The sequence below is a fragment of the Xenopus laevis genome, chromosome 6S (assembly GCF_017654675.1).
Source record: "Xenopus laevis strain J_2021 chromosome 6S, Xenopus_laevis_v10.1, whole genome shotgun sequence".
In the NCBI taxonomy this organism is placed as follows: domain Eukaryota; kingdom Metazoa; phylum Chordata; class Amphibia; order Anura; family Pipidae; genus Xenopus; species Xenopus laevis.
In genome coordinates this window covers 38,178,928-38,323,106 of record NC_054382.1, presented here as the reverse complement: position 1 = coordinate 38,323,106, position 144,179 = coordinate 38,178,928, and the positions used below count along the sequence as shown (strand labels likewise).

The following is a 144,179-nucleotide window of genomic DNA, read 5'->3' as shown; positions in this document are numbered from 1 at the left end:
TCAGATATACTGTATCAGCTACTCTGGTAAATATTTTCATGCCAGGATTTGCATATCATTTAGATTTTTGACTTAACAAGCTACAAAAGTATACAATTATCTTTGAAGTCAATGGTGTTAGAAACTTAATAGAAGTAAAGAAACAGCAGGGGTAAATTATCATGGAAACGCATCAGTGAAAGCAGTATTAATTGCAGGTATGGACATGCCTTGTCATTCTTAGTTAATTTTATTATATTTTAATTGCAGTGCCTCACTTTATATCAGCTACAACTAGGGCTGGGCAAATTTGACCCGTTTAGTTTCGCCAAAAATTCGCCGCAGGCCCATTGAAGTCTATGGGCGTCAAAAATATTTTGTTGCGCGTCTTTTTTTTGACGCACGCCACCATACAAGTCTATGGGCTTCATTTTTTTGGCGAAACAAGGCGAAAAAATTCACCCATCCCTAGCTACAACATTTAGGGGCACATTTATCAAGGATCAAATTTCAAAGTTAAAAAACATCAAAATTTCGACCATCAAATTGGCCAGATTCGATAGTCGAACTTTTCTTTTGGAATTTTTTTGCCGTTTCCAGTTGAATAAAAAACGTTAAATCGATTGTAGAAATCGTTCGAAAACGATTTTCAAAAAAAAATACTTCGACTTTTTAAAACTTAGCCAAATTTTGGCTATAGGTTCTAGGAGGTCCCCATAGGCTAACATAGCAATTCAGCAGGTTTAAGGTGGCAAAGTGTCAAAGTCGAAGTTTTTTAAAGAGACAGTTCTTCGATTTTCGAATGGTCGAATATTTGAAGTATTTTCAATTCGAATCGAAGTCGAATTTGGCCTATTCGATGGTCGAAGTACCCAAAAATTACTTCGAAAATTCAAAATTTTTGAATTCAAAAATTCACTTCGAATTCACTTCGACCCTTAGTAAATTTGCCCCCTGCTGTCTAAAGCTGGGCATATTCTGTATGATCAGCTTGTTTTAACTAATTTGGCCTCCAAATTCGCGCGAACTTCGACTGTTCGCGTCCGCCGAATGTTCGCGAACGTCGCGCGACGTTCGCCAATATGAGTTCGCGTTCGATTCGAACAAAAATCGTTCGACCATTTGACCATTCGATTCCTTCGACCGCTAAAATCGAAGGATTTTCGTTCGAATCGAACGATCGAAGCCATTCGATTGAATGAAATCATTCGATAGAATGGCTTCGATCGTTCGATTCGAATGAAAATCGTTCGATCGAACGATTAAAATCCTTCGATCGTTCGAATCGAACGATTTTGCGGGTGTTCGAAGTTCGCGAACTGTTCGCAAACTGTTCGCATTTTTTGCCGGTGTTCGCGAACGGCGTTCGCGAACACATAAACGGCAGTTCGCTACATCCCTATTCCTGACATCCAAGTTTTTATCAGAAGAAAACTTGATTCAAATTGCATTAAAATTTGGTTAGAATTTGATTTGAGTTTTCGGTTCGGTATAATGAGTTTGTATTTTAGAAGTTTTTTCTTAAATAAGATACCATTCGAGTTCATTCAAGGTAAAAAAAAACGACCATTGATAAATATGCCCCTTGATGTTTGAGCATCTCTACTGTTTAGTGAGACAGTCAGTCACATTATGGCCACCTGTAAATTCAAGAGCACCAGGATTTGGCAATGATTTTGGCGATTCCTACTAATAATTTTGAAAAACATTTTCTGTTTGGAAGGTAACCTCCGATCAGTATGCATTGACCTGGTTGGTGGCAGGATCTGTTTAAGTTTTTGGACTATTTTCACTTTAAAACTTTTCCTTTGTGTCCAACCACTGATGCGGTTAAATTTGTTTTAGAGTTCGATAAACTATTTTTTAGGTGAAATTATTCATTCTTCCATCTTAATGTTTCCAGTGCCTCTGGGTATCTACGTAAACAAATGGCATGCAAATTTATTGCAGTTAATATGTCTTTATCATAAATCTTTTCCCACTTAATGACAGGTCTTACTTGCACAAGAAGTAGAAAGGAAATCATGTAAAAAAAAATAACGATTTCATATATTTCACGTCAAACTAGATTAAAGCAGTGTTTTCATATTTGGCATATAAGTGGTTTTGACTTATTTTCATCTAAGAACTTATAAAATGTAGTTACTATAAAAATTAAATTGTTTAGAGAGAGTGTTTAGCATAAAAGAGATATAGGATTTATTATCTAATATGTTATCTAATATGTTTGAAAGACAGACTTCTATTTAAGGGTTTTTTCCATAATGTGGAACTCAATGCCTCAATTTGTCTTTTAAACACAACAGTTTCCAGATTTTGTCAGGACAATAATAAAGTCATACAAAAAATAATCATGGTTTTATACTGTGTGTTTAGCAATTATTTCTAAAATCTTGCCATTTTTTTAGGGAATATTTGTAGTGGGACATGCTATAGCACTTTGTTGTCTCAGTTGGTTTAATAACACAGGCAATCTTGTTGATACAATTCATGTTTTTTTGGCCATTGTGTCACATAACAATTCAGAAGTGGTTGGTGAGTTGTCGGCACTTATGTCAGAGCTTTTTTAGAGTATTCTACAAACTTACATACAGTATCGCTGAAGCGATTTCAAACACGTGTTGTGGTATAGTCAAATTTCGCTTTAAGGGTTCAGTTTAATTGTGTTCCATTCTTTTCAGTGTTGTAGCCAAATCATAATTCTGATTATCCATACTTACTACTGTAATTGCACACGTAATTTAAAAATTTCTTGTATACTGCAAATTTACCATACCATTATCTTAATAAAACAGTACCTTGCACTTGATCCAAATTAAAATATAAATATGCTTATTTGAGGCAAAACATTCTTATTGGGTTTATTTAATGTTTAAGTTATTTTTCAATAGATTTATAGCATGGAAAGACCAATGTGTTTTCACATAGGAATTGTTGAAATATTGGAATGCCAATGCACCTCCAGTCATCTTCTGATGGTTCCTGGTTCTCCTCTGAAAATACAGCATCATCATGTGATTGTTCATCTTCCTCACATTCTACTTCTCTTACAGGATGACTTGTATTGTCTATATTTGTTTTACTACAGGATTGTTGCATTATCAACAACGTCAATATTAGGGTTTGTAGGAACACACAATAAAGCTCTTGGATTATTTTGTTTTAATGCATTGTTTGCTGTTTCATTATTTAATGTATTTGTTAAATTTGGAGAGAACATTGCTGTTGTATGCATCAATTGTTGCAAAAAATGCTTTTGTGTAGGCCACATATAAGGAGACACATTGAAATAAGGATGTAGATGGTAACGGTGTAAAAAAGAATCATGATGTCTAGCTGTTACAACATCATAAAGTGGTGGTGTTGTTACTAGCATATATGTTGGGTATTGTTGCACCATAAACACTATATGGGTGTGTTGTTGGCCAGTTAGGAAAAGATGGTTGGTGCATGACAACTGATGATCCTTACTGAAATTTTCAGGATGATGGACAATTGGCATTTCTTTTTCTGTTGGATTAGGAGTGTCACTTGAAACATCTGTTGTTGAAGTGTTAGAAGATGTGCTATTGTTTTGATCAAATTGCTTTTTTTGTGTCATTGTAGACTCATCAACAGTTGAGTAACATATTAATATCAAATAATTTTCTCTTACTCTCAATCCATTATGCAGAGTGTAGACCCACCTTTTCTGCCCATGAGCCACATTCAAATGTAAACTGGGTTGGGAGAGCTGAGGGCTAAGATTGGCTAATTGGTATCCCCCATGTAAACAGGCAGGCTAAAGGATGCCCTATTTAGCAGTACCCTTGTTTTTTATGCAACCTAAACTTGCCTCCAAGCCAGGAATTAAAAAATTAGCACCTGATTTGAGGCCAATGGGAGCAACATCCAAGGGATTGTTGAGCAACAGGTTGTAGACCACCGGTGTAGCATATCCAGAATATCTTGATCTCCAAAGTTACACCTCAGTGCCCAATGGAACAGAAATTGTTTGCAAGTTGCATGCTGTTCTTGTCCATACTGAAAAAAACTGCAATTATTTCTGCTATTTAAGAAACCAGGTAGTTGAAAGTAATGTTTGTTCCCAGTTAGAACTATTCTATAATCTGGTTTGTATAATGTATGATTGTAGAAATACCCTGCTTATGCCTTCATCTCATTAATCACAAAGTACTGGGTGGAATATGAAAAATGTACAATAGCCACATAATATGGCCACTACATTCCCATTCATTCCCACTAACAGATATTTCTGCCAGTTGTGAATACTGCTAAAAATCCAAACAATTCTGTATTTCCAACTGCAGTTTTTGTGTACGGGGTAAAGATCTTGTCTTGATTTGTTGCAGGGCATCTGTAACAACTGCAATCTATAGTACAGTTCTACAATATAAATTGTATCTATACATATTCGGTCTGTTGTGGCAGCTGCTATATATGTTGCCAACAAATTATATTTTAATCACTGCAACAACGATGGATGTACAGGAATTGTCTTTCTATTATTTATTAGGTATAATAAAATGTAGAGAACCGATATTTTGAGTTTGTTATGAGATGAAGTTTTGAGCATGTCTTTTATTATTGTAGATCTCAGAAAACAGACAAGAGAAATTAAAAGTCTTGAAGAAGAAGAAGAAAAAGAAGAAGAAGACCAAAAAACAAAGATTGTTAACAATTTTATATCAGTATAAATATATCACAGTGGCAATAAGATGAACGAACAAACCTGACAGTCTAATTGGTTTGAGATATCTGTTCCTATGCTTTCTATACTTTAATTAGAATGTAAGATATGGTACTTGGCTTTTAGTGTCATTGATGGATGTTATGAATATTTCATAGGGATAATGGAAACATTTTTGATGTCTAACAGGTATCTTTATATATCTTCTGAAACTGGAACTGCACCTGGACACAAGAGAACAGAGGAATCAGACCCTGCCAGGTAAAAGGCAGAAAATCACCTGATAATATCAGGGTGATACAGGAGTGGTCAAGGGTTGAAACTCACATGGGTAGGGGGCCCCAACAAATATTTTTTGAGGGCCAAGGGATTCAAATGATGCCACTGCCTGGACAAGAGATTGATAACATTGTCTTATCCAGTCGAATGCATTATTGTATATAAAGCACAATATAAATTACTGAAGCACTAATTACTGTATATTCCAAACTGATTTCTTGTGACTGGGCAAGAATGTGGTTCTATTCCAGTCCAGTCCTGTCTGGTTCTGTTTATATTCCAGTCCTGCCTGGATCTATTTCTGTTCCAGGCAACTCTGGTTCTGGTTCTGCTTCTGCTGTAAGCCCTGTTCCATTTCTGTCAGGTTCTCTTCCTGTTCCATCTGGTTCTGTTCTGTTTCCTTTATAGTCCAGTCTGATTCTGTTTCCATTCAGATCATGCTAGATTTAAATAGGAGAGAGTCAGCCCTGATATCTTCACTTATGAAAACCTCTGTTGTGAAGAAAACATATGGATTTCTGTTTAATGTTACCTGGATGTCACTGTCCTTTACTTTGATACGTTATGACCCAGTCTGCCATTTGAGTGAATCCCCACAGTGCTGCAGACTCTAGGATCCAAAGGGTGTGTGCTATGTTTGTAGTTTAATTCTAACGATTAATATTTTAAAATAATTAACAGCGATGTAGAATAAAAATGTATATAAATATATTCTACAGTACTGCCAATTTCCAGTGATTCATACTGTATATTGTATAGTGAATAATATAGCTGTTGTAAAATATAAGGATATTTCAAGTCACTGAGGAATTCCATGACCATATTGCTTTAAACAGATCAACTCTGAGGTCAGTTCTAATATCCTTATACAGTATGTTACAACAGAACTTTGTGAATCATGTGATAGAAATGACTTCACTAATGAATTAGTTTAACTGATGACATCACCAGGCACCTTTTTCTTAAGATATAATTTAAAGCATATTCATTACTTTTGTGTATTATATATATATAATGCACACGAGTCATAAATATCCTGTAAATTATATTGGGTACTAGGCATGACCAATATGGTTCTGGGGTGTTGCCGAAAATGGTAATTTTTTTAAAAAGGTTTTATTTATTAGTTTCAACATACATGCAGCTGGATTCAAAAAAACATTACTTATTTAGACATGCATTAGGACCATCATTTAAACATTTACCTGGCAAAGCCGGAGTTCTTGTGAATGATCAAAACTTTTTTTTTTTATTGTACTGTACACAAAGTGGTAGTTTATCTATTATTCTGCGGGGTAGCTGAGTCCAGAGTGTCAGCCCACGGGCCTCAGACTTTGTTAAATTTATCCGGGCAGTCTCTGCTCATACTGTATATGTCAACTAGTAGAGGGAGAGAGCTTAGTTTAGAAGAGTTTTTTTTCAGTAGGCATGCTTCTGGTGATCGCACCTTTGGCAAGTCTAAGGTTTGTTCTATGAAGGTTGTTACCTTTGCCCAAAATTTATCAGTGGGCAGGTCCAGAAAGCATATATGAATGTGCCCGGGCTGGCTCCACATTTAAAACACAAGTTGTGTCACGGCCGGCACCCAACACCAGAACAAGTGCTCGAATCCTGGTTCTGAGCTAAGCTTCACCAGTGGTGTGACCACCTTTGAGCTTCGGGAGGAGCCCTCAGCCTAATCGGGTGCCACCTGGTCTTACGAGAGGTTCAAGCAAGTGTTCTGGCAGGCAATGGGGCACGGCTGGTAGCTAGAGTCTTTGGGACCGAGGATCACGGTAACAGACAAGGATAAGGCAGAAGGATCGTCAGACAGGCTGGGTCGTGGCAGGCAGAAAGCAAGGGTCGTCAGGCAGGCAAGGGTCAAAACCGGGTATCAAGCAGGAAGGGTACAAGCAGAAGAGTAGTCGGATATCAGGCACAGGTCAGGATACAGAATTCAGGATGGTCAAGGTACAGGCTGGGTCAAACACGGATAATCAGATTCAAACAGGCAAAATAGCACAAGGCTTCAGAACAGAGCACCAGAAACAAGTTCTATCACGGGCAGTTTGCTGGGAGTGGAAGTGGCCTATTTATACCCTGTTTGGACGCCAAGGTTTTCGCGCCAAAATCGACGCACACGCGTCAGGATCGACGCGCGCGCGTCCGCGTCAAAATAAAGGAAACGAGACGCGGGCGCGCGCGTCCTAAGGAGGCAAGATGGTGGAACCACGAGGCGGGCGTCCCCGCGGCCGGCGTGGCGGGCGTCCCCGCGGCCGACTTACAGCACCCCCAATCCCAGGTAAAACAGATTTCCTTACATTACCCCCCTCTCTAGGGGGGGACACCGGACCCCCAGGCTTCCCAGGAAACTTTAAATGGAACTGCTTCCTAAGACGATCAGCCTTGATGTCATCAACTGAGACCCAGGAGTTCTCCTCAGGACCGAATCCTTTCCACCTAGTGAGGTACTGGAGTTTGTTACGTACCATTCGGGAATCAAGGAACTCCTGGATCTCAAATTCAGGCTGACCGTCAACTTGCACTGGAGGGGGAACAGAAGTAAGGCGAGTATTAGCGGCAGGTTTAAGTAAAGAAACATGAAAAGAATCAGAAATCTTGAAATTAACAGGCAATTTAAGGCGAACAGACGAAGGGTTGATAACAGTAGTGATGGGGTAAGGACCAATGAAACGGGGACCCAGCTTAAGGGAAGGAACCTTTAGCTTGATGTTTTTGGTAGAGAGCCACACCAAGTCTCCCACTTTATACTGGGGTGCTTCTCTACGTCTTTTATCAGCAGCCCTTTTCTGAGCAGAAGTAGCAGTAGACAAGGAATCATGTACCTGGGACCAAATCAAGGAAAATTGTTCGACAGAGGAATTAGCGGAAGGGACAGAAGAACCAGAATTAGAGAAGGAAAAGGCTTTTGGGTGTAACCCATTAACAACAAAAAATGGAGACTCCCCAGTGGAGGAGTGGGTAGCGTTATTGTAGGCAAATTCTGCCCAGGGTAACAGTTCTGCCCAGGAAGATTGATTTTCGGACACAAAACATCTTAAAAATTGCTCTAAAGACTGGTTCACTCTTTCGGTTTGCCCATTGGTTTGTGGGTGATAGGCGGTTGAAAAAGAAAGATCGATCCCCACTAACGAGCAAAATGCGCGCCAGAACTTAGAGATAAATTGAACACCTCTGTCTGAAACAATATTACTGGGAAACCCATGCAACTTAAATATATGTTGAATAAAAAGTTCGGACAAAGTTTTGGCAGATGGGAGGTGGGGAAGAGCAATAAAATGACCCATCTTACTGAATCTATCCACCACCACCCAAATTACTGTTTTCCCCTGGGACACAGGCAACTCCACAATAAAATCCATAGAAAGATGGGTCCATGGTCTTTCAGGAATAGGGAGGGGAATCAGTAACCCTTGGGACAAATTTCTAGAAGACTTGGAGCGTTGGCAGACAGGACAAGAATCCACAAAAGATTTAACATCTTGTTTACAGGTCGGCCACCAAGCACTTCGAGTAAGTAATGAAATAGTTTTACTTACACCAGGATGTCCTGCCATCTTGGAATCATGAACCTCTCTTAGAACCTGTTCTCTAAGATCTTCAGGAACAAAAAATCTCCCAACAGGAGTGTTAGAGGGAGCGTCTGTCTGAACAGGGGATAACAAAGAAGAGAGGTCAGATTCCAAAGTAGCCACAATGACTTCACCCGGAATAATTGTACTACAGTCATCAGTTTCAGAATATATTGAGTCAAAGCTTCTGGAAAGAGCATCTGCCTTGACGTTCTTTGTACCAGGCCTAAACGTCAAGGTAAAGTTAAACCTAGAAAAGAACAAAGCCCACCTTGCCTGTCTGGGATTTAGACGCTTTGCTGACTCAATATACAACAGATTTTTATGGTCAGTGTAGACCGTAACCTGGTGTTTAGCCCCTTCTAATAGATGCCGCCATTCTTCAAAGGCCCACTTGACAGCTAATAGTTCTCTATTCCCTATGTCATAATTTGCCTCTGCAGGAAGAAATTTTCTAGAGAAAAATGCACAGGGATGTAACCTATTAGTAGTCGGGTGCCTTTGAGAGAGAATTGCCCCTGCTCCCACCTCAGAAGCATCTACCTCAACTATAAAAGGTAGTGTTGTATCGGGATGGCGGAGGATTGGGGCAGAACTAAACTCCCTTTTGAGGAACTCGAAAGCTTGGATAGCTTCCGGAGGCCACATACTGGGGTCAGCACCTTTTTTAGTAAGATTTGTGATAGGAGCCACAATAAGAGAAAAATTTTTAATGAATTGCCTATAATAGTTGGCAAAACCTAGGAACCTTTGGGTTGCACGTAAAGAATATGGTTGGGTCCACTCCAGGACAGCTCTTACTTTGTCTGGATCCATTTCGAGACCCTTGGAAGAAATATTAAATCCCAAGAACTGTACGGAAGCAACCTCAAAAATACATTTTTCCAATTTTGCATACAGGTTATTAGCTCTAAGCCTACGCAATACCTCACAAACATGAAGACGATGATCAGACAGATTGGCAGAGAAGATGAGGATGTCATCTAGGTAGACCACTACGTATATCCCCAGCAGGTCCCGAAAGATGTCATTGACAAACTCCTGAAACACTGCTGGGGCGTTACATAGACCAAACGGCATAACAAGGTACTCGTAGTGGCCATCCCTAGTATTAAAAGCCGTTTTCCACTCATCCCCCTCCCTGATCCGAATGAGGTTATAGGCACCCCTCAAGTCAAGCTTGGAGAAGATCTTAGCATCCTTGACCTGGTCAAATAGTTCGGAGATTAATGGTAAGGGGTAGCGATTTTTTACAGTGATTTTGTTAAGCCCCCTGTAATCAATACAGGGGCGTAAACCACCGTCTTTCTTACCCACAAAAAAGAACCCTGCCCCCGCAGGGGAACAGGAGGGCCTAATGAAGCCCCTGTCAAGATTTTCTTGTATATACTCTTTCATTGCCTGGGCTTCGGGCAATGAAAGAGGGTAGGTTCTACCACGTGGAAGAATTGACCCAGGAACTAAATCAATAGGACAGTCATACTGCCGATGCGGAGGTAAGGTCTCAGCTGCTTTTTTGGAGAAAACATCAGAAAAAACAGAATAAGCTGTGGGTAACCCCTCAAAAGAAGTAGTGGCTACTACAGAGGGAAAACAAACCCCACTACATCCTGTACCCCATTGAGTCACCCCCTTAGAAACCCAGTCTATCAGAGGGTTATGCCTCTGGAGCCATGGTAAACCAAGAATAAGAGGAGAGGAAGCTCCCTCAATGAGGTATAGAGCTATCTCCTCACAGTGTAGATCATTTGCACACATGGAAAGATTTGTGGTCTTTTGGGAAACCACCCCTGATCCCAAGGGTCTTTTATCGACAGCCAGAATTCTCAAAGGAGGATTGAGGGCAACCAAAGGAATTTTATTTTTAGCAGCGAATGCTGCGTCCAAGAAATTACCCTCCGCCCCAGAATCAATGAAGGCTGACAATTTAACAGTGCCCGTAGGCCAGGTTAATTTAACAGATAATAGGACCTTGGAGGCAGATTGGGGAGAGGAAACGCCTGCACCCAAATGGAGCTCCCCTTCTCCATTTAGGCTAGAGCGTTTCCCGGCCTCTTGGAACATTGATTGAGGAAGTGACCCTTCTCCCCACAATACAAACACAACCCAAGAGACCGCCTCCGTGCCTTTTCCTCAGGAGAGAGGTGAAAGATGCCCAGCTGCATAGGCTCCTCCTGAGGTTGAGACACAGAGGGGTTTGACAACTTAGCACTAAAATTATGCTTATACAAAGAAGAAGTACCCTGTTCCTCCCGATTTTCCCTCTGTCTCCTATCTACCTGGATAACCAGAGACATAAGGTCATCCAGACTGGTAGATAGGGGGTAATTGACCAGGCTGTCTTTGACAGATTTGGCTAGACCGATGCGAAACTGGCTCCTTAGAGCTGCATCGTTCCAGCCAGTCTCCACCGCCCACCTACGAAACTCTGTGCAGTAAATTTCCACCTCCCGTTTACCCTGGCGTAGTTTGCGAATAGCGGAATCGGCCGAAGAGGCGCGATCCGGGTCATCGTAAAGAATGGCCATAGAGCGGAAGAAAATATCTAAAGAGAAACGGGCAGGGTCGGTGGCTGGCAATCTAAGTGCCCAGACTTGGGGGTCACCCACTAATAGGGTCATTACGAACCTGACCTTTTCCTCGTCAGAGGGAAATGAGTGGGGGAAAAAGCTGAGGTACAGCTTACAGGCTTCTTGAAAAACAAAAAACTGGGTTCTGTCCCCACCAAACTTGGCCGGAAATGCAATCTTGGGTTCCTGAGGTCTGAATACAGCACCCCTATCAGGCAGGGAACCCACTGAAGGAGTAGGAACAGAACTGGCTGGCTGCTGCGAGGGTTCCAGCTGGCGTGTTAGGTTATGAAACCCCTGGAGTAGATAGTTCTGCTTTTGCTCCTGCTCCTCCATGCGTTCCAGCAGCGTAGTTAGCAACAGCTCGGAAGAAGATGGAAGTGGAGCAGCGGCAGCAGCTTCGGTGTGATCGTCGTCCTCCATGGCCCGTGATAATGTCACGGCCGGCACCCAACACCAGAACAAGTGCTCGAATCCTGGTTCTGAGCTAAGCTTCACCAGTGGTGTGACCACCTTTGAGCTTCGGGAGGAGCCCTCAGCCTAATCGGGTGCCACCTGGTCTTACGAGAGGTTCAAGCAAGTGTTCTGGCAGGCAATGGGGCACGGCTGGTAGCTAGAGTCTTTGGGACCGAGGATCACGGTAACAGACAAGGATAAGGCAGAAGGATCGTCAGACAGGCTGGGTCGTGGCAGGCAGAAAGCAAGGGTCGTCAGGCAGGCAAGGGTCAAAACCGGGTATCAAGCAGGAAGGGTACAAGCAGAAGAGTAGTCGGATATCAGGCACAGGTCAGGATACAGAATTCAGGATGGTCAAGGTACAGGCTGGGTCAAACACGGATAATCAGATTCAAACAGGCAAAATAGCACAAGGCTTCAGAACAGAGCACCAGAAACAAGTTCTATCACGGGCAGTTTGCTGGGAGTGGAAGTGGCCTATTTATACCCTGTTTGGACGCCAAGGTTTTCGCGCCAAAATCGACGCACACGCGTCAGGATCGACGCGCGCGCGTCCGCGTCAAAATAAAGGAAACGAGACGCGGGCGCGCGCGTCCTAAGGAGGCAAGATGGTGGAACCACGAGGCGGGCGTCCCCGCGGCCGGCGTGGCGGGCGTCCCCGCGGCCGACTTACAGCACCCCCAATCCCAGGTAAAACAGATTTCCTTACAAGTTGTTTGGCATAAGGCCCATGGAATGTTACTTTTCTGGTTTGAGGTAAGTTCTGTGTAATGTGTGGTATTGTATCAGGGTGTATTGCTACCAATTACAGAAGATAAGTATGAATAAGTAATGTCCTCCCAGTCTAACCACGGTATATTGGATGCCCATTTAGTATAGATTTGTGCAAAGGGATTGCCCCTCTGCTTGTTGAGGATGGAGTAGATACGAAAGGTTTATGGGGTGATATAACTATGTATAAATATATAAGGGGATCATATAATAATCTCTTGAATGCTTTATTTACCAGTAGGTCTTTCCAGCTGACACAAGGTCACCCATTCCGATTAGAAGAAAAGAGGTTCCACCTAAATATTCAGAAGGGATTTTTTACAGTGAGAGCTGTGAAGATGTGGAATTCTCTCCCTGAATCAGTTGTACATGCTGATACATTAGATAGCTTTAAGAAGGGGTTGGATAGCTTTTTTAGCAAGTGAGGGAATACAGGGTTATGGGAAATAGCTCATAGTACAAGTTGATCCAGGGACTAGTCCGATTGCCATTTTGGAGTCAAGAAAGGATTTTTTTCCCCCTCTGAGGCAAATTGGAGAGGCTTCAGATGGGATTTTTTTGCCTTCCTCTGGATCAATTGGCAGTTAGGCAGGTTAAAAAAAAAAGTCAAAAGGTTGAACTTGATAGACGTGTGTCTTTTTTCAACCTAACTTACTATCTTACTAGGTTAGGCCTTTCCGGGCTGGTGCCCTGAGCACTTCCTCGAGGTTTGAGGGGGAGACCTTGGAAGAAATCAGGAACTGACTATTTGCTGATACAAAGAAAGAAAAAGAAATGACCCTTCACATTGCACCTTCCCATCCATGTGTTGTAACCATACGATTGAAGTGATTAATAAAACTTAACTTTTAATATGACCAGTAAAATTATGTCTAGATAGCAATATTAAAATATTGGTTAGGCAGGAGGCTGATTGACTAAAAAGCCAGGGGTAGGAGGGATAAAGTCACCTGAGAGTGACTGTTGGTTGGAGCAAAACAATCAATCTTTTCAATTTCTTGACGATTATTCATATTATAGAGGTATCAGTACCCCACAAGCCACCCCTTCTCCCACCACAGGATCCCTCCCTTCCGGTCTACAATCACCATGCAGGGCGATTGAGATATCAAGGCCTAAAAAGCAGCCTGAGTGGCAAGCGGTTATGAGTTAACCAAAATTATCAAAGTGTTGTTAGCACGTTCTTAGCCCCACGGATCGTCCATTAACCAACCCCTTCACCCTCAAGAAGTGCCCTCCCGATCCGTTCACCCCAGCAAATTGCGTTGTCCCTATCCGACGCCTGCCTAACCAGAACTAAAATTGCGCCTGACGCGCGTTTCACCCGTTCAGTCACGGGCTTTATCAAAGGCATAAAGGGAGAGCCGACATTGCACATCTATTTATAACCGCCAAGCAGCCGGTACAAATTCAAATGGGCCAATCGGAGAGCCCAGTGACGCAATCCGCATCACGTCCCAGCAACGGGTGAATCTGAAAGGCGTCACAGTGGAATTTAGCGTCACATGGAAACAGTTGTCAGATACTGTCAGAAACGGTTCAGCTCCTGATGACAGATCATCAGTTCCTTCCACAGGTGCCAGGCTAAGCGTAACAGTGTGTCACATATGGATTAGATACAGAGATCAGAGATATTATATACTGTTAGAGACGGTTCTGCCCATAATAACAGATCATCAATTCCTTACACCAGCGCCGAGCTAAGCGCAACAATGTATCACATATAGTTTAAGTAACAAGATCAGAAACCTTGTATACATCCTGTACCAAAATAAACTAGACACATTTAACAGTTTAAGGAAGTTTGCTCTGAGGTTGTCACTTGATAGCATTATTATCCCAGAAAATCCTATATTGACCAGTCCCTGTGGGTACAGAATAATAGGCAAATGTAATATGCTATTGGCATTGCACTGAAACCAAATTGTAATAGTAAGATAGTCTAATGGCTATAATGTACAGCCTGTATCTTAATATATAAACCCTGTATTGCCGGGTAATAATTCCCAGATTTGTTAGATAAATATATTCATTGTGATACTCTCATTAAGGCCGTTGGGGCTCAGGGCATTCATCAGAAATATCCACTCGCTCTCTCTGGATAAAAGAGCTGATTCAAGATCTCCACCTCTTATGCCCAGTGTCACTCTCGAGAGGCCCATCGCTCTCAGACCAGAGCTTGAGTGATTATGAGTCTCAAGGAAATGGCGACTTACCGGTGGTAATTTTTTATGGGCTTTCATCAAATCCAATGCATTATCAATGCTAAGGATATGCTCCATCAGTCTTTTTTTGAAAGCTCTATTGGTTTTTCCAATGTATATTTTATTACAGGGGCAGGTCAGCATATAAACGATATTGTTAGTATTACATGTAAAATTATCAGTAATCTTATGGCACTTGCCAAATCTGTCAACCACCGGATTCTGATTATGCATATGTTTACAGACCTTGCATTTGCCACATATCGATGTTCCATTCGCAATTAACTTGGATTGTCTGGAGAAATGGCTTTTTACTAAACGGTCTCTGAGATTTGGTGCTCGTCTGCAGCAAGTCAGAGGTCGTGGTCCTACTATTGTCGAAAGGACCGGATCTGTGTGTAAGATATGCCAGTGTTTTTTTAAAACTGAATCAATGGCAGGCCATTGTTTACAGAAAGTACCTATAAATCTGATAGGTTGACTGTTGTTTTGCGAATTACGTTTATGTGACCTCAATAGGGAGTTTCTGGGTGTCTTAACTGCTCTAGTATAGGCTTTATGTATAACATTCTTTGAGTATCCTCTATCTGTCAACCGTTCCGTTAATTCCCTTGCCCTTTGCCGAAAGAGACCAAAGTCAGAGCAGTTCCGGCGTAGCCTAAGGAATTCACCCACCGGGATTCCTCTTTTTGTGGACATTGGGTGATGGCTCTGGAAGTGAAGGATGGAATTTGTCGCTGTGGCTTTGCGAAATAGGTCAGTACCAATTGTCCCATCCTCCTTAATCATGATAGTAATATCAAGGAAGTCAATACTCTCTTTGCTGATGGTATGAGTAAGCTTGATATTAAGATGGTTATCATTTAGACATTGAAGGAATTTGCTCAAATCATCCCTGGTACCGGTCCATAGGAACATCAGGTCATCGATGTACCGAAACCAATGAGAGATGTGTTGGGTGAACTGAGCCATCTGGTCCCCAAATACATTATTAGCCTCCCACCATCCCATAAATAAATTGGCGTATGTGGGGGCAAAGGCCGCACCCATGGCGACGCCCCTTATTTGTAAATAGAATTTTTCATTGAACACAAAGAAATTATGGTTAAGGCAGAAATCGGTCAAGTCTGCCATGAAATCAATAAATTGACCATCCCAATCCGATTCTGTCTCCATGAAATATCGTATTGCTTGTAAGCCATGTTTATGAGAGATGGATGAATATAATGATTCCACGTCACAACTCACTATATATGTGTCATTATCGGCCCTTACTTCAACTAGCTTCTGTAGCAGATCCCCAGTGTCTCTAATATAAGAGGGAAGGGTGATCACAAATTGACGTAGTTTAATATCTATGAATTGACTCGCCTTTTCACATATATTTCCATTACCAGACACAATTTAGTAAAAAGCCATTTCTCCAGACAATCCAAGTTAATTGCGAATGGAACATCGATATGTGGCAAATGCAAGGTCTGTAAACATATGCATAATCAGAATCCGGTGGTTGACAGATTTGGCAAGTGCCATAAGATTACTGATAATTTTACATGTAATACTAACAATATCGTTTATATGCTGACCTGCCCCTGTAATAAAATATACATTGGAAAAACCAATAGAGCTTTCAAAAAAAGACTGATGGAGCATATCCTTAGCATTGATAATGCATTGGATTTGATGAAAGCCCATAAAAAATTACCACCGGTAAGTCGCCATTTCCTTGAGACTCATAATCACTCAAGCTCTGGTCTGAGAGCGATGGGCCTCTCGAGAGTGACACTGGGCATAAGAGGTGGAGATCTTGAATCAGCTCTTTTATCCAGAGAGAGCGAGTGGATATTTCTGATGAATGCCCTGAGCCCCAACGGCCTTAATGAGAGTATCACAATGAATATATTTATCTAACAAATCTGGGAATTATTACCCGGCAATACAGGGTTTATATATTAAGATACAGGCTGTACATTATAGCCATTAGACTATCTTACTATTACAATTTGGTTTCAGTGCAATGCCAATAGCATATTACATTTGCCTATTATTCTGTACCCACAGGGACTGGTCAATATAGGATTTTCTGGGATAATAATGCTATCAAGTGACAACCTCAGAGCAAACTTCCTTAAACTGTTAAATGTGTCTAGTTTATTTTGGTACAGGATGTATACAAGGTTTCTGATCTTGTTACTTAAACTATATGTGATACATTGTTGCGCTTAGCTCGGCGCTGGTGTAAGGAATTGATGATCTGTTATTATGGGCAGAACCGTCTCTAACAGTATATAATATCTCTGATCTCTGTATCTAATCCATATGTGACACACTGTTACGCTTAGCCTGGCACCTGTGGAAGGAACTGATGATCTGTCATCAGGAGCTGAACCGTTTCTGACAGTATCTGACAACTGTTTCCATGTGACGCTAAATTCCACTGTGACGCCTTTCAGATTCACCCGTTGCTGGGACGTGATGCGGATTGCGTCACTGGGCTCTCCGATTGGCCCATTTGAATTTGTACCGGCTGCTTGGCGGTTATAAATAGATGTGCAATGTCGGCTCTCCCTTTATGCCTTTGATAAAGCCCGTGACTGAACGGGTGAAACGCGCGTCAGGCGCAATTTTAGTTCTGGTTAGGCAGGCGTCGGATAGGGACAACGCAATTTGCTGGGGTGAACGGATCGGGAGGGCACTTCTTGAGGGTGAAGGGGTTGGTTAATGGACGATCCGTGGGGCTAAGAACGTGCTAACAACACTTTGATAATTTTGGTTAACTCATAACCGCTTGCCACTCAGGCTGCTTTTTAGGCCTTGATATCTCAATCGCCCTGCATGGTGATTGTAGACCGGAAGGGAGGGATCCTGTGGTGGGAGAAGGGGTGGCTTGTGGGGTACTGATACCTCTATAATATGAATAATCGTCAAGAAATTGAAAAGATTGATTGTTTTGCTCCAACCAACAGTCACTCTCAGGTGACTTTATCCCTCCTACCCCTGGCTTTTTAGTCAATCAGCCTCCTGCCTAACCAATATTTTAATATTGCTATCTAGACATAATTTTACTGGTCATATTAAAAGTTAAGTTTTATTAATCACTTCAATCGTATGGTTACAACACATGGATGGGAAGGTGCAATGTGAAGGGTCATTTCTTTTTCTTTCTTTGTATTATTAACTATTATCTGACCTTGCACACCATCTTTTATTTTGGACGGATGGTGCTCCCCAACTCCTAATCTATTTCATACTGACTATTTGCTGCATGCCTGAGTTGGAGGTATCTGAACCACATGTTCCTAGGGAGGTTGTATTCTGTTGTTAGGGTTTCATAGGACTTTAAACTGTGGTTGTCTTACAGTTGCCCATGGTATTTGATTTTATATTTTGCCCACAGTGCTGGGTCCAGAATGGACATAAAATGGCTCATATGAGGGTTATGCCATATAGGTGTGATAGGGGAAATGGTATTCTGTGCCTCTTTGTCATATCTGAGGGATTTTGCCCATATCACAGGTAACATGCTTAGGGTAGGGGGGCAGTCCCTTTGGGTAGTCCCCGTAAGGGAGTTGTCAGGGCCGGCACCCAATACCAGAACAAGTGCCAAGCACCCTGGTCTCGGCTCGGCTTCACCAGTAGTGTGACCACCGTTGGGCTTCGGGAGGAGCCCTCAGCTTACATGGGTGCCACCTGGACTTAACGAGGGGTGCAAGGCGAGATGTTCTGGCTGGCGAAGGGGCACGGCTGTTTAGCAGAGTCTTTTGGGACAAAGGTCAAGGCAAGCGGATGGTCAGACAGGCTGGGTCGAGGCAGGCAAATAACAGAATCGTCAGGCAGGCAAGGGTCAAAACCGGGTATCAAACAGGCAGAAGGGATCAGGCAAAGAGTGGTCAAAGTTCAGGCTGGGTCAATATTCAGAATTCAGAGTAGTCAGTATACAGGCAGGGTCAAACACGGATTAATCAAGGCTCAGGAACAGAAAGCACAAGGCTAGGAAGCACCAGGATATCAATCCTATCACAGGCAATGATTACAAAAAAGTCTGTCCCTTTAATACATTCAAATTTCGCGCCATTGCGCGCTGACGTAATCACGCAAGCGCGCATGCGCCTATAAAATGCGGAAGTGCGCGCCGCACGCACAATAGGAAGCCGGCACCCAGAGGGAAGAGGAACGGCGTGGCCGCACCACTAGACTACCAGGGACAGGTAATTTTATTACCAAGTGATAGCAAGTGATTCAATCGATCCAGCTGCCTCCGCTGATATCGGAAAGGCAGCATTATCGGCTGAGGGGGAAAACCAACAGGCTACGTAAACTAGCTGTGTGGCTAGGCAATATGGAGGAAGTGTGGCACTGATAACCCACATAGGGTTCCCCTGAGTCAACAGGGAACAGCAGGTGGAACAGAGAGACTGGTGCTGATCACAGCAATACAGCAATTGTCTTTGAAAGCAAGTACCTTTACAAATGGCATCTATATGAAAACCAAGTGCTTTCAATTTAGTGGGGGCTGCAACTGTGGCTATATAGGAAAAATGAATCCCGCTGGCCCAGTCTGACCGTGATCTTCAGTGGCATCACATTAGAAACCTCTGTCCTTCAAGCTGCTCTACTACTGCTTAAGAGTGTAGTGATAATGTTATATATTTGCAAGCAGGCAGCTACACCAAAATGTAAATGGATGTGAAAGAAAATGGAAGGAGCAGCGTAAATTGGGCTGTGAGGCAGAAGTAAAAGGAGAGCGTAGTGGGTGGGAAGAGCTGGGAGTTTTTAAAAAGTAGAGAGAGAAGAAAGGATAATAAAAAAAAAAACTGATACAAATAGCAATGTATGTTGAGTAAACCAGTATATGTGTATAGTAGAGGCTGTCTATATATTTGCTGGCTATAGGTTTGTATTAGGTTACTTAAAGGTTTAAAAAATAAAAAAAAACCTTGATATTTTTTTAAAAAAAAACTTATGTCCAACACAAGCCCTGTTCATTAAACTGAACCTGAACTAAGAGGTGTATTCCCTTTAAATACTCACTTGTTCGTGTCTTTCATGCCTAATAAAGTCAAATCCTGACAGAACATATTTATTTCAATGTCAAACCTCAACATGTATCTACTGCTTTCAGCGAAAACAAGAAGCAAAAAATGCATTGTTATATTCAACAAAGGTCGCACTGCCACATAAACACTTCTTTCTTCCCAGCTTGTTTGGCTTGATAATATTTTATTTTACGTATTGCTTCACCAGGAAAGTAATACAACAAGCTGATGTATGCTTTATATGATATTAGATACTGCTTCATGTTAGAAGGAATGAATAATCACAAAGATAATTCTTTTTCTTCCATTCCAGAGTGTATATAAAAATCATGTCAACTGGATTTGAAAACAAAGTGTAAAGGGAAAGAATCTTTCAAAAACTGTGAAGCCAGTGCTCTTTTACTCTATAAGGTGAAATGAAACAAAACATTAGATTTCTCTGTCTGCTCAGTGGAAAAAAAATATTTCAGTCAATTTTTTATCAAGCTGAATTATGCACACGTTGCTTAGGGTTGCCCTTCAGATATGGAGTTCATTATGGTGACACTTTGGAAACTCAATCATAAACTGTCTCTCAACTTTTGAATTAGCTGCCAACGAAACCATAAAGCTCCCATAAATGCCATTGCTTTGTCATGTTAAGATGTAAAATTGCCGCATTTGTGGTTCACTCTATGCTGCCATTTGTCCCTGAGAATGTCATAGTGAATGCAATAGATTCGTTTGCAAGTTTAACAGCATTCTCTTTTCTAAAATGGCTTATAGTTAACAGCACAACATGGGCATCTGTTCCCCTGTTGCTATTTAATGATTCGTTTTCTGATAGAGTTCTGATTCCGAGAAATGGATATTTGGGCTCCATATAGTGAAAGGGGCATGTTTTACCAAGGTCATTAAAAAATGCACTTAATCAGTAGTTTAGTAAAGTTGCAATGCTGAAAAGAACTATTGTGAAAAGAAAAATATCATTTAAGGTTTATCATATGAAAACAAAGACATTTCCTAAATATAATCAATTAGAAATTATGTACAGTTTCATCAAACTACTCCTAACCCCTTTCAGCAATCATTCCATACATACAGAGTTGTTTTCTTTTGATTGACAGTTTTCCCAAATATGTCACTGGCCTGTGCTCCCTTTGTTTAGATAATGTATTAGAGTTTAATGACACTGCAGAGTGCAATAGTGTATCATGTTTCCCATTCATCATACTGAGAAGTGAAAGCCTCCCTGAGAGGACTGCTGTTATTTAAAACATGCCATGTGCTATTGACCTAACACTTAAGATAAGTCCTGTAGTTAGTTGTTCTGCTAATAGATTATGCCTGTGCTGGAGTAAATTCATTTATTGTAATGTTTGCGTTGCTTTCATTTGCGTCCTATATTTAGGGGCATATTTATCAAGGGTTGAAGTTAAATTTGAATTTTTAATTCAAATTTCAAAATTTGAATTTTCATTTTTTTGTGGAATTCAACTAGGGAATAGTTAAAATTCGATTAGCGTTTTTAAAAAAAATGTAATTAGATTTTTGAAATTTATCATGTACTAGCCCTTTAAGAATTTGAATTCGACTATTTGACACCTTAAACCTGCCGAATTGCTGTTTTAGCCTATGGAGGAAGTCCTGGGATTAATTTGTAGTTGTTTGCAGCCTTCGAGAAAAACTCTAATAAAATTAGATTCAATTCGAATTCGATTCGAGTTTGTGGGACGATCCCATTCACCCGAGTTTGAAAAATTGTAATTTTTTTGATACATTTTGATTGGTCATTTTTTATTCGAATTTCGAGTTCATAGGCATTTACAAACTCCCATGTACTCTAAATTCAATCCTTGATAAATCTGCCCCTTACTGTATGCGTATTGACATTTTAAACTAATCCACATTTTTCCTGGTTAAAGGACAAGGAAAGTCTAAAATAGAATAAGGCTAGAAATGCTGTATTTTGTATACTAAACCTAAACATGAACTTACTGCACCACAAGCCTAATCAAACTAATGATTTATGCTTTTAAAGTTGGCCACAGGGGGCTGTCATCTTGTAACTTTGTTAAACATTTTTGCAAGACTAAGAGTGCACATGCTCAGTGTGGTCTGGGCTGCTTAGGGATCGTCATAAACAAAGCTGCTTGAATTCTGCATGGCTGGGAAGTAAGGCGGGGGCTCCCCCTGCTGTTCATAAGTATGATTGTTTCCCTGCTCAGCAGTTAGGGTCCCTCTGACAATCCCTATCCACGGCAGTAAATGAAGGGAGAATTCCACTGCATACAGTCAGGTTTCTTATAAAAACGGTACACATTTTTTAATTGAAGTATATTGGAGATAGGTTTCTTTTTCATTAAAGAAAGTAAAAATGGGATTTTATTTGTTTGCCTTTCCTTGTCCTTTAAGGGTGGTGGCACTCGGGGAGAATAGTCACGGACAACAAATCTTCGCTACTGCGGGTGACTAATTTCCCTGAAATGCCTTTCCGCCAGTAAGAATTCAAATTGCAGGCACGTGACCGTTTGTTTTCCAAAGTAGCCCAAAGTTTCCTCATGAGGCAATTTCAGGCAACTAATCTCCCCATGTGCCACCACCCTAAAGAGCAAATTACGCAAAAATTAAAATGTAATATAAGCTTCATCTCATGAAATAATAAAGAAATAATGAAATAGGAAATTTATTCTGAACCAAAATAATGAAATCACTCTTCATTATGTCTTTTTCCGCAATCTGTCTTTCTTCATGCAGGAGGTGGAGTCAAATTTTTGATGACAGTTATGTCTAATGCATTCTTTGAGGGACTCCCTTTGCCTGAAACCTGTATTAAAGCTCACTCTTTCAAAATAACCAGAAAATATGTCTCTCTACATGTAGAATTTGTGCCAAAGTAATTTTTTTGTGCCAGTATATTTTTCTTACATGGTTGTGCTGGAATCAAAGTTTGACTGAGTAAAGGAAGCCCCCTAAAAGATGTATTAACCTAATCAAACTGACCCCAACTTATGTATGAAGTGAGACAGATTGTTGAGTGGGGGATATTGTGGAAAGATAGATTGAAGAGAAAGACATAGTGAATAGTAATATTTTTAGAAACAATATTTTAATCGGTTATATTTAGAAAGATTATTTTTCATGAGATGAATCTTATATTAAATGTTCATTTTTTACAGTTCCCCTTTAATGAACTCTCAGAGATACAGTATATAATTATTGGAAAGTATTGCTGCATACTGAGATGTGAAAGCTATGTATTCAGTGTGAACAGAGTGGATTTCAAAGGAGGAAAAAAATAAAGGGAAATACAATCACGTATGCATCCTATGCTAGGCCATACATTTAAAGAACTGCTAGCTTGGCAAGGGCTCCAAATTGGCTGTCCAGGCCTGGGCCTAGGGAGGCACAAATTAAGGGCTGGAGTCTCTGTGTGGCATTTCCCCCTGGGGAAAATCAAAAGAAGGATGTGCTTGCACGTGATCTTGTGGAGGGGGGTGGTTTGGGGTCGGTAGGTGATTCTGACCTCTGGGAGCCCTGACAAGAAACCCAGCTCTGCATACACAGGTCAGTAAGCTGCCAACTTGGCCTGGAAATAGGTTAGTGAATAGAGTAAAAATGTTTATTTGTCATTTGTAATTGAGCCTTTATGTTTACAGATGTCAACATATGCTTCAGAATTAGCACCAATATAAAGAACTATTTTCCAAGAAATCATAACAATGCCATGGAACCCTTGGGAGTATTACAGGAGGATGACTAACAAGTAAATCAGCTTTCCTCATCACAACCTAGGCTAAGAGTCCAACAATTAAACGAGAAGGAAAGGCTGTATTTACTTGGGGGTGCCAAAAGTTAGGCACCCCCAAGTGATTGTATTGACTTACCTGAAACCCCGGACTGGTGCTCCTATCAGCAGAAAACTGCACCGGTCCAGGGGTTCTTCCAGCGAGCACCACAGAACAATTGGCTTCTTCTTTCTTTGCACGGGTGCGCATGTGCAGTAACATGAAAAGCCAAACTTTAACGAAGAAGTTGGCTATTTTGTTCTACAGTCCATGCGTCTGCCACGGGAAATTTGAAGAAAGAAGAAGGAAGCCAATTGCTCGCTGGAAGAACCCCCGGACTGGTGCAGTTTTCTGCTGATAGGAGCACCAGGTTATATACATCACAGCCGCCAGCGATTTTTAAGCATCAATTATTTTAAATAAAAATTCCCTTTACGGTACAATATAATTAAATGCTAAGCAAGCATAAAACAAGCATTGTGTAAAGGAACAATAGTTCATTACTGGTTCCGCTGGGATTCTATATATAAAAGGTTTTCCAACATTTTCTGCCTCAAACACTGCAACATGCAATATTATTGATGATGATGATATTATAAAGTGTTTCTATCTTATGCGCTCCCCATACTCTTGGTACTCTTTCTGCATCACTATTTCTGATTAATGTCCTTTTAAACAAGCCAGGGGTAAGCTTGATTTTGGTGTCATGGTCAGCAGTATGTCTGGATTCTGTTGGGCTGTTGAAAGTAACATAATCTTCCTCCCCAATTGTGTGAGGTGCAGAAAGTCTGCCATAAATTTCAAATCTGTGATCTCCTTATACTGAATCTCACAATTTTAGACGTACTTCCTTTCTCAATGGAATTCCAATGCACCCAAGGATCCCAGAAGAAAGTATTAGCTTGGTGAATGGCGGAGCTCACCTGTGCGTCTATGCCCCAATGGTCGCTGTTCTCGCAAGATCCCGGAATCTTCCTTACCGGCTTCTACAACACGTCAGTAACCTCGCTTCTGAGCGCTGATCCAAGACAGGGGAGACTTAGGTAATATCAATTTCGGCTTCTTTATTTAAGCACACATAGTAAAATTACAGTAGTGGGGTGCAAAAAACTAACGCGTTTCGTGCCTACAACCCGGCACTTCCTCAGAATGGTGACCCAAGGATCCCACTCCAGAAGATAAACTACAAACAACCATTTTATTACTGTTGCTGCAGAAGTGTGGACGGAAACAGCATCACTCTCCATCTAATTCTGGGGAATTTATATTTTATGGAGTTTTGAGACCCATTGAGGTGCCATTGAGAATACAAACATGTGGTGATAATAAGTTACAGTTTGTGAAAAAAAGAGAATGGCCAATTTAAATGTATACATTAAAGCAGAAAATTGTTTATATTGATTAAGTAATTGCATTATATACCAAACTGATCAGCTATTTGGCACTACAATAACAAGAAGGAAATCAGATGGCACTCACCACAGCAAAATATTTTGTCACTGTTTATTTTTATTACAGGTATGGGACCTGTCATCCAGAATGCTCTGGTTTTCTGGATAAGGGATATTTACGTAATTTGGATCATCATACCTTAAAGGACATGTCAACCCCCCAAATGAAAATCTTATCAGTGAAAGGTCTCACTGCATTCTTGAAATACTTGCCACTCCGGTCGCTGAAGAGTAAACAGGGAAGCTGCTTTGTTTCCTTGTTCTCTCTGCATATCAGCAGCTCGCTCAAGTCCCTCTCTCCCCTCCCTTCAGAATTATCCTTGGAGCTTGGCGTGGGGAGAATGCGCAGTTTGAGTCAGTTGAGTACAGCAGACGAAAGATATGTCTGCTTAGAGAGATTAGACGGGAGGGGCTATGCACACATGCGCATTAAGAAAAGGGAAAAGGGAAAAGATGACGTCAGGTCGGGGAAATGGCCACTGGGTGGAACTCTTAACGTAGTGATGAAGAAGACAGCAGTACAGGACATAGGAGTGGAATTGGGGCACGAAAATAATGCGGTTTAGGTGGGAGTAAGGCACCCTTTGCTGACACCATGTAAGCTGAAATAGGGTTGACATTTCCTTTAAGTCTACTAGAAAAGCATGTAAATAAGGTACTGTTTTATTATTACAAGAGAAAGGAATTTTTTACCCATTTCTAATTCTATTAATTAAATAATAGTAATTCAAAGCTTTCTGGATAACGAGTTTCCAGATAATGCTCCTCTTATCTGTTCTTATCCTTCTATTCAGTGTCTCTCCTGTTTTAATTTTACTCTCTAATGCAAACCATTTCCTTGTTGCTGAGGTAAAATGTAAAATGGACCCTAGCAACAAGACAGCTATTGAAATTCCAATCTGGAGAGGTGTTAAACAAAATTCTAAACAATTCAAAAATCACATAAAATGAAAAAAAAGTCCCATTCCAAATTGCCTCAGAATATCAACGTCTACATCATATGAAAAGTGTAACAAAGACTTACCCTGGTGGGGTTCGTGGGGACGCCCGCCATGTCTGTATTCTGCATCGCAGGCGCCGGTTTCCAAGGGCGCGCGCGGCACACCTCCTTGTGATTTAATGGCGCAAGCGTGCTGACGTATGATGTCAGTACGCAATGGCGCGAAATTTAAAAATATTTAAAGGTACGTTTTCTTTTTACAGACTGCCCGTTATAGGAGTTTGTTCCTGGTGCTATTTGAGCTTTGTGCTATTCTGTCTGAGCCTGTTTGATTCCTGTTGTGACCCCTGCCTGGCTATTTGACGATCCTGACTTCTGAATCCTGACCCTTGCCTGATTATCGACTTTGATTCTGCTTAACCCTTCTAATTGACTTTCTAGTTTGATCCTTGCCTGCCTGACTATATTTAATCTTTGCCTGCCCCGCCTCGCCCTGATCTGACTATTCTATTGCCTAACGCCTTGTACTACGACCTTCTGCCCAAAGACTTTGCATACCATTGTGCCCCTTTTGCCTGGTCAGAACCTTTCGCCTTGCATCTCTCGTTATAAGACCTGGCGGCATCTGAGTAGCTGAGGGCTCCTCCTGAGGCCAAAGGCGGCTGCTACAGGTGGAAGCACGAGCCTAGACCAGGGTGCTTGGCATCTGTTCTGACTTTAGGGTGCCAACCGTTACAAAAAGTTAATTAAAAGGTGAACGCTTTCTTTAATAATGTGGAGTACTATGTTTGACTCATAACGGCAAACGTTCTGCAATTATATTAAGAAATAACTTCCCTCCTATGCTGTCTCTTCATGTTTTAATATGCAGTCTATATTAATTGCAAAGATGAATTAAATATTAACATGCAGTTTATTAAATATTAATATGCACTGATGCTTCTGTGGATTGTAATTTTACTTTGAAATTTCTAAACATTTAAAAATACATTTTAAGGACTTCCGTCATATAATTTCTACATCTATTCACCTAAATGCAGTACATATTTCTTACAGGAAGACAAGATGCGGCAGATTTACTAAAGGGCGAAGTGGCCTTCGCTAGCGAATCGCCAGAAATATCATCCGCAGGGACACCACCAATTTACTAACAGGCATAGACAACAATTCACTAGCAAAAGAGAACGTTACTGTTTCTCGCCCTATCACCAGGAACATTTTCGCTCAGGTGAACGATCGTTTCTTAGCAAATTCACTAAAGTGCGAATTTTACAGAACGCTATATCTTTTGTCAGAGTTTCCTTTGCCATCTTAGACTAAGCGAACTGATAAAATGAAGCTACATCCTCCTCAATCTTATGTTGATCAGTGACATCATATCCTGTATGCCAGAAAGTCATAAAAGTTGTAAAAAAAACTTTGGCGTTTTCATTTAATAAAGTGGAATTGCCTTCAAAAGACCTAAACTAGGTCTAGGATTTCTGTATTAACAATTTTTTTTAACCAATTTGAGGGGCATGTCACATTTGTTTTAGGATGGACTCATGTCTAGGGCATTAGAGGATCTCTTTAGTCTTTATTTAGCTTTTTGGACATTTGTAATAATAAGTGGCCACTTTCAGCATTTGCACCTCTCTAATAAAGACATCTATATGACGATGTACCTGCCCTATTAATATCGATTCAATTAATAAGAGTACTAACGAAGTTTCGCTAGGCAGAATTGAACGCTAGCAAAAGATTGCTAAGAAATGCTTGCGCTGATGAAATAACGCTAGCGAAACTTCCCCAGTGTTCGGCTGCTGAGACGCAACTTTGCATTTTAGTGAATAAGCGTAGTGTTAATATATTTATGCCTAGCGAAGTGGCAGAGCATTTGCTGGCGAAAATTCCCCCTTTAGTGAACTTGCCCTGATGTGTCTCTAAGCAACAAAGGACTTGGTTTGGTTCCTAGTGATATTTGTATTTTTTAAGCAAGTCACGTTATTTTCCTGCACCTCCACAATCAGACTTAAACTGGCCATAGATGGGCCAATAAAATCTGCTGACTCTCCACCTTTGACCAGTTATCTTGTATATATGATGGCCTGTCTGTCGGATATCTGGCCAAAAACTGATCAAATATTTATTGGGTGAATTTAAATATCTTGTCAGTGGAGAATTGAGTTGGCCAAGGGGCCAAAAGATTGGACCATCCCAATTTGACAAATCATGTTGGTGGCAAAATTAGTTAAAGTTTGTTCATTTGGCAAGGTCGCCAAATGAGTGAACCTTTACTTGATGGATGTCCAAGTTTATATTGTAATATCTGTGTTGCACTCTATACACACTGTGTATCATTATCATCATCGAGTGTCATTATCAGGGTAGAGCAAGGTATGTGGCCAGGATATAATGGACAATTTGTAGTCTTAGGATGTTTTGAAACTGGCAAACAAATATAATCCAGATTTAGTTCCCAAGAGGTTTATGTCTCCGCATACAAATAAATATTTCAATTCAAACAATGGGCCAGATTCAATTCCATGAGAAAAAGTTATCTCATGGTTTATCACTTGAAAAGTCATGAACGGGATTCAATTTGAGGAGAAAAAAGATTCTACCAATTCAGTCCCAGTTTTTTCCCCATATAATTCAATAGAATTTTCATGTGATATACCTTTTTCTCACTGAATTAAATCTGGCCCAGTTTATTCTAAATAGTACCATTCTCTGGATATTAACATTTAATAACCTTGCCAATGCGCTAACTAAAATAAGTACCTCCCTTTCAAAGATCTTATTAACAGTCATATCCTGATGACATTTTGTAAACTTTACGTTGCTTGCATTTTATGTGTAAAATTCCACACTGTATTTAAGGTTTTCTTCATTAAGTTGGCACTTTGTAATAGTTTTAAATCCAACTTCTTTGTCACGTTCGGTATCCGAAAACCCAGAGCAAACACCAAGGTTCTCGTCACAACTCATGTTCTGCCTATAAAAAACGCCTTTCATAATGGGAGAAGCCCTCCGTTACTTGGATACATCCAGGTCTTAAAGTGAGACAACTAAGGCAAGGGTTTTGGGCAGGCAAGGAAACCTGAGGAACGGGGAAAGAGTAAGTTTAGTCGTGGACCAGGCTGAGTTTAATAACCAATCAGTCAGTACAGTCAGGATCCAGAAGCGTAGCCAGAAAACAGGCAAAGGTCAGTTCAGGCAGCAGTGGTCAAGGACATGCAAAGGTCTAGGAACAGTGAATCAGACCAGAACCACCCACGGGAACTATCTAGAATAGACAATGGGCAATGGAAAAATAGACAAGGTGCCTTTACATATTTGAATTTCACAGAAAACACGAAAACGTCAGACACGGAGCACTGAATAAAAGGATGCATGTGCATGTGTATGGTCACCCACTAGAATTAAAAGGACGAGTGTGCCAGAACAATAAATAAATATTGTCTTTTACTTTTAGAAAAACAACAAGCCATGTGACTATCAGTGTGTCATCTGACACAGGTAGCCCTCTATGAAAATCTCAATCAATCCCTGAGGTTCATAGAAACCTAAAACCTTTCCGCTTTTCATTTACATAATCAATTTTTACCCAATTAACATCATTTTGGCTTTATTTGTTCATGACAAGAATATGTTCTTTTCCCAATATCAAATGCTTTTGCAATATGTATCCAAGAGAAGTTGGAATTAACAAAAGAACCAGGATTCAACCAATTAAAAAGAGAGATATTGGTCTCTTTATAGCAAGAGCCCTTGAGCAGCCAGTCACAGCCGTGGTCCAATTTCCAAGTTAAATAATTTTAGTACAGTGGGGGGGGAATGATTTTTATAAAAGGTCTTTAATTTTTTTTTTTCGTAATAAAATTTCCTACATGTATTTAATGGTGTGCAAAATCACAAGAATATGAATATCTATGGTTTATCATGTAGGCATTTTAGATCATTGATCAGCTGCTTTGTACTGTGACCTTTAAAAAAATCAATTTTAGATATCATAGCAATTTTGTTGCAGCCTGTGTGATGTAAAATTCAACAGTTTCTCACAAACAGAATGAAACAAGTTTTGATTAGATCTAGTTACAGTTGGGCACTACACTTATCATCCAATAATTTCTCACTAGACTGCACGATATTTGGTCCATGATTGTACATGCCTCCTTGGGCAATCAAATTATGTTGCATTTGCACCACGGAGAAAAATAAAATGTATGAAATATACTTGAATTTTAATATTTCCAATAGGCAAAACCATAGAGAATGTCAGGGGAAAAAATGATTATACTGGACAATGAAGAATAAGAGCATTAGTTTGATATTCTGAACACAGAATATTCCTTCTCAGCAAATCTGCTTTTGAAAATAAAACTGAGTTGCTTGCAGAAAACATTCTCTGATCAGTCGTTTCACCGCTGCTGCATGGAAGCATTCATACATAAATCTGGAATTCAAAAGAGATTACTGATATGGATATATTTACAATATGATTTTACTGTATCTTGCTTTATTTTTTTCTATTACCATCCATTGCTTACCTAAATCTAACATTCAGATCAGAAAAATTCAATTTCAATAATGCATCTATAATATATCTATACATGGACTCTAGAATGCGCCTGTGCTACTTTAAAAGCTGGCTCCCTATAATGATTTTAAAGATAGACGACAATGTTTTCTAATGTTGCACAAAAATAATTTGTTATAAAAAGCTAAGATTATAAACTGCCATAGAGAAAGCACTTAGAGGTTGATTGACCAAAATCCGTCCTCAAGTACAAAAACACGAGCAGACAAAATGCAAGCGACTTTTTCTCGAATGCTAGATTATTTAATAAAAGACTTGAATGGAATAGTTACGTTTACAGTTTTTTTGCTGAACAAATGTTGCAAACCAGTGAGAATCACATTGTTCTTTCATTTTCACTGAGGCTGAAAGACTTAAATGTTCTAGTAAAGTGGGAAAAGAGAATATTAGACTTCTATACAACTTTGCCATCTTAAATTTGCCAAGCTTTTCTGGTGTCTTCTGCAAATAAATTCTGAATGGACGAGGTTTCGAAATAAATATGCACATGTTATTGCTGTGTTTTTCTTGAACCTGAGAAAAAAACGCCAACTACATTTTTGATGAATCAGCTCCTTAGTTCGCCTATGCCTTAATACCCATTAAATATGATGGAGGCTGAAGGCAAAATGATATGGGTGTAAGAGATCCCTTAATCTGCACCCACATGCTACTTCTATTGCAGTGAATTCAGCGTGCAAATGGAAGGCACTCCCAAGATGCCTTTTTTTATGCAGATGTATATTGTAAATCTTTCCCAAAAAAGACAATTTGCTTTCACCAACTGGTGGACATAGAACAATGATGCTGGAAACATAGTAGGAAATACAGCAAGAAGAGCAAGGTGTTGCGCTTTTGCAAGGAATAGCGTATTTTGTAAAAAATATTCTAGTATTTTAAATGTAATTTTTAATCCCCAGGCAACATCGGATTCATCAGCTAGTTGTTACCATGGAGATCAGGTTGTCTTAGTATATCAATTATACAAAATCAGTCACACTAAAAGTAAACACTACTGTTTGCTGTAGTGTGTGCATGACTGTCATCTGGGCTGGTGAGTGATAGTCAGAAACTGTCATCTGGAACAAGATTGTAAATATATGGATTTTTCAGTGGGTCTATACAAACTGAGTAAAGACCTGTATGCACATAACTTTACACATATATATTATATATTTATATATATCTATATAGAGAGAGAGAGAGAGAGAGAGAGAGGCTTATTCTGTACATATTTATACAGTACTTGAAAAGCTGCATTTAAATCACCAGAAAATATTGGAGATCCTATCCTGCCACCTATAGGGAAATGTAAAAATGGCATATAGAAATGACTGGCTAATGACTGCAAGTTTTTTAAAAGTTTTTTAGTACATAGAACGCATGCAGTATTATACTACAGGTATAGGGTCCCTTATCCGGAAACCCGATATCCAGAAAGTTCCGAATTACGGAATGGCCCATAGACTCCATTTTATCCAAATAATCCAAATTTTTTAAAATTATTTCCTTTTTCTCTGTAATAATAAAACTGTAGCTTGTACTTGATACCAACTAAGATGTAATTAATCCTTATTGGAAGCAAAACCAGCCTATTGGGTTTATTTAATGTTTAAATTAATTTCTAGTAGACTTAAGGTATGAAGACCCAAATTACGGAAAGATCCATTATCCGGAAAACCTCAGGTCCCGAGCATTCTGGATAACAGGTCCCATACCTGTACTGAGTTTCCCAAAGCTGTAATTAAAATTAAGTGAAGCTAGGCACAATAATGGACATAACATGTAAAGACCAAGATAATCTAAATATTAAAAATATTTAGAAATTGATATGGCAGCTGGATCAATTTATCACAGTTTAAATGCACTAATTGAACTACATCTGGCTGCACTGATCCAAACTGCATATTTCCATTCCAATCCAATTCAACCTCACTCAGACAGAGAAATATGCACCTTTATTATGTACAGATCTTGCCAACTTTAGCAGCCAATTAAAGGCTAGCATTCATTGGTCACCTGTTTAAAAGCAAACATATTTTATATATTCATATTTTATTTTTCATATTTTTTAATATTTTATATTTTCAGTTGTTATGTGTTACTGCACTTGGGCAATCTTTTATGTTTATTTTTTATTATATATGAGGGTTAGAACCCAGGGGTGCTTCGCCAATGAGGCAAGTTGAGGCTGTCGCCTCAGGCAGCAGCACCCCACTGGGTACCAGGGCAGCAAAAATGCTGCTCCTGGTACTTTAAGAGCGAATTTCCGGGGGAGGGGGGGCAGCAGCAATTGCTGCTGCCTCAGGCAGCGGAGGGGCCAGGATCACCCCTGTTAGAACCCTCTATGAAAGTACCTATAGTAAAGATCTTATGCTGGATTATATATTCTTTTTTTATTAATAAAAATACATTTTATAGATTGTATTTCATTTGTCACTTACTGCTAATGAGAAAATGTAGTAAAAATCATTCAATGAACTCCCCCAAACAAGATATAGGGGGAAAATATGCCAAAGCAATAAGTTTTATTACATATTGCTTTAGCAGCTATCCTATGGAATAAGCATTTTACAAAGCACGTTAGTTTAAGCCTTTATTGTAAAAATGGTGTGCCTCATAGGTTTAGCTTATCACCCCCTTATAGTAATCGTCACAAAAAGACTGCGCTTTAATTTCTCAAATGCCATTTTCTAGCACTTACCCATCATGCTTATGACCTTGTTGAGTTGAGTGTGGATCTGTCTACTCTTATTTGCCATAACCCATAGATTTTTATAATTCTAACCACTGGAACCTAACTTTTGGTAGAAGAAAATCTCAACTGGAGTTAACCTAATACAGGTATGGGATCTGTTATCCAGAATGCCCAGGGCCTGGGATTTTTTCCAGATAAAGGATCTTTCTGTAATTTGGATCTTCATACCTTAAGTTGTGTTGTATTAGTCTAAAGCTAAGTGCCAGGAAACAAGAATGCTGGTCAGTATTACATGTGATTTATTATAAAATTGTATGGATTATGCAGCTTTATTACAAGTACAGGTATGGGACCTGTTATCTAGAATGCTTGGGACCTGGGGGTTTCCAGATAACAGATCTTTATGTAGTTTGGATCCTCATACCTTGTCTACTAGAAAATCATGTAAACATTAAATGAACCCAATCGATTGATGCTTCCAATAAGGATTAATTATATCTTAGTTTTGATCAAGTACAAGGTACTGTTTTATTATTATAGAGCTAAAAAGGAAATCAATTAATAAAAATGTGGATTGTTAAGCTAAAACGGAGTCTATGGAAGACAACCTTTCTGTAATTCAGAGGTTTTTGGACAATGGGTTACCAGATAATGGATTATTAATGGCCATTAATCTCCTGAAAGAGCGGAGACCTACCTGCATTTCAAGTCAATAGCTAAATCCTACTCAAGTAGTGTCAAACTATTTAGTGGATGCCAGCTATTACACTGGAATTATGGGCAAACAACTGTAAGTATAACAATGACAATTTGCACCATTTTGCTCTATGCACACTAGGGGGAAGATTTATCAAGGGTCGAATTTCGAAGTTAAAAATACTTCGAAATTCGACCATCCAATTGAAATACTTCGACTTCGAATATCGAAGTCAACGGTTTTTTCATCTAATTTGACTATCCTGCGGTCAAAGTAAAAACGTTAGATCGAATGATTCGAAGGATTTCAGCAATCGATCGAACAATTTTTCTTCGACTTCCAAAAACTTAGAAAACTGCTCTAGAAGGTCTCCATAGGCTAACATACTGTAGCACTTCAGCAGGTTTAATTTGGCAAAGTATTGAAGTCAAAGTTTTTTTTAAAGAAACAGTACTTCGATTATCGAATGGTCGAAGTATTTTACTTTGAATCGAAGTCGAAGTCGTAGTATCCTATTCGATGGTCGAAGTATCCAAAAAATTACTCAAAATTCGACGTTTTTTACTTCGAAAATTCCCTCGAATTCACTTCGACCCTTGATAAATCTGCCCCTAGATGTTTTCAAGGTATTCAGATATTTTTTCAGATCGTTCAGTGCTTTTTTTCATTCATACTTTCTATAATCAGAATTCAATGACATTTGTGGATTTAGAGTTTGTGAGTTTAGTTGTGGCTTGAAAAACCTCTAAAACCGCTAAAATGTAACCTTTAATAAACAATCCTCCACGGGGAAAATGTATCACAATGTGAGATTGGAGTTTACCTCCTATGAGATTTTTAGAAGCGCATTTATCAAACGTTTACTTTCACCAGTGATAAATACATTTCTAAAAATTCCATAAGAATGAATAGAAATAGGTGCATTTTTCTGATGTAAACTCTAATCTCACATTTTGATAAATTTGCCCCTATGAAGAATATTTATGAATTTTCAAGATCGACAAAAAAAAAAAAGTGACAAAACATATGCAACTGTTATTCTTGAATGCTAAATTATTTAAGAATAAACCACAACAAATAAAATCCTTCTCACTCATTCTTAAAATATGGTTTTTCAAATTATTAAATGTTCTTTATTAACTTATCCCCCCTCTTTCCTATTTCAGCCAGCATGTTCATGATCACACATTAGACAGTAAAATGAGAGGCAATTTGTGTCACTGTAGGTAAAGTGTTATTCATGCACCATGATTTCCACTTCTTATCTAACAAGTGGTTGAAACACTTTGGCTGCAGATCATTTTGCACAAGAGAATCACAATAAATCTTACAGGCAATCCATTAATCATTCCTAATTAAATTAATTGCTCTTTTCCTGATCATCACAAGACAAGCTCTGATAGGTTTCTTGGGTCTTGTGACTAATAGAATAAAACAAATAAAGAGAAATATGATAGATGTCCTTTAGACAGACACATAATTTATAATTAATCTAGTTTAAAGTATTATTCAAAAAGGCCCGAGTAACGTTACTCTGAGCGATGGGTGACTAAAGTGCCAGATAAAGGATAACATTTTAATCTAAAGTTATTCTGTTTACACCAAACTTTGTGTGTCTACATTGTCTCTCTGATTTGACAATGTGTTCCCAGCAGGGTTGCCACCTTCCCCCCCCCGTGAACTCCAGGGGTGGAGGTGGGGCCATGGCACCACAGGGGCGGGGCAGTGATGTAGTGGGGCGGGGTTGTGCCGTGGGGACTTGACTGTGACATCAGGGATGGGTTATTACGTGGTAGTCAGCAATTACTGATCGCTGCATCACTCTCAGGAAATCCTGCCTGGTTTTCCTAATTTGGAAATTAGGAAATTGACGCAAATAGCCCTTCCAAAAACTGTCATGGTTGACAGGTGACAACCCTAGTTCCCGATTCAACTGTGCTGTAATCCCATCCAGACTAAATACAGAAACCTAAGATTTTCTAAGTGATGGCAGTAGGAAACTTCACTAAAGGTGAGTTATGCCAAACAGCAGCATTTATATATTTTTTGTATAGTAGCGCAATGAAAGAAAATGTAATTCTAAGGAACTTTCCCATATTGATTACCTAAACAGTGGTTTAATAGTTATTTGTTAATGTATTTACATTTATAAGCGTGTTTATTCAACACTTTCTGTTATGCATTTTGGCTAGTGAGGGGGAATCTGTCCCAAAAATTTGCGAAAAGCATTGAAGTCAATGGGTGTCAAATAATTTTGATGCGCGTCAGTTTTTATGTGTGGCCCAATTTAGACGCGCAACAATTTTTTTTCAGACGTAGTTTTGAGAAAACATCCAAGGGGGACGAAACGTAAACATTCGCCGCAAATCCATGCCTGACAAATTTATTTGCCAATCACTAATTTTGACATAATGTAGTCAACAAGACTTGCCTTCTCCTTTAAAAGGAACCCTTTAAACCCAGAATACTGTGCATTAAGGAAATACATGCACATAAGTAAAACGTTTTAGAAATAACAGGGTAAATGAAAATGATGTTTATACAGGTATTGGATCTATTATTCTTGAAAACTTGGGTTCTGGGGTTTTCCAGTGGCTCATTTACAAATACTGGCCAAAATTGCACCTCGGCAGTAACCAATAGCAAACAGTCAGTGATTAGTTTTTTTTAACCAGCTGCAAGTAGAACAATGAAAGTAAAGATCTGATTGGTTGCGATGGGTTATTGCCAAATGTTTATAAATGACCACCAAGGAGTAGTTTAGGTATGTGGCGCACCAGGCCTTGACGTTACTCAGATGTATTAGGATTATTATCATCAATATTAAATTACATCTTAATTAAAATTGAGAACAATCTACTACATTGTTGTTAAAGAGAGAAAGTAAATCTGTCAAAAAGGGAGGGGAAGGGTGTGTCAGAACCTTTTGGAAAATGAATTTACAGACAGTGATCCCATACGTGCACACGGTTAGTACTGAGTTAGTCGGACTTACATTGATGATTAAGAGAAACACAACTAAGGTAAAGAAAAAACATTTATAAAAGCAACATTTAAATATATTATTAAATGGGAACTCCACAAAAACAAAACTTCAGCTTTTTGAAAAGTAAACATAATTTCAAGCAACTTTGCAATATACATAAATTAAACAATATGCAGACTTTTCATGATTTTTAATGATTTCTGACAGTTTCCTAAGCCTAGTCCCCTGCTCTCCTGCTTTATCTCTCTGACTACTTTTCTGAGCTGGCTGACTACTGTTACTTTGTATCAACAGCCAACTGTCCTCAGCCTGCATCTTCCAAAGCCCACCATTCCCTGCACAAGTGATTTCAATAATGAACAGGAAATCTCAGTGCAATGCATTGTGGGTTATGTAGTTCCTGCATGCTGTCTGTAAGCTGTGGAGAAGTTGTTTCAACTTGTAACATCAGTGTTTAGTCCCTCCTTCCCTGCCAGGATTTCATATGAAGCAAAAAGGGAAGAACTGTTAAACAGCTGGATTTCAGCATAGAACGTTGCATTTATTCATACTTTTTGAAGAAACCGGTAACTGTAATGGGTATATTAGGGGTTTCTGTGTTATGTGGGCCTCTTTATCAAACTTTGGTTTGGAAACCGGAGTTCCCCTTTAAAAAAATCTATTTACTGAGGGTGGCTAGACTGGATCATATGGATACATGTCCACCATGGCAACCATATATTTTATATATATAAAAACTTGTAGTACCCCCCTCCCCTCTGAAAAATATGGCACAGCATTAACAATTTACTACAAGGCAAGTACAGGTATTGGACCTCTTATCTGGCATCCCATTATCCAGCATGCTCCAAAAACCGGCACTCAGAGGGGGCCTCAGTTCTCTCCAAAAATTCTCCAAGGCTTCCCTAAAAACACTATTCGCAGAAAAACTTTGAGTTCTGAACTTAAAAGAATATTAGGATACCGGCATTCCCAAAAATAATGTGTGCAAATTTCAACATTCACTTAAAATATGGCTGCAATTGGCCATTTTTTTACGTTGTACACTGCATTTGACATATATATTTGAAGTGAATGTTTGATCTATATTTGCACACATTATTTTGGGGGTTGCCAGTATGTCAATATCCATCCCTAATACTGCTCCCCAGATGGACCACAAAGCAGATAACGGGAAACCAGTTCTGTTAGAAAGCTTTCTGTCTTTCTGTCTGTCTGTCTTCAAAGCTTTGCCTTACAGTATTATTACTGATGAGTATTCACTTTATACATGTAAAGTTATAAATGACATTTAGAGGAAATTATACAATACTAATTAAAGTATTGCTTACATGAGCTATAGGCAAAGCTGTTTTAATGTATTTTATGCTAATTATTGTAGCAGCTATCAGGACTACAACACTAACATGAAGTATATATGGAACATGATTACATTCCAAAATCCAAATTAAAGTAATTACTGTACTTCTCCAATTTGATGCAAAGGCTCTTTTCTATATCTGATATTCATCGGGTTACAATAAAGAAATAATAAAAAAAGAATAAAAATCAGTATATGAAAAATAGAAACTGTTACTACATAGATGAAAGCAAAATTGTAAAAATCATAAAAAAAAATAAAAATGTTCTAATATGAATTTGGGAAATCATTAAACCCATTGTAATTTCTAAGGCCAATAATAATTAGCATAAAATACATTAAAACAGCTTTGCCTACAGCAAACTTTAAAAGGTCTTCAGAAAACGGCATGCGTTCAGAAGCCTAAAATGGCAAATACTTAAGCTTAAAATGAAGTGTATTTCCAATTACACAAACTTTGACCTTATGAAAATACAAATACCACATAATAAATCAAAGGCAATCATAATAACATTTTCAATCCATATGAGAAAAATGCTTGTGGACCTCAATTATTTCTTTAATTTGAGAAGATAGAAACAGGTTTTACCAGCTGTTTTTGTTATATAATTGAAGAGTGAAGGGAACAGCAGTGTTATTCATTATAAAACACCTAGCCCTTTGCATCTACAGGTATCGGATCCATTATCCAGAAACCCTCTCCAAAGGCTGAATCCCATTTTATCCAAATGATTGAAAACAATTAAATAAAACAGTACCTTGCACATGATCCAAACTAATATATAATTAATCCTTATTGGAGGCAAAACAGCCTATTTTTTTATTTAAACATTTTTTTTTTGTAGACTAAAGGTATGAAGGTCCAATTACAAAAAGATCTGTTATCCAGAAAACCCAAGTCCAGTTCTTAGCCTCAAAACTATAGGCCAGTTGGTCTGATGTGAGTGGTAGGAAAGCTTTTCGAAGGGGTATAAAAGGATAAGATACTTGACTTCATTGTAAATAATAATACTATGAGTGTGTGCCAGCATGGTTTTATGCATAATAGATCTTGCCAGACTAATTTAATTTCTTTTTGTGAGAAGGTGAGCAGGGACCTTGATTCTGGGCAGGCAGTGGATGTGATTTACTTAGACTTTGCTAAAGCATTGATACAGTGCCAGGGTCGGACTGGCCTGCCTGGGCACCGGGAAATAACCCGGTGGGCCCCTAGGCCTTAGTTACCTTGCCATCACAAAGTAATAATTAATTTTGAAATGTACGGTCCGTGAGTGACACAAGGGCGGTGGGCCCCACTAAAATCTGAAGCAATCCGGTAAACGATTGGCAGTGGGCCCACTGCCCACGTCCATCACTTTGCTTCACGGATCCCATCCGGTGGCCCACCACCTGCCTGCAATTCAACGTAGCTCTCTCACAAGGCTGCGTAAGAAGAAAACAAGCAGGCAGCTCGAAGAACAGCAAAACAGCTGCAGCGTCACATTACAAAGTGAATTATGGGTCCTGTAGATAAGGTGCAAGTACGTCTTTACGCTGGGCTTATATACACTTGAGAAAGTTGCTGGCAGCTTTCCAGATTCCACCCCCCATCACAGCAGCAAGAAAACTAGTAAGAACTCAAGCTTTATTTATTGCTCATTCTGCCTGGTGGTATTTATCTAAGGTTTAACCCTTTCCTTATTGTCATTTACCATTACCTCTGCTAAAAATATTTTATATAAAAAAAAAAATAACAGTGTTCAGGGGTATCATTTGTAAATCTGCCACTGTCATCCTGTTTTGAGCTCTGGGAGGTATTACATATACCTGCTAGTGTGTTCATGCAGCTGTTCTAGCAATATTATACATTAAATTGCCACCTCGCCATCCTTCTGTGAATTCTGCTGTGCCATGCTGTTATGAATTCTGGGGTTATTTATACATGAAATTCCCACTATGCCATGCTGCTATGAATTCTGGGAGTGTTATACAAGAAATTGCCATTTAAAATTGTAATTTATTTTTATTTTGTATAGTTTTCAAATTATTTCCCCTACTTCTGACTTAAACCACTGCCTGGTTGCTAGGGTAATTTAGACCCTAGCAACCCGATTGGTGCTGACATTTCAAACTGGAGAGTTGAACAAGATTTTTTTTTTAAATAATTTTGATATTTATTTGTGGGCAGTATTTTTTTACTGGGGGGGGGGGTGGGCCCTTGAGATGAGGTTTCCTGGTGGGCCCCAGGCACCCCAGTCCGACACTGTACAGTGCCACACAGAAGGTTACTGGTTAAATTAGAGAATGTTGGCCTGGAACATAGTATTTGTACCTGGATAGAGAACTGGCTAAAAGAATATTTACCACACGGCTCTGTACCTTTGCTTTTCACTTATTAATGATCTGGAGGTGGGCATTGAAAATACTGTTTCTATTTTTGCTGATGATACAGAATTGTGCAGAACTATAGGTTCCATGCAGGATGCTGCCACTTTGCAGTGTGGTTTGAGTAATTTGGAAAACTGATCAGCAAACTGGAAAGTGAGGTTCAATGTTGATAAATGCAAGGTTTGTCAAAAATAATATAAATGTAAGTTATACACCAAGTGGCAGATTTATCAAAGGCTGAAGTTAAAAAAAATCGAACTTCGAATTCAAAAAGACCAACCGAACGGTGGTCGAAGTTTTTTGCGGTCGAGGTCCCAATCTCCCAAACTCCCCCAATTGCCTCCATACAGGTTCTAGGAGGTCCCCCATAGGCTAAAACAGCACTTCGGCAGCTTTTAGGTGGCGAATGGTCGAAGTTTCAAAGAGACAATACATGATAAATTTCGAATTTCAAAGTTTTTTTCAACTTCGAATCGAAGTTGGACTATTCCATGGTCGAAGTACCCAAAAATTACTTTGAAATTCTAAGTTTTTAACTTTGAACCTTCACTTCGACCGTTGATAAATCTGCCGCTAAATTACAGTGTGTTGGGCGTTTCCTTAAAGGAAAACTATACCCCCAAACAATGTAGGTCTCTATAAAAATACATTGCATAAATATGTAAAACCCTGCTTCATGTAAATAAACCATTTTCATAATAATATACTTTTCTAGTAGTATGTGCCATTGGGTAATCATAAATAGAAAACTGCCATTTTAAAAAATAAAGGCTGCCCCCTGGGATCATACGATTCACTGTGCACACAAACAAACCATACAAACTATACTTCTTAGGTCACATGAGCCACTTCTTCCTGTTAGAGTTGTTGTATTTCTGGTCAGGTGATCTCTGAAGCAGCACAAAGACCATCACAACATGGTGGCTCAAGGCAAGAGATGTAAAAAGGCAATATTTACTTAAATATATATTCCAGTTTGGTAAGATTCTTTAATATGCCACTTAATATTATATAAACTAACTGTTGCTTAAGTATTCATTTTGGAGGTATAGTTTTCCTTTAACCGAGAAGGATTTTGGGGTTTTTGTGGATAACACTTTGTCTAATTCTGGGCAGTGTCATTCTGTGGCTACTAAAGCAAATAAAGTTCTGTCTTGAATAAAAAAGGGCATTAACTCAAGGGATGAAAACATAATTATGCCTCTTTATAGGTCCCTGGTAAGGCCTCATCTGGAGTATGCAGTGCAGTTTTGGACTCCAGTCCTTAAGAGGGATATAAATGAGCTGGAGAGAGTGCAGAGATGTTGCAACAAAACTGGTTAGAGGGATAGAAGACAAATAATGAATACAAAATGTGGTATGCAGTGTCATTGATTGTTTTTGGGAAACACTATTTGTTTTTGATGGACACTATATCGAGTATTGGATATGACATAATGGACTTCTTATTGATAATATGGTTGGGCTGTCTTTCACAGCATCATTTGATTGTTATAAATGTAAGATTGGATGTTACCTGATTAGATGTTTCCTCTTCTTCTTCTTTTTCCCCTCCCAAGTTTTCTCTTCCCTCCTAATGTGCACACTATATAAATACTCACGGTGATGTCAGGCTTCCAGTGAGGCTGAAAGATTGCCATTATATGTACTGTTTGTCTTTCTCATGAGCAAAAAACCACATTGAAGAACTTTACAACTTGTCCAGAATGCTTCAGTGTCCAAAAAAAAACTTTACTACTCAACTGCTGCAGTCTAAATAGGCCTGTGAAAAGGGCCAAGTGCTGGAATATAGCCCCCAACTCCAAAGGGCACTCAATTCAAAAATTCAAAGATATATTTCCAGTCAATTCTCAAAGTTAAAAAATCACTTTTTATTCATCATAAATATTAAAAAAGTAGGCATACAGACCAATCGATACTCCGCCCTACGCGTTTCGCACCTACAGGCGCTTAATCATAGGCATTACTGTTGTTACATTTGGTCACAAAATTTATACCCAAGGAAATCCCTCCCCAAACGTTAAAACCAATCACGTGTTGCCACCTCACGTCTCTTTTCTTAAAGCAACATATATCAAATTGGTCCTCTTAGCAATATTTTTCTGCCTATACTCTGTTTCATCTCACAAACATTTTATTAGGATACACATATTTAGACAAATGTTTAAATGGCAATTACTGCCCCATTCCATTATATTTTCCTCCTAATATTATCATCAGTATATATCATATTCTCTTAGCTGCCCCATACACTTCTATGTATCCACCTCATTATAGACATAGCTGGTCACATTATAATTTACGTAAAGCATGTTACATCAAACTCGTAATTTAACCCAAGTGGTAACCGAGTATGCAAATAAAAAATCCAAAAAAGTTCCCTTTTTGCTAACAACCCTGCTAGATTACCCCCTCTATTACCCAATCTTACTTTTTCTATTCCCTGTACAGAAAAATATGCTAAATCACTCCCATTGCATCTTGAGAAGTGTCTCGTTATATTACTCTTTTCAACTGTTTTTGGATTTTTTATTTGACTCAGATGTTCCCGTATTCACTCTTTTAGCGTTCTGCTTGTGCAACCCACATATTGTTTCTGACATTTCAGACATGTTATCAAGCAAAACCACTGTGGATGTATTGCAATTTATATAATCTCTTATTTTGAAACTGGTGTTCGTCACCGTGGACTTAAATACTTTTGAAATTTTCATATGTTGACAAGTTATACATCTACGACTACCACACTTGTGGCTCCCTTCCACCTTCAGAAAGTTCTTATTGCCTTGGTTCTCCCTATTCATTTCCCTGTACAGAATGCTTCAGTGACCTTTGAATACAAAATCATCTGTATACTGAATCATCTGAATACATAATACGCTAAAGCAAATTAACTGAATAACTGAAATAATTGTCTCTTTCCATTGTCATGTTGTTTAAAGTCATGTGAAGGATTCCGATTAGCTTCGGGCATTCAGCTCAATCCAAATTCTGCCGAAAAAGTGCTGTAAAACTGAAATTGGGATTTGGTGAATCATTATTTATATATTTATTACTTAATTAATTAATTACACTGTTCATTCCCCTGTCTGTATTGTAATGTATTGTACAACATGGTCAGCACCACATAAACAGACATTCAATGGCAATGCACCACCTAACCCAGTGAATCCCTAAACTGGTGCACTCAGAGTGGCTCTTGAATCGTTTTTTTTGCCAAGGCCAGTGCAGTTTTTCCTAAAAACTCAACCAACCTAGAGAAAAAAAATGTGTGATTTCATTCACCCAGGAGGGGCGTGTGTGGCCTGAAGTCTGGGAGGCCTAAACCCCCAATTTAACAATGTTGGTGGTTTTTAGAGCATTTCCATGGCATTCTGGGTAAAAGATTTTTGGATACCAGAACATACACTTGGGGGGTTATTTACCAAACTCTGAATACAAAAATCAGGAAAAATTCAAAAAAAATAAATAAAAAAAACCAAAAAAAAATCAGATTTTGTCTGAATTTATTATACCCTGAGGCTGAAAAAAGTCTGAATCCAAAAATCTGCTATCTCCAAGTTGTCAGGGTCCTGTAGAAGTCAATGGCAAATGTCCAATTTCAATATCATGATCCATGCTGAGTTTCAGCCAAAATTCCAACTTTTTTCTAATTTTGGCGCCAAAGGACCGTGAAAATCTGACGTTTTGGCAGGAAAATTGGGCTTTTGACTGGAAAATCCATTTTTTAAATTTTTTGCCCGAACCGATTTTAGAGAGCTTTTTCTATAATAAATAAGGTACAATTCAGAGTTGATTGGACTTTTTTAATTTTTAAATCAAAATAATGAGATACATTTGGACCCCCTTGAATTTTGTTATATTTGTGAGCTCTTGGCCTGTAAATCTAGAACTGAATACTGAACGGACACAAAAAAGTCACAGGGCAAAGCTGTTGCTAAACAGCTTTTACATACTAAAGGCTTTTATACACAATACAATAGTAATGGTCACAAAAAAAAGTGTGAAAAATGACTTTTTGCGATGTCTTGGTTTTGCTGTGATACAACTCTAGAACTGGATGAATCAGGTTGGATACAATGATGAGATACAATACTCATTTAATCCTCAGAGTCATTGGATGTGATTTTTATGTTACAGTACAAAGGCAAACAGATCTGATATCAATCTCCCCGCTGGAATGTGCAGGAGGCCTAAAATACAGGTTAGAAATTGCATGTAAGATAGAATTATAGTTATATGACAGGTGAAGAAAGATAGGATGTTGGCAGGAGTGTCTCTTTTTACTACCATTCTTTGTTGCTGTCCCTGTTTCAAGGGAAAAGAAAATGCTTTTAACCCTGCACTTATAGTAGATTTAGAACCGGCTCACAGTTAGTTTTTAAGCCACTTACTATCATAGCCTGATTGATAACTCTGTGTCTTTTTTAGAACACTTAACTACACTGTCAAATTATTAGCCTGGAAATTGAACTGTCTGATAAGATGCAGCCATCTGCTGGTAGAATCTGGCAACTATGAATCTTACTATCCATGTCTTAAATTTAACTTGGTAGCTACAAAGCAAACAAATAAAATGTAATTAATTTACCCTTTATTTACCCTCTTGAGATATCCGCCTATCTAGTAGTTCCAGGTCATGGTAGTGAAATGCTATTTAAAAGAAATATCCTATTGAAGTCACTACTATTCACTCGGAAAATTCTGTGTTAAAAGGAAATTGAAGACCTAGAGCTTCCTGGATTAGGAAACTTGAAACATTAGCCCCTCTAGGTATAAACAAAGAATGTGACCTGAAACCAATTTTTAGATAAAACTATTTTTAGATAAAACATTTTTAATAGCTTCATATATATTTCTATTTTTGTATCTTTCACAGATTTGCTACACATGAATCGTGTTGTCTTTTTCATTATCGGAAACATTATTGGACATTTAAAAAGTTAGTGTGTTACCTATCACATGATGTGTATTAACCACTAGATGGAGAGGTGGGGGTATAAAAAGTTTGATGTAAACTGTCTGTTAAGCTTGACAAAGGGTCAGGTGTGACCCGAAACGTTGCTGTAATGCCCTAAAAGGGTTCCAATAAAGGCATTTTATTTTTAAAGAAAAATGGTGCTGTTTCATCTTGTAATTGCAAAAGGTGTATGTATAGCTGTGGAAAAGTGGCCACTGGAAAACCTGCACCACAAGAAAGAAAAAGCCAGGAGGCTGTGCTGACTACTTTGTACGTATCAGGGATACTCCTTTTATCACAGGCAGACTCTCACTTCTACTACACAGAAGTTTACCTCTGGCTGCTTTACCATGGGGACACATTCACCAACACTGCTACATTTCCTACTTTGCTCCTCCATCTGGATTGTTTTAAACCCTGTTATTGACACGGATTAGGTAGGGGGAGCTGTGGAGGTAAGTGAGCCCTTTAGGCAGGGACTGGCTGTGCCCATGGAACACAAAGGGAAATGCAGGAACAGGGTGAAGAGGGCGACGAATCAGACTGGAAAAGGTGGAGAGGGCGAGGAGTCAGTTCAGGAGCAGACTGGGTAGGAGCGGGACTGAGCGGGTGTAGAACAGAAACAGACTGGATGAGACAGGACGGTGCGGGCATAGAATCAGATTAGACTGGGGATAGGGTAACAGAAGGACTGGAGCAAAAGGATGGGAATGCAGGAGTGGACAGGAAAGCAGGAGAGGATGGGAAAGCAAGAGAGGGGACTGGAGCAGAAGGATGGGAGGAAAAGGCAGAGCAAGATACAGAGCAAGACTAGGGAAGATATAAAACTAGAGAGGGTTATGCACACTCAATGAGAAAAATAACACTTGATAAACAAAGGTGGTATTAAAAAAAAATTCTTTTATAGTAAATAGCAAAAAAAATTATACATCAGACAGACTGGTATACTATATACAACAGAATTAGCAGAAATATATATACATACCACCAAGTAACACGATCAAGGTAAAAAGGGACAAACCACAGGGAGCAGATACACTTGCCAAAAATGAGAACACCCCAACGTTTCAGGCACTATAGCCTTTGTCAAGGGGAATTCTATTCTATTGGTATTTATAGTCTATTTCTATATACTGTTCTTGGTAACTGACTGTGGGATTACCTGGGGTTATTTGCACTTTATATAATTTAAGAAATGACTTTTTTCCCTTGTTAGTATTGGGAGTGCCCTCCACCTACTTATATTTGTATATGTTTTGCTAGGGAATATATAAGACAGGGTTCAAGGCAGAACAGGGCAGGAGGCAAGAACAGGCAAGGTCAGGTCAAGGTCAAGATTAGGTAAGGACGAGGCAGGGAAAAGTATAAGGCTGGGTACAAGGAGGAACAAGAAAACCAAGCAGGTACAGGGGAAAGGCAAAAGTAGGGAACCTGAGCTAGGGACAAGCAACAGTGCTCTGGAAAGCAAGGTAAGTCAAGGGAAAACTAGAGAACAAGAACTGAAAACAACCAAGCTAGGAGGACTGGCTGCTATCCTTTTCCATGTCCATTTTTGCATCTGTTACTGAAACTTATTAAAGGACCAGTAACACCAAAATTTTTTATCTAAAAATTTCATTCCAAATGCTTAAAATAATAGCCATACCCTAATACATTGATATAAATTACCTAGCTGTTTTTTTAAAAAAATGTCAAAATAGCCTTTCTCCATGACTCTCTGTAAAACGGCGAAAAGGTGACCAGTTCCCACAGCGTGCTCGCTCCCGACGTGTTCCTCCACACAGAACCGGAAGTGAGGAACAGGAAGCCGGGAGGTAAGGTATTGACAGTCCGAGAGAGAACTGCCGAGGGGAGGGAGAGAGAGAGACTACAGGGAGGGAAAGGCAGTGTGTGCAGGCAGACTGCCGTGAGAGAAATGCTGGGCCGGAGGGAACAGAATCGCTGGGCAGAAGAGCGGGCTAGAGGCTGCTCTAAGATAAGAAATGCTACGTGGGATCAAACGGAACGGCTGGACAAACAGCCGTTCTGTTCCCTTTACACAGCATGTCTCTCTCTCTCGCCCCGCAGACTCTCTTCACAAGCCTTTCACTTCCTTCCACAATTTATGTCTCTCCCCCCCCCTGCAGCCTTTCTGTATCTCTACCTGCTCGTTTGTCCAGTTGCAGCGTTTGTCCTCCCCTCGGCAGTTCTCTCTCGGACTGTCAATACCTTACCTCCACCTTTCTGTTCCTCACTTCGGTTCTGTGTGGAGGAACACGTCGGGAGCGAGCACGCTGTGGGAACTGGTCGCCTTTTCGCCGTTTTACAGATAGTCATGGAGAAAGGCTATTTTGACATTTTTTGAAAAAAAAAAGGCTAGGTAATTTATATCAATGTATTAGGGTATGGCTATTATTTTAGCATTTGGAATGGAATTTTTAGATAAAAATTTTTGATGTTACTGGTCCTTTAAACTACTTAAACTTGTTAAGCTTTTGCTGTTCGGCTCTCAGATTCTGCAGCACTCTGCAATGCTCCCTTTGTACCGGAGCAAAACTGTCACTTATTGGCATCATTTTTTCAGTGCCGTTTTTCTGCGCCCAGATTTTCATCATAGATAAACTGAATAATCAGTTTATATGACAGACAGACCAACAGACCGCATTGTCTACTTGATGATTTGCCACATACTTCAGTTTAGCTTCTCAACAGTTGCCCAGAGCACAATGGGTTGTATCACTGACATGCCTAACAAAATACAAGATGGTGAGCTCCTCTGTGCAACTTTGAAGGCCAGGAACATTGTTGATATAGAGATGCTGAGCCTTTAGAATGGTAGAGTAAGTTCAGTATATACAGTAACATATGTAATTTCTATTCACATTCTTTATAAAGTTCAAGTCTCCTTTCTCAGACATGTGTATATATCACAGGGTAAAGGAGGCAGATGAGATGTAAAGCTAGAAAGTATATGTGTGGTCTATAACGTGGTTTGGAGGTGCTGTACTTGGGAATCAATATACAGTAGCTTTGTGTATTAATAATTAAATATATAATCAAGTTGGCTAGTGATTTAAAGAATGCAGACTTTTTTTGGGGGGGAGGAATTGTGGTTAAATGTATAATATCACTGATTTTAGCTCAGCAACCATTGAGGAAATGAGCTCCTGTAACTTTAGCAGAAGCTATTGTATTTGAAATAAATAAAAAAAGAAGTGAGCGACTACAGATTATAAATGTCCTTGCTTATACCATTTGTTATAACAGAGCATTGGAGCAAATCTAAAAAATAATCATATTTCTATGCTAACACAGCCCTCTGTGAGATCAATTTTCAATAACTGCAATGTAAATTTATACATCCGTATTGATTTATTCACTGAACTGTGATTAGTAAGATTTATCAAGAGATTTTGATTTTTTATGGATCATTGATTGAAAAAACCTTTTACAATGGAACAGTTCTTTGCAATATATTACACTAAATTTGTTGCCTAATGCTCCTCTTACAGTACAGACCATATTCTGAATATTATTAGAAAGTGATTTACTGTTTCTCTCAAGCATACATTGAATTTAAGCTATTTCTTCTCCTTCAAAAGTCAATTTTAGTCTCACGTTTTCCGATCTACCTCAGTATCATCAGGCACTAGGTTACTATAGCACAGGGGTGCTCATACTCTGTTACCCTGGGATCTACTCTTGACACATGGCCCCCATCAGGAGATATACCTTGATAGGGGGGATCTGCAGAGTAGCTCTCCATGTTCAGCCTGACGGCCCCCGCTCTCCCTCCCTTTGTGCTGCTCTTCTCCTGTCCCTACCCTCCCTTTGTGCTGTTCTTCTCTTCTCCTCCCGCTGCTTGTGTCCCTGCTCTCGTGCCCTCCCTCCCTTCTCTTCAGCCCAGCCCGCCCGCCATGCCTCACTCACTCTTGACTCCGGGCCCCAGATCACAGTCTACCAGGAACATTGCCGGAATCTACTGGGTGACAGCCATCGACGTCCTGGGCACCCCTGCTATAGCACAATGTACAGTACATAGTCTTTATCAAGAGAAGTAAAGGTCTCTCTGCAATATATACTTATTCAGCAACTTGAGAATCCTACCCTAATGCTGTACAACAATGACATTGGGGTAGGATACCAGACCCTTTTATCACTAGATTATTTATTTGTCATTTTCTTTACTGTGCACCTAAGGTGAGATCTAGGGCTTCTGTTTGGCTATGCCAGAAATACAAACAGGGGAATCTAAACTGAATATTACGGAGAAGGGCCAATCTTCTTACCCCTTAGCCTGCTGACAACAAGAGGTGAGGTCTCAAAGGATATGATGACATCCTTTATTATTATTATTATAAATAAATAGATATTTCCCATATTAATAAAATGCAGACTGATTTTTGCACTCAGGGTCGCCAAAAGCTACTTTCTTATATGACCCATATGACTCATAAGTCAACAGTAAAGTTCAAGGCTGTGTTGTTAAAACTCACTGACTACATCATGGGACCCCACGACCCGGGTAGGGGTAGCAGGGCCTTGACGGTGCGTAGGAGTGTGCCGGCCCCACCCCCTTTTTTCCATTGCAGGCGGTGATTGGCTGGAGGGACTCTGGGCTTGCGTTTCCTGTAGGAGAAGAGAGGATACTTACATTTGGCACCGGGACGTGGAGGCAGCAGGACGCAGCATCCCGCCCTCCCTCCCGTCGATGGGTGGTTTATGTTGCAGTTGGCGGAGGGTACCTTTATAAGGACCCCCAGGGGAAGTTAAAAGGAGGTATTTCAAAGTGAGTGGAAGTAGCAAGGTAGGCCTGAGTCCTCATGGGAATGTAGGCAGCCCGGTTTAGGGCTTGGGAGATTGGAACAGGAACCTACCTTTGCAGTTGGGGTACAGCCAATTTAGCAAAAGGTAAAGTTCACAGATGAACTGAGAGGGGTTCCTGCATTTACCCTCTAAGCATGAGCACCCAGGTTGTGATTATATTTAGGGTGTGCGGCTCATCTCCACCATATTCTATATATATATATATATATATATATATATATATATATATATATATATATATATATATATATATATATATATATATATATATATATATATATATATATATATATATATATAATACACAAGAGCCATGAATATCCTGTAAATTATATCCTTATAAACGGTGAGTACTGATGTCATCAGCTATAAACGGTGAGTTCTGATGACATTTCTGTCACATGACTTACTAAAACTTGTGTATTACAATAAATAAAGTACCCCCAGTTGCAAAATATGAGGATATTAGAAGTTACAACGGAGTAACTTATAATATCCTTATATTTTACAAGAGGGGGTACTTTATTCACTATATAATACACAAAAGCCATGAATATCTTGAAAGTTATATCCTTATAAACGGTGAGTTCTGATGTCATCAGTTATAAATGGTAAGTTCTGATGTCATTTCTGTCACATGACTCACTGAAACTTGTGTATTATAATAAATAAAGTACCCCCTGTTGCAAAATATAAGGATATTAGAAGCTACCTTGGAGTTCCATGACCTGTATAAAAACTGTATAACAACACTCGGCTGGTGAGTATACACACTCCAAGGCCAATAGTCCTTTTAGGGATTGGGGTGCACAGTTGTAACTTGTATATACACGAATCTTTGAACTTGCACTCCGATATAAAATCTATGCCTTATATTAATAATGCATAATATAAAAGTCCAATGTTTCGGTCCACATTTGGAGGAAGTGAGCTTATGAATGTTAAGATCACTTCCTGTCATTATCCTGACGTCGGTCCTGTGTGGACTGAAACACCTTGATGCATCAAAAGGTTCTCTAAAAATTCATGGGAACTCACAATACCTGAATCTGCTTGTTCAGATATTTCATTTGTTTTCTAAAATATGTTGGCCAACATAATAGATACAATACACAATAATATTTAGGCAGAGTGATGTAAATATTGCCATGGAATATGTTGGCATTACGCGACATAAAAAAGGATAATTACAGAATATTGGCCTTTGAAGAACAGTTAAATGTAAGCCAACAAATACATGCATGAATACACCCAATACAAAATGAATACAAATTACCTCAAAATTTTGCATTGGCCTCGTAGTGTTGAACATAAAGAATTTAATCTGCACATAACTGGTTTTAGTCCTAAATCTAAATTTAATGTGGAAACATATTTTATTAACATGTGAAATATAACTCAGCAATATTCATAAAAGTTTCTGGCAATCGCCATCTTTAGTAATATGTAATATGTAAACTGCAGGGTTTTTTTTAAAAATTACTTTAGGATTGTAAATTAAAAAAAAAACAGTACCATTCCCAAGCATACATTTCTTTGATTTTTATTTTTATGGCTTGTCATGAGCTCAATAAATTAATCATGGGGGCTTACTGAAGTAATTGCCCGTGTGTTAGAGTCCTGCACGGAACCAATTTTTAAACCCGAATCTGACCCGCGACCCACACCTCGCACCCAAACCTGCAACCCGTATACTCACCCGCTTGGACCAGCTACCGACCCGCAAATACCTCATCCGCAACCCGATCTGCGACCCGCTGACCATCAAGAAACAGGAAGTGCTGTCATTGTAAACCAGAAGTGACATCATTAGAAGTAGGCGTGATCATAAAAAAAGGAGTAAAACAGGAAGTGCTGTCATTGTAAACTGTAAGTGACATCGTTAGAAGTAGGCGTGAACAGAAAAAAAGGAGTAAAATCGCAAACCCGTAGAACCACCGACCAACGTCTATAACCACTCCCGAAACTTCTACCTGCAAACCACAGGGTACCCGCTGCAGGATTCTACGGTGTGAGATGTTTAACAAGATTATTGGAATGCTTTAGCATCTATTGAAAATATATGTTCCCGCTGTACTTACTGGCAGTATATTTTGTTACTGAGCAAATGAGCTTCTCAAGAGCATTAATTTGACTATATCATCTTGTTTTTACACTGGATATCCAGTGACGTACCTTTTATGCTTGTCTTGCTGTAACCTTTTCAAGATTTCCCTCAGTGAGTTCTTTGCATAGCGTAGCTTAATATCATTATCCATACGTTTTGGAACGCTGCCTTTCAAGCTACAACCTAAATAAAATATGTACATAAACATGCTGAGTCATTTCTGAATATATGTAATCAATCTTTTGCAGCTTCACAATGAAATATTCATACATAACATTCTATTCTACTGCTTGAAGCCAGAATATTACAAAGAGGTTTTTGTTATTTAAAGCAATAAAGGCATAAAGTATCTACACTATAAGAACAGAGCTATGGAAATAATAATAAATGTGCCATGTAGATAATTCAATATGCTTGAGAATGTGCAAATGTAACACATTACTATTTGTTTTAAAGACAAAGCTGCATATGTGCTGCAAAATTCAACAAATCTTCAAAGTCAAACACACAGAGAACATTTTTTCATTCAATCCTTATAACAAAGGTTATATTCTTATTGATTTTTCGGCCGACATCTGTCAGGAAATTGATCGGCCAGGTCAAAAAATCTTTGTCGGTCCCAGTGCAATCTATCTATGTTTGCAGGGCCAAGCAGGCACCTCCCCTTTGTTTTCCTGGCAAATTGGTCTTTTTAGTTGATGGTAAATTCGTAAGATCGTACGATCGCTCCGAGAAATTTGTGGTCTCACGATGAGGATCGGATCTTTTAAAAATCTCAACATCTATGGCCAGCTTAAGGGAAACACAAAACAATGTTGCTTCTACTACTACTATAGCGAGTGGTTCATATTTGACCTATAAACACTTGGGGGCACATTTATCAAGGGTCAAATTTAGAAATTCGATTTAGAAATTCGAAAAAAATAACCAATCAAAATTTATTGAAAAATTTGAATTTCTTTTAAATTCAGGTGAATAGGATCAACCTGCAAACTCAAATCAAATTCAAATCAAACTTCATTCGAGTTTCTTCACCACAAAAAAAAAAACTATTTTTTAAAAGTCGCTAAAACACCAATTTGGCAGGTTTTAGATGGCGACTAGTCAAATTTGAATTCTTGAAGGGACAGTGCAGGATAAATTTAGAAATTCAAATTTGTTTTAAACTCGAATCGAATTTGGACTATTCCCTAGTCAAATTACACTAAAATAAACTCAAAATTTGAATTTAAAAATTCTAATATGCAATTAGACCCTTGATAAATCTGCCCCATGGGAGCATATTTATCAAGGGTCGAATTTAGAGTTTATGGGAGTTTATAAAAACTGCCATATACTCCCATAAACTCAAAAAAAATTAATGAAAAGAATAAATCAACATTTATTAAAAACTCGATTTTTTTAAATTTTGGTGAATAGGATCGACCTGCAAACTTGAATCAAATCTTAAATTTAAAATCAAAATCTAAAAAAAATAGAAATCTAAAAAATTAGATCTTCAAAAGTCCACCAAACGACTACATATTGATTGTAGGCTAAAACACCAATTTGGCAGGTTTTAGATGGTGAATAGTCGAATTGGAATTCTTATGGGGACAGTACATGATTAATTTCGGAATTCAAATTTTGAATTATTTTTAAACGAATCGAATTTGGACTATTCCCTAGTCAAATTACACTAAAATAAACTTGAAATTTGAATGTAAAAATTAAAAATTTTAATTCGACCCTTGATAAATCTACCCCTTGTTGTGGCAACAAATGATGAAAAGTTTTAAAATTTGAAAAATTTTGGCAAGACTTATCTAACCAAAAACAAGGAGACCATAATATTGTTTTATTTTTTATTATTATTATCATGGCTTATAGATCTCTGGCAAGACTTGTGGTGATATTATCTTATTTATATTATCATTTGGTATCATTCCGGTTTTTAGTGGGATCTATTATTCAGAATCCAGTTATTCAAAAAAAAAAAAAAAAGACTTTAATGTTATTGCCTATTGGGTCATGTTTAAAAAATTATTAATTTTTTAAAAATTTTTTAGCAGCGTTAAGGTATGGTCTGCGAAATAAAGGAAAGATTCATATTTCAAGCTTTCTGCAAGCATTTATATATTCCATATCTAGGGGTATCTTGTGATATATGTAATTGTACATTTTCATAATGGCTGCAAACTGTTTGTTTTCTTTAAGACCTTTAAATCATCTTCTAATAGCAACTGAAAGGGTAATTTTTTGTGGAACATTTTGTTTAATCTATATGATTTTTGTAATTCATTTTACTGCATAAATATTGTATGAAAACCATATAGAGCAATTAACTGCCTCATTGCCTTCTTCACAGTTGTCCTTTCATTTTATTCCATTTGTTTTATTTTATTTATTCTGCCATTGGAGCACTTGTCAGATTGTATTGCATTAATATTTTTCTATTGATAACAGCAAGCTAATTTTCTCAGAAAAATAATATGCTGATAAAACTCATATTTCACTTGACTGAATATAATGAGCTATTTTATCAAACTGTCCACATGACACCATTATAGCAAATGATAAATTCAGTAATTTATTCAGTCAAATTCCATGTCATTTTAAAATTAAAATAGAGGGAGGTTTCAGTATTGGATCTGATGCATATACAGAAATGGGCATAGAGTAAATGGCTTTAAAGAGATACTGACACCAGAAATTAAATCATTTTTACATATATCATAGTATTGGCTTTGTTTGCTACTTATAAGTATTTGCTCAAACCTTTTACATTAGCCATCTGACTTACCATGTTCTTGAATGAGGGGACTGCCATATTTGTGCAGCAAGAGTCTATTAGCATTAGAAACTTTAACCGACAGGCTGAGATGGGACAGGTTGGTAAAACAGACATCAACTAAAATTTATTATCAAAAACAGACCTCCCAGCAAAAAGCTGTTAGGGGCAGATTTATCAAGGGTAGAATTTCGAATTTGAAAAACTTTGAAATTCAAATTCAAAAAGAACAACCGAAATTACATCGAAGTTGTTTTAGATCGAATAGGTCCGTTTTCTATCTAATTCGAATGATACAAATCTAAGTAATAGGGCATTCGATTAGAAGTTTTTCCAAAATAAAATTTTTCAAAGTCCACCAATTGACTTCACATGGGTTCTAGGAGGTCCCCCATAGGCTAAAACAGCAATTCAGCAGCTTTTAGATGGCGAATGGTAAACAGTACATGATAAATTTTGAAATTCGTATTTTCAAATTTTTTTCATATTCAAATCAAATTTGAATTATTTCCTAGCCGAAGTACACAAAAATTAGCTCGAAATTCAAATTTTTAAAATTCAAATTTTAATTTTGACTCTGATAAATCTGGCCCTTAATGTACATTTATATTTTAAAAAGTCGTTTTTCAGCCTCAGTATCAACTTAAGTAGCTAACAATTTTTATGATCGCTATTAAATGATTTGAAAGCTTCCATATGATTTATGAAAATAAATTGTACTTTATCAGTTAGCTAAAGTAATCTAGATAGCCAAGATATATAGTTAGTTTACTGTGTGTTTTGAATACTACATACTGATAAATATATTAAAGAAACTGCCCAGGTGCAGTCAATAGCATAATGACGCACTCAGCCACTTTATTTTATAGTGAAAAGATAAAAACAAGTATTTAACATATCACCAGTGCTGGTCAAATGGGTGTGATTATGTTTTTTAAATTTCAAGGGGCCCCGGAACTTTCAGCTTTGGAACTGACAGGGGACCTGCACACATCATTTCCTCCCCCAGCCTAAGTGTTACCCCCGGCAAATGCCCTTAACGATTTACTTACCCCTCAGTGCAGATTCAGGCATAAGAGTTCACGGGCACCATCTTCTTTTCTTCTGAAATCTTCGGATTGAGATAGGCATGTCAGTGCATGCGGAGTTGCAGCAGTTTTCTGATTTGCAAAAAGTGCGCATGCGCCGAAACTCACGAAAATTTCTGAATAGCCGGTCTCATTACCAAGACCACCAAAGTGGCACGCGTGAACTCCAATGCCTGAATCTGCACCGAGGGGTAAGTAAAACGTTAGGGGCATTTGCCCAGGGTAACACTTAGGCTGGGGGGAGGAGGGAGGGTGGGATTTTTTTAAGTTTAGGGTTGAATTCTCCTTTAAGTAAAAAAAAAAATTCACCTCCTTAGTGATTTTTTTCTGGGATACCCATGGCCTGGTTACATACCATTATATTTGCAACACAGAACAAAGTTCTCCAATAGAAGGCTGCCCCTTTACACCCTGGTGTGTAGCAGCCTGTCTCTTCTAATTTGTGTTGAATTACACATTATATGACCCTTCACTGATGTTGTATTGTTATACCCAGCATATCCTGACAGTTTGACACATTATTATAGGAATATCCACTTAACTGACATTGAAAAGGCAGCCATTCTTCTTTTTCCATGCTGTACTATGATATAGGTGCATACAAACATAAAGTAGAAAGAGAAAAGCAAAGTAATTCAAGCTGAAAAGTATTTATTGTCATGTGAACTAATTGAAGAACAACGAAGAGCAACAACCAGCTGTGTATTTACCAGTTTGAAAACATGTACAAATGTACAAGCAATATTTTCTCTAAATGCAATGGGGCAAATTCACTAACCTCACAGCGCAACACTTCGCCAGGCGAAGATTCGCCAGGACAACACTAATTCGCTAAAATCTGAAGTTGCACCCAGGGTACCGAACACTGGCGAGGTTTCGCTATCGTTACTGCGCCAAGCGAAGCAAAGTTGCGCTAGCGTTGCCAAATTTGCATACGGCGGGAAGTTAAAGTACAATGGACGCATATGTTGCAGCAAACACATTACATTACACAAGCCTGGGAAACCTTAATAAAATCAAATAAAGTTGTTACATTGCCCTACACATGAGCCCAGTGTATAGTTTACTGTATATGCCATATGTTAGGAAATATTGGGGGGAAGCGGGTTACCCCAAAAAAATTTTACGCTCTTATCAGCCTATCACCCTGAAAAAAGGTAGCGTTTTTTGGGACTTTCAACTATTTTTTGAGGAAGTCCTATCTACTATATTGCACTTCGCCTGGTCTGAGCTGGTAAAGGCAAGTCTTGCACAAGAGGTAACGTTCAGTAAAATCCGCATCTTAGTGAATTTGCGTAGTTACATCCATTCGCCAGAGCGCAAATTTGCCAGGCGTTAGGGAGCAAAGTACAGCTCGAGTCTATCTCCTTCGCTAGCGAAGTTACGCCAATTTTCGCCTGCGTTAGTCACTTCCCCCTTCAGTAAATTTGCCCCATTGTGTAGACTAAAAAATAGATTCATTTTAGTTATTCGGTTCTTTTTGGTTTAGGACTTCCTGTGTGAAATGTACAGTATTCTCTGCTTTTGTTTGTTGTAGCCTTTATAAATGATGTTCCAAATTACTGAAAGAACTGATCAAGGTCTAAAACATTGTGGATAAAGTATCCTATATTTATATTTTTCAGTTGAACCCAGTGGTGCCTCCACGTATGAGCTTGTCTGTAGTGATGGGCGAATTTGCGCCGTTTTGCTTCGGCGAAAAATTCGCAAAACGGCGCCGGCGTCTCGTTTTTGACGCCGGCGCCCGTTTTTCGAAAAAAAAAATTTTGACGCTGGCGAATTTTTACAGCGAATTTTCACGGGTGTTTCGCGAATTTATTCGCAGGCGGCGAATCGCGCAAATTCGCAGCGAATTCGCGCCTGGCGAATAAATTCGCCCATCACTACTTGTCTGATGTTACAAATTTACCTGGAAATACAGATGCTAAAAAACACACCAATCTGCATCTTAATGAGGATGAAATAAAGAGATCTTGTACCCCAAGCCGCATACATTGCTGCAGTCAGCATAAAGTCAGCATAAATTATGCAGAGCCAAAACTCAGTGGTTACGTATAGAGCATAGTATAGTAAATGATAAATTCTTTCTGCTTGCAAAACATACTTTGATATTCATTTCTTGGGAGATGGAAGTTATGACTACAAAAGGAAATTGCATGATTATACCCCCATCTTTCCCTTCAAAAACATTTTTAAAGGGGAACTATCGTGAAAATGAAAATTTAATATAAGCTTTATCATACTGAAATAAGAAACTTTCTAAATACAATCAATTCAATATTCTGCATCGTTTCTGAAATAATCAAGTTTATCTTCACTATCCCTCTATCAGTAGTGATGGGCGAATTTATTCGCCAGACGCGAATTAGCGGCAAACTTGAGCAATTCGCGAAAAGGCCGCGAATTCGCCGGTGTCAAAAAAAATGTCGCCGGCATCCAAAAAAGCCGTTTTGGGGTTTTTTTTGCCGTTTCGCGAATTTCACGGGAAATTCTCAAATCTTTTGGCGAACCGAAACAGGGCAAATTCGCCCATCACTATCTATCAGCATCTGTTTCTCTTCATTCTGTCTTCGTGCAGCAGTTGGGTGTCAGATATTCATTGACAGTTAGATCCAATATATCTTATAGGGGGGCTTCCTTTCCTAGCAAATGAACTAGAGCTCCCTCAAATAACTGATTCCAGTACAGACAAATCTAACAAAATAACTGCCTTTTGCAAAAATTCTGCATGTAGAAAGACATGGTGTCTGATGATATTAATAGAGTGAGCTCTCATACATCTGCCAGGAAAGGAGCCCTACCCCCTATAAGATATATTGGATCATTCATCTGACACCCAACTGCTGCATGAAGAGAGAATTAAGAGAAACAGATGCTGAGAGAGGAGTAGTGAAGATAAACTTGATTATTTCAGAAATGGTACAGAATCTTTAATTGATTATGTTTAGAAAAAAATCTTATTTCAGTATGCTGAAGCTTATATAAAATTTTCATTTTTAGTGAATGCTGGGGGCAAACTTTCACGTTTACTAGAAGCTCTTCCAAACAAATGAAAGTTACAAGGGAACACAAAGGTGCCAAGGAGCATAATTTGGTGTCGCTAATGTTTCTGGGATTCACTCATCTTACTTTGTAATATGAGTAGGTTACATGTGTTAATGGTCTTTCCTCCCATCTCTGAAGTTTTTAAAGTAATGGGTCGCACTTGCCCTTCCCCATATCATTTTGTTGTCCTCATCATTTTCATTGTGTTTTTGTTTTTCTTGTAAATATATTAGCTGTATCTAGAATTGATTTCACTTCCCATGAGTGGCCAGTACAGTGTTATTTTTTGTTGAGTGCTGGTAATTTTTTTAAAAAAAATCCATTCAGTTGTAGCTTGTTGTTAATTTCTTGCAGTGCTGTCCTCTGCAGTGAGCTAGGCTTATACTTGAGCGTCAGTACTGATTTGTACAACATTAAGAATTAATGGATTAAAAAAGGCTTGAAAATATAAGTTTAAGATGCATGTTATTAAATATCTGAACTTGTAATTATTTCAATAAACTCCTTGTTTTTTAATTGCTTTTGTTTTGCATATGTTCCAATATGATGTTTGGGTATAAAAAGTATGAAATGACTATGTTTTGTATGAATAACTTTATATGGCATTACTAGTGTGGGCAGCAAACAAACAGGGGCTTTAAATACTACAATAACTAAAGATACCATATGCCATGTGCCAAGATGCAGGAGGAAGGAGGTCCCCACAGAGCTTTGTCTAAGTGGATGAGTACTAGCAGATCATGCCCCAGATATGGCCACCTTCAGAAAGGGGAAACGCAAATTTTTTTTAGAGGAGAGGCCCCCTAACCATCAATACCCTGCCCCACAAAGAGAGCTCCTTTCCTATCAATGAACATCATGTCACAGGCATGCACAGAATGTACGAGCCTGGGCACTTAGGGGCACATTTATTAAGGGTCAAATTAGAATTTTTTTTAGGGATGGATCAAATCCACTATTTTGGATTCGGCCGAACCCCCGAAACCTTTGCAAAAGATACCACTGAATACTGAACCAAATCAGACCCCTAATTTGCATATGCAAATTAGGGTTGGGAAGCGGAAAGCATTTTTTACTTCCTTGTTTTCTGACAAAAAGTCACACAATTTCCCTACCCGCCCCTAATTTGCATATGCACATTAGGATTCGAATTCGGTTCAGCCGGGTAGAAGAATTCGGCCGAATCCCGAATTTGGTGCATCCATAGTTTTTTTAAACTCGCATGAATTCGAATTTACTCGGAATTCGATTATTCAATTATTTATTATAATCAAATATGTAAAACTCAGACAAATTTTACTGACTCGAAAACTTGAATCGAATTCAAATTGAATTCGACCAAACTGGATTTGAGTTTTTTCTCCGAAAAAAACCTCGAATGTCAGGAAGGCTACAAACAACTCCAAATTGGTCACTGCACCTCTCCCATTGACTTATAAAGTAATTTGGCCGAATTTAGGTGGCGAATACTCGATTGTGGATTCTTAAAGGGCCAGAGTATGATAAATCTCAAAAATCTAATTCAGATTTTTTTAAAAACTCGAATCGAGTTTAGATAATTCCCTAGTTGAATTTGACAGTTCTGACCATAAAACGATTTAAAAAATTCTAATTCAAATTTTCAATTCGACCCTTAATAAATCTGCCCTTTAAAGTGTGTGCGCCTCAACATGGCTGTCCACACCAGAAGCTTCCTCCCAGTTTGGGTGGTCCATCACAGGTTATGGGATTTTTTGGGAGAACCCCCATAAAACTATAGTTTACCCCTTCCAGAATCTGAGCTCGGGTAGGCAGAATTTGCAATGGGTGAAAGATTTGTCATGCAATAGGTGCAAAAATATATATATTGTTAAAAAAAAAAAAGTGTCCCGTACATGAAGGGCTTCTGTTCACAAATTAATGTATAAGAAGCTTCTGGTATAAATCTGGCTAGCCAGGTATACAATGAGGAATTTTCCCTGGTCCCATATTTTAGTAGTAGTGTTAAAGAAAAAATACAAAACAAAATCATAAGCTGTGTGTGTTTTGTTCTGTTGCTATTCTGTTATGTTACAGTCAAAATGTGTTAATTCCCTTGTAGCAGGCAGGAGCTACACTTGAGTTACAGTGGAAAAGAAAAGCAGTTATTTTCTTCATAAGAGCTGTGATATTTGACAACCAATATTTAACCAATTAATACACACTGGTGCAATTTATGTTCACTAAAAAAAAGCCCTTTCAAATCAGCGGGGGGAGAGGGGAGGGCTTAAGAAAAAATGAAAAACCCCTTGGTAATTTGGTATTTTCTTTTAGGGTTTTTACTCACGAGCGGTTGTAGCTGCGTTCCGTTTTTCTGCGTTCAGCCGCAGGGGAGCGCAGGAATAGATGCATTACATTTTTTCCAATGGGGCTGTATTCACACAGGCGCGTGTAGGCGCCGAACACAGGAAAAATCAACCTGTGTTCGGCGCCTACACGCGCCTGTGTGAGTAACTTCAACCATAGTCTAATATTGTAACCATTCTATATACAGATCTTTTGGAGCAATCAAAAAAGTCTGCTAATTGTTCCTTTGTAGACACAACATAACTACAGGCATTGGATCTGTTATCTGAAAACCTGTTATCCAGAAAGCTCAGAATTATGGAAAGGCCATCTCGTATAGACTCCATTTTATCCAAATTTTTAAAAATGATTTCCTTTTTCTCTGTAATTAAAAAACAGTACCTTGTAAAAATGATTTCCCTTTTCTCTGTAATTAAAAAACAGTACCTTGTACTTGATCCCATCTAAGATGTAATTAATCATTATGGGAAGCAAAACCAGCCTATTGGGTTTATTTAATCTTTACATGATTTTCTAGTAGACTTAAAGGGCATGTAAAGGCAAAAAAAATCCCATTTTTACTTTCTTTAATGAAAAAGAAACCTATCTCCAATATACTTTGATTAAAAAATGTGTACCGTTTTTATAAGAAACCTGACTGTATGCAGTGAAATTCTCCCTTTATTTACTGCTGTGGATAGGAATTGTCAGATGGTCCCTAACTGCTGAGCAGGGTAACAATCATACTTATGAACAGCAGGGGGAGCCCCCGCCTTACTTACCAGCCATGCAGAACTCAAGCAGCTTTGTTTATGATGATCCCTAAGCAGCCCAGACCACACTGAGCATGTGCACTTAGTCTTAGTCTTGCAAAGATGTTTAACAAATTTACAAGATGGTGACCCCCTGTAGCCAACTTTGAAAGCATAAATTATTTGTTTGATTAGGCTTGTGGTGCAGTAAGTTCATGTTTATATTTAGTATACAAAATACAGCATTTTTAGCCTCATTCTATTTTAGATTTTTACATGCCCTTTAAGGTATGAAGATCCAAGATTAGTTATCCAGAAAATCCCAGGTCACAAGCATTCTGGATAACAGGTCCCATTCCTAGATATATAAAAAAATTAAAACAACACATCTGGACACAATACCAAAATACTTTTATATAATTTAAAACTATTTTGAACAAATACAATATATTAATTTTACAAAGGTATATTATTTTGCAATATAAAGCATTTGCAAAACCACACTTTCTACTCCAGCATTATTGCACAATATCTATATGAAAATATTACTTTCTTTAAATTATAAAACCTAAAAATGTAATTCAATTAGAAATGGAACAATCTCAACATTAATACAAAGGATACAGACAGAATTTTTAAAAATAAAATTCTTAAAATTTTTGCTGGCCTTCAAATGGGTTGAATATTTCATGTTCAGAATTGTTTATGGTAATATTTTGAAACATAGAAATATTTCTTTTAGGGTCTTTAAAATGAAGTATTTATTATCTTTTATAATATAGAAATGATTTCTGCTTTATTGCAGAGGTTGGTTTTACCCAGAATTGCACAATCTTTTTTCATGCGACTGCAAGATTTTTGGTAAGTGTGCCACTAGGGTATGTACTACAGGGTGACTATTTAGCAAGGTTTTACACTAATATAACATTCTGTCCACAATTGCTATCCACTCAGTGTCCTCATCTTTACCATTGAGATCGGTCCTATAAATTGGTGTTTTTCCTAAAAATGACTCTTCTTTAAGCCTCATTAATATGAATTTATTTTTAACAAATGAACGGAATCCAGGCTTTGGTTCAGGATTCTGCCAAGATTTGGCCATTTTCAGCAGTTGGATTCGGACTAATCCAAGTGCCTGCTCGAACCGAATCCATAAAATCTAGATTTTTCGTTACACTAACAAGGAAGTAAAAAAACTTTGAACAGCATGTGCAGCGTGTGGATCTCTCTACCTTCTTTCCCTAATTTACATATGCAAATTAGGGTATGGATTCGGGTTTAGTATTCAGCCAAACCAGGCACATAATTTACTTATTACAGCCAGACAAATATTTTCTATAAAGGGAGATAATAATTCCCTTCTAGTTAACTGTGGTATAATATATATTCAGCTTTATTTTATCTGAGAAATAAATATTAGTTTTCTATACATACTGTATGGGAATCTGCTCTGTATAATTTCCACTCTACACAAAACGTTAACACAATCATGTTATTGGACCAAACAAATGGAACAAGAAAAAGATGGACACTTTTAGGGGCAGAATTATCAAGGGTCGAAGTGAAATCGAGGGAATTTTCGAAGTTAAAAAATTCGAAATTCAAAGTAATTTTGGATACTTTGACCATCGAATAGGCTACTACGACTTCGACCTTCAATTCGAAGTAAAACTTCGAATTTCGAAGTATTTTCCACTTCGAAATTTGACCCTTGATAAATCTGCCCCTTACAGTATTTATGGTCGGATACTGTACATATGAATTTTGTACTGCCTTTAGTACACACCCTTATACTAATATAGACCAAGGTGTCTTTTTTATACAATACTTACCATTGAGCACTTGCATTGCCTAATTTTGTTTAGTATGGCGCGCACTATAGTAACTATGTGCCCTATCATGCGATGTTACCTCATTTATTTGGAGAGATGCAAACTTTTTCTTTCCATAAATTAGAAGAACAGTTATAGAAATGATTCCCTACTTGTATTTACAGGTTTAGAATGCAATATCTTATGTGGTTTTTCACATTGCGTTTTTTTTCCATATCTGGAAGTATTAAGCCTTAGGTCTTCTAAAACACATTTCTACATCAAAAACCCACTAGGGTTGTTTTACAAAGTACAAATCATCACATAGGATGCTATGCCACCCTTTCAGACAATAGGTCTCCATATAACAGATGCCCTACCTATATTTGTTTTTGAATCTTCTCTCAAATAGGCAAACTATTTGACAAAAGCATTCTCTTCAGTTTTGCATTAATGGTTGGTTGATCAAATTAGTATATATCATATATATATACATAAATATATTTATTTATTTTTTGTGTAAAGAATGCACCATGTCCAAGTATATTCGGGAATGGCAAAGTAAAAAAATTGAAAATGGTGTCAGTATCCCTTTAAAAGCTATTAGCAACATGGCCCAAGTTTGTTCATATACTGTCATTTGGCCATTGCCAATGAATTGCTATAAACCTGTGTATGAGGACCTGAATTCAGCATTTTGGGTGATTGCACTGTTGCCAATATTGCCAGAACAGTTCTACCTTGAGCAGAGGTAGTTGCCTTGCATGAAAGGGTTCTCCTGTAGGCTGGGGTAAATGTTACACATGCCCCCCCCCCTCTGCATGTCATCTCAAGAACCAAACTTCCTATTTTTTGACAGGAAGTTCTGTTCTTATAAGGCAGAAGACCATGGCATGGATCCAGAGACGATACGGCGGCACATAGGGGAGGAAGAACAACCCCAAACAGTCATAAATACAATCTAATTCACTTAGGACATGGTGATAACACATGTCTGACTGTCATAAGCTTTCACAATTATAACCAATGGTATCTACTGCTTCCTATACAAATCTTAGCCACTAACTAATTTAATGTCCCTAAAGATATTGCAGAAACATATATATTTTAAATGTATGTGTGCAGAGAATGAACGCTCTGAATACAATAAGTTGTGTCCTTGTTTACTGTTATAAATGGAAGATATATTTCTATGGAATATTTTCCCACCAGAATCCAAACCATTTCTTCGCTTTATATAACATTACAATACCAATTACAAATACTATTTTCAAAATAACATATTTTTTAATATGTGCATACTATGCAAGCTTCTTATATATACTGTACATAATGACCGTTTCTAACTAGAATACAAGTGAATTTTAATTTATTTTCTGCCTAAACCTTATTTCAGTAGCCAATAAGCACAGGTTGAAGTGATGGATATTATGGGGATTTCCTAAATCATTTTTGAATTATATCCTGATATAGCATAGTTTCAGGAGTCCCAGTGGACCTATCGTACAGTACATGTAAAAATGTTAAAATTGTATCAAGTATTAAAACTGCAAAATTAGTCATTGCACATGAATCGAGGCTTTAAAATGTAAAGTATCTTTACCCAATCTGCTGAAGACATAAAACCTATGTGTAGACCAGGATAAATATATTTTTCACGCTCTCCCTTCTAAATCCGTGCTTCGGTAGAAATATATGAAATATGTACCCTAGACTATATATTAAAGATAAGGGAAATGTGGTACAGGAACGACAACAACATAAATACTACAGAAATGTCATTCTTAAAATAGTCATTATGTATAAAATAACTGCATTATTAGTAAAACTCTAACCTCTGCAAGCCAAGCATTAGTGTCTTTGTGTACATGGTAACCTTAGATTATGATTTCAACTTATGTCCGGCATAAGCAGGTATAATCAGTTATATAACCACTGGAAAACAATGTTGTAAGAGCAGTGGTTTTACAATTAATACAAATGTAACTTTACATCATAATACAAAACACCTCTAAATATACAAAACAGCTCATCAGGATCTTCTATGTTTGCATGTGTATAATATTGTCTATATATACATATATATATGTAGTAGATACATATATGTATATATATATATATATATATATGTGTGTGTGTGTATATATATATATATATATATACACACACACACACACACACACACACACACAAGTCATTAGAATTTCAAGTACCTTTTTCTATAGAAAATAACATTTCCATTTCCAGTAAAGACAATGGAAAAAAACATAAAAGACTGCTATTTGTTTTCTTTAGGCAAGAAACAATATGTTCTGCACTGTAAAAGAAAATGTGACTTTGAGGATAAGTAGTTTTTTTTTTTTAAATTAGTGCAGTTGTATAAATCAAGTGCACTAAACAGTCGGCCAGCCAATATTATGAGGCACAACGACTAATAGAATGGCTTCTTATTTGTCTATTAGCCCAGCTTCCTTAATTTTAGTATAGAAGAATTTCTCCAGAATATTTGCACATTTGAAGTATTCGCTTTCGGGTGGATTGTACTCTCTGCAGTTTGTGAAGATGCGCTGCAGATCAGCCATGAACAGTTTCTTGGTCACATAATACTTGTTCTTCACTCTCTCGCTCATGGTTTTGAGATCTGCACCGAAAGAAAATAATCGCATTATAAGTATATCAAAACATTGTTTGAGATTGTTATGTGAGGAGAGAATATCACTAGAGGGACAATTTTAGAAGCTTTAAAAGAGAGTTTAAAAATTAAAATGCATACAAATACTTTCTTTCATATGTTGAATTTACTGTACAAGTCAGAGATTCAAAACCCCAAAATTCTGATGGATAGTGCACTGGTTTCTGAGCTGCGATTTAGAGTGGGTATTTTGAGTTGGTCCCTGTGAAGATAGCAGCAGCACTGGGCATGTGATGTGGTTCAGCAGAAAAGAATATGGGGAGCCAATGAGGGCATTTTCTGAGGCATAAATCTCGATTGCTAAAGGGTGTTGGTCATTGTGAGATAATATTGTAGCCCAAAACAAAATATGTTGCATTTCAAACCTAAGCTTTAGTTCTCCTTTAAATATCTGTGGCTCATGACTATGCAAAGAAGTCAGATTGTGTCTGGGACATGGATAAAAGTATTCACATGATTTTCCGCTAGATTCATATAGAACATACTGAGGCTCATTTATGAACTTAGAGCAGGGCAGAATGGTTCGCACAGTGAACATATTTACCTTGCACATGATTATATTTACAAAGCTGGATAAGAGTGGTGTATTTAATGCGCTAACCGAATTGCACATTTTTCTGCGCACTGCAAATGTCTATAACAGCTTTTTAAATACAGCAAAATTGCAAATAGTTATGCGCACACTATGCACTTGAGTTATGCAACGACTTTAATAGTGAAAATAATATTAAAAAACTTTCGCAAATCACAAATGTAAAAATTACTGTCAACGTTATTTTCGCCCACAAGTGTGGCCGCACTCAGGTAAACACTCGTTTCAATTTCAAATATTTGTCACCGCAGTGCAATATTACCATCTGCGAATAAATATGCTCTGCGCAAACTTTATAAATTACACCCACTGCCTGTAATGTTTTAGCTTCCTGAACTTGTGACTTCTAAAAATTCACTCAAAGGGGGTTATTTATCATGGTGCCTCAATATCGGCTGCTACAAACTCCGATCTAAGCCGCTCGGGTTTTCCCGAAAATTATCTTTGCGGGAAAAGCTCAGATTTTCACGATTTTTCCGTGAATTCAGATTTTTCTGGAGTTTTCACCCGAAAGCTCCGAAAACATCGTGAAATTGCCCGAAACCCCCGACACAACCAAAAATCAATGGGACTGTTCCCATTGACTTTTATGCAACCTTGACAGGTTTGAGATGCCGTGTTTTTATATTCGGGCTTTTTAGCCCGAGGGGTTTAATAAATTCCAAAAACTTAGTGATTTTTTTAAAAGTCTATTATAACACAAAAAATCACACATTTTTTGGATTTCGGGTATTTTCGGGTATTCGGAGCTTTGTAAATAACCCCCAAAGGTAAAATATGATTGCTGCAAGCCAAGGAAAAATAAATTGTATGTTACCTTTAAGATTCTAATTCTAGTCACCTTCAGAGTAATAATCTGAAGAATGAAACTATCTAGGCCGCCTTACATAACCAGGGGGTTATTTAGGGGCAGATTTATCAAGGATCGAATTTTGAAGTGCAAAAAACTTCTAAATTTGACCAACGAATAGGCTAGTTCAATATTCGAAGTAGAATTCGTAGGATTTTTAACATCGTACGATCGTATGATTTCACTTCGACTTCTAAAAACTATTTTAGGAGGTCCCCATTGGCTAACATAGCAATTCGGCAGGTTTAAGGTGGCGAAGCGTCAACGTTTTTTAAAGAGACAGTACTTCGATTATCGAATAGTCAAAGCATTTTCACTTCGATTCAAAGTTGAATTTGGCTTATTCGATGGTCGAAGTACCCAAAAAATAATTCGTAATTTGAAGTTTTTCTATTCAAATATTCACTTCAAATTCACTTTGACCCTGAGTAAATGTGCCCCTTAGAGTTATGGGGAATGTACTCACAATTCGAATGGAAGGTTATTTATGAAAAAATTCGAACATTCGATTGAATAGGAACGACCCAAGCATTTGAATCGAATTTGAATCAAGTTTTCCTCCAAAAAAAACCTGTCAGGAAGGCAATTAACATCTTTAAATGGTTCAACTGACCTCTGCCATTGACTTCTACATGATCTCGGCAGGTTTTAGTTGGTGAATAGTCTAAATAGAATTGTTTCCAGGGTCGAGGTGTGATAGATCTCACATTTGAATTCAAATTTGAGTTGGTGGTTTTAAATTCAAAGTTTTGACCAAAAAAAAACTATTTGAAAATTTCAAATTTACCATTCAAATCTGCCGCTAAATCATCCCTCGGAACAAGGCAATAATATAAACCCTGCCAGAGAAAACATCTACTGTATTAGGAATAAGGCAATAGTTTTGCAAAATAATTAGAGATGTGGAATGTAAAAAAGAAATGCAATTCTAAAATGATAACCTTCAGAAACCTGAAGAACAATACAAAAGACAAAGTTACCATATTGTTAATCACATGCTAGAATTTATATATAGAATGGAGTTTACACTTTCTGGATATTTTTTATATTTTTTGGAAACAGTACAATCATTACCCATAGGAAATCTTATAACTTCATAATATCCAGGAGCTTCTGTTCTCTTTACAGGTTCCATGAAGGGCCAGGCACTTTGATGACTCTTGGGTAAAATAAAAAGCAAAATATCAAGGTATTATATTCCACGCTGAATATACTTCACATGACTGGCATATATGGTCACACACACACACACATACTAGTGCAGAGAGCACTATTGCATTTTTGACTTTTTATTACCCCCATAACCAGACCCCCCTACCAACAGAGGCAAGGTTCTCTCTTAACCTCATGAAAGCAGTGGCACTGCTTTTTTTTTTTTTTTTTAAGTAAGCCTCATTCTGCACCACATTTAGAGATGCCCATGTTTCAGTACAATGAATGTAGCAAGGAGTAGTCAGCACAAAACTTTTGGGGGCAAACTTACTAAAGGGCAAAGTGACAAAAGTTGGCGAAAATTCGAAAAAGCGTGACGTCATTTCATTACTTTGCAGTAACTTCGCTAGCGAAGGAGATAGACTCTAGCACAACTTTGCACTCTTACGCCAGGCGAAGTTTTGCTCTGGCAAAAGAGCGTTACTTCGCAAATTCACTAAGATGCGCATTTTACTAAAGGTTACCTGTTCCGCCAGACTTTCCTTTGCCAGCTCAGACCAGGTGACGTGCAATGGAATGTATAAGGCTTCTTCAATTTTTAGTTGAAAAATTTTCTCAGTCCCAAAAAACACTGGCGTCTTTTGCTTTTTTCAGGGTGATAGGCTGCAAAAGTCCGTACATTTTTTTTGGGTACCCGGGCTCCCCCCTACATTTCCTAACATATGGCACATAAACTATACACTGATCTCATGTGAAGGGCATTATAACAACTCTATTTCATTATATTAAGGTTTCCCTGGGCTTGTGTAGTGTAATGTATTTGCTGCAACATATACGTCCATTCAACTCTAACTTCCCGCCGTATGCAAATTAGCTAACACTAGCGCAACTTCGCTTCGCTTGGCGCAGTAACGCTAGCACAACCCTGGACGCAACTTCGGATTTTAGTGAATTAGCGTAGATCTGGCGAATCTACGCTTGCCGAAGTGTTGCGATGTGAGTGAAGCCGCCGCTGGCGAATTTACGGAGGTAGTGAGGGTTCCCCAATGGCCACCTTTCCACCTGTAAATACGTAAAAATCCAGAATATGGAACAGCACCACTTATCTTGTATAGATTAAAAATGAATTTATTGCATATTTTTGGGGCATTACAGTAATGTTTTAGGCCACGTTTGACCCTTTATCAATCTGATAATGCTTGATAAAGGGCTAAACGTGGCGTGAAACATTACTGTAATGCCATAAAAATATGCAATAAAGGCATTTGTAATCTATACAAGAGAAATGGTGCTGTTTAATTCTGGAATTGTCAGTACAATGAATGTGCCAGATTCCATTTAAATTGTATAAACTTGTTTTTTGTTTGCAGAAATGAATCAGCAACAAAAACGTGGCAACTGTCACCAATCACTTCCTGTTGTAGACAACGACAACCTCATATGGGTCTCCCTGAAATGAAGACCCCCAACAGAAATGATATGAGGGCTAAGAAGAACTCATAAGGAACACTTTTCTTACCTTTACCTGTTGAAGGATGGCTTTTAATATATTGTATAGTTGCTCTGGATCTTTGGGCTCTTTACTTAAAATAATAAAAACAAAAGATAAAAAAACAAAAGAGTTACAAAAAAACTTTTAAAGACACAGTTGCCTAGCTATTGCAGTTAGAAAAAAAACAGCTTTAAGGTTTGACTTTTTGTGTCCACATAAGTTTTATTTAATTTGGATTTGAAGTGAAGGTGCTTGGTGTTCCAGCCTTCCTGGTAAAATAATTTCCCCTTTACAGTAGTAAAGCCCACAGTTGTCAATGAAACCTCTTTTCTTCCAGTCTCAATACAATCTTTTGTCCCCTGAAAAGGTACAGGTATGGGATCCGTTATCTGGAAACCTGTTATCTAGATAACTCTGAATTACAGAAGGCTATCTCCCACAGATTCCATTTTATCAATTTTTTAAATATAATTTACTTTTTCTCTGTATAAATAAAACAGTACCTTGTACTGGATCCAAACTATGTTATAATGAATCCTTATTGAAAGCAAAAGCAGCCCATTCATTTTATTTAATGTTTACATGATTACATGATTTTCTAGTAGACATGAAGATGTATGAAGATGCAAATTATGGAAAGATCCATTATCTATAAAGCCCCAGGTCTCGAACATTCCGGATAATAGATTTACAGAGAGATTATTTCTTCCTCTACCTCCAGTGCCTCTCCTCTAGGGATGTAGCGAACGGCGGAAAAAATGTTCGCGAACATATTCGCGAACTTGCATCAAAAATGCGAACGGTTCGCGAACATCGCGAACCCCATAGACTTCAATGGGAAGGCGAATTTTAAAAGCTAGAAAAGACATTTCTGGCCAGAAAAATGATTTTAAAGGTGTTTAAAGGGTGCAACGACCTGGACAGTGGCATGCCAGAGGGGGATCAAGGGCAAAAATGTATCTGAAAAATACATTGTTGACACAGCGCTGCGTTTTGTGCTGTAAAGGGCAGAAATCACACTACGTCACTCAGGTGATGTTTCTGGACACGGAATGTGAAAAGCTCACACAGCTAGGTGGCACTTGGTTAAAGACTGGGCAAACAATGCCTGCAAGGGCAACATATACAATAGTGGATACGGAATATATTATTGCTGCTGTAAAAACATCACTCAGGTGATGTTTACGGACACGGAATTATTATTGTTATTTAGACAGAATGTGAAAAAGCTCACACAGCTAGGTGGCACTTGCATACCTCTCAACTGTCCCTCTTTTGACCACTCAACCCCCTGTCCCTCGTTTGTACTGGAAAGTCCCTCTTTTCTCTGCACTGAACAGCCTGAAAAAAAACAGTTTCTAACTTAATTAGCTTTTGGCAGAGAGCTCAGAACAGCTAACAGGTGCAAATAAGATACTTTGTAACAATTTTGACTCTGGTTGGTGCTGGTGGTGGTGAACTACTAGGAGGAGCAGCACACCAGTCCCTCTTTTCTCTGAACTGAACAGCCAGAAAAAAAACAGTTTCTAACTTAATTAGCTTTTGGCAGAGAGCTCAGAACAGCTAACAGGTGCAAATAAGATACTTTGTAACAATTTTGACTCTGGTTGGTGCTGGTAGTGGTGAACTACTAGGAGGAGCAGCACACCAGTCCCTCTTTTCTCTGAACTGAACAGCCAGAAAAAAAAACAGTTTCTAACTTAATTAGCTTTTGGCAGAGAGCTCAGAACAGCTAACAGGTGCAAATAAGATACTTTGTAACAATTTTGACTCTGGTTGGTGCTGGTAGTGGTGAACTACTAGGAGGAGCAGCACACCAGTCCCACTCCCCAACACAGCTAGACTAATAGCACTGGGCTCTTACAGTAGCAAAGTAAAAAAAACAAAAAAGAAAATAAAAGCAGTCCTTACAAGGACTATTGGGTTACAGGCAGCAGTCAGCAGATGAGAGATCAGAAGCAGTGCCCACAGCAGCTACATACAGAGCACTGCAGTAGAAGGTAGATTACTAGCCAGCAAAGCTACCTAACCTAAAATGTCCCTCAAATCCCTGCAGAGTTCTGTCCATACAATACAGAGCAGTATCAAGTAGATTACTAGCCAGCAAAGTTACTATCAACTGTCCCTCAAATCACTCAACAGCTCTCTCCCTACACTAGCTCTTCCAAGCACACACAGGCAGAATGAAAAAACGCTGCAGGGCTTCAGTTTATATATGGAAGGGGAGTGGTCCAGGGGGTGTGGGGGTGGTCCAGGAGGGACAGCTTCCTGATTGGCTGCCATGTATCTGCTGGTCTGGGGTGAGAGGTCAAAAATAAGCGCCAGCTAAGGCGAACCCAAATTGGCGAACGTTGCGCGACGTTCGCGAACATTCGGCGGACGCAAACAGTCGATGTTCGCGCGAATTAGTTCGCGGGCGAACAGTCCGCGACATCCCTACTCTCCTCCAATCTATTAAGGCCATCTTATCTTTAAAATTGAAGCCTCCATTTCCCTTATTAATTTATTTACCCTTGTCTGGAATTTAATATAGTCAGTAATTACTTATTGTTCTCTTCAGGCCCTACCTTCTGAATCTATCATTCTGATATGTGTACCACTCCCTGGCTGTACGGGGAAACAACCCTAGAAACCAAATATTAAATCTTGAACTGAAGAGCTTAAAGGAAAAACAAACCATTGATAAAAAAAAACTCTACCCCCCTTCCCTACATAGACCCCCTCCGTCCTCCCCCCCCCAGCCTAGCTGCTCCCCCCCCCCCGGGCAAATGCCCCTAACTTTTTAGTGCAGATTCTGTCCAGCGGAGTTCACGGGCGCCATCTTCAGCCACTTCGGTAATCTTTGGAATGAGACGTGAGTTTCGGGAATTTACGTGAGTTTCAGAGCATGCGCAGTTGTTGTCAATCAGAAAACTGCTCCAACTAAGCATGCGCTGATTCGCCGGTCTCATTCTGAAGATTACCAAAGAGAAGAAGATGGCGCCTGTGAACTCCACTGGACAGAATCTGCACGGAGGCGTAAGTAAAGAGTTAAGGGCATTTGCCCGGGGGGGCAGCTCGGCTGGTGGGGAGGAGGGAGAGGGGTCTATGTAGGGTAGGGGATAGGTTTTTTTTTTATTAAGGGTTTGTTTCTCCTTTAAGAAAAAAAACAAAGAATTAAAAAGCTACATTTCATACTGTTTTTTTAGAATATACATGTATAAATTTCATTGTATTGTGAGCTTCCCCTCTAAAGACACCCTGCTCTCCATAGCATGGGCTTGAATGCAAAGGTGAGAATTCAGTGATACCTTTATAAAGAAAGCTATAAGAATTTGGAAGTTTGTAAGAAATGCAGATTGTGTGACAAGGTTTGCTGGCCAAATTCACTGCTGAATAGAATGTTCCCAAGCAGAAAGCTTACTAATCACTCCTTTTCCAATAAATAAAGAGTAAAAGAGCCTGAGCAGCAGCTTGCTCTTAGGCACAACAGCTCATTAATTCTAGCAGCTCACTTCATACAGCAAGCTCAAATGCAAGGAAAGGCTGATTTCTTGGTTCTTTATGGTTTGTTAATGAAGGCAACAGCTCTCTTTAATAATAATTTGATGGGCTCATAGATCAACTGTGAAGGCAGATACTCTGCGGCATTCAGGTGGATTGTTACACTCGTCCAGTTACTTAGGTTACTTCTTTCTTTAAAATACGAAACAATAATGCAAAACAAAAATCCTTGGCTAAACAGTGGCAAATGGGAAACACACCTTCAAATCTCAAACCATGCTAAAGCAATCACTAGCTAAATGGGGTATAGGAGAGATGCAAAACACCACAGGCAATGACAGATTTACAGACAGATGTTTATTTGTTATGCTTTTTTTAAAAAAATTAATAAATAAATAAAGTTTGCTTGTTCTTTAGCTACTGTCTGTGGGATCTGTGAGTACCTGTTTTAGAGATGTACATCGGACAACATGTAACCTGGAACACCTGGAATCCTTGCCCATGGCAACAGAATTTTACTGTTTCTATTAACTTCCTAACAGGTACTGGGTCTGAGGCATTGTTAAAGGAGTTGTTCACCTTTGAGTTAACTTTTAGTTTGATGTTACGAGTGATATTCTGAGACAATTTGCAATCGGTTTTCATTTTCTATTATTTGTAGTTTTTGATTTATTTAGCTTTTTATTCAGCAGCTCTCCAGTTTGCACTTTCAGCAATCTGGTTGCTAGGGTCTAAATTACCCTAGCAACCATGCATTGATTTGAATAAGAGACAGGAATATGAACACTGATTCTGAATAGAAGGATCAGTAATTAAAAGTAGCAATAACAATAAATTTGTAGCCTTACAGAGCATTTGTTTTTTAGAATGGGACAGCGATGCCCATTTGAGAGCTGCAAAGAATCAGAAGAAAAAAAAAAATATAATGTAAACCAATTGAAAAATTGCTTAGAATTGGCCGTTCTATAAAATAGTAAAAGTGATCTTAAAGGTGAACCACCCCTTTAAGTATGCAAGAGAAAAAGGGGTCATTTATATCATAGAAGGACGTGTGCAGAAACGAAAGCAGCAAAAACACTAGTTTTTGTTTGGCATTTTGTACCCTCTCTTCCTAGGTAAATAACTTCATGCAGGTCTCTACTCCACTGTGCTGAACACAGCCTATGTTTATGCTCTTGCACTGCTCCCATCATTCCTATAGGTTCTATTTGTTACATTCCACTTGCTGTTCAACACTTGTATCCAGTATGTTGCACTAACCATATAACTCTAAATAAATGCAATTTAGCCTTTGTGTACAGAATAATACTAATGCCAAAGGCAGAACATATTATTTTGATTGATATAACAGAATGCAGTGTGCATAGTACAAACAAAGGCTGCGATTGGTCATTTTCTCCCTCCTTTCCACCATGCATTCTGCTATTTACCAATTGCCACAGTTCTCTGTGCTTCATTTTGGGCTAAGTTTGAGACCCTAACTGGTGAGAGCCCATTAAAAAAATCTTCTTTGCGACTACATTTCCATGATGTTCTTTATTTCAGTTTATAATATTACGTGAAAGCTTGAAAGAGTAAAATGTGACAAAATACAGACAGAAAGCAAGTCTAATAACTAAATTTAGAATAATTTACCTTCTTTCTTTTATGCTGGGCTTCCAACCAGTCTCTCCTACAAGAATATAAAAAAAGATTAGAATTACTAATGCACTTTATAGGGCTCTTTTACAAATGCCAGTGTCCATGTGCCTTAGGCTGTGTGTGTACTGGCACGGGGAGGCCCATTTACAAGTCCGAATTTATCTCATCATTTTCTGAAATCTACTTTGACCAAATCCACACAGGTTTTTTCCCCTTATTTATCAATACATTTTTCCAAAACTTTCCTTTGCAGGAAAAACCCGAAAAAAAACATGTAAAAAGCAGATCATACAAATTTTTCAGATTTTCCACACGAAAACAGATTTTTGCCCTTCAACCACTAAGGGGGTTATTTACTAAACTCAGAATGCAAAAATCGGAAATTTATTAAACTCAGATGATGAAAAAGTCTGAAGCTGAAAATCCGGCATCTCAGACCTGTCGAGGTTGCATATACATCAATGGGAGAAGTCCCGATGATTTTTTTGATGTGCGCTGGGTTTAGTGCAATACCCTGACGTTTTCAGGTGAAAATTCCGAAAAAATCTAGAAAATCGGATGAAAAATCAGATGCAAAGCATATTTTCTGGAAAATGTAATAATAAATGAGCGTAAAAAACCAGAGCGGATTTGATCGGAGTTTGTAGCAGAATATATTGAGATAAATTTGGACTTTGATAATTAACCCCCTAAATCTTCGGATTATAGCATGAAATCCAGCGCAGATCTAGATTTTCCCATTGACATTGGCAGCTCTGAGATGCCGGATTTTCGAATTCTGACTTTTTCCTCGAGGTATAATTAATCCCAAAAATTCCAAGTTTTTTTTTTCCAAATTTGGATTTTATTGCAAAAAAACCCAAAAATTTTCGGATTTTTGGCCTTCGGACTTTAATAATTAAAGAATTAATAAATTCATATGGTTTCCACTACCACCTCTATGCTGACGATACTCAGATCTATCTCTATCTCCTGATCTCAACCCAGAACTCCTAACTTGCGTCTCCTCCTGCCTGTCCGCTATCTCTACCTGGATGTCGCAAAGCTACCTTAAATGAAACCTCTCTAAAACTGAAATGGTTCTCTTTCCTCCAACTAACACCAGTAGCATCCCAGAAGTATCCATCATAGTTAACAATTCCACTATCACCCCCTCTCCCCAGGCCCGGTGCCTTGGGGTTATCCTAGATTCTGCCCTGTCATTCACTCCTCATATCCAGTCACTTATTAAATCATGTCACTTCCACCTAAGGAACCAAAATACGATCATTTATCACCCAAGATGCTGCCAAAATTCTTATTCACTCTCTCATCATATCGCGTCTAGACTACTGTAACTCTCTTTTAATTGGCCTCCCCCTCCAGAGACTGTCACCTCTCCAGTCCATAATGAACATTGCTGCGAGGCTCATACACCTCAGCATCCGCTCCTCCTCTGCCTCGCCATTCTGTCAATCCCTGCACTGGCTTCCGTTACCTTTCAGAATCAAATTCAAATTAATGACACTGACTTTCAAAGCACTTCATAACTCTGCCCCACCCTACATCTCTGAACTCATCTCTATATACTCACCCACTCGCTTACTACGCTCCTCTACTGACCTGCTACTCAACTCTTCTCTCATTACCTCCGCACATGCTCGCATTCAAAACTTTGCAAGGGCTGCACCCCTCCTCTGGAACTCTCTCCCACTGTCTGTCCAACTTTCTCACAACCTTTCTGCTTTTAAAAAATCTCTGAAAACGCACTTCTTTCGAGAAGCCTACCCTCACTCTGCTTAACTACCAAACGCAACACCACATACAACACCACATTTCTCACCCACTTAATTCGATCTTGCCCACTCCCACACCTTGTGTATTACTCCCTTCCCTTTAGACTGTATGCCTATGCATAGGGCCTTCCTCACTTTTTTGTACCTGTATTGATTGTGATGTTTGTTACTCCATATATTCTATATATGTAATTCATGTGATGTAGTTGTATAATCACATTTACTTTACAGTGCTACGCAATATGTTGGCGCTATATAAATACATGTTAATAATAATAATAAATAACCCATTACTTATCAAAGGTACTTATATCCAAGCATGCTCCTTACACAACGGCATTGTTTTTGCAGAGCAGTTCATTATGAAATGAATGTACAAATGATAATTGATGCAAGGAAACTCTGATGGCAGTATTCTGGGTAGAAAACATGGTAATCTGTGCACTGTGTTTGCATAAATGATTGACCCCTCATGGATTAACACAGACAAATAGAACATTGGCTCTGCATATATCCTACAGTTAGGGGGTTATTTATCAAAATCCGAATTTATTACATTATTTTCCCAGAAAATTTGAGTGCGGGAAATCGTATGAAAATCGTATGAAAATCGTATGAAAATTCACATTGTAAGCATTTTTTTTGATTTACCACTGAAAACTTCAGATTTTTGCACGAAACCCAGCTGCAGATCAGGATATCTGCGGGACTTCTCCCATTGATTTATACAGTATACAACCTCAGCAGGTCTGAGATGCCAGATTTTCGTAATCTGACTTTTTCCATCCTTAGGGTAAAATAAATCACAAAAATTCGAGGTTTTTTTTCCACTAAAAATTTGGATTTTATAGTAAAAAAATCTCAAACATTTTTCACGTTTTGCACATTCGGACTTTAATAAATAATCCCCTCATGCTTATATTAAGGGGCAGATTTATTTTAAACTCCCATGAACTTGAAATTCGACCAATTGCAATTTATTAAAAAAATCTACTTTTTCAAACTTGGATGAATAGGATCGACCCGCAAATTCGAATTGAATTTGAATCAAATTCAATTTGAATGTCGGGAAGGCTGCAAACAACTCCAAATTGATCCCAGGACGTTTTCCATTGGCTAAAACAGCAATTCGGCAGGTTGAATAGTTGAATTCGAATTCTTAAAGGCCCAGTGTATGATAAATTTTGAAAACTCGAATCAAATTTTAACAATTGCATAGTCAAACTCAAAAATTCAAATTGGAATTTTCAATTTGACCCTTGATAAATCTGCCCCTAACTGTTTAATAGAATAGTAAAACAAATCAGTGTCAGCATCCTATCGCTAAATAAGGAAAAATAATGTGATAAAATATAGCAAGAGACATGTAAATCGCTTTTCAAAGATTCTAAAGTATGGATAATTATCATTTTTTTCCACTCGGTAAGCAAAGCTGTATATTAAATAATACAAATAAGCACGTACTAATCCCAGGAATGCTTTCAATGGGAATCTGACGTACTCCTTCCTTAAAGCAGGAGAGTCCAGGGTATACTTTTCGTATTTGTGCTTGCTTTCGCTCAATAATCTTTTTAATAATCTGCAATGGAAAAAAAGAGCTATAAACATGCATATAGCAGATCTTACAGGTACTCTGACTCTGTTCTGTGCCTATATGTTATGTAGTTTGTTTTTTGCTTGTAGCTTCTGTAATATTTTTTATTTTACTCCTCCAGATCAAGTTGGCAGCATATTGGCCCACGTATGGGGTCTACCTGAACAATATCTGGCTCAAACATTGGTAAGATATTTATTGAATAGTTAAAAAAATACAGTTGGGTGTGTTACACTGGTCCATTGAGGCAGTCCTCTTCTTCCATGTCACTGTTTCGCAAAATGATTATATTATCTAATCTGACTAAAGTGGCAACCAGATAAGATACACCATGTTTATTCCTTGCGAGGCAGAGAATTAAATAACCAGAATACAGTCTCCTAGCAGTATACAGTCACCTCCCGTCAACCGTTTTGTTACAACAAGCCCAATAATGTAACGAAATTATCTTTTTCCATAACTTTATGGAAGGACCAAACATAATGTAGCTTCCCTGTTTGTCCTGTATAGCTCAAGAAATAATTAAAAACATACATTGTTCACAATTTAAACCACACAAAATAAGTATGTCAGATCAAGCCTTATTCATTGAACCTCTGAACGAGCACCACAGAGCGACCTTTTTCCTCTTTCTTCTCTCTTTGTGCGTGTGCACACATACAGTAGAGTGAAACGGTGAACTTTAGGGGGCATATTTATCAAGGATCGAATTTCGAATTTGATAAACATCGAAATTCAAATTCAAAAAGACCAACCTAATTAAGTCGAAGTTTTTTTTGGCCGGATAGGTCCGTTTTCAATCTAATAGGTCCGTATTCGGCCGAATTCGAATTGTATGTATCCAAGTACTAGTGCATTCGATCAAATTCGAATCAAGTTATTCCCAAAAAAAAACGTTTTTCAAAGTCCACCAATTGACTCCAAATGGGTTCTAGGAGGTCCCCAAAATAATAAAACAGCAACTCGCCATATTTTAGATGGCGAATGGTCGACGTTGAATTTTTAAAGAGATGATGAATTTAGAAAATTCAAATTTTCTATTTTTTTTCAAATTCGAATTGAATTTGGACTATTCTCTAGTCGAAGTACACAAAAAAATAGCTTGAAGTTTGAATTTTTTGAATTCGAAAATTCACCTCGACCTTTGATAAATCTGCCCCTAAGTAAAAAGCAGTAATTACTGAAAATGCATCAGCCTGGGGCCAAGGAAAGAGCAGGCAGAAGAAGAAGAACTATCCGTGGTGCTTGCTCAGATAATAAGCCTGGCCAATGCAGTTTACTGCTAACAGGACCACCGTCTTGAGGTATCAGGTTAGTGAGTAGTATGGGTAGTGCGTAGTATTTGGCAAACCCAGTGATTTAATCTTTCCTTCTCCTTTAATGTGTTGATGTACATGACTACATTCATAAGCACAACTGTGGCTGCAGTCATGTTATTACTGAGTGAACTGTTGTTGTTTTCCAAATGTGCATGTACATGCAGAATACCTCCCAAAAGTCACGATTTTGACAGCTCAACCAGCAGTCCTGGATTGTTACTGAAATGTATTGACTTTGATCTCCTGAACTGAACAGCCAGAAAAAGATACAAAGTCTCTAACTTTGCCAGCCACTAGGTGCACTTGGATACTTTTAAGAGAAGCAAATAAGTAATTGTAACAATTTAAGATAAGCACTTTTAGGCAATACTGACACGTTCCTATAAAAATGATAGGAATGTGTCAGTATAAAGTATGTGCTGCACCTGGAATATTTTCCCTCAAAGCCGCCCCCAGCCCCACACACCTGCACTGACCCGAACCTCCGACACTGTTGAAAAACCTTCTGTGCAGTTTCAGTAACACTGGGCTGGGGGCTGCAGCGATCCTTCCATAGACTGATTACGAATGAAAACAGAACTTCAGCCTATGGAAGGATTGCTCCTCCCCCAGCACAGCATCAAGGAAGCAACACAGATCTGTTAGTAGTGTGAGCGTTCGGCTGCTCAAAGGTGCGCAGGCCTGGGGGGCGGCTTTGAGGCAAAATATTCCGGGTGCAGCACATACTTCATACTGACACGTTCCTATGATTTTTATAGAAACGTGTCAATATCGCTTTAAGATATTGGGGAAACTGACTTGCAGCTTAAAGGGCAATTCACCTTCTTTAGCAAAACGGTAAAAACACATAAAAACCATAGAAATGTGTTCAAACTTTCATAACCTGTCACATTTTGTAAAATGAACATGGTAATTAGGAGGTGTGGCCACAAAAATGGACGTGGTCCAAAAATATTCATCGCGCCACGCACACCAAATCATTTTGTCCCTCTTTCTATTTCCAAAATGTTGGAAGGTATGCATGCAGTTTGACACAGACTTTAATGGTGTATTTGGCTCAGCAGGATTCAGCCTGACAAACATTTATTTCTGTTGCATTGTATGGCATTAACTCGGCAAAATGCTGTGCTCTGTTGTGCACAATTCAATATTACAGCCTGCTCCACCCCAGTATCAACTACAATACAAGCTATGTACAGAATATTCACATACAGCTATACTGGGATCACTTATATGCTACCATAAAAAATACATGAATACTATTTACAGAATGGTTATTTTGAAATTTCACAAAAATACTTTACCTCTTTCTGTTTCTTTATAATGACAGAGAATTCAGTGTATGGAATTTTGGGATTCAATTCACAACCCATTAAGGTAGCTCCTTCATAATCCTTGATGTATCCAACATATCTGGCTTTAGGCACTTTAATATCTTTAGAAAAACCCTAAAAACAAGTTAACAAAATAAATTTACAATTTTTATGCTGGTTACTACTTTGCCCCAACTATTTTTACTTTTTTGTTTTTTAAAGAGAGGTAGAGCTAAACAGGTATGGGACCTGTTATCAAGAATGCTTGAGACCTGGAGCTTTCCAGATAATGGATCTTTCTGTAATTTGGATCTTCATACCTTAAGTCTACTACAAAATCCTGTAAACTGGCTGGTTTTGCTTCCAATAAGGATGCATTATACCTAATTTGGATCAAGTACAAGCTAATGTTTTATTATTATAAAGAAAAAGAAAATCATTTTTAAAATTGTGGATTATTTGGATAAAATGGAGTCTATGGAAGACAGCCTTTCCGTAATATGGACCTTTCTGGATAACAGGTTTCCGGATAATGGATCCCATACCTGTACTGACATAAAAGGCTGGACCTGATGGACATGTGTCTTTTTTCAACCTAACTTACTATGTTACAAAATAATTAGTACGGTTGCTGCTGCCATTGTGCTTTGAATCTGGGTTATTAATGGAAAAGAAGATTTTTAATTTGGGGAAGAGAAGAAAAAGGTAGAAAAAGATTAGGGAAGAGATAAAGAAGGGTAAAGGTTGGTTGTGGTTGCCTAATAATAGAAAAATCAGTAGCCTCTGTTGTAATATAAGGATATTATAAGTTACAGAGGAATTCCATGACTCTAATAGCAGAGACCAAAGGCTGAGTGTTTTTAAACAGGTCATAGAACTGATATCCTCATATTTTACAACTGGGGGTGCATTATTTATTATAATACACAAGTCCCAGATCAGTCAGAAATGACATCACAAGGCACCGATGACATTACTAAGCAATGTTTATATAGTGAATAAAGTACCCCCTCTTGTAAAATATAAGGATATTATAAGTTACCGAGGAGTTTCATGACCATATAAAAACACGAGGCTGAAGGCCGAGTGTTTTTATACAGGTCATGGAACTCCGGGGGTAACTTCTAATATCCTCATATTTTGCAACTGGGGGAACTTTATTTATTATAATACACATGTTTAAGTGAGTCATGTTACAAAAATGACATCAGAACTCACCGTTTATAACTGATGACATCACAACTCTAAGGATATAATATACAAGAGCCATGAATATCCTGTAAAATATATCCTTATAAACAGTGCATGGTGATGTCATCGGTTATAATGGGAGCTCAGTAATATCATTTCTGTCACATGACTCACTGAAAGTTATAATAAATAATGTACCCACTGTTGCAAAATATAAGGATATTAGAAGTCAACTCGGATTTCTATGACCTGTATGAAACCACTCTGCCTTATATGGTCATGGAACTCCTCAGTAACTTATAATAACCTTATATTTTACAAGAGGGGGGTACTTTATTCATTATATAATTTACAAGATATTCATGGCTCTTTTGTATTATAAATAGATGATTAATAATATAGATAAAGTATTATCCCTGCTAGAAATAATAGTAAGGACAAAAACACAATTAATTACATTATTTTATGGGATAAAAGCTGTCACTGGTTGCCATTTACCAAAAGGTTGCAAGAAGCGATGTGCAAATTTGTCCAACATGGCACATTTTTTTGTCTCACAGGGTTCCTGCTGCTATGCACCTGCCAATAGGTTCAAGCAATCTGATCATACAGGCATCATTCTTGTTATTATGCCTCTGTTGGTATGAGTGACACGCATATAGGGCACTGGCACAATCCATTTGCATTCTGTTAGTTCACAAAAGAAAAAATGGGAGCCCTCAGTCTTAAAGGAATAGTTCAGTGTGAAAATAAAAACTGGGTAAATAGATAGGCTGTGCAAAATAAAAAATGTTTCTAATATAGTTAGTTAGCCAAAAATGTAATATATAAAGGCTGGAGTGAACAGATCTCTAATAAAATAGCCAGAATCCAACTTCCTGCTTTTCAGCTCTATAACTCTGAGTTAGTCAGCGACTTGAAGGGGGGCCACATGGGACATTTCTGTTCAGTGAGTTTGTAATTGACCCTCAGCATTCAGCTCAGATTCAAAAGCAACAGATATGACCCATGTGGCCCCCCCTCAAGTCTCTGATTGGTTACTGCCTGGTAGCCAGGGTAACCAGTCAGTGTAAACCAAGAGAGCTGAAAAGCAGGAAGTAGTGCTCTGACTGACATGTTATACATCAAATCACTCCAGCCTTTATACATTACATTTTTGGCTAACTAACTATATTAGAAACATTTTTTTTTTTTTTGCACAGCCTATCTATATACACAGTTTTTATTTTTACACTGAACAATTCCTTTAAGCATTTTAATGCTTTCATTGTTGCCATCCATGCACTGAGCAATGCTAAATAAGGTCAACTGTTATATTATAGCTGTCCATTCTAATTGTAGATAAGATGTAAGCCAGTGGGCAGCTGCCTGTTTTCCAATTAACTGCAGAGATATCATGCTCTATTTATTTCTTAGATGGTAAACCAACAGGTGTTCTCATGGATATTTAATGACAGTGAAAGAAAACATACCATTCATTAAAGCTATCACAACACTCATATTTACTGTCACTTCTATAATGATTTTAAAGAGATAATGCAGTGGGATTACTTGCAGACACAAACTCCCGTGGTCTAACCTTAAACGGTGCCTCATAAAAACAAACGACATTACAGCACTGAGGAGAGTACACACTGCTGCAACAAATGGAGGCCTATTTACTAAAACTTGACTTTTTCTCACTTTGTTATAATTTTTTTTTTTACCAAACTCCCAGGGGGGGGCAGATTTATCTAAGGGGCCGATTCACTAAGCTCGAGTGAAGGATTCGAATGAAAAAAATTCGAATTTCGAAGTATTTTTTGGGTACTTCGACCATCGAATTGGTTAAATTCGTTCGAATTCGAACGAAATCGAACGAATCGAACGAAAAATCGTTCGACTATTCGACCATTCGATAGTCGAAGTACTTTCCCTTTAAAAAAAACTTCGACCCCCTACTTCGGCAGGTAAAACCTACCGAAGTCAATGTTAGCCTATGGGGAAGGTCCCCATAGGTTTGCTAACCTTTTTTTGATCGAAGGATTTTCCTTCGATCGTTGGATTAAAATCGTTCGAATCGTTCGATTCGAAGGATTTAATCGTTCGATCGAATCCTTCGATATTCGAAGTCGAAGGATTTCAATTCGAGGGTCGAATTTCGAAGTATTTTTAACTTCGAAATTCGACCCTTAATGAATCTGCCCCTAAGTGTAGAACTCACCATAGAAAAATTCACTTTCTATTCATTCCTATGGGATTTTTAAAAGCACGTTTTTCAAATGGTAAAAACTCTGTTAAAAAAAACACTTCTAAAAATCCCACAGGAATGAATAGAAAGTGAGTTTTTCTGTGGTGAATTCTAAATTCAAACTTTGCCAATAATTCTTCTGAAAAAAACAGTGCAAGAAAAAGTTGTGACTAAATCGGGCAAGGTTTTGAACCGTACAACTTTTGAATTGTACGACTTTTTCGAGTTGCCATGACAACTCAAATGTATTGGATTATCGAACGAAAACCAGTGCAAACAGCCCAAAACTATTGAGAATTCTGAAGGTAAAAAACATGTTCCAATTGTTCCATCTGCCGGAGTAATTTTGGATTTTTAGCAGATTCAGAGCATAATAAATGTCGAAATTTTTTCCTCTAAAAATTTGAGGTTTTCCTCTTTAAAAACACGACCTGAAAAAATTTAAGTTTAAAAATAGGCCCCCATAGTGTCAGGGAAAGCAACTAACATCTTCCATCATGTGTATCAAAGCGTGAACTACTGCTCTGGTAAATGTTATGCCTTTTTAAAGGGGTGGGTCGCCTTTAAGTTTGTGTATGTTATAGAATGGACAATTCTAAAAAAATTTCAATTGGTCTTCATTATTTTTTTCTAGTTTTTTAATTATTTGCATTTTTTTTCTTCTGACTTGTTTCCAGTATTTATATGGAAGTCAATTGCCCCTTCAGTCAAAAACGATTGCCTTGTGCGGCTACAAATTTATTGTCACTTTCTATAACTTAGTTTTCTATTCAGGTCCTCCACTATTCATAACCCATTCAAACCACTCCCAGTTGCTAAGGTAATTTGGACCCTAGCAACCAGATAGCTGTTGAAATGCCAAGTGAAATGATTATAACAAAAACACAGCTTATAAAAAATAAAGACCAAATGCTCAGACTATTACTCTCTACATCATAATAAAAGTTAAGTCAATGTGAACAACCCCTTTAAAGTGCACTTCTACACTATTTGCAAGAAGTTTGCATATTCTCCCCCTAGATGTGTAGGTTTCCTCCCATTCCCCCCAAAAATGCAGGCAGGTTAATTGACTCTAGTGTGTGTGTGTATGTGATAGGAACCTCTTAGATAGTGCCTCAGGAGGAAGAAGGGGCAGATGTAAATGATGTACAGTCTCTGTAAATCTCTGTAAAACATGTAAAAAACTATATAAAGATCTACAGGTAACACCTCTAATTGGCTTTTAAAGGTCCCTTTAGCTATTTGGAGATCTTTGCCTTCACGATTTTCAGGTGTGTTGGGGTATATAACGCTGGTTTTGGTTCCAAAACGTGACAAATTCAAGTTTGACACACAAAAATTCCTAAAAGTTGCCTAATTCGAGCGTCAAATCAGAAAAGTTTCCATGATTTTTTGAAAATTATTGATAAATTGAGGGTATTATGGATGGCAGCCTTAATACTTGTGCTATACTGTACATGTTTAGATATTTACCTGTTTTTTGAAGTAGCCTATAGCATATTCATCTGCATAAGTAAGGAAATTCAGCACATTATGCTTGATGTGATACTCCTTGAGATGATTCATTAAATGGGTTCCATAGCCCTAGGGGGAGTAAGAAATGGGATGAAAGCCATAAGAATCAACAGTATTTGCATAAGAGACCACTGCCAATATACAATATGGATGGCAGACTTTACTTTACTGATTTAGTAAGGGAACTTAAACATGCTCAGTACAGTTATCAAGAAGAATTTACATTTCTGGCTTCTGAATCAGCCCAAGGCCCCCCACTGCCTTTTAGCAATGAAGATGTGTCCCTCTGAAGATGCCCCCAGTAGCTCCCCATGTTTTTTTCCTGTTGATTTGCAGCAAATGCCAAGGAGCGATTCACAATATACAGAACAAGTTCTGTACCATGAACTTCAGTTACAGATATATTCTCACATTTTTTCTAGAGTTCTAATAACTCAGCCCAGGACACACTGAGCATATGCTGACACTCAAAATATGGAGAATGATGACAATTTTGAAGACAGTTCAACCACAAACACTGTCTGCCATCTCTAAATACCCCCCCTTCCTTAATCTCTTTGAATTTTTCAACCTGTCCTTATTCTCTAACAAGAACCAAGCTGGGATGTTTTTTAAGTCACCTAGGAGCTTGCTGAAAATAAAAACATTTGGGGACTCATCAATAATAGACTACTATTAACGGCAGATACTCAGAGTGTAAAAACAGCACTGCCACACACCACTTATTGGGGATATCTGATCAAGATACAACTTTCTCTTATTATAATTGATTGTAATCTGAATAACATTGCACAGAGAGATAGAGTAATAGCATATGGGCTGTGTAGGGCTCTATTTTCAGCAGCTATAACATACCCAAAATAACACAAATATGTTTTGTCAGCAACTATCACATGACAAGCATTGGAACACTTTTCTCCCACATATGTTTTCTCTTACTTACCTTCACTTGCTCATTTGATGTTACAGCACAGAAGACAATTTCGCTAAAACCCTGGGTTGGAAACATTCGGAAACAAATCCCACCAATGACACGCCCGTCTTTGACAAGAGCAAGGGTTTTGTGTTTTCTAAAAAAATTCATACGAATAAACTTTTACAATGCATTATTTTTCCTGCATATGATTTCTGAACATAAACCACAATTCAGACACAATAAGCTTTATGCATGTAGCCTCACTCTTTTGTTTCTTTACTGACTTGATATCCTTGATATAAGATGCAAAAGCTTGAGTTATTCACAAGTGAGACAACACTTGAGAGATGACCAGTGATAACTGATGTTTAAAAGTGAATTCTCATTCTTTTTTAATCTTAAAATATTTAAAGGGCACTCACGGATCAAAGACAAGCCGTGTGATATATTCCTTGGGCATTCTAGGTAGCTGATGAGAGAAAACATTTTGTAACCCAACAAGCCAAATCATGATCTTCTTGTTTGGCTTCTTATGTAAAGAATTGCCAACCACATGGAACTCAATGACACCCCGTCGTTCCTCCAGTCTGGCTGCTTCATCTCTGGCTGAAATGGCCGACAAGAAGTTGGTCTATTATTTAAAGAAAAGCAGAAAAAACACATGTGAGCGGTATTAACCTAAATTTAAACAAATCGTCCACTGACAATCACTGTCTACATTAAGCCTTTTGTTCCCAAGTTCAAATATGACAGCTACAAGTTATATAATAAGTTAAATAACAGCCTAAACGAAAGATTAGAAAAACAATTTCCTAGATTTGCCATATCATTATAGTCCAGCTGAAAAACCGTAATAGTTAGACTATTAGGGCCCTTACTCGAAGGCGCTTGAATTCAGTGTGCTGTGCTTCCCTGCGGCTCAACACATAAAACGGGAATGCAGGGGAGCGTAGTTTCAAACGCCCGTGAGTAAGGGCCCTTTGAATAATGTCAAACAAATCATTGCAACTCCATAATGTTATTATTCATGAAAATTTCCACTGTAATTGATTTACATTTTGTTTTAGGTATTCATCAGCATACAGTGCCTTTGGTTATGGTTAAAAATGTAAATATAAGACCATGGGGCTCTGTCACTATTTAATGAGAACATTAAACATGCTAATTGCTGGTGTTATGATTTGTTCGTTATATTCCTATCCTATTTTATTAGGCTGATATTTCCATCCGCCACACTCACTTCTGGTCCAAGCATGGCAGTAGGGTCTGTTATTGTAGACATAACTTCATTGACCAGCTCAATGGGAATGTCTCCTACAACTCTGGGCTTTTTGGCATCTTCTGAAGCAAATGGTTCACTGCTTTTTCTTTTATCACCTGTTAGATGACAGATAAGCATATTGCTATTTTAATTGGACACAACAAAGTCATGTAGCTAACTGAACAAATCTACATTATTTCAGACTGAATGTCTGTATATATATATGGAATATTTATTTAATGCCATTATATTTTAAAAATAGGAGAGTTGCAATTACAATTGGAGGTGAACCTTTGAGTCAACATGGATGACTTTACAGGAACGCTCATGATAGGTTGTATGATGCAGTCAAACACTAGAATTGATATTTGGGAAAAGCAACCTGCAGCATTTCCAGGGAACTGTCTCGTCTGACACTTGCAGTAAAGCTTCAATGTGATTGATGGCCATAAGCAGGAACCATGCCTAGTACATCTCTAGTCACATAGAGGCAAGTTTAATAACATTGGAGATAAATATATCAGGTGATGTTGCCCATAGCAACCAATCAGATCTTTGCTTTTGTTTTCTAACTTGTAGATGACTGTTTAAATCTGATTGCTTGCTATGGGCAACATCACTGGAGATATTCATCTCCAATGTTAGTAAACATGCCCCTATAGTGGCATATCTGCACCCATAGACGAACACATAGTACAGGCATGCGTATTGCAAGTGTCAGCAGAAGCCTATGTTTCTCGACTGTTAGAGGAATACTAACTTTAGCTATTAAAAAAATAATTTAAAAATGTGTGGGTTGCGGTAACATGACAGCTCTTTAATTTGATGGCGCCTAATCTTTGTCCAAAACAGCATCTCAAATCAGTAATTTGGGGTTTAACAATTTCTCAGTTAACCAATTTAATTTCTAAATAACTTTCAAAGCCATGCTGCATACCTTTCTGATTTATTCAGCTCTTAATAGAGCTCAGAGCTGACTACTATTCACCTGATGTTGTAATGAAGCACTACAAACAGGAAGGAGAAAACATTGGTCACAGTCCTAGAAATGTTTCAATGTTAGCCTGAAGGTAAGACATATATCACTGTAAGAACATTTTAGCAGTTACCCTGTGTAGTGACAAGGGCTCTATGTACAGAGAAACACACTGCCTCCATAATCTTCTTTCTGATTCACTTACACCACATACCTAAGTTTGTTTCAAGGACACAAGCTGGTTTTCCAGATGGACTCAGGCTCCCACTGCTAGGCTGCTCCAAGGGTGAAGGGCTTGTAGCATAAGCAACAGACCTAGTGACTGGAGGCGCGTTGATAACTGAAATGAAAAAACATTAACAAACAAATGCTATTTAACCTTATATAGTACCATCTTGAAAACCATAGCAAATATATAGAAATCATGTGCTCATTTCTATTTAAACACTTTGGGGCAAATTCACTAAGCAGCGAAAATGCGCTAGCGACGGCTTTGCCACACTTCGCCGCATTTCGCCAGGCGAAGTTTCACCAGGGCGCCGCTAATTCACTAAAATCCGAAGTTGCGCTCAAAGAGGCGAACGGTTGCGAAGTTGCGCTAGCGTTAATTCGTCAAGCAAAGCGAAGTTACGCTAGCGATGCCTAATTTGCATACGGCGCCAAGTTAAAGTACAATGGACGTATATGTAGCAACAATACGTTACACTACACAAGCCTGGGAAAGCTTCATAAGATAAAATAGAGTTGTTATATTGCCCTATAAATGTGCCCGCTGTATAGTTTAGGTGGCATATGTTAGGATATGTAGGGGGGAAGGAGGGTACCCCCACAAAAATTTACGATCTTTTTCAGCCTATCACCCTTAAAAAATGAAAAGACGCCAGTGTTTTTTGGGACTTAGAAAAAATTTCAAATTTTTTTGAACCAATCCCTATCTACTCTATTGCACTTTGCCTGGTCTGAGGTGGCGAAGGCAAGTCTGGCTCAAGAGGTAACATTCAGTAAAATGCGCAAGTTAGTGAATTAGCGTAGTTACGTCCCTTCGCCATAGCGCAACTTCGCCTGGAGTAAGGGTGCGAAGTAGCGCTAGAGTAGGTCCACTTCGCTAGCGAATTTTATGCCAGCGCACGTTAGTAAATCGGCAAAGTAAGGAAATGATGCCAAGCTGGCAAATTTGCGCTAGCGTTGGCCACTTCGCGTTTTTGTGAATTTGCCCCTTTGGATCTAAAGATCAAAACCTGTCCAGATTTATATCAATAAATTGCAAATATGTGATATTAGACACAATATAGGAACCTGCAATCAGAATTTAACAGACTCTGTGCATGCAATATCTTGCCAACTATAATGTCAGATCTTCTCTTCTGTTACCTATTTGAATTCCAAGATCATTAGTCTGAGATGATGTTGACATAAAATTGTCATCCCATATTGGAGAATTGGAACTGTAAACCTCTTCTTCCAACATTGATAAAAATCTGGAAAGAGTAAAAACATAAATCAGTTTAACTGTAAGCATTCTGTAACATTCAAAATGTACATCAAAATTATAAATATAGAAATATTAAAGGGATAAACATTTCAGTCCCACTCAGAAATGGCCACTCCTGAGGGAAACTTGCAAATCTGGTGTCTTGAGAAAAGTCCCCTGCTGGGACCGAAATGCTGACAAATAACATTTTATTTTTTTCACTGTATTATCAAGTCCCTGCTTCTCTGTGTTACTATTTGTATAGCCGTGGGTGTATTTTTTTCCCTTTACTATACAGGTATATAATGCAGTCAGATAAATAGCCAGTCTGCTCCCAATGCACCAGTGGTGTAAATGCTCTGACATGGCATTAGCCTGTATGTACACACATGGAGTAGATTTCAGCACTTCAAAAGTAAGACTTTTCACACTGAAATCCATCATGTGTGCGCACACAGGGTGACTCAGTGCTTGTCAGAGTACTTATACCACTACAGAGAGCAGATTGGACGTTTCTCCGCCTATGCTTATACATAGGCGGAGAAATAGCCTTGTGTTGCATTAGTCTAAAGGGAAGTGCCAGGAAACAAGAGTGTCAGTTGTACAATAAATCTGGCCAGTACTCTATTACCTGTGATTTATTATAACATTTTATGGATTCATGCAGCTTAATTACAAGTACAGTTATGGGACCTGTTATCTAGAATGCTCGGGACCTGGGGGTTTCCAGATAACAGATCTTTCTGTAGTTTGGATCCACATACCTTAAGTCTACTAGAAAAACATGTACACAACCAATAGACTGAGTTTGCTTCCAAAATAATGAATTCTATCTTAGTTTGGATCAAGTACAATGTACTGTTTTATTATTACAGAGAAAAAGGAAAACATTTTGAAAAATTTGCATTAATTGGATAAAATGGAGTCTATGGGAGATGGGCATTCCATAATTCTGAGCTTTCTGGATAATGGGTTTTCCAGATAATCCTATACTTGTTCAAGGTATCATTTTTAAAAATCGTAATTGATTAAAATGGAGTCTATTGACGATGGCCTACATGTAATTTGCAGTTTTCTGGATAATGTGATCTATATATATATATATATATATATATATATATATATATATATATATATATATATATATATATATATATATATATATATATATATATATAGATAGATATAGATATATATATATATATATATATAAGGAATAATTTAATGTTTAAACCGTACAGTACATATACCTGTCAATGAACTGTAAGCTCACTACTAACACCCTTATATAATTTTCTGGTACCATATTAAGAAACAAAATGCACCCAGGTAGGAATAAAGTTCAGAACATTTTTACTAGCAGCAATGACAATAAAAGAAAGAAAAAAAATACAAGCCCGTGTTCTGTATAAAACTGGCACTTCATACTTAGGAAAATGGGTCAGGATCAATGTTCGTTTCTCTTGCGGAAGTTTATCTTTCTCCTGCCTGGCCTGTTCCAGTAACTGTCGCCGCATCACAGTGAAGACGGAGCGAAGCAGAGTCCTCCCGAATACCTGTGTTGTTTCATATCGATTCAAACTGTCACAGAACTGCGGGACATTACAATAACACAGCCACCTACACAACCATAAACACAACATTAAAAAAAATCATAATATTGATACTGCGCAATTTAAACTGAACTCTCATAATTGGGAAATCTGCTTCACAAATTTTCCAATTCTTAGCAAAACCTTGGACTGGGGTTTTATGCAGTGAGACTGCATCATACTATATTAAGCTTATTTGTTGCATTTTTTTATGCTTTTTAAGCAGATATACACGCCTCCTCTTTTGTTTAATCAGTTTAAACGCTCATAATAGCTATAGTCAGCATGCAGAGAAACATTTTGAAATGGAAATGTATAAAAGTGACAATAAGAGATCTCTGGAAGATTAAAATGTTTTAAATAACATCAGGCATGGAGCAGGTAATGCACTGAATCCAGGATGCAGATAGGAGATTGTACCCAAATCTATTAGTGATGTAGGATATTTTACAGGATTTAATCAAATCTCAGCACAATATTCAGCTTGGCCCCAATCCTTATTAATCATCTGAATTAAGTTGCAATGCTTAAAGGTGATGTAAACACTAAAATGTTTTGCCAAAATAAGAAACTATATTTCAAAGTAACCTTCCAGTACTGTATTTGCAAAATTTAATAGCTTTAAGGTTATTTGGAAATTTAACTGTAGTATCTCTTTGTCCTGTCTGGTGGTTTTGCAGTAGCACGCCAATTAACACACCATGCAAGGCTGACTTCTGCTAAATTGTTTCAAGAGACAGAACCAACAGTGCATAAAGTAACTGCTTTCACTTGTAATTACATGTACAGAAACCAGTGACAAAATGGAATCTATGTATGTTAGCAGATGTTTAGAATAACATTTTTATTGGATATAATTGTATTGACTTCCTCTTTAAATTCATGTGACTTTATACAGTTGTTCAGTTAAAGGTGATTCACACATAAACCATGACTGTATTTGCATCAGAATAAGCTGCTAAATCTTTTGAGGAGGATTTAATATAAGGCTGAATAGAGTTGCAAGAGTTATGGCCTCAAGAATGCCTAATGTTAACCAGAATACTGTAACCAGCTTGCATGCAAATGTATTGTTCCTCTGGAGAGCTGCATGACATGCAAAGTCAATATTTGTCCAGACCTCAATGTACCCACACACACATTAATTCAGCTCTGTATGTCAGCTGAATATACAAATGTCTAAAATATAATGTTCTAACAATTGGAGAGTCTGAACTAAGGCTCATAACTAAGGCGTCAATGAATATCAGAGTTTAGAATGTGACTAATGCAGTACTGTATTCATTGCTAGACTGGTGTAGGAAGTATCTCATGGCTTGTCAGGGGCAAAGTCTACTTATACCACTACATATACAGAGGCCCTAAGTGGCAACCAGCACACTATCGCCAGATGCAGTTGGGCCAAATGTAGTATTTATATATTTCTTTTTATTGGTGTTTTTATTGGATTTCGTGTGATTTAATTTCAGTTTCAATTTCTAAAAGGTTGGCTGAACAAACTGACCAGCGGAATTGATATTTTGACTGCCCGTCTCACAGTGGAATACATTTTTTATAGTTTTGATTGTATTTGCTGCATTTTAAGTTTTTTCTAACCATCTTCTGTGTTGTATTTGAACTGTTTTTGCAGTTTTGTAACCCTATGGGGCAAATTCACTAACGCGCGAAGCGCCGAACGCTAGCGTTAATTCGCTAGCATTTGGCATTTTCGCTACTGCGCAAATTCACTAACGAACGCTGGCGTAGTTTCGCTAGTGTTACTTCGCAACCTTACGCCAGGCTACGCAAATTCACTAACTTGCGCAGTGTAGCGAACGCTACCTTTTACGCTAGACTTCGTTCGCCACCTCAGACCTGGCGAAGCGCAATAGAGTAGATAGGGATTGTTTCAAAAATAGTCAAAATTTTTTCTAAGTCCCAAAAAACGCTGGCGTGTTTTCTACATGATGGCTGATAGGCTGAAAAAGATCGAAAAATTTTTGGGGCTCCCCTTCCTCCCCCCTACATTTCCTGACTCATGGCAACTTACCTAGACAGTGGGCACATGTGTAGGGCAAAATAAAATTTTTATTTCCAGATTTGAAGGTTTTCTAGGCATTTGTAGTGCAGATACGTGTTCCTCCATTGAAATTTGAATTTCGTGCCGTATGCAAATAAGCCTTCGCTAGCGCAACTTCGCTTTATATAGCGAAACAACGCTAGCGCAACTCCGCAACCTTACGCTACCCCTGTGCGCAACTTCGGATTTTAGTGAATTTGCGAACCGTTGGCGAAACTACGCCTGGCGAAGTGCGGCGAAGTTGCGCCTGGCGCAACTTCGCATCTTAGTGAATTTGCCCCTATGTGTTTTGGTATTGCTCAAAAGAATCCTGCCAATTGAATCAAATATAATATATTTTATAAAAACTACACTGAGCAAAGTTTCCTAGTTTGGAGTTGAAATCCATTTTATCCATCATTCAAGTGTACTTTTTACAATAACCAATTATTGCCTGGGTATTAAAAGCTTTGTGGATTCAGTTATTAAAGATTTCTAAGCAATTTCCAGCAGTACTCTGGATACATTTAAGGGGCCTTTTCTGTCCACAAGCGCTGTTAACTGAAATTTTTGGCCAGTCAAAAGGATGAGCTCTTTGAACTTTCACTCGATGAAGCGGAGTTGTATCAGCTCCCTGCATCAATAGGCACAGGGCACTTCTATCTAAAAACTAGTGATGGGCAAATTTATTTGCCAGGCTTGGATGCATGGTGAATTTTCGCGTTTCACCAGGAAAAACAAATTGTCGCGCATAAAAATTGTCACATGCATAACAATTGTTGCGCATCAAAATTATTCGGACGCCCTTTGACTTTAATGCTTTTGGACAAAATAGTCACGAGTATAAAAATTTTTATGTGTCAAAATTATTTTGACGTCCATTGACATCAATGCATTTTGCTAATTTTTTCGGCGTTTTGCAAATTTTCCTGCGAAACGGGACAGATTCGCCCATCACTGGTGCACACATGTCCCTCTCAAGCCAAAAAACAGAAATTACTCAAATCAGACTTAAAAAGCTTTCAGCACCAGATGAAATGGCCCCTCGTGACAGCAACAACATTGGAATTATGGGGGGAAAATTCAGCATGTTGATTGCGCCTGAAATTACACACTGTTTATTGGTGCCAGAAATTACCCCTTTAGTGTATACACCTAAAAAGGAAAGCAAAGGTTTATTCTGTGTGTACAATATTTCTAACATATTATTTATACCTTTTCTGCTGTAAAATTTTAACATTATTGTACCCCTCACTTCCAGCCACTAATATAAATTAATACAAGTCTGATTGCAATTAAAGGAACAATAACAACAAAAAATGCAAGTGTTTTAAAGGAATGACAATATAGTGTACTGTTGTGCTGCACTGGTAAAACTGGTGTATTTGTATGGGGGCAGACATTCAAAGCTGGAAAAGGAGAGAAGGCACAGGATATGCAGCAGTTACAATGCTCTATAGTATACAATGGGATTCATTAGAACCTTATCTACTGTGTATCATGTGCTTGAATGGCTTCCCCCAAGGCTACACACCAGTTTGTTAAAGCACTCTTATTTTTGCTCTTACCTGTTGTATGATTTCAGTCTTACAGCAGACCACTGCCACTGCCAGGTGGCTGTGCAGTTGCACCTTCCACTTTCACACTCATTACGTAGCCCCACAAAGAATTGGTAGTGAAAGACCCAACTGGCAAGGGTATTCAGTGCACACGCAAGAGAATAGAAAGCTACCAGTGAGCGACCCTTCACCCACACCTACAATTATAATCGTATACCAAGTCTATGCTATTAGTTCATTGCAATGAGAATTTCTTATTTTTGCATTTTCGCTGTTAATAATTGTAGGTTGTATCTTGTAAGAGGTTAGGTGCTGTGAGTGGGCCCTCTCTTCATAAGTGCCGGATTGATTTAGGAGGAGTCGACATGGTGTCTGTGTTTGCATGAAACAGCGAGGTTGAATGAAGCAGCAGTATTGGATAACATGACTTCAAAGCTTGAATATGGAGCCTAAAGTGGAGTGTTTTACAGATAAGTAGCAAATGTATTAATTCTGTGAAGATGCCACACATGTTGTTTAACTCGGCACATTGATAAAGGGACGTAATTTATGCTCCACACTGATTTATTGAGCAATAGCCGCCGGGTCCATTAATTACTGTGTGGCGGAACATTCACTCAGCTCACACGTTATGCTGCTGATACTGTTTTTACTAACCACCTCCAACATCTAATGCTGTCCACATAAGTACTTTTCAGTCGCCCTCATTGACTCTGTCCATCCTAACTTGGCACATTTGATCTTCCCTTGGGTTAGGAAACAGGATCATCACAAGGGATCAAGATATTTACGCATGCCTAGGATTTTATAAATTTATTACAGGTTATTTTTTACAACCTAAACAACATGGGACACTAACTGCAGTTTGGACCTACGGATACATATGTTGAAATTTTGACACCTCAATTGACAACTTCATGGTCCTTTATTATTATTTTTTTCTGCATTATAGTACATGTTGATATGCGCATTACTTGAATTAACCTCTAATCGAGTGCTATAACTAAAATAGAAGGGGCCCCTTCTTTTACTTAACAGCTCTAATTGGTTTTAAGTGTTTTTATTTGTATTGTGATTCCCTGGCACGGTTGTCTAATAAACATTGCCTTTTTATTCATACATATGTTGATACAAATATTTAAGTAGTACTCAGCCGGTTCTAAGAGTATAAATCCCTTTTCTTGTATATAACTTTAAGTTAGTTAAGTAGTTGATCCTCTAGACCAGGGATCCCCAACCTTTAGAACCCCGTGAGCAACATTCAGAAGTAAGAGAAGTTGGGGAGCAACACTAGCATGAAAAATGTTCCCGGGGTGCCAAATAAGGGCTGTAATAGGCCATTTTGTAACCCCTATGTGGACTGTCAACCTACATTGATTCTCTGTTTGGCAGTACATCTGGTTTTTATACAAGCAAAACGTACCCCCAAGCCTGGAATTCAAAAATAAGAACCTGCTTTGAGGCCACTGGGAGCAACATCCAAGGGGTTGGAGAGCAACATGTTGCTCACGAGCTACTGGTTGGGGATCACTGCTCTAGACGAAAGGTGTTTCCCCAATAAGGCAATCAGCAGGGCTCTCCTCCACCCTCAAAAAAAGACAATTTCCACAAGAGATTGCTGTATTCCTCAAAAACCACAAGGTTTTAAGGGGGAATAAAACAGATAAAATATATATAGTGCATTATTTCAAAATAAATTATGATATTTTTAGTGAACTTGCTATGTTCTTAAGTGGTGCTAGAGGTACCGTATTTCGGCTATAGTCCTTATTTATATATCCAAGTTTTGCACAGAAGCCCACACTCCGATCCTAGTCTGGCAGGTGTTTATACCTGGCTTCAGCCATTCGGCGAAATGCGTTAGCAATAGGACGAGAGTGTGGCAACGGCAGACTGGTGACCCAAGGAAACTACACTGGACTAAGGTGAACGCATCGGACGGTTCAGTTACGCAAAGGACATGGAGCAATAGACCAGAATGCCACATTGGTTTTAAAGCAATTTTTTTGGAGGAATGCTTGTGAGTGCAATTTTGAATTATTTATTAATATCTATATAACGCTTACACACGTTACTTCCTTTTTACCCACTAAAGTTTTAAGAAGAATGAAAGCGGATTGAGATGCTCAAATTACATATGCCTGTATCAACTTACTTCTTGTAAGTATAAACACCTGCCAGACACACTAGGATCAGTGTGGGCTTCTGTGCAACTATAACTCTAAACATCACGGGTGTCAAAACTTGGATATATAAATAAGGACTATAGCCGAAATACCTCTAGCACCACTTAAGTTACAAACTTTTACACAGGCTAAATATTAACTCCTGATGGTGGTGCATGATTTTTTATTCACATGCGGATATATTCGAACATAGCAAGTTCACTAAAAATATCATAATTTATTTTGAAATACTGCACTAAACATATAACTTTAAGTGTAGGTTGTGTGACTCCTATCTCCTCTCCAGGGCTCTGTGTTCAGTCATTTAATGTTAGGTGCACAAAATAATAGAATGTACAGTATATAAAATGAGGCATCCAGAATAGCAAGAATAAATAGTAACTTGATAAAGGGCAGTGTTTGTCCTGAAACAGTGTATAAGCTGTGTCCTTGGTACCTCAATAAATATGGAAGCACTCCAAAAGCAATGATCAGATGATGAAGTGAGTCCTCATTCCCACCACTGATCCTTTCCAAGTGAGCATGCTGTCTTTAGCTTATCCTTACAGAAATATGCCCAATCAGCCAGTTTAAACCATCCCAGATTTCTTTTCATTTTCACAAATCCAACAAACAACGCACAAATCATACAGATCCCGATATGGGATCTGTTGGGGTTTTGCAGATAAGGGGTCTTTCCGTAATTTGAATCAATATACTTTAAGTCAACTTAAACAAATTAGGTAAACATTAAATAAAAATTTGACTCCAATAAGGATTAATCATATCTTAGGATCATGTACAAACTACTGTTTTATTATTACAGAGAAAAATTGTAATTATTTGATTAAAATAGAGTCTATAGGAAATTAACTTTCTCTATAATGGGTTTTTGGATAACATACAGTGCAAAAACAGTAATTAATCATTTCTATTGCACAAAACAAGTAAGTACCTTGTATAGTTCTCCTTATATGCAGGAATATCATCATTTGGTGACCTTAATCTTCCCTGGGATGGAGTTTCCAGATGCCAGTAGTTTATGTGATTCAGGAACATTTTAGCCAGCTCTATAATAGTATGTCTTTCTTTTGAGGGTAAATGACTGAACTTGTACTGCACAAAATTGTTTACACCCTTAAAAAAAAGAGAGCACAGAGATGCACAGTGAACAAAACCATAAGTAGCATATAAAAGTAAGTTTCTCTGTAATACAGACTCTGACACTTATTGCTTTAATAAACTAGTACTGAAAAAATGTTGTTATTGTGCATTGTTGAATATCATACATTGCAAGCAATATGGCAGCTTCAACTTACATCATGCATAAATGCAGAGAAAGCTCTGTCCACATAATTATGTTAAAAATACTGACTATTAAGAAAGGAACTGCCCCCACTATCATTGTACAAGAATATAATAACATGAAAGGCATTGTCAGAATTCATAACACTGCCTGACTATTGTCTAAGGCACATAATGTGCCAGTGAAGCATTAATGATTTAGCAATGAAAGACTCAGGGGCAGATGTATCAAGGGTCGATTATCGAGGGTTAATTAACCCTCGATATTCGACTGCCGAATTAAAATCCTTCGACTTCGAATATCGAAGTCGAAGTCGAATTTTGATGGTAGAAGTAGCCAAAAAAACCATTCGAAATTCGAACTATTTTTCCTCTATTCCTTCACTCGAACTTATTGAATGGGCCCCTCAGTGTTTCAGTGTTTTGGACGTTGAAAATGTGCAGTTGTGTGAATTGGCATCTTCAATTAATAACATTAATCACCCAGACGCCACTGAATAAAAAATAAATACATTAACAAACACACAATTAGAACATTTTGGATTTTTTTTTTCTGAAGCAACACTTAGGGGCAGATTTACATAGGGTCGAATATCGAGGGTTAATTAACCCTCGATATTCAACTGCCGAATATCGAAGTCGAAGGATTTAAAGCAATTAGTTTGATCGAATGATCGACCGAAAAATCGTTCGATCGAACGATTAAATCCTTCGAATCGAAAGATTCTAAGGATTTTAATCCATCGATCGAACGATTTTTCTACGATCAGAAAATTGCTAAGAAGCCTATGGGGACCTTCCCCATAGGCTAACATTGGACCTCGGTAGGTTTTAGGTGCCGAAGTAGGGGGTTGAAGTTTTTTTTAAAGAGACAGTACTTCGACTATCGAATGGTTGAATATTCAAACGATTTTTAGTTCGAATCGTTCGATTCAAGTCGAAGTCATAGTCGAAGGTCGAAGTAGCCAAAAAAAACATTCGAAATTTGAAGATTTTTTAAATTCTATTCCTTCACTCGAGCTAAGTAAATGGACCCCTTTGTGATTGCCACATGTACCCTCTAATACTCTTTTCCAAAAATATGCCTTGTCAGAAAACCACTAGATATCGCTACAAGGGGGAACTGATTTATACACAATTCTAAACTGGTTTACAACCTTATATACAACAAGATAGAAAATAACACATACATACATTAAAAAGCTAGGTTTGGTAGATCATTCCAGGCAAGATGTCAGATGCCCATTACCTGCTCAATACTGGGCTTCTCGAATGGAGGGGAACCCAAGGATCCTTCCACTGCAGGTTTCACCATTTGCAGGATACACTTCCTCAAAAGCTAAAGACAAGAAGTATGTTATAGTACACACTTTGTGAGATGCATATCAGCACTAGAATAAAATGTAACCCTAAACCCACACATGAACATAAAACAATGCTTCCTTCAGCTAATATTTCATTCTCTGTTTTCCTTTCCAAATAAGTTGGCAACTGCACTGTACCATTCTGTAGTGTCAAGCGTGGTTCAGAATCAGCTACTGATGATGGATTGAGCTGAATTTATTCCAACATAGCCCAATGTGCTAGCTAACATTACCCACAGTGTTTATAGTCACACAAACAAAACAATGGGTAAAGTTTCTGAAGTTTAAAAAATTCTTTGCATTTAATTAAATCTGCATAAAGATCGTAGAGCGAGAGTCGCTTGTCTATATATATATATATATATATATATATATATATATATATATATATAGAATTGTTTGAATATAGGAATGCACACTGGGATTTTAATAAAATCTTGGACCTTTATCAAGACCGAAACGTTGACCTGTTTCTTTTAATGTTGGAATAAATAAAGAAGATTTTATTAAAATCCCAGTGTGCATTCCTATATTCAAACAATTCTATACAACTGGCAAGGAATAGCACCTGGGTCTGATGGATATCCGCATGGGAGTGCTTAAACCTAAGGAATTTGTATATATATATATATATATATATATATATATATATATATATATATATATATATATATATATATATATATATATATATATATATATACCAACCAAACAGATCCGCACTCCTCCAATTAACCCTAAGATCATCTGCCTGGGTGCTGCTCCTGGGATTAACAAAACAAAAAAGTTGGTAGCGCACACCAAGGACTTGTATATAATAGAAAATCAATTTATTATTGATCATTATGCCATAAATAATAAATGGATTTTCTATTATATACAAGTCCCTGCAGTGCCAACTTTTTTGTTTTTATATATATATATATATATATATATATATATATATATATATATATATATATATCCTTTATAAAAAAGTTGAAGTGTCTCTGCGTCCAGTCCCTGTGTCAGTGGGATTGCGCTACTGCGTATGTGCCCCACGGACCGTCTCTGGCGAATTTTTTTTAGACTAGAACAATTCTGTTTTTATAAATGTTTGACTACATATGTTCTAGCGCCCGTTAATTTAACGGGCTTAATGTCTAGTGTATATATATATAATGAATCAGATAAAATTGAGCATAGGACTGGCCAGATATGGGATGACTTTGACGTAGTTGGCCAGCTTAAATATATTGCAATATATGGACAAACAATCCCTGTTTTGTTTAAAGGGTAAGGCATTTTTTAGTAGCAGTATGCACAAAATGTCGCTGTCTTAAATATATTGATAATGGGTTGAGTGCAGAGGACTCTTGTATTTGACTATATGTATTTTGTGGTCACAGCCTCATTGCACCCCCGCCTAATGGTTTTAAAAAATAGTGGTGAGCACAACTTTCCCTTGTTTGTTATAGTTTATACAGGAGCAGTGACCAGCTCCATGTTGTAGCTCCCACCCTTCCCAGCTATAGTCAGGTGATCCCACTGGTGTCTAATAAAAGGGCAGCCAAGTATGGAGGTTTACTTTGAAAGCAGCAAGTTAAGTTGCAGGTAATACCTAGTCCCTTTGTAAAATGTATAATGAAGCAATAGAATTCTTAATGAATAAATAAAATTGAGCATAGGACTGGCCAGATATGGGATGACTTTGACGTAGTTGGCCAGCTTAAATATATTGCAATATATGGACAAACAATCCCTGTTTTGTTTAAAGGGTAAGGCATTTTTTAGTAGCAGTATGCACAAAATGTCGCTGTCTTAAATATATTGATAATGGGTTGAGTGCAGAGGACTCTTGTATTTGACTATATATATATATATATATATATATATATATATATATATATATATATATATATATATATATATATATATATATATATATATATATATATATATATATATATATATATATATATACACAGATGGTAGAGACACTGGTTTATTCTGGCAAATAATTTGTTTCTAAAAATGTTTTATAAATTAAATGATAATAGTGGACTAATTGTATGGCCTAATATTAAAAGTGTGAATTTAAAGCAAAAATATATGAGAAATTGAATAAATTAGTACCTCTGGCAATGCTAAGGAAAAATATCATATAGCTTTGCTGAGTCACAGGGTTAAAAATGTGTGCTATATATATTATATGTGTGCTATATATATTATTTGTTCACTGTAAATTCACTAAAGAAGCCTTACATCAATCATACTTTCAGCCTAGCGTTGTTATTTCTTGCACTAAACAGGACACACAGTAAAATTTAAAATGTTTTTTTTAACTTCCTGGCTCTTGAGAGCAATTACATTTAGAGGAATAGGTAAATAATTAATTTAGTTTTCACTTTTCCAGTGAAGGATGAATACTTGTTATGAGAAACCTCTTTTAAACATCAGTTTACATCCATTTCAACAAGCACAATGAACTATGTGCATCTTAGAAGGTGATTGAATATCAGACATTACCTTAAATAGGTAGAAATAAACTTGTTTGGTATCAGCATCTTCCTCTTTGTGCACACATGTGAACAAATATTCAATATCTAATACAATCCCCAGGAGCCGGTTCATTTCTTCTTCTGACACATTTTCCAAATGAGATACATGCGCGGCTGTAAAACAATGATGCAAAGGACTACATTTCCTATTATGTTCTCTTTCAAGGGGAAGAAAATTATTAGAGTAATGGCTATTTAATAAAACTGAAACAAGCCTGAGTAAAAGCCTAGAAATGACTCTGCAAGACCCTCCCTCCACCAGTAAGTGTTCAAACACCAAAACAATGGATTCGAAAAAATGAATACACCCTCCTTGAGTGGATATCCTATGTGTGGCAATAAGTAGGCATCTATACCAATAAACTGCAACACACTCTCTTCCATTGGCACTTTCATTAAAGAAAGGTGATCCAGTATGCTCTCTTCAGCAGTTTATGAGAAAACCCTGGGATCTCAGGAGGCTGGCCATGTCCCCAGCACTTCAAATCAAATGAACTTTATGAACTATGTACTGAATAAAAAGGGAAATGATGATTTAAATTATAAGTAAAGACTGTAAAGGTTGGGGTTGTTTTCTCTGGGGAAAAGGTGTTTTAGAGGGGACATGATTAATCTTTACAATTACATTAAAGGACATTGTAGTCAGATAGTGGGGGTCCCACCAGGGGACGTTTGGAGGTGTTGAATTTGATGGACTTTGGTCTTTATTCAACCCAATGTAACTAAGGAGTATGTATTGGAACTACTACTACTACCATAAAATAGATGGAAGAGGCACAACTAGCATTTTACAAAGGAATATTAAGGATATACACTGAAAAGGAAATGCTTAAAAGCAGTTTAAAGGGCGTGTAAAGTCTAAAATAGAATAAGGCTAGAAATGCTGTATTTTGAATACTAAATATAAACATGAACTTACTGCAACACAAGCCTAATAAAACAAATAATTTATGCTTTCAAAGTTGGCTACAGGGTGACGGTCACCATCTTGTAACTTTGTTAAACATCTTCGCAAGACTAAGCCTGTGCACATGCTCAGTGTGGTCTGTGCTGCTTAGGGATTGTCATAAACAAAGCTGCTTGAGTTCTGCATGGCTGGTAAGTAAGATGGGGGCTCCCCCTGCTGTTCATAAGTATGATTGTTTCCCTGCAGAGCAGTTAGGGACCGTCTGACAATTCCTATCCACAGCAGTAAATGAAGGGAGAATTTCACTGCATACAGTCAGGTTTCGTATAAAAACGGTAGATAGGTTTCTTTTTCATTTCCCAGGGAAAACAAAGATAATCACACATTTTCACAAGAAAATGACAAGGAGTATATATATATCAGGATATCCAAAGATGTTCCAGATATAAACCCTGTGTGGGCACCACAATAGCAAAGTATTGTTTATATTATAATAATTTAAGCCTGTTATGACCAGAGGAGAAAAAGTCTCAGAGCGCACAGTTTAATGTGTCCCACAAGACTAACTCAGACCAAGTCCTTTTTCAGGAACAAAGAGATGATGGGAAAAAAGATAATATAACCTATATTACAGTTATTATTTATAGTAACTTCAAAACAAAGAAAATAAGTGAACCACCACCTTGGTGTTCCTGCTGCTGAAGAATCCTTTGAAGTGTCATGCATTATTTTCAAAAGCAGATAAATTAATTCTAATGTATCTATTTTGAAATTCTAATTTCTGTAATTATGCAAAGCTGAAAGGTTTGAGCAAAAAAAAAGCATAAACGGGAAGCACTGAAACAGCTTTGTATTTATACATGATACATGTATAATGTTATGTCACAAACACCCTAATCCCCTGTGCAGAATATAAAATCTGATGCAACTGCATTTTTAATTAGTACAAGCGGCACTCAATGTTACTAAGCAATGGGGTGATGTCAGCTAGAATCTAGAAACCATACATCTTGGGGATGCTAGTGGATTGCAGTGGAAGTTATATGAGCTGTAAACATTAGGGATCATCAGGGCAGTTTTATGTTGCCCGCGTATAGGCCAGCATAACCCGCTATGCCACAATGAAAAATATGCCTAATCTATAGATAAACCTTTATTTCCCATTTGAAATGCATGACAAAATCTTTGTGGTAGCAAGAAGTCTAAAAAGGTACAGCCAAGCTTTAGCTTTTTCAGATGCTTCACGAATATTTATGGGTATATTTATCAGTGATGTTAAAGGGCAAGTAAAGGCAAAAAAATAAAATCCAATTTTTACTTTCTTTAATAAAAAAGAAACCTATCTCCAATATACTTTAATTAAAAAATGTGTACCGTTTTTATAAGAAACCTGACTGTATGCAGTGAAATTCTCCCTTCATTTGCTGCTGTGGATAGGAATTGTCAGATGGTCCCTAACTGCTGAGCAGGGAAACAATCATACTTATGAACAGCAGGGAGAGCCCCCGCCTTACTTACCAGCCATGCAGAACTCAAGCAGCTTTGTTTATGAGGATCCCTAAGCAGCCCAGACCACACTGAGCATGTGCACAGTCTTAGTCTTGCAAATATGTTTAACAAAGTTACTAGATGTTGACCCCCTGTAGCCAACTTTGAAAGCATAAATCATTTGTTTGATTAGGCTTGTTGTGCAGTAAGTTCATGTTTATGTTTAGTATACAAAATACAGCATTTCTAGCCTTATTCTATTTTAGACTTTACATGCCCTTTAAGGGGCACATTCACCAAGCTCGGGTGAATGAATAGAGGGAAAAAAACTCGAATTTCGAGTAGTTTTTTGTGCTCCTCGACTATCAAATTGGCGTAAATTCAACTGAGAAGAATGATTGGAATAGATCGAGCGAAAAAACGCTGCGACTATTCGCCCATTCGATAGTCGAAGTACTGGCTCTTTTAAAAATACTTCGACTGCCTACTTTGCCAGATTAAACCTACCGAATTGCTTTAAAAGCCTATGGGAAAGTCCCATAGGCTTTTTATTAAAGTTTTTGATAGAATGAAAATCCTTCGATCGAATATTCGATTGTGCGACTATTCGCCGGGTGAATATTCGCCAGCGCGTAAATTCGCCTGAATTCCCTATTCGATTCTATTCCCCAGTCGAATTTCGAGGGATTTAACCCCTCGAAATTCGACCCTTGATACATCTGTCCCTAAGAGTGAAGTTAGAGATCACCACAGTCCTCTAGAGTGAAATTCCGCCACTCTCCACTCATTTCTATGGGATTTTTAAAGGTGTAATTATCAAAGTGTGAAAGTTCACCATTTGATAAATACGCCTTTAAAAATCCCATAGAAATGAATGGAGAGTGGCGGTATTTCACGCTAGTGGACTGTGGCGATCTCTAACTTCACTCTTTGATAAATATACCCCTCTGTGCACTTAGTTGGCCAGCAGGCATTTCTTGTGCCCAGTATCAAGATCAGTTCTACTTACCAAGAGTATGGCCGCAGCTTCGACATGGCTCAGTGAGGCTGATAACTGTCTGCTGGAGATCCATCCTAGGGGGCGTCGGAGGAGGGTTTGGGTTTTTCCAGCCATTGCACTTACAAGTTTCGTCTGCCTGAAAAAATAAGAAGAATATCATATATTAGATATGAATTCTGTGTTACAACATACAACTAGACTGAGAATGAGAAAATTAAATTACTCACACATTTCTTTTGAATCGCAGAAAAACTTTTCTAAAGTTTGTTTGCAAAAGGCTGACTGGAACTACCAAGCGCTGCATTCAGATCCAATCCTCCACTTTCTGTATTGGTACTACTTTTAAGGGCAGATTTATTCATTTTAGAAAATTGTTTTTTTAATACAATTCACGCAAATGGCAGCAAAAAACATAGGGGCAGATTTACTAATGGGCGAAGTGACTAACGTTAGTGAAAATTCGCCAGTGTGACGTCATTTCGTTACTTCGCCGATTTACTAATGGTCGCTGGTGTAACTTCGCTAGTAAAGGAGATAGACTCTAGCGGTATTTCGCTCCCTTACGCCTAGCAAAGTTACGCTCTGGCGAATGGACATAACTACGTAAATTCACTAAGATGCAGATTTTACTGAACGCTACTGAAGCGCCAGACTTGCCTTTGCACCCTCAGACCAGGCGAAGTGCAATAGAGTAAATAGGACTTCCTCAAAAAATAGTTGAAAATGTTTCTAGGTCCCAAAAAACGCTGGCGACTTTTCATTTTTCAGGGTGATAGGCTGCAAAAGATCATACATTTTTTCTGGGGTACCCAGCTTCCCCCCTACATTTCCTAACATATGGCACATTAACTATACACTGGGCTCATGTGTAGGGCAATATAACAACTTTATTTATTTTATTAAGGTTTCCCGGGCTTGTGTAGTGTAATGTATTGGCTGCAACATATACGTCCAGTCAACGTTAACTTCCTGCTGTATGCAAATTAGCCAACGCTAGCGCAACTTCGACAGCGTTCGGTGCCCTGGACGCAATTTTGGATTTTAATGAATTAGCTGTGTCCTGGCATGCGATGTGAGCAAAGTCGTCGCTGGTGAATTTTCGGAGGTTAGTGAATTTGCTCCATAATCTCAACCCCATGTTAAATATAAATCTGACCCAAATGTTTTCAAGAATGAAATAAATTTGCAAGATATAAGCACATAAATGTAAGTATCCTGTGATTCTTCCAGCCAAATCATAAAAAAAAATACAATCTGAGCTCCTGATGTTCTCCTTAAAGTAACAGAATGAATACAAGCACAATATATAGTTTTTTGTTAATAAAAAATAAATGTATACTTTAGGACAGGGCTGTCCAACTGGCGGCCCGCGGGCCGACCCCCCCTCATGTAGCCCTCCACATCAAAGTCGGCCTGCTGTGTCTTCTTACAATATGTAAAATTTAAAAGGTATCACTACAGACATTAACTGGCCCCTGCATTGTCTAAAGCTGGCCATAGACGCAAAGATCCGATCGTACGAATCAACGTACGATCGGACTTTCCCATCTCCCGACCCTCCACTAACCATTCAGATCAAAGTCTTTACCATTCCGATCAAATAAGAACAGATCACCCAATGTTCTGCCCCTGACAGCAATCGTACGATACTTATGTCTGACAACACTAGTGACAGTCTCCCTCTGAAAATCGTACGATCGGCAATACACGCAGAGATATTATCGGCAGGCGACAGAAATTTTCTAACCTGTCCGATCGACCAAACGACCGATCTCCGACGGACGAAAAATGTCGGGACTCTCAACACATGGTCCGAAAATTGTACGAATCCACGATTCGTACGATCGGATCTTTGCGTCTATGGCCAGTTTAAATCTCAAATTCAGACTAATCCCCTGTATTGTTCACACCTGTGATCCCCCTGTATTGTTCATACTTGTGACACTTCTATTGTTCACTCCCCTACAGCCTGTACTGTTCACACCTGAGACCTAGACTGAAACTGCCACATTGTTCACCTGTTCACACCTTATTCAAAATGCTAATGGGCCACCAGCACTGTGTCACTGTATGTAGTACATCTCAGACTGGTCCTGATTCCTGTCTCCTGCTCTGTTCTGTCTTCCCTATGCTCCCTGTGTGTGTCATACTTTGTTATTTGTTCTGGGGGTTTGTTAGCATTTGAAAATTATTGTTAGTACTATAAATGTTGCTTATTGATCAGTTATAGTCAGTGCTTAGTTAATATCATTTATGTCATATGGTTCATTAAAATTCATAAACTCATAAGAAATGTATGATGTAGAAATTATATTAGAAGGCAACTTAGAGTACCATTACGTACACAATAGCATTAGGCCTATGGCCTAGTGTAAAATTCAAAAAGATGTTTAATACAGGTATGGGACCTGTTTAGCAGAATGATCAGGACCTGGGGTTTTCCAGATAAGGGATCTTTCTTTAACTTTGATCCCCTTGCTTTAAGCCAACTAAAAACTCAGCTAAAAAGAAATAAACCCAACAGGATTGTTTTTGCCACCAATACATTTTTTATATCGATATACAAGGTACCGTTTCATTATTATAAAAAAAAACATTTTGAAAAATGTGAATTATTTAATTAAAATGTAGTCTATGGGAGATGTGCATTACATAATAAGGAGCTTTCTGGATAACAGGTTTCCATATAATGGATCCTATACCTGTATTCTCATATTTTACATTTGAAGGACCAGTATTCCCAGTACACTGTATTGACAATGATCTCTTGAAGGGCCTTGATCATTTGTTATGTTAAGGAAGTCGAATGGTCTTTTGCTTTTATTGTAGATAAACAAGTGGGTGGAAAGATTTAGGTGGGTTGCTCTCACACACACCATTTTTGCCACTGATGTAGATCTGCTCTCGTTCCCCATGTCTTGTGGGTGTACCAAAAGACGGTATCTGCCCATTAGTGCACACAGAGGGAGGATTTCACAGCGGAAACACTACTTGGGACAATCTGTGTGCACAGAAGACCGGGCAGATAGGAGCAAATCTGCTTTTTCTCTGCTGTGGCCTAACCCTCCGTCAGCCTATGAACCAAAGAGAAAAGCAATTTCCGTTGTTAAGGGAGAGAACGCCTGTGCAGACAAAGATATCTAGGTCAATTACCCAGCAAGGAAATGAAGAATAGTTTATAGGAATAAATGAATTTAAAATGTATTGCATGATTCCTTAGTTTCCCCAGTGACCAATTCAACATAAATAGATCATGCAGAAACAAAAGCCACTGTAGATTTTCACATCTAATTTTACAAGTTGTAATTATGCTTAAATCAAGAATTAGAAGAAGATTAGAATTGGGCCAGCTAATCTGCTATGCAAAAGGGGTTTCTAGGTTTTTGCATATGAATATAGAACCCTGTTGTATTTTTAGAGTCCATCTGTAAAAAAAAAAATTAAACTTTAAAGTGGTTTAGAAAAGTAACTTGTAACTTCAAAGTGAATGATAGCCATTTATTAGAATGGAACTGCTGCTGGAGTTTCCCAGTCAGGGCTTTAAACAAGTGTCTCTTACTCAAAGTAAAGTAATTTACCCCCCAACATTATATATACAAGTCAGACACCAACATTGCACCCAGTCTTGCCCCTGAGCTACACAGACCAGGATTCGGCCTTTTTCAGAAGGATTCGGATTTCGGCAGAATGTTTTCCCCTTCCCACCCCTAATTTGCATATGCATATTAGGCTTCGGATTCGGTATTCGCCGAATCTTTCATGAAGGATTCGGGGGTTCGGCCGAATCCAAAAAAGTGGATTCGGTGCATCCCTAACAATAATACAGCAAATCCGGAAGAGTGCAGTTGCCGATGTATGTATGTGTATATATCAAACACAGGCTTAGCTGTACGTCAACGTTCGTGGTCTATATCATAACATGTCCATGTGGCCTATACTATGTAGGGAAAACCAGTACTTCCCTAAAGGAACTAATCGCGAATCACCTATCAGTAAGGCACTGAGGGAGGGCAAGGCATTACAACCTGTGGCGAAACACTTCTTACTAAAAGGCCATCCGCTACCCTCTTTCAGATGTATGGCGATTGACTTTCAACCCCCTCTAGATCGTGGTGGCAATCGAAATCAAGCCCTTCTGAGACTCGAATCAAGATGGATTCACAAACTTGACACTGTGGCTCCCCGTGGCCTTAATGAGACACTTCCCTTAGGATGCTTCCTATAATGAAATCCACCACTAGTGCCCAGCTAGCCCTGATTTCAGACCTCTGTCCACTGTTTATTTCAGTAGAAGATCAATGCATATGTTTTATTTCTGTATAGATCATTACATATGTTTCATGTATATGTTTCGTTCTGTAATTATAATGACAGCTGTTTCCCCTTTTGGAGACATCTCAGTTACTTACCTCCATCCTCCTGGCTATCCTTTCTGCTTTTAACACAAACCTTGTTTTTAACCCCTTTTTTTCTTACGCATATTGCCTGACTATATATGCCCCCTTATCGGGAAGACAGGTGTATGTAGATTATGCCTAAAATGGGTAGCAGGTGTACCCAGAGATAGCCTCACTGGGTGGCAGGCGTAACCCAGAGCACCTCAATACTGAGGCCGTTGCAAGTTGGACATACCCGGTGGGATGACGCAGGGGGGACTTACACCAATGGCTCTTTAAGTGAGGTGACAGGCTGATGTGACACAGCGCGCTGACTACTCTTTATTGTTTGGCTTCCGGCTTTGTGGTTACCGGGGTTAAGCACCAGCGCACCTTCGGTGTACTGGGCTCGTTTCTGACCTGGCATCCACTCATAGTCTTGGCGCAACCTGTAAGTTTACCACGGCCTTGACGGACACTGAAGGGGGCTTACCTGCGACACTTTGCAGGGACGCGCCCGCCGGGTCCGTCTCCCTGCCTGCCCAGAGCGCCTCTCTATGTGCGATCCGCATTTGGTTACTTGGCAACAGCATACAGCGCTTGCTGTCACTGACCCTGCTCGCAACTTCCGGGTTGCGAACTCACCGCTGACAGCCTGGAGGACGTGGCAGTTCCGCACTACCCCACTAGCCACCAGGGTTTACTTCTAAGATTAAGCGCAACATGAGGCAGATCCTTCTATACGGTAAGGGGGTGAGATTGGGCATTGCGTAACTTCATCTTTCTCTTACACTATACACTCTCTTTTTCTACCTCACGGGGGTTGCTAGGCACCCTAGCAACAAGTGTTTTGGCGCCATTTTGTGTATTTAAACTGGCTGTTTGTGTTTGGGCACTGTTCTCACCCTGACGAAGATTCCGATACGGAATCGAAACGTTGGTCCACCAATAAACCTGATTTATAACTAGATGACCTGTGTATCCTGATTATTTTTGGAGTGCCGTCACCTATGGGACATTTGTATATTTCTACAGACTGGCACCCAGCTTTTGTATTCCACTTATGGTGTGCGCTCCACGTTCGCTTGGACTATATATATATATATATATATATATATATATATATATATATATATAGCGATATATATATATATATACATATATATATATATATATACACACGAGATATAATAAGACATATAAGAGATATAAGAATAGAGAAGGCCTGACTAGAAAAGATGAGCAATACAAAGTAGCAATAACTAGATGTTTGTAGCCTTAAAGAGCATTTGTTTTTTTAGATGTGGTCAGTGACCTCCATTTGAAAGCTGCAAAGAGTCATAAGAAAAGAGAAAATAATATTAAAAAAACTATAAAAAGTAAATAAATAATGAAAAATAATTGAAAAGTTGCTTAGACTTTCCATTCTATAACATACTAACAGTTAACTTGGAGGTGCACTGCATGAGCCACAAGCAATAAGGAACCACTCTGTTATGTGCTACCCATGAACCCATCTATAACAGTATAACATGGCTTGCATGTCAGTCACAATATTAGGCACAACAAGTAAATCAGTGCTAGTGTAGTAGAAGTGGAAAGCAGAAGGAGTATGTACAGTATAATGTACAATAACACTCCTACATATAATTACATTTTATATCTATCACCATACCCAATAACAGTAAACAAGGACACTGGTTTTCAAGGGAAAAATGTAATAAAAACTATTACTTACAGTTACATAAATAGACCCCACAACATAAAAACAAACCCAAACTGCTTAAATGGTTGGAATGTAATGTAATAGGCGTAGCAAAGCAAAACAGTTCTTGTTTTATAAATAAGAGCTGATGATTGAGGCATTTCTTTCTTGGATGCTCTTCAACCTCTGCTTGCCAAGAACTCTGAAACTCTGAAGCAATTACCTTGTGTTGTGGAATCCATTCTGAAAATGAGGCACATCTTCCCTTTCGAACTGTATCAAAATTTCAAAACAGAGTGTCCTGCCAATACACTTACACTGTGCACTTCTGACTTGTTATTATCTTTGTTTTTTATACAGGACTACCAATGAATTCAGATCCCTTGCCCTATAGAACTCACAGTCGAGGTTTCTGGTGCTTTGCCATAATGGAAAGTATGTTGTGATTTTTTTTTTTTGCTTTAAATATTTAACTTCTGTCTCTCCACTATTTTTTTGCTTTAAATATTTAACTTCTGTCTCTCCACTAAGCCACAACATATAATGTTATAATTATAGTAAACATTATAATAACATACCATATACACTAGTATAAGTCGACCCGGGTATAAGCCGAGGTACCTAATTTTACCTACGAAAACTGGGAAAACGTATTGACTCGAGTATAAGCCTAGACACAACTACAGCCCTGTCTCCCAGCAGCGCAGATTCCACCAAAGCGACCCCCCCCAGCGATCAACCGGAATTCTTTGCAAAGTTGAAGGTGACAGAGAATTGCCAAGCGGATTACTGTGTGCATTGCCCCACTGTCCCACTACCATGTGCAGAGGGTGCTGTTTGATATTGCCATCACTGTTAATCTTTCGTATAATCAACAGAGGGCTCTGTGTGATATCGCCATCACTGTTAATCCTTCATATAACAAACAGAGGGCGCTGTGTGATATTGCAGTCACTGTTATTCTTTCATATAACCAACAGAGGGCACTGTGTGATATTGCAGTCACTGTTAATCTTTCATATAACCAACAGATGGCGCTGTGTGATATTGCCATCATTGTTAATCCTTCATATAACCAACAGAGGGCGCTGTGTGATATTGCAGTCACTGTTAATCTTTCATATAACCAACAGAGGGCACTGTGTGATATTGCAGTCACTGTTATTCTTTCATATAACCAACAGAGGGCACTGTGTGATATTGCAGTCACTGTTTTTCTTTCATATAACCAACAGAGGGCGCTGTGTGATATTGCAGTCACTGTTAATCTTTCATATAACCAACAGATGGCGCTGTGTGATATTGCCATCACTGTTATCCTTCATATAACCAACAGAGGGCACTTTGTGATATTGCAGTCACTGTTATTCTTTCATATAACCAACAGAGGGCACTGTGTGATATTGCAGTCACTGTTAATCTTTCATATTTTGATGTGCAATACCCTGAAGTTTTCGGGTAAAAATTCAGAAAAAATCTAGAAAATTGGATGGAAAAATCCAAAAATACGATTGTGAAAATCAGATTTTTTCCCGCAGAGCAAATTTTCGGGAAAATGTAATTATAAAATAAGCGTAGTAGATTTGATCGGAGTTTGTAGCAGAAAATATTGAGATAAATTCAGACTTTGATAAATAACCCCTTATATGTGTAGCCTTACAGATAATTTGTTTTTAGATCGGGTCAGTGTCCCCCATTTGAAAACTTGAGTCCGAAGAATAAGGCAAATAATTCAAAAAATAAAAAAATAAAATAATGCAGACCAATTATGAAAAGTTGGTTAGAATTGACCATTTTATAACATATTAAATATTGAATCTATAACATTACTGTAATAATTACTGCAAACTCCAAAGTCCTCAGACGAACACTCTGAGCAATTTTACATTAAGTTAAATGAGTGGGTATATGTATCTTTAAAGGATAGGATCATTTGCCGACCAAGCATAGCCCCTTTCTATTGTAGATTGCACAAAACTGAAGGGTGCATACAAGAACCTGGCCTATATAGTATTTTACGTATACTATAGCTTTCTGATTCTACATGGTCCGGGTTGCGGATAAGGTACTTGCAGGTCGATTGGGTAGTGGATCCAATCGGGTAAGGATGTAGGTTGCGGGTCCGGGTTCCAAAAAATGGACCAGCGCAGGACTCTACCATGCTGTTTGTATATACAGATAGATGTGCATTCTCAGATACCACTGGTGCATATCTAGAGGTGTCTGTCAATAACAGGGCCAGCAAAGTTGACTGACTGGATTATTTTACTGTTTTGCATGTCCGTGATATTCATGTGTTTTCCCCCTAATCAAAATATGCTCCAATCACATACATGTGGCTTCAGATTTCCGAAACAGAGAGTATTAAAAGAGAAGCTAGTTCAAGGAGAACTGGAAGGCATACTGTATACTGTGCCAAATCCAAGGAAACCAGAAGCAAGTGCTCCACCTCCCTGAGCTGTCAAAACAAAGAGACTAGAGCCAAACTAAAACTGAGCAAACACAGAGCTTGCTGGTCTAGAGCAAAAGACTTGATATCAGTGACTTAATTCTGTGTCACTTGATCATAAGTCCAGGAAACGAACGGCGGTTCAATTAATATTGTCATCAAGTCCTGGACTTGTTTTACCAAATTGCAATGCTGAAGCCTCCAAAAGTTCTGAATTCCGAATATTTGCATGTTCTCTGACCACTTACAGATGCAGTGTACAGAGCTGTCAACTTTGTAAAGCTACTCACCAGGTGATATGGGAATTTCTGAAAAAAATTTAGGTTTGTGATGTCACCGGACGTGACGTTAGTGAAAGTTACGTCATACGCCTCTCCTGAAGCCACCAAAACCTTGCTGCGCATCCGCACTTCGCTCCACTGACGCCACTGAAATGTTCTGCGCATGTGAACTGGATTTTTGCCTGCAAACTGTCAGAATTTTGGGGGAATGACGGGACAGAGTGAAAATCTGGTAACACCCGATAAAATCGGGGGAGTTGACAACTATGAGGGGTAGATTTATTAAGGGTCAAAGTGAAATTTTAATTGAATTTTCAAATTTCTTTTTTTGGTCAAAACTCTCAAATTCGAATTGTGAATAATCCAAACTTGATTCGAGTTTAAATTACACCTTAGAGATTTATCATACTCTGGCCCTTTGAGAACTCAAATTCGACTATTCGCCACCTTAAACCTGCCAAAATGCTGTTTAAGTCAATGGGAGAGGTCCAGGGATCAATTTTGTGATGTTTGCAGCCTTCCTGAAATTCAAGTTTTTTCTGAGAAAAAAAACTCGACTCAAGTTTTTTTAAATTTGATTTGAATTTTTATAATTCTAATTGAATTTGATTCGAGTTTTCAGGTTGATTCAATTCGTCCAAGCTGAGAAAATTGGATTTTTTTAATAAATTTCGATTGGTTGAATTTCAAGTTTAAGGGAGTTTTAAAAAACTCAAATTCGACCTTGATAAATGTGTGTACACCCTGTATACCCCTTTTTAAAACATGAGCAAAATAAGTAGAACTAAAGATAAAAAACATTCTGCCTATTATTTCAATTTTTAAAAAATCCATATTTTCCTTTTATTATGATAAAGCAATAAAAGATTGTCTTGCTTTCATACTTACTCACCCTCTTACCATTAATTATCTAAGTAGCTGTTTTACCTTATATTGTAGGTAAACAGAAGTCCATTAAACAGGGGTTTATTGGGGCACTGGTAATATAATTAGCTCCAATTTGCCTGTTGAAATAACAGAAACCATAGCTTTTTTTCTTATTGAAAACATAAAGTAAAAATTTCAGTGAAGCCATATTCACTAAACTCATATTATTCAAGAGGGTATGTTGCCACTTTACATGAAATTATACACTGGCAAGGCAAACCCATCATGGCTTCCCAGGACTCACACATGGAAACTTTATAGTCTATTAAATAGATTTTTCTGAAAAAATGTTGTACTTTTTTTTACTGAAAAGCTCTTCATCTGTTGTATGCCTTTTTAAGACTCTAAATGCATTTTCGATAAGCTATTTTTGAAGCAGTAAAGCTGTGTTACACCCCATGGTGATCAATGATCAATGAAGGACCAGCAATCCAGAGATTACCATATTTTAATGTGAAACCATGACATTGGTATATATATGTATTATGGTTCTTTTATATTCAGAATGGGCTGGTTCTGTTACTGCAGCTATAATTGGTCTCACTTTTGGCTGACCAGTCACACTATTGTATTTGGGTCTGCCACAGGGTCCCTGCTCAGGCCATGTTCCATTCTGGCAGCTACAAATTGCTAAATGAGAGTAAAAAATATGATGGTTTGCTGTAAGTAACTGCACTGGTATAATATAGAGCCTGGGTTAGCAGCATGATGAAATTTGCTTAGGGAATGTATATATAGAATACATTACCAGAGGTGTTTTTACTTGCAATATGATCTGATTGTTGTTACTAAAGAGTTTTCATCCAATTTCACGCAGATTTTCGTATCATTCAGATGCAACAGGAATGCCAGATTTCAGATTGTTGAAAACTGAGCAGAAAGTTTGGAATCAGACAGCTTGGCTGTCGAGTTCAAAACCAGATGGGTGGCAGCTTTATAATCATATTTGCATAATAGCAATGTTCATCCACTGTTCTGTAGACCAAATCATCTGTCTTATGATTGTTCAGCAGTTGTATGATAATAGCTCTGCCTTAGCTCTGCCACACGCTAAAGGATTGCTAATTCACCAAGTCTCAAGTCTATGGGGCATATTTATCAAAGCGAGAAGTTAGAGATCGCCACAGTCTACTAGAGTGAAATTTCGCACTCTCCATTAATTTCTATGAGATTTTTAAAAGAGTATTTATCAATGGGTGAAAGTTCTCCCTTTGATAAATATGCCTTTTAAAATCCCATAGAAATGAATGGAGAGTGGCAGAATTTAACTCTGGTGGACTCTGGCTATCTCTCTTCACTCTTTGATAAATATGCCCCTATGTTCACAGCTTAGAATTCCATGAAACTGTTCCTTTAAGGGTAATGACAACACATGCAACTCCCTTTTGTCTAATCCCCATGTGAACTTGCTTCTAGATCACAATTTCTTATTAGCAGTGAGATTTGAGAGAAAACAATTGCCTTAATAATAACTCACATAGACTAACATAATCTCAAAATATGATAACTAAACTACATACTGAGGTCGATTTATTAGCATATGTACAGTAGTTTTTCTTTTCCACAAATCAAACTTTTTAGTGCTAACAATCATGAATGTAAAGAATGGTTTTAAGTTTCCAAACCACAAATACATTTAAAACGACACCATCTAAGAGCTGTCAAGGTCTGTCCTCCACAGTAATTTACAGAGTTTAGACATTATTCACATCAGTCGCTGCTATAGAGAAGCTTACAATTTATCAGGCTCCTGTCTGTGTGTATTTGGTGTGTTGGTGGAAACTGGAGCATCAGTTGAAAACCAACACAAGCACAAGGAAAATATACAAACTCTTTGCCAATTTCCCAGGCTGGAATCCAACCTAAGACCCCAGCATAGCAGTTGTAGCAGCTGAGCAAATTCAAGAACAAAAGAAAATGGGTTGCATTTTAAGGTTTATTTATCAAAATCTGAATTTTCCTCATGTTTTAAATAAAAAAAGTCTGACCAAAATAGAATCCACGAATTACCCTTATTTATCATTAGAAAACACATAAAAATCAAATTGTTGCTCAAAAACTGCAACTTTTTCAGATTGTGATATGAAAAAACTGAATTTTTTGGGATTTGATGCCCGAAAAGTAATAATTTTTCATGAAATCTGTGGAAAAGCCCAAAATGTTAAAATTATCGTACGAAACCCAGCTCAGACCATAATATTTTTAAATTTCAAATAGGACCTCTGCCATTGACTTCTACATGACCTTGATAGGTTGAAGATGGAGTATTTTCAGATTCAATCAAAGTTTTTTTCCCCAAAAAAATTCAGATTTTATAGTAAAAAGACTTTAATAAATAACCCCGTAAGTGTAAAGAATATCTGTGATTTCAGTTTTACAGTGTTTTTTCTTTCCTGTTTAGAATATTGCAATATAACGCAGTTGGTTGTAGTCCTACACTTTTCATAAGATAATCACACAGAATGCAAGGATTGTAAGGGCTTTAATCATTTCAGCACTGTTTTCACATTATTATAGGCCCTGTTATACACATGCTATTACACATGCTGCCAAGCGATTACAATTATTACTGTAGATGGTATCACTGCAAAGAGCAGCTGTGCCTCACACCGCTTTCTTATTGTATAATGAAGTGTTATAATGAGAATGTGTTATATAGGGTATAATCAGCTGTTGCTGATACAGTATAATAAAATTGATGCTGCCACAATTCTTTTAGCAAGCTTCAGAACATTTCACAAAACAGAATTTTTTGCAAGAATAATGCTTAGTTTGACTCTATTTTTTTTTAAAAAAAGCTACTTTTCTTTTCTCTGCATCTAGCAGGACTGGAAAGCTGAGAAGAGGGTACCAGCAAACAACTGCATGATGTGAATACGTATCACAGGGTAGCCATAAACTTGAAAGTTTTAAACCTTATTGGATGGCTCATTTATGTTTAAATAACAATAATATTTTTAAATACAACATATTAAAAAAAACCATTTTTAAATATAACATATAGCACTGTACCTTTCAATGCAATTCACTTACAGCCCTACTAATTGTACCATCATCATCATCACAACTCCCGGCATGCCATGGGCAAGGACGGACTGGGGCAGTGGGACATTAGGTAAAAACCCGGAGGGCCTGCTGAACCACACCTGTCTATGGCCCATGCTGCCCACTGATCTGAGGGGGTGGGGGCCCCTGTGGTGGAAGCCCGGTGCGTCTCTGACCCACAATGGGTTAGGACCTGTCACACAAGAAACTTCTATTACATTCGCAGAACATTGTGAGGGTATAACTGTTGCTAAATTGCATACTTTCTTGGCAGAGATTAGTTGGGTCAGTCTATAATGAGCTATATCCAGTTTTTAAGTCAGGTGGATTCAACAAACCACCAACTGCTGGCTTTGTCAGAATAACCAAATCCAGATTCTAATTTGCATATGCAACATTTCTAATATGCTTATAGTTTAACACTTCCACTCAAACAGTTTGGGCTCTGTCTCAGTTGGGTACAAAAAAGGCGGGTTGTGTGTGCACTCCTAAAGCCATATAAAAACAAATTTAAGTACAATTAACCCCTGTCTAAATAATTAAATGAATATGCAAGTGCATGTATTTAAAAAAGAAATACAGGGTTTTTTGTTACAAAGTTACAAAAAACGGAGGGCCCAATAAACGGGCCGATAAGCTGCCGACAGACCGAGACCAAGTTGGCAGACTGAGTCAGTAGCTTATTGCAGCTTCCCCGATCGATATCTGGCCGAAAGTCGGTCAGATCGCAGACAGCATCTGTTGGTTGATGTGGTCCCGCGATCCGACGACCATATTTCTTTCATTATGATCCAATCATATGGCCACCTTTAGACAGAGAGGGTAAAGGTTCAGTCTGTGCTCCATTGAGGAGATTTTTTCGGCCTGTGTATGGCCACTTTAGTGCTCCTAGTGTGTTCGACAAAGAGTATTGTATCTACTCCCCATACATGGGGTCCCACTCCCTGACTTTACTAAGGGCTTACCTCCCTAAGGACTCATTCTTATTGTCACCAAAGTACCAGGCTCCCCAGACACATTCAGCCTGATCAACAGATGGAAGACAAACCCTGACTTCACTAAGGGCTTACCTCTCTTGGGAATCATTCTTACTGGGGTCAAAGTCCCAGACTCCTCAGACACCATATTCAACAAATCGAAGCCAAAGAGGAGGAGCAATCAGTTCCAACTTACTATATGAAACTCAAAAGCTAGTGGTCCCCATCTACCAAGGCCAATAGGAAACACATCCCACCCAGAATGCAAGCACAAACAATTCCTTTAGAAAATAGAGGGAAATATACCCGTAGGGGATTTCCCAAACCAGTAGGCACATTAACCTCCCTGTACTATTTTTGTACAGCTCATATTACAACTTTATTGCGCTCTAATTTAAATTGATAGCATAAATCAGTTTTCTGTTATAATATCTAACGTAGTATAACGATGTCCTTCAATATAAGTTAACCAACCAATTTTAGGATTTGATGGTCTGTAAAGAACCCAACAGTATGCATTTCCATATACAGTAAACTTTTTTTTAAACAAATTGTATTGCCATGCAATAAACAAAAAAATTAGAAATTAAATTCTGCGTGATTATACTTTGAACGGAAACCTGCAAATTGCTATTTTACTGCACTGCAAGTACAGTGAGATTTATAAAAATGATATAAATAGAGGTAAAGTGAGAAGTTCTTTGTATAGTTCATATACACTTGTACGTTCTTCATTTGTATGCAGGTTTAACTCCTGGGTCAGTCTGTATTTCCACATTGGTACACCCTTCTCCTACTATGTAATATTGCACTTTTTTGCCCCCTGAGTGTGTTTTATTCTACATGAAAACAGAGCTGAAGTATGAAAACTTTCACTATAAATATATTGCCCAATCTGTTCCTAATTTGCCTACATTGTGTCCTCAAATGCAATGCCAGTAGGGAAACTCACGCACCACTAAAGTGCTCAGCCCTTCAATTTTCTCAGTTCTTCTAGTGCCCTCGGGAGTAGAAACATTCTGTAAATAGCTTATTACTTTGTATTATTTTGTGACTGAGGAACATTTTCAATGCCAACTTCAAGGACATTGACTAATTGAAAAAAAAAAAAATTCCATTATCAGGCACTTTTTTACAACTACTTTTTTTTACAACCTGGCTCCAGCTACAAAATGTTCAGTGAAACAGATATTTACACTATTTTAAAAATCATTGTCTCCTTTTATCCAGGCTGCCATGCCAAATGGGAAGCGGAGATCAATAAATAAATGTTAAAGACACAGATTGAATATGTTATTACTGTGATGTGTAAATATGGATCTGACACTGGAAAAGCCCTGAGAGGTTTTAGCAGCACTGGGAGCTGATACTGATAGATCAATATAATCTTGGCGCTTTAGTCTTCCTTTATAATCCAGCCCCCCCTACAAAAAATTGGAAGTTTAACCATTTGTGGTTTGTGGAAAGGCCACAAAGGCCTGGGCCTAGGGCGGGAGAATTTTAGGGACACCTTCTATATAAATCTGGCCATGCCTATAGTGTGCCACTGCTTTAACAACCTCCTGGTGGACCCCCCCCCCCCAGCATTTATGCCACTGATACTGTGTATGTGCTGGTCCTGGCTGAGAAAAGCATTGCTAATAAAATAATACCCCAGCCTTTGAGTTTATAGAGATTAGAGCTATTGTGTGGGTGCCTAACTAACTGGCTTTGGCATTTGTAGCCCTTTAACTGTTAGTATCATGAAGATATTTGTATTGTAGGATAATTCCTATTGATCTTTGTTGTTTAAAGGGCAAGTCAACCCCAAAATGTGGTGGTGGCACATGTGGCGATTTGGGGAGATTTGTCACCAGCGTCAAATCTCTTCTTCTTCGGGCGACTAATCTCCACAAAATGCCTTCCCGCTGTCTAAAATGTGAATCGCCAATGAGGTGACACTCAGATCGCTTTGTTTTCCAAAGTTGCCTGACCAGGAAACTTCGGGCGACTTCGATCATTTCACTAATCATGTGCCCAAATATTACTGCTACAATTACGTGATTCCTTGTCTAAATGAGGCGCAGAGAATAGTGTTATACCTGATTGCACTGTGCTGGGGGCCACATTATTATTAATTTTATGATGGAGGCTGAGGGCCGGTGTAAATTTGAAAACGGTGCGCATTTGGCCCCTGGGCCTGACTTTGGACATGCCTGCTTTAACCCTTAATAACATGTTAATATAGACTGGGATTTGTAGTCCAGCAACTATTAGGAAAAAGTAAGGCCAAACAACTGTGTTAAAAATGTATTATTACTATGACACTAAAAAATTAAAGTGCCCTGCACTGGTAAAACTGGTGTGTTTGCTTCAGAAACTCTACTATAGTACAAGCTGCTGTGTAGCCATGGGGGCAGCCATTCAAGCACAGGATATACCATAGATAACAGATAATTTCTGAAGAATCCCATTGTATACTACAGAGCTTATTGTTATCAGCTGTGTATCCTGTGCCTTTTCTCCTTTTTCAGCTTTGAATGGCTGCCCAGCAGCTTGTTTATATAAACTATTGTAGAGTTTCTGAATCAAACACACCAGCTGTACCAGTGCAGCACAATAATACATTATATTTTAATTACTGTAAAAACACTCTCTCTCTTTTGGTGTTGCTGTTGTTGTTCCCCTCGTTTTTATGATTTGTATGCTTACAATTTAGAAAAAACAGTTGAGGAATCATAAGGTCAGAACCAATAACAAAGATGCAGAAGGAACTTGGAGACCAAACTGGGTCTTCATTTACTTTAGAGTGGATTCCCCATGACCCCTTTAACCCAGTGAATTTCTTTCTGCAATTGACAACAGTAATTAAAAGGAGATAGATAATTAATTTTACACTGAATTGTGTTGTGATATAAGTATATATACTTATAAGTATATAAGTATAATAACAACCTAGGTCCTTGTGCATGGTTATTAACACTACTCAGCCGGATGCTGCTGTGCAAGGCGCACGGTAATACAAATGTTGTTATGATGAGTCAAGAGTATTCATCTGCACAGTATCTCCGCTGTGTCAGCACTAGTGATAATACACTAGTATATAAAGTGGGAGTGTTGCTACTGCACACGGCAGCCAAGTGAAGTTATGGTGTCAGTGCAACACCAATTGCTGTTCCTGCTGTGTTGCAATACTGGTGTTGTTGTTGTTCACATGAGTATTCAGCAGGGTTGGCAGGATTCCCTCCAAATCGGGCTTCTTTTCTGAAAGAGTTGTGGGTTTTCACGGTACAAACATGACAGTGTTCAGATTTAGGCTAGTTTTGGGAGCTACCAATGACTTGTACTTTGAAAGCCTGCCAACGTTTTTTCTCTCTATATAACAACGACCCCTATTTTACTTTCCCCAGCATCATCTGCCCCCCCATCCTTTTTGCCATTGAATCCTCAGTTTAGGGCAACGTAGTTTTTCTTTAATGGGTGGTAATAACTAAAGCTTTTTCCCATTCCTCCAGGCAGCAGCCGGTCTGCCGTTTCAGCTCCAACCTGTCAACACTGCAACCTGCTTCCAGCTGTATTTAGCCTGTGATTCATTGTCAGTTACTGGTACTACTGTGTAATGTGATTGGGGGGTGGCATGTATTCCTGTTGTTGATTGTTAAACAACAACATCTGAATGCTGTTGTTCAGCACGGAACCATGTGTACATCAAGCTTGGGGTTACTGCAATGCCTCAAAATAATTTGCTGCTGTGATCTTACTGGCATATCTGGGGTTAATGCAATAATATGAATCCATTTATGGCAATAATATGAATCCATTTCTGCACTGCAATGTCAGTGGCATGTCTGGGGTTAATGCAGTGGATAATGTTGTTTTATTGTAAACTGAGACCGGCAGCACATGTTGAAGTAAAACTACCAACCCCACTAATCTGTATTTCAAATGCCAATCAGCGCCAGGAAAATACTTATGTGACTTCTGGTGTTTTATTGTGATTTCCTGTTATTGGGAGACAATTACTGCCTTTTTGCAAGCTCATCTTGCGTTTCCTAATGACAAATCACTTGACATATTCTTACTGAGACGCATTGACCAGATAATCCAACGTCAACTTAAACACCAGCACTTTTGCCCTCTCTTCTTTTACGCAAGGAATGCAATTACCCTGGAAAATGTAGTAGAAATTGCAGGCACCTCCTTCCCTAGCACTTTGGAAAAAAACAGTTAATTATGCTGTCCCCATGTACAAACTGGTGTCAGTGTGAGTGTCAGTTCCCTGGTTGTGTCCGTGTGAGTGTCAGTTCCCTGGTTGTGTCAGTGTCAGTTCCCTGGTTGTGTCAGTTCCCTGGTTGTGTCAGTGTGAGTGTCAGTTCCCTGGTTGTGTCAGTGTCAGTTCCCTGGTTGTGTCAGTTCCCTGGTTGTGTCAGTTCCCTGGTTGTGTCAGTGTGTCAGTTCCCTGGTTGTGTCAGTGTAAGTGTCAGTTCCCTGGTTGTGTCAGTGTCAGTTCCCTGGTTGTGTCAGTGTGTCAGTTCCCTGGTTGTGTCAGTGTAAGTGTCAGTTCCCTGGTTGTGTCAGTGTAAGTGTCAGTTCCCTGGTTGTGTCAGTGTAAGTGTCAGTTCCCTGGTTGTGTCAGTGTCAGTTCCCTGGTTGTGTCAGTTCCCTGGTTGTGTCAGTGTCAGTGTGAGTGTCAGTTCCCTGGTTGTGTCAGTGTGGGTGTCAGGTTGCTGCTCACTTGCCAGTCAGTGGGAGTGTTATTGTTGCTGTCAGTGTCACACACACACGCACAAGGCATTACCTTGCAGGCAGAGTACACTCCGAGTTTCTCCAGTTTCTTGGCCCGGGGAGCTGAGCGCAACTGACCATTCTTGGCAGCGATTCTGAGCGGCGCAGATCCACCTCCTCCTCCCCCGGCAGCTGCTGCTGGGCTCTCGGCACCCCGGGCTGCTCCTGAGGCGGCTGAAGCCACTACGGCCGGGGATCCCTGAGGTAATGCACTGCAACCAGAAGCGGCTACACACACCATCGTCCCGCCGCCCGAAGCTGCCTCAGACATTGCAGAAGCCCTTGGACCCTGCCCGGGGAGGAGAAAGCCCCTCTTCCCTCCTCCAGGGTACAGATCCCTGGCGACGAGATCTACAGCCGCTCCCCCCAGCAGGGAGGCAGCAGCAACACATCACCGCCTCCTCCCCTCCCACCACTCCTCCTCCTCCAACACTGCCGCCAAGACCTTCCTACTCATCTGCTCTTTCCTCGGCGACCCTCCTCCTGGCACCATTGTGCTTTCTGAGGAAAAGAGAAATCCTTAGGCTTGTCAGTTCGTCGCTGTTTCTAAACAATCTACATTCTGTCAGAAAAGCAGCCAACAGTCTTTTCACAAGTACCTGAAAAATAGTCCAATGTGTGCAGTGAAATACAATGCAGTCGAGCATAAAAGAACAAGTGTAAAATACACCTTTGTTGTCCCTTTTCTCCCATAAAGGAATAAGGAATGGCCATGAAATAGGCTAAATGTTTAGAAGCAAGAGGGCCCAGTGATACCTGGGCCCACCAGGAGTTTTCCTGGTATCCCTGTGGGCCAGTCCGACACAGTTCAGACTATGGCATTAACATATGAGACACACCACACTGCAGAAATAAATTCAGAGTATTTCACTTACCCAGACATGCCATTAACCAGGGGTGTAACTACAGAGGAAGCAGACCCTGTTGCAGGGGGGCCCATGTGGCCCAAATAAAGTGCAATTTCAAACAGGACAACCTTTTGATATGTGGGCCCTAAAATAAATTTGCTGTGGGGCCCAGTAACATCTAGTTACGCCACTGCCAGTAACACTGCATACAGAAATTGATTCAGAGCATTGTCTTAACCCCACACACATCAATGTAACATCACATACAGGTAGAGTTGCCACCTTTTTCTGGAAAAAAATACCGGCCTTCCTATATATTTAGCTTTTTTCCCTATTAATAACATTGGGATCAAACATCATTTTTACCTGCCAGGCCGGTGGCAACCCTACATACAGGGTAGCACTGGGCTGGCAGGGCACCAGGAAAAAAAACGTGTGGCCCCCAGCCCTAATGGGTTCCACCAGCCCAGGCCTGCTTACTGCCAAGACAAGAGCCTGCAAGTTTTTAGAAGGAAATGGTGTCAGTAGCAGTGGCGTAACTAGATATAACTGGGCCGCACAGCAAATTATTTTTCAGGCCCCCAAAATATTTAGAGGTTTACTTGTTTTACCAATATTTATTGAAACTGTATATGAATTAGAGCTTCGTGGGGCCCCTATACCCCCTGGGCCCCTGCTTCCTCTATAGTTACACCCCTGGTCAGCAGTACAATCTATGGAGGGGCCGGCATGCAGTGCATGGGGAGGGAGCGGGAGGGGCGAGTGGACACAGAGATAGGAGAAATGGGCCCTTAAGGTTGGGGCCCAGTGGGCCTGGACCCCCCCCCCAGTCTGACCCTGATCACACAGCAGAAAACAAATTTAGCATATTGCATTAACCCCAGAAATGCCAGTAAGATCACTGCAGAAATTGATTCAGAGTATTGCATTAACCCCAGACATGCTAGTAACATTGCAATGTCAAAGATTTATTCAGCATATTGCATTTAACCCAAGAAGATAGGCTGTGGAGAATACAATGGAGAATACTCTCACAGCGCTACAAGACGAGCGAGGGGCAGGACTAGGGGTACGCGCCTCTCCTGCCTACCCCAGGTTGCAGCCCTGTTCATATATATTGGTCTCTGGAGCACTTGAAAAGACCATGAAAAGAATGAGAAGAGTCAAATTTAGACAAATATATTATAGAACAGATCCCAATTAGGGAAAGTCCCCAGTATATTGGGTATATGCTAGTTGCAGAATAAAACATGCTAGGCCAAGCTAATGCTGCAATAGCTACAAAGTTTCCAGCAAATGGATGGATTAGAGTAAGACCTTGGCATTTACTTTATTATGTTTTGTTTTCACTTAATATGTCGATTAATATGTTATTGTTTTTTTATTTATGTGTATCTATTCATAAATATGCTCTTACCTTAAACTACTGGTTTCTGTTAGCATAATCAATACACTGCCCATTTTCTTTCCCCAGCTATTGCAGAACTGCAATATCCAGCATCTTTCTTGGTCATATCAGCAAAACAAGAGATTCTGGAATCTGCAGTTACAGCTACTACTGAAACAGCAGATATTGGGGGAAATTTACTAAAGGACAAACTTTCACCTCGGAAGGCTCCGCCACACTTCGCGCGACTTCTTTAGACATTAATTTTCACCGCATACGCATATTCATCAAAATGTGAAGTTACATCTCTGCAGACGAACACTGGCGAAGTTTCGTCAGCGAAAATTCGTCAGCACGCCCATTTCTATGCGAACTTTCGCTAGCATTACTTTCTTCCTAGCGACATTTCGGTAACACACTTACGATTAAGTCAATTTAAATAGGACGGGTACATATATATATATATGTCTTTATTAGAGATAAAGAAATAAAGGAAGGAAGCAAAATAAAGACAAAAGAGATCCTCTATTGTCCTACACATGATCCCACCCTATAACAAATGTGGCGTGACCTTCAAATGCTTAAAAAAATGGTAACAAAACATATATTTATAGTTAAAACATAATCCCACTTTAAAATATGAAAAAATGCCAAAGTTTTGTCTTTTTTTATGACTTTTTGGCATACAGGAAATGATGTCACTGGCAAATAAATAATTTAAAGGCATTGCCTTTGTGTGCTTCCTCCCTTTGGGAAATCAAATAGGATGACTGGTTTGGAAGTAGCCTGAGGATTTAAATGCATCTTAATAAAGTAAGTGGTGTGCCAAAGAAATTGTATATTGATAGACTATTTGAAGGTAATACACACATTACTTATCATTTTATTATATTTCCCCATGCAGGCTATGAATAAACGTAGGGAGTTGTTGATGTTGCTTTGCTTTTTTTCTTTTCTTTGCTAATAAACCAGTATGTGAATTATCATGTTCCTCTTTTTGTTAGCTCTCTGGACTCTTATTATATTAAAAAAAAAAACTAAATATAGATGGACACTATGACTAAATTTACAGGAACTGGTTTGTAGGTGAAAGAATAGCTGAGATTATGCAGAGATTATTGTGTAACTTCATGATTTTGCACTGTAATCAAAAATCTCTAGAGAGAACATACTGCTTGAAATAAACACGTTGCTGTGTAGCCAGGGGGGCAACCATTCAAAGCTGGAAAAGGAGACAAGGCACAGATTACATAGTACTGTAGATAACAAATAAACCACCAGCTGTAACCCAAATTATAATTAAAGGGGTGGTAACATAGTAACATAGTAAGTTAGATTGAAAAAAAGACACGTGTTCATCAAGTTAAACCTTTTAAGTCTATATATTACCTGCCTAACTGCTATTTCATCCAGAGGAAGGCAAAAACCCCATATGAGGCCTCTCCAATTTGACTCATTGGGGAAAAAATTCCTTCCTGACTCCAAGATGGCAAATGAACTAGTCCCTGGATCCACTTGTGCTATGAGATATCTTCCATAACCCTGTATTCCCTCACTTGCAAAAAAAAGCCACAATGTCTGTCATCACAAGTGGTTCAGGAAGAGAATTCCACATCTTCACAGCTTGCACTGTAAAACCCCCCTCTAAATATTTACCCAGAACCTCCTTTCTTTTAATCGGAATGGGTGCACACATGTCAGCTGGAAAGACCTACTGGTAAATAACACATTAGGGAGATTATTATATGATCCCTTTTTATATCACCCCTTAAGCATCTCTTCTCCAGGGTGAACAACCCCAACTTGGCAAGTCTTTCCTTATAGCTGAGATTTTCCATACCTTTTACCAGCTTAGTGGCCCTTCTCTGGACCCTCTATAATTCAATAATGTCCCGTTTGAGCATGTATGGAGGGTAACCATTTGTCGGACATACACTTCCCCCACATAGGACACAAACTGCAAGAGAGCAGGTAACCAGGAGCTTTATTACATCAACATCTTCACCTTAAACACATGCATTCAACATAATATATAATTAATACATAATATTCACGCAAGCTTTCAAGTTTAACCCTTTATACAGAGGATTGATACTCCGGATGGCTAGGTTGGGTACTCACACTTGTCTCTAGTCACTGGGAATCCTTGTTCCCCATCTGTCTTAGTAATCAGGCACTCCCTGTGGTGCCCCTTTACTATTCCGACGATGCTTTTTCAACTGGCAGACCACTGGCCGAAGCCCATCAAACCCTACTACTGGCCTAAATTCCTCTTGGGTCCTTATCCTGTGGAAAATCCACCGGGGCAGTAAACCCACTACCCTCCTTTTTGGGGCATTATGCTCACTATCCTAGCACAGACACCTAGTGCCTGCTATACTTCCTCTTACCTACTCTCAGCCTGCTTCTATTTCTTTTTCAGATCTCTTTTCTTTCAAAATTATACGGCTTCTATGTCTGACTCTTTCCACTTTTCAAATGGGGGTCACTGACCCCATCTAAAAAACAAGTAAGGATACAAATGAATTGTTATTGCTAGTTTTTATTACTTATCCCTCCAATTAGACTCTCTACTATCCATATTGCAGTTTCTTATTGAAATCAGTGCATGGTTGCTAGGGTAATTTGGACCCTAGCAGCCATATTGCTGAACTTGCAAACGGGAAATCTGCCGATTAAAAAGCTTAATAACTCAAAAGGTACAAATAATAAAACATGAAAACCAATTGTAAGTACAGTACAGTCCAGTACAGTTTTCTGCTGATAGGAGCCCTGGCCCGGGGTGTCAGGTAAGTAAATAAATTACTTTCCTTCTCCTTTAACAATCCAGAACAAATGTAAAGTGCATGAAGGATAGTGGAGCAAGGAAGTTCAAACTTAGGGTGGAATAAAGATGGCTGAAAGCAGATGTTGAGAGTGAAGAGAGGATTGAGGAAGTCCAAGAAATGAAAGAGGGTGGGCTGAAAGTGGATTGAGGAGGACTGGAGAATGACTTGTGGAAGGCAGAAAGGACAGAGATTTATAATAAGATATATATATTTATACTACAATGATTTTACTCAAAGTTGAAACAGTTTAATTTGTATGTGGTGTATAATTTCCTTTAAACCAGTGTGAAAACCAGATTGTCCCAACTTCATATCAAGAGAATAAAAATGCAGCTTTCTTTTATGTTAAGGTAACAATGGTTTACTGTACATTAGACTCCCTAAAATACTGGCTCAGCACTGAAAGCAAACACTACTAGTGACACTGAAATCTCAGGTTAAATTGTTAGGAAACTGTGTCTATAGGAACAGTAACTATAGTAATATCTGTAAACAACCTGTAGAGCAGCCATGAAGAAATACATTTACATGAAATACATGTACTTACAAGCTATATACCAGCAAACCAGGTGAGCTTTTACTGCTATAACTATTTAAAAAATTAACAGTTTGTGCTGAAAGCAGGGAAAACCACTATGGGCTTGATATACCATATTCTGGAAGAATATACAAGTCTTCCTACTAGTTTCTTTTTGGTACCATTGTTTTACCAGTCATCTCATTCATTAGATATAACTCTGTCATTTTTATTAGCATGATGGTTGAGCTAATACATGCAGCCATGGACAGAAGTAAAGAATACTAAAGGAAATAATTAGTTAGGGATGCACTGAATCTATGATTTTGGATTCTTTTGGAATTGTCTTAGTTATTTAGAACTGTACGAATTCAAGGATTAAGATATGTTTATGCAGAACACTTTGGATTTAGCTGAATCCAGGTGGCAAACATTTGTATGCAATTACCCTTCTCTAGCAGGATATATAACTCAATATAATGAAAAGATAATAAATCCTACACCTATACATGAATTAAATAATGTTTATTTTACTGTCCATGTAAAATCAAACAACAGAAAACCACTAATAAAATGCCCCAGCCTTTTAAATGTCAATATGCATTCAGCTAGTGATGGGCGAATTTATTCGCCAGGCGCGAATTCGCGGCGAATTTGCGCGATTCGCGCCGAGCGAATAAATTCGCGAAACGCCCGCGAAAATTCGCGGTAAAAATTCGCCGGCGTCAAAAAAAAAATTTTCCGAAAAAAGTCGCCGGCGCCAAAAACGGGCGCCGGCGTCGGAAAAACGGGCGCCGGCGTCAAAAACGGGCGCCGGCGTCAAAAACGAGACGCCGGCGCCGTTTCGCGAATTTTTCGCCGTTTCGCGAATTTCGCGCGAAATTCGCGAATTTTTCGGCGAAGCGAAACGGCGCAAATTCGCCCATCACTACATTCAGCTTATTAACTAACAGCGCAAGATTTGGAAGGAAAGCAATTGGATTATGAAAGTATGCTGTGAAATCAATTTACTGGAAGCTGAGCTGCCATTTACAAGAACAATGTCAAAATACAGGCAAATTAAATTATAAATATTGATTCTATCATTAGAAGCCGTTCTACTCTCTGAATCAGTCCAAAAATATGTAAGTGATCGGCTTCATGGTCTTCCAATTTTATATTAGAGCTATTTAACTTGTTCTGCAGTTTAATATATAAACTGCTGTCTGGGGGGTTAGGGTCTTTAATAAAACCAAGCAGTGTATTTGGGGACAGTGGAAAGTAAATAATAGAATGTAATAAACAAAATGTTCTTGTTTCCATGGTCAGTTGCCTTCTCAGCTAGATATTGTTTTGAAAACTCCTTTGGAAAAAGGATGAACTTAAAGGAAAACTAAGCATTAAGACAAAATATTACAGTATATTTTACAATATCTTATTATTAACGTGAATAATATGAAACAGGACAACATTACATTTATATTCCTCTTATTTCTGGATGAGAATGTGGTGGCAGGGGGTCATTTAATAGGAAGGTCCCTCTACACTGTTTCCTGACTGCTTCTGTACCTCTGAAAATATTTTTATATTGACATTCGTGTTAGGAGCGTAACTGGCTACAGTAAATTCTATAGAGCCTTGTAGTTTGCTTCTTGCATAGACTTAATAATTAATTAACTAAAAGAGTGGTTACATTTATTGATGGTACTCGTGGAAGGTTTTGTGCTTAATAATGCTCCTTGTGCAACTATAGTTGCGCCATACATTACATCTGTACTGCTACTTCTGCAGAATTGCATGCAAGTGAGCCTGTTGAAGCTGTGGAACCCCCAAGCTAATACGTCCCTGAACATGGCGGTAATTCTAAAAGTTCCCATAGCAGGTTGCATCAATAGATGCAGCAGATGTGCCAAAAGAATCATAACATAACAGTAATGATAGGAAGCCAGAACCGGGCCAAGACGGCCTGTGCCCTAGGATACCTTGCCCCATGCACTAGCTCATTTGCGTGCTGACATCACGCATGCACGTGCTGACATCACGTGGGGAGCCAGATAGTGCACATACAATAGTCAGTATGGAGAAGAGGGCCCGAACTAGAAATAAGTGGATGGAAGAAGTACGTGCCTGGTTCCCCTTCAACTTTGCACCCTAGGCACATGCCTCTTCTGCCTACCCCTAGTTCCGACCCTGTAGGGAGTGACTGTGGCAGCAGTTACTAATATTATAGGAAAAATTCTGCATTATGGGTAAAAAGCATGGAGATTATGTCTGAACTGCACATTACACTTGCAGTTATAAACAACCCTTTATGTGTTTTAATGATGGTTGCAGAAGTGACAATGTGGGAGCAATCCAAGGCTAGGTAATAAATATAAATATAAAATGGAAGTGCTACTGATCTGGCCAAATTAACAACAAGCATTCAATGCATATTCCCTGGTCCCCTGTCTCCTAAGTAATCTAGTATCTATGCAAGTGCATTACACAAGAGGACTCACAAGAGGACCTCTGCATAATTAGCACTTGTGCCAGTATCACTTCACTCCAGAATTCTGACGGGGGAGAAAATCTAAAATTCAGCCATATTTAGTACTCATGTATTTCCGACTGTATTGTATGACAACAAGAAATACTATTTTGAAATACACTCAATGTTATGACTTGCTCTTACAATGCTTGAAAAAGACAAAATTTAAGGTACTCGTATTTTGTGCTTTATTACTAGAATCTGGAAAACCTGACAAAGCTTTAGAATGAAGTGCTCTTCATTACCTGCAGAGATATTAACACCTGACCACCAGATCTTGAGAAGTGATGATGATGTTAACAAAGTCTGGATTCCCTGCTCAATATGCAAACTTCCTATTAATCCACATTGCTGCTTCCACCATAAACAACAGCACAAGGCGGAAACCAATCTGGGCTATAAACATGCACAGAAACCAATAAGCATTGGAAATCTCTCCTCCAAAAGAAGGGACGTGATATTGTATATACAAAAACAATATGGTTATAAACAAGCACTGATCCATAATGTAGACAGATCGTATGATACTTCAAAAGAGAATTCTGATTTCTCCTGCTGAAGATATTAGAAGGCTAAGCACCCAGGACTTTGAAAACACAATTGTCTACAAAATGGATAAAACCAATGCCTTAATACCATCAATAGCAGTGTGTTCTGACAAGAATCCATCTTGGCAAAGAGACTTGGAAGATTCTTTTGTCATTCTTGACAATTATGGCAGTAGATCAAACACCTGTTTAGTTGGTGTATTTGATGGGTGTCACGGGCAATCTGCTGCTTGTACAATGGCTCTGGAATTTCCAGTTCTACTTCTAGGCCAGCTTCTGAATTCGGATCCATCCTATAAGATAACTGAAAAAGAAAGACATTTTCTCGATTCATTTGATATAGTTTTTAAAGAACACTACAAAGACGCAGAACATTTTTTTTCTTCTGCTTTGTACGAGAAAGCCTCAGGAGAAATGGATATAAAACAAATCCATATATCGTATGTAAAAGCCTTTTGGCGAATGGACAGAATTTTACAACTAGGAAGGAAAGAAACATCAAAAGCAAGATGGAGTGGTTGTTCCTCAGTTACTTGTTTAATTGATGGTGGATATGCAGATGCTAAACCTAGTCAGGAAGAAGTGCAGTTACTGGAAAGGACACACAAATACAAACGTAGGCTTGCAGTTTTACATATAGCCAATATTGGTAAGTATCTTCTTAAACTGTTTTCCGTGCAAGTGCAATCAAAGAGACTACATGCACAGAAAATTAGGCATGACAGCTAGCAAGGACACACAAAGGCTGCATTGAATGTCTTCTCTAGTGATGGGCGAATTTATTCGCCAGGCGCGAATTTGCGCGATTCGCCGCCAGCGAATAAATTCGCAAAACGCCCGCAAAAATTTGTGGCGTCAAAAACGGGCGCCGGCAAAATTTTTCGGCGAAGCGAAACGCAGCAAATTCGCCCATCACTAGTCTTCTCTTAAAGGTGGATGCAATGTCTGAGACTAAATGTGAATCTTAGATGTTGGGGAGCACCTCCCATCGATTATTGAGAACAGTAGATGGTGCGCAGGGTCAAGTAGGCAATTTACATGTGAAAGAGAGAGAGAGAAAAAGAACTGACCCATATTTCTGCACCCTCCCATCTGTTACATCCAAAGGCTCATATAGAAAATTAAAACATAACTTTTAATCACCAAAATATGTAAAAAATGTCCAGTATACAGCAATTAGAAACAAGGGTAGGAACAGGGAGACGGATTGGCAAGAGTCAATGGACTGGTCACGTGCATTAGCACATTACTTGTTGTAATTGGGGAATTAATCTGCCTACCATATATGCTATATTGCAGCCACAGGCATATCCCAGCAAATGGTTAAATGGATTTGGAAATTGATTGAAATCATTCTGCTAATACACTGCACATGCTCTGTGCTGCTGTCACTTACTGAGCTTAGAGGCCGATGCACATGATACCAAATATATGTAATATAAAGCTGAGGCTGATATCGTAAACATGTATTGGTACAGGACAGTTCAGAAACCAGCACAAGTAGCTTCAGAATTTAATAATCCTTCCTGTAGCATATGCTTGATGATTTGCTATGCCCCTAACTGGTGGGAGCTAGGACCCTATGCAAGTACCTCTTCTGTCCACTCCTACCCATAGTTACAGTCCTGTGAATGATTGCTGCTTGTAAGCTAATATTACTTGACCTGTCTCTGCATAGATCTGGCCCTGGTGCATGGTATTAAAGGGGTGAGGTGACTACACTAGGAGACCATATTTAGCCAACATATGGGGTTATTGACTGACCCTGAACTGCACAGGCTGCATTTCTGTTATGTCATTCAGTAATGCAAATATTATACCTCCTTATTAGTAAAATAATACTTTTAATAATATTTTTATTTCGATCCTGAAAAACAGGCAGTGTATTGCTTATAGGGAGGGAATATACATCATGTAATTTTACATAATGAATGAAAATGTAATTCAAAGCAATTTTACAGTATAAAACTATTTTTCAATGTGATTGCTATTAAAGGCACTGTTTATATGATTTTCTTGCTTGACTACAGAAACAGTATTCCAGAAATCAACTCTCTTCCAGCCAAAATTCTAATGCCCAAAATGCCTTGCATGCTTTCCTTCAGGCACTGTGGGAGTCAAGGCTGGCTAGTGGCACTAGTAGTCAGAATAAGTAGTGGATAGACAAGAAAGAGACAGGTAGATACTAATTTTAGTAGCAAATATATTTAAAATGATTGACAATGAATGTAAAGTTGCTGAGGAAAAAATAAAAATTGTGGCGAACATCCCCTGCCAGTTTCCACTTTAAAACAAGATAAGTGGCACCATACTGTACTGGTCACTGTGTAGTGCTGCCTTATGTGTCTATATTAAATTAACTGCTAGTTAGCCATGTAGGGCTGAGGATTAACTCTGCCATGTAGACAGTGCAAGCATATCTATGTGCTTCCATGGCCATATTGAATAAAATCCACCTACTTCTAAAAAGAATGTTTTTTGGACACAGCAAAGAATTGAGTTATACTGTATAGGGTAGATAGAGCTATTAAATGGAACAAAGGCACCAATGCAATGTCTTTTTATAAGTGATTACTCATATAAGCTTCCTGTGAGTTCCTCCAAGGTCCATTCACCCCATGACAATACCATTCATCTCCCAGAGAAATCCCACGTAACTACATCAGTTAGATGTAGTTTCACATTAAAAAATGAATTTCTTTTTTAATATAGGGTCCATCTACAGACAGTGGAGCAGGGAGCTCTTTGCACTTTCCATTCTGTTCCTCCATCATTACCTGTGACTGCAGGTAGTTCCAGGCCAAGAGGTACTTGAGCCCAAGGAAAGTTTATCAAAATTGACGCAGAGTACTGCTCCTGCATACCCCTTCTGGAACTAAGAGCAAGCTATGGCAGGAGGAGTGGAGTCTACTATTACTTTTTTTTTTTGTGCCAACTGCCAGCTGTGTCCTAGGCAGCTGCCTATCCTGCTTACCCCTAGTTTCAGCTCTGCCGCAGGACTTTGTGCTACAGAATGTCAGCAGTTCTTTATTCATGAGTGCTAGATGGGGCAGATACATAGGCATCCCTTGTCTCACCCCTTTACATAGTTACATAGTACATAGTTAAATTGGGTTGAAAAAAGACAAAGTCCATCAAGTTCAACCCCTCCAAATGAAAACCCAGCATCCATAAATACACCCCTCTCTACTTTTAATTAAATTCTATATACCCATACCTATACTAACTATAGAGCTTAGTATCACAATAGCCTTTGATATTATGTCTGTCCAAAAAATCATCCAAGCCATTCTTAAAGGCATTAACTGAATCAGCCATCACATCACCCGGCAGTACATTCCACAACCTCACTGTCCTGACTGTGAAGAACCCCCTACGTTGCTTCAAATGAAAGTTCTTTTCTTCTAGTCTAAAGGGGTGGCCTCTGGTACGGTGATCCACTTTATGGGTAAAAAGGTCCCCTGCCATTTGTCTATAATGTCCTCTAATGTACTTGTAAAGTGTAATCATGTCGCCACGCAAGCGCCTTTTTTCCAGGGAAAACAACCCCAACCTTGACAGTCTACCCTCATAATTTAAGTCTTCCGTCCCTCTAACCAATTTAGTTGCACATCTCTGCACTCTCTCCAGCTCATTTATATTATTATTATGTTTTCATCCCTTGAGTTAATGCCCTTTTTTATGCAAGACAGAACTTTATTTGCTTAAGTAGCCACAGAATGACACTGCCCAGAATGAGACAACGTGTTATCTACAAAGACCCCTAGATTCTTCTCATTTAAGGAAACTCCCAACACACTGCCATTTAGTGTATAACTTGCACTTATATTATTTTTGCCAAAGTGCATAACCTTGCATTTATCAACATTGAACCTCATTTTCCAGTTTTCTGCCCAGTTTTCCAGTTTAGACAAATCACTCTGCAAAGTGGCAGCATCCTGCATGGAACCTATAGTTCTGCAAAATTTAGTATCATCTGCAAAAATAGAAACAGTACTTTCAATGCCCACCTCCAGGTCATTAATAAACAAGTTGAAAAGCAAGGGACCTAGTACAGAGCCCTGCGGTACTCCACTAACAACACTGGTCCAATTAGAAAATGTTCCATTTACCACCACTCTTTGTAGTCTATCTTTTAGCCAGTTCTCTATCCAGGTACAAATACTATGTTCCAGGCCAACATTCCTTAATTTAACCAGTAACCTTTTGTGTGGCACTGAATCAAATGCTTTAGCAAAATCTAAGTAAATCACATCCACTGCCATCCCAGAATCGAGGTCTCTACTTACATTCTCATAAAAAGAAATTAAGTTAGTCTGGCAAGATCTATTACGCATAAAACCATGCTGGCACAAACTCATAGTATTATGATTTGCTATGAAGTCCAGTATCTTATCCTTTATTAACCCTTCGAAAAGCTTTCCTACCACTGACGTCAGACTAACTGGCCTATAGTTTTGAGGCTGAGAACGGGATCCTTTTTTGAATAGAGGCACCACATTAGCAATTCGCCAGTCTCTCGGCACTATGCCAGATCTCAATGAATCCTGAAAAATTAAGTAAAGAGGTTTGGCAATCACAGAGCTAAGCTTGCTAATTACCCTGGGATGAATACCATCTGGCCCTGGACCTTTGTTAATCTTAACATGTTCTAGTCTCTTTTGAATTTCTTCATGTGTGAACCATGCATCATTAGTTGTATTACTAGAATTGGGACTGTTAAGAAGGAAACCTTCACTTACTGATTCCTCATTTGTGTAGACAGATGAAAAATGAGTTCAGAATCTGCGCTTTTATTTTGTTTTCATCAACCAGCTGACCCCCCCTCTGATAGTAAGGGTCCCACCCCTTCCTGCTTAATTTTTTTACTATTAACATATTTAAAAAATAATTTTGGATTTTTTTTACTGCTTGCTGCAATATCCTTTTCTATAGCAATTTTAGCTTGCCTTATAGCTTCTTTGCATGATTTATTGGCCTCTTTGTACCTTATAAATGTTTCGGCTGTACCAGCTAACTTGAAAGCCTTAAAAGCACGTCTTTTCTTACCCACCTCAACACCAACGCTTCTATTGAACCAAAAAGGTTTTGCTTTGCAACGACGTTCCTTGCTTACAAGTGGAATATACTGACAAGTATATTTATTAAGCAGCATTTTAAAGACTTCCCATTTTTGTTCTGTGTTTAACCCTGAGAAAAGCATTTCCCACTAAATATGTTGCAGAGATGCCCTTATACTGTCAAAGTTTGCACGTCTGAAATTTAGTGTTTTAGTTACTCCCTTATAGAATTGCTTCTGCAACAGAATCTCAAAGGAGACCATGTTATGATCACTATTCCCTAAATGCTCCCCCACACAAATGTTAGAGATGAGTTCAGTATTGTTAGTTATTACAAGGTCCAAAAGAGAGTTATTCCTAGTAGGTTCTTGAACGAGCTGGAATAAAAAGTTGTCATTCAGCATATTTACAAACCTACTAGCTTTTTCTGTCTTAGCAACCCCATTACCCCAGTCAATGTCTGGATAACTGAAGTCACCCATAGCAACAACTTGACCCAGCTGTGAAGCCGCTTGTATCTGCAAGAGTAGCTGGGCTTCATACTCGACACTTATACGAGGTGGTTTATAGCATACACCAATGATAATTCTTTTTGTTACCTTTTGCCCAGTGAAAATCTCTACCCAGAGTGATTCTACACCCTCACCAGTGCTAGCTATTGTTATTTCTTTAGCGCATGGCTTTAATTCAGGCTTTACAAACAAACACACTCCTCCACCCTTTTTAAACCCTCTGTCCCTCCTAAAAAGGGTGTAACCATTTAAATTCACAATCCAGTCACATGTTTCATCCCACCCGGTCTCAGTGTCGCATATGTTTATCCATTCCATCAACTAAGCACATTCCACAAGAAACATCTGCATAAGGAAACCATTAAGCTTCTCTCTTACCTGGCATAGGAACGGTAGGCAGAATCACTAAACACCTTCAGGAAAGGAATAAAGCAATATAACTAGCCATGAATTATATATTCACGTTCTTGTAGATCCAAGCAAGATGCTTGTTATTTCTATATCTGGGATTGTGTACTGTATTATTGGTTAATCGGCTCCTTATAAAACTGGCCACATGTGTGGTTTTGGGGTTATTTCACTTTTTACTCAGCAGCTTTGCAGTTGTCAATTTGTGCAATCTGGTTGCTAGGGTTCAAATTACCCTGGGAACACAGAATTGATATGAATAAGAGACTAATATGAATAGTAGAGTCCTGAATAGAATAAGTAATAAAAAGTAGTATGGTAGCCTTTTTTAGATGGGGCCAGTGACTCCAGTTTGAAATCAGGACAGTGTCAGAAGAAAAAAGTAATTAAACATCCAAATACGGGGAGCATCGCATTCCTCTCAACACACTCACCTCTATGCTACACGTAATTTCCGTCCCCCAGGTGGACCAATTCCATATAAAAAAAGAAACAGCTTACGGAGCATCAGGAGTAGAGTATTTAAAAATATATATACTTTAATAACCCATGTTAAAAAATAGAAGTTTTAGTGTATCAGCATTTAGAAAGATTGTGCACTTTACGCGGTTCATGGATTATTAAAGTATATATACTGTATTTTTAAATACTCTACTCCTGATGCTCCGTAAGCTATTTCTTTCTTCAGAAGAAAAAGGTGAATTATTCAAAAACTATAAAAAAGACATAATGAAGGCCAATGAAGGCTTAGAATTAGTCTAACTACCTAACTATCTGACTATTTATTTCTACCTATTTACCTACCTACCCCCCCTTATTTTTATTTTCTTACCCGCTTTTTATTTACCTGTTTGTCTATTTCTTTTTTTTCTCTTTATCTCTTTTATAATAAGATGATTTTTCTTTTCTGTAAACTGTAAAAACAAGAAAAAGATTTATAATAAAAAATGATTAGTCTTTCTATAACATACTAAAAGTTAACCTAAATGTGAACCCCATCACCTTTTATAAATGAGATTTTTTTTTTTTTGCGCAAATGACCGTGGGCCTGTAACTGGGGGTGGTAAGTAAACAACGCTTATGTGATAAGCCTTGTCTATCATACTAAGCAATGAATTTATATGAACTTTACATAGAATCAATTATTGAACCTTCAAGTCATTTTTTACATAGGCGTTTAAATACATTTTCCCAAGTGGTGGATATCATCTGTGTTCCAACACAGAAAACACAGTCCATCTTCCCAGATCTATCTGTTTTCATTCAGGCACAGGCACGTGCCAAACACAAGTGGAACACATCAAGTATCAGTGGAAGGCAGGACAGATCCACCACAGGGTAACGTGGGTTGAGCTCTAAGAACCTTTAAACTGCCACAGTTAAATATGGATCTGAACAGATAAGAACAAATGTGTAATAGAACTGTAGCAATTTCTGTATTGTATATGAATGGAGTAGGCCATGAAGCACTTTTAATAACTTAAACACGTCTTTCTTTTCAGGTAACAAAAAGGCAGTTTTATGCAGAAATGGGAAACCATACTGCCTTACGAAAATCCACAACTCATGTAGTTCTCATGAACCAACACATGTAAAGGAAAATGGAGGATCGTACATCACTAATGCAGATCAGGGACTGGAATCAGTATGTCGAGGGCTGGGCTACCATGGAGACCCCAAACTGAAGAAATCTATAATCCCCGCACCTTGCACTCTCTCTGTCCCAATTAATCCAAATTGTGAATTCCTTGTTCTTGGATCCAGTGGTCTCTGGGACGTGTTGAGTGACAGGGAAGTTGTTTCAATAGCAATGAATGTCCTAAAAGATTTGTTGAAAAGCTGCAACAATTCAAAAGCAGAAATGGATTATTCTCAAGCTTTTCAAAACAGCGCAGCAGCAGAAGACATACACAAAGTCACAAATTGTATTAATGAATCCAGTATTGTCCCTGAAAGGCATGATGGACTTGATGAAGATGGTGTCAATCATGGAAAACCCCTGGGAAACAATTTTAACCATGGAACAGCATCGGAGAGTGGAAGAATCTGGAGGGACAACTCAAGAGAAATGTATGATAATGCAGCCGCATGTGTGAGCCAGAGACTAGTAACAGCAGCAATGCTCGCAGGATCTCAGCAAAATATTACTGTGTGCCTAGTTCTTCTACCTGGATGTATTAACATTAGTGATGCAAGTGGAAATGTGTCGTAACTGGTGACCATTAAGAAAGGCACACACAGTAATGTGCATTGGTGACTGCTTTACAAATCAAACCAATCTTGCTACCATTATATATAAATAGGAAGATCCAATTTCCACTTATACAGTCAGCAAAGGCCTGTGTACCTGTGCATTTGCAGTCACTAAGCGAATATGGAAAGTATGGTAAAGTAGGGCCATGATGATGTTTCCATTTGATAAGAAGTTGTGGTTTGTCTTCATGGGTGATATTTTCCCCTGCAGGGGACCTGCTGCAAATTCCAGCTATGTAAATAGAATTTCAGAGATGTTTAGAGTTTTGAACAAAAACATTTGTACCCATTCCCTTATAGAGAATGTTCCAGTCAAAAACTTCAAACACCAATTACATGCAGCACAAATTTAATCCGTTACATTTAAAGGGCATGTAAAGGCAAAAAATTAAAATCCCATTTTTACTTTCTTTAATGAAAAAGAAACCTATCTCCAATATACTTTAATTAAAAAATGTGTACCATTTTTACAAGAAACTTGACTGTATGCAGTGAAATTCTCCCTTCATTTACTGCTGTGGATAGGAATTGTCAGATAGTCCCTAACTGCTGAGCAGGGAAACAATCATACTTATGAACAGCAGGGGGAGCCCCCACCTTACTTCCCAGCCATGCAGCACTCAAGCAGCTTTGTTTATGATGATCCCTAAGCAGCCCAGACCACACTGAGCATGTGCACAGTCTTAGTCTTGCAAAAATGTTTAACAATGTTACAAGATGGTGACCCCCTGTGGCCAACTTTGAAAGCATAAATCATTTGTTTGATTAGGCTTGTGGTGCTGTAAGTTCATGTTTATATTTAGTATACAAAATAAAGCATTTCTAGCCTTATTCTAATTTAGACTTTACATGCCCTTTAAGTCCGTCTAACAGCTATAGGGGAAAAAACTGGCCCTTTGGCCAAACTAAGAGGCAGCACTAAGGCTGTTATTTATCAATAGCTATAGTCAATGGGAGATGTTGCCAACAACTTTATTCAAAATGAGATTTTCAGCTTCATAGAAAATAAATGGAACAATGAGAATCTTAATAATGTGAAACGTTTAATTCCATGTCAAAACACAAAGCTTTTTTTTTTTCATAAAAAAGCTAGTGTTTGAGGACAAGACATAAATAGTTGTTTTATCACTTTTCCCCCTTTAAACTCAAATTTTGATACATTTCCCCCTAAGGGGCATGGATGACAGGCAGATAGTCACCTGCAATAAAAATGCACAACTGACAAATCTCCTGAAAAGGCTTCTCTACCTGCTATAATTGAAATTGCAAAAGGAAACACCTTTGTTTCATTCTTCCAAAGCTGCCTTTGGGATGTGTAAGTTTTACTATAGGAGATT

The 144,179-nt window shown here is 38.4% G+C and overlaps 2 protein-coding genes across 3 annotated transcripts; one reads left to right on the top strand and one right to left on the bottom strand.

The window, feature by feature from the left end:
- Positions 1 to 66,154: 66,154 nt before the first annotated feature.
- Positions 66,155 to 126,513, bottom strand: kat2b.S (K(lysine) acetyltransferase 2B S homeolog). 2 transcript variants are annotated; one of them, XM_018269276.2, is made up of 18 exons: positions 125,986 to 126,506; positions 107,458 to 107,584; positions 104,022 to 104,167; positions 101,399 to 101,488; positions 99,800 to 99,981; positions 92,919 to 93,110; positions 91,391 to 91,497; positions 90,234 to 90,359; positions 89,023 to 89,159; positions 88,205 to 88,413; positions 87,810 to 87,936; positions 86,825 to 86,935; positions 81,922 to 82,065; positions 79,169 to 79,283; positions 75,924 to 75,960; positions 70,833 to 70,896; positions 69,236 to 69,320; positions 66,155 to 66,668 (listed from the first exon to the last, which is right to left on the bottom strand). In XM_018269276.2, the coding sequence occupies exons 1-18, from the start codon at positions 126,241 to 126,243 to the stop codon at positions 66,475 to 66,477; spliced, it is 2,451 nt and encodes an 816-aa protein (XP_018124765.1). In that variant the 5' UTR covers positions 126,244 to 126,506; the 3' UTR covers positions 66,155 to 66,474. The 2 variants fall into 2 exon arrangements, with proteins under 2 accessions (XP_018124765.1, XP_018124766.1); XM_018269277.2 differs by having other exon boundaries at positions 66,535 to 66,668; positions 70,833 to 70,891; positions 125,986 to 126,513.
- A 7,590-nt stretch (positions 126,514 to 134,103) lies between these two features.
- Positions 134,104 to 142,925, top strand: LOC108719953 (protein phosphatase 2C-like domain-containing protein 1). The gene is given in 3 exon segments (XM_018269275.2): positions 134,104 to 134,587; positions 134,589 to 135,258; positions 142,092 to 142,925. Coding segments are annotated over 3 exon segments (1,680 nt in total). The 5' UTR covers positions 134,104 to 134,287; the 3' UTR covers positions 142,802 to 142,925.
- Positions 142,926 to 144,179: the final 1,254 nt, after the last annotated feature.

Coding starts and splice junctions, on each gene's coding strand:
- kat2b.S (XM_018269276.2), bottom strand. CDS start 126,243: ATGTCTGAGGCAGCTTCGGGCGGCGGGACGATGGTGTGTGTAGCCGCT. Junction 88,414..89,022: donor CTGCCATGCTTGGACCAGAA/GTGAGTGTGGCG, acceptor TTTAAATAATAG/ACCAACTTCTTGTCGGCCAT. Junction 66,669..69,235: donor AGTTATAAGATTTCCTATGG/GTAATGATTGTA, acceptor CTTTCGGTGCAG/ATCTCAAAACCATGAGCGAG.